Source organism: Triturus cristatus, chromosome 5_1 (genome assembly GCF_964204655.1).
Source record: "Triturus cristatus chromosome 5_1, aTriCri1.1, whole genome shotgun sequence".
Taxonomy (NCBI): Eukaryota; Metazoa; Chordata; class Amphibia; order Caudata; family Salamandridae; genus Triturus; species Triturus cristatus.
This window is the reverse complement of record NC_140587.1, coordinates 486,284,046-486,428,224: the sequence shown is the minus strand read 5'-3', so window position 1 is coordinate 486,428,224 and position 144,179 is coordinate 486,284,046.

The window sequence follows — 144,179 nt, the reverse complement described above, 5'->3', positions numbered from 1 at the left end:
GCCTTTTTGAAAGTTTTCCATTAATTGCAGCGCCAGACATGCTAATACACGGGCTGCAAACTTTCAAAAAGGCACGCAATCTGCCGCGCTAGATTAACAAAAGGTATGCAGCAAGCCCAAAAGCATGACGTTTGCTTTCACAATCACTAGTATCTAATAGTGATTGTGAAAGCACTCGTATCACAATCACTAATATATATTAGTTACTAATATATATGAGTGATTGTGAAAGCACAGGTCGTGCTTTTAGGCTTGCTGTATGCCTTTTGTTAACAGCAAGCATGCCCTTTCTTAATACAGCGCAGCTGGGGGCAGATTGTCTGCTTTTGTTAAAGTATTCCTGTTGATCGCAGCGCCCGTCTACAGGGCGCGGCGATCAACAGAATACTTGACTCTAGGGGGATGGGTGTGCCGTGTGTGCGCACTTCAAAGCCACTGCACGCTGGGAGTGAAAGACGTGCGCGCCCGCGTGCGCGCGCACGTTGCTGGGAACAGTGGTCCCAACCCTAAAGCACTGCACGAGGTGTGTTTACAGTGCACTTGGAACATTTGTGCTGGAATCTACAGTTTTCTCTTGTACAGAGACCCTTGTTAAAATCCCAGCATGTCCCCTACACTCCTTCCTGGATCCTTGGTCCCGCCCCACCCCGCTGGTGGGGCAGGTTTGAAAGGGCCAGTACACTAAAGGAAGGCCACTCCCTATAAATGCGGTCTTCCCGAAATTAACATAAATCACTGTCAATCTCCCCCCATTTTGCCATGGGGTCCTATGCTAAGCGGGCATGAAATTCCTCATCATAATGGAACCAAGCATAACTCCCATACATGATCTGTGCTCTTCTGATAACATCCATATATTTGAACAAGGACACACATCACTCCGGGTATGTTTCGCAGTATAGACAAGCGCAAATTAAGAAACCCGCCGTCGCAGTATAGACAAGCGCAAATTAAGAAACCCGCCGTCCAATTCTCTATTCACGTCTGCACTCAAGGCCGTTTTGACAATTCAGATTCTTCCTCTTTTGACCCTTCGTTCACCTGTAGCTATCGATGTAGTAATTTGAACATCTCGTCATATTCTCCCTTCCATATCTTCTCCTTGGTTGCCAACATTAAATTGTCTCCCAAGGGTTCCCGTCACCCCCATAAATGACAATGTTTTGATTTTAAGTTCTTTCATTTTTTAGCTCAATCCACTTGCATTCCTGCCTGTTCCTGTCGTTCTAACTTTTCACCTTTCTTATCTTGCTGATTCTTGTCCTCTTTTACCCCAGTGTCTTAAGTCTCTACCTGTGGTGTCCTTCCCCTTACTTCCTCTGTCTGTTCCTGACCAGTCCCAGTCTCCTTGATGACTGGCTGTATCTCTGTCCCTATCCCTGCATCTTTAGCGTACAAACCCTTTTATACTCCTATTTCTCTACTGCTCCAGTCTCCCTCCGTGTTCACCCCAACTGATACTTTCTGTGTGCCACGTCCCTGTGCCCCATAACACCTATTGCCCTTACCTGGTGTCAAGGTCGGGCTCTGCTCTGCATCCAGTCGCGAAGGGGTTCCAACCACAGCTGCCTAGGAACGTCATCCGTCCTCTACCCAGCGATCCTGTAACATGCTAGGCACAGCCTTATTATTGGAACCGCCCCACGCATGCACCACTTTTTCACCACCTGTTTTCCCCTTCTACAGGCGCATCATCATCCACTGTATCATCTTCTTCCATGCTCCATTCTTTGTAATCTAGCTCGGTCTCATCCACCACATACTACAACCCTGTCGGTATCACAAACTGTGAATCCTCACTGCTTTCTGCCTCTTGCATAAGCCCTTCATTACCTTCTACGTTATGCCAGTGGGCTGTATTACACCTTCCAGGCCGTGGCCCCATTCACTAACGCTCAGCCATGTTTCCAATGTCCCAGAGGCCGCATTATGCCATCCAGGTTGCTACACTGCCGAGGCCACCCAAGACCTTCGCATGGCTGCGTTGTAGCTGTCCTATTTTGGCATCCGGCTGGCCACACTAGACCTCACCCTCTCTTCTCCTCGGGGTATCTGAGCCTCATATGACTCTCCCGAGTCTGCATGCCTGCGGTGTTGAAAATCCTTTAATACAAAAGGAAGGTCCAGCGACCCGGGGTTAATATATCTGCCTGCCTTTTCTTTTTCTTCCACTGGTATCCATTGCCAGCTCCTTCCACTGCCATGCCCTGACCTCCCTGCTACCTCCTCTTTCTGATCTCCCTCCGGCTACCCTGCCATGTGGAGTTGTACCGCCCAGGCCTTTCTGCTCCTGCCGAATGCCCCCTTCTGCACTGGAACCAAGCTCCTTTCTGACCTTTGTTGCATATATATCCTGAGGGGTGGCTTAACATCCGCTCCCTTCTGTGTTCCACCCTCCCCTTCTGCCTTCCCACACCCTCCTCCCTGCTCCACCTCATCAGTCCACTTAAACATAGCTGCCACTAAAGCTGTCACAGGGCCTACCCTTCGGTCCTAGTGGCACCCGCTGCCCCCCCCCCACTTGCGCCACCCTGCCTTGCATGCCTATGGGCAGATCCGCCGCCTGTTCATACCCCCCTGCCTCCAACCAGCGAGATCGCAGCCCCCATGGGGCCCTACCTAACAACCCCCATTCTCCAGCAAGACTGGCAGCCACCACTATGCCCGTGCATTCTCCCCCTTGCCCCTCTAATCTTCCCTCATTGCTCCCGGGACTTTAGTTATCCCTCCAAACCTACCCTCCACCTCCTACTGCTGCCCCTGTCCGTATTGATCTGTGCCCCCCGGACCCCTTTTCTCACTATATTGGGGCCCCCTTGCACCACCTGCACACTGCGCAGCGCACCCTCCTTGTCCTTTCCTATACCTCTCTCATCGCTCCTACCCCCTGTCACCATTAAAACCTCCTACCCCATGTTGGAAGGGGATAGGGCCCCTTTCTCATGCTCCTGGTCAACCTCTTCTTTCCAGCGTACCCCCTGCTGGCCCCCTTTTCCCCTACCCTCCTCCTTAAGCACTGTCCTCCTGGGTGACTGCTGCCCTCGCGGCCTCTTCCTCCTCATTTACCGGTCCCTGCTGTATTTGCCGTGTGTATGCCCCACCCCCCCTTCCTGCTTCCTGCTACAAACTGAATCAGGGGATGCTTTGCGGTGCCCCACCCCCTGCGCCCTCTACTCCTGGACCCAGGGGCCCTCTCCTCCCTCTCGTGTGGCCCTTGTTGCCTACCTTGTTTTCATTTTCTGTGGTGAGCATGCCCATACTGCTGCAGCCACTCAACTCACAACTCGCCTCCCTGGGTGTGTCTCCGCCCTCACGCCAGGCATGAGCAGGCCCATGTGCCCTGCCTCCACTAGCAGGCTCATGGCTTCCTGCACTCCCCTGTCGTCGATCTAACTCATTATTGCAAGTATTTTTAAAAAAACTATACAAATGCCCAAATCCGGCCGCCGTTTCAGATTCCCAAAATGGTGACACGGTGCGCAAAATGACTGTTTATATATTTGGGCTACAAGCCCAAACAGTTATAGCCCAAAAAAGCCTACATGAGGCTTCAGCTGTTCCACTGGCCCAAAAACCCAGGGGGCATGGGGCACACCTCCCTGCAGTCAACTGCCCCCCCAAGCCCCATTGCACCAATTTTTTAATTATTTGTTTGAAACATCTTTATAGCAAACTGATCCATGAGGTATGAGGGCATTTACTTTGCAAGTACAATTGTGTCTGCACATGAGCAACACATAATAGAAACAAAAAATGGAAAGTCAGCAAGGATCACACAGAAAAAATGGATTTCATTGCACAATATTTAATTAAACTTTACACATGCAGATGTAAAGGAATTGGATAAAGTTACTGATATGCTTGAGGGACGGGAAAGATGGCGGCATAAGCTAGAATACGAAAATGTACTATCCTACCCAATCTGAGGGTTGCTGGAGCTCTGGGAGGTTCACTCATACGAGATTGGGAGAGGGTGGATCCGCATTGCAGGAGCTGAGGAATCCTTCTGACGCGGAGAGGGTGAGGCATCGGCGTGTGGACAGAGGCCTCCTCAGGGCTACACTGGAGTTGATGGGCGGATGCTAGGGTTTCTTTCCGGGGTCCTCCTTGATGCCGTAGGAGCCACTGGAGCTGTGGGAGATGCAACACGGATTTGGGGATTTCGGCGGTTTGCCTCCGTGGAGGGGGAACGCACAAGCCCTTTGCCACGGACATGATGCCGGTAAGTAACAGGGGAGGGAGCAGGAAAAATGCTCAGGTCCCATCTGTTACATTTAGTGCCCCCAATGGTAGTAAAGAGAGGAAAAGAAGTGGAAATATACCTTTAGGGGAGACTGATAAAGATTTTACTGGGAAGCGGGGAATTAGCTACTGTTTAAGAAATAGGAAGTTCGTGGCTAATAACACTACAATAGAAAGCATGAGAAAAAGCCCCTATAAAAGTGCCTATAGTAAATAAGCTAGTGGAGAACCAAGGATCTGGGCAAAACTGGGACACACTTACTCTACCCATAGTACGAGGTAAGCAAGCAGGTACGAGATTACAAATTACACCCTCCCTGCGTTCCTTTTTTAAGGTACAAGTTAAGCAAGACTCAACAAGCATAACAGTTAGTGAAACTCAGGTAGACTCTCAGGACAGGCCTATGGTAGGTGCAGATATGCAGACGAGCAACAAAGGTCTCACAGGAGAAGAGGTCACTGTCAGCAACAGGTTTCAAATATTGGCCCTGGAAGGGCCGGAGGACGAAATACCTCTACAAGCAGTAACCCCTCAGAGGGATCTGAATGATGTAGCCCAACAATCACTACCACAGGCACGAAAACTAACAGAACAGCCAGAAATGGGGAAATTGATGGAAACCCTAATCGCTGAGATGGGAGCAAATGTTGCCAAATTGGAGAAGAACCTTGAAAATACAGGAGACTTGTGAGGCCCTTGAAGAGAAGGTTAATACCATTATGGAGAGAGTACTGGAGGTAGAAACCACCTGGATTAACAGGGAAAAGAAGTAGAAGCCAACTGGGGCAAGATACAGAGCTTAAGAACCAGTGAGAAAGAATTGAGGGATAAGATCGAGACACTAGAAGACAATGCAAGAAGTAACAATCTCATGATTTTGACCGTTCTGAAGGGAATGGAAGGAGAAGACGTTCAGGATTTTGTGATAAGGCTTTTGAAAGATTTCATCCCGGGATTAGAAGTGCTAGCTCTAGAAGAAGGCATTCAGAGAGTACATCGAGATCCTTTCAAAAAAGGAAAAATTAGGAAAAATACACGGAAAATCCTAGTCAACTTTAAATCTTATCTCTTGAAGGAAAAAATCCTGGAAGGAAGGTGGGTCACATTGAACTTAATGATAGTCAGTTTTTCACAAGGTGTGGGAGCATATGGGAGAAAAGAAAAAAATATATTTTATGTCCTCTGTGCAATTGTTCAGGCATGGTTAATTACATGACACTAACATAATGAGGTGGAATGTAAACGGCTTAAGAGTTAAAAATAGAAGACAAAAAATCTTGGAATATATAAAATTATATATATAAAATTAGCGAAATGTGAGATAATAATCCTCCAAGAAACACATTTATTGAGGAAGGAATGGGAAGAGATCATGAAAAAACAAAAATGGGTGGATAGTTATTATTTCACCAACCAGTCGTGTTGTATTAAAGGTGTGGCTATTCTATTTAAAAAAACAGCGAAGGCATTGATTGTGGAGGCCACCACAGATCCAAAGGGAAGGTGGGTCGTAGTCAATTTGAAGATGTTTGGCGAAATGTATGCCCTAGCAGGACTCTATGGCCCATACCTAGATGACCCTATACCGCTACAGGCCCTATACAATCAGTTACTAGATATCACGGCCCCCGTAATTATAGGCGGGGATTTTAACTTATTAATAGATCTAAAAAAAGACAGGTACTCACCGTGCAAAATCTCCAGTGTACCTAAAATGGGGACGTGGTTGATATAAAGTGGATCTAGGGTTGGTGGACGTTTGGGAAAGCAAAGGGCAAAAGGGGAATAGGTTTACTTATGGCAATCAAAAATATGGACATGCTTCCAGAATAGACTTCTTTTTAGTGGATAAAGGGTTAAGTAAAAAAGTTAATAGAGTGGAAAATATGCCAGCTCACTTGTCCGACCACTAAGCAGTTTGTATGATGTTAAAAGTAGGGTATCTTCAGGCAATCCCAAGATGGACGGTAGATCGAACCCTCCTTTTAGAGCAACAAATGGACAAACTGAGATCAGATACAGAGGAATACTTTTCAACAAATTAAAATGCTGCCCCTTTCCAGATAGTTTGGGTTGCATACAAGGCAGTAATTAGGGGGACTCTGTCTAGTTTGGCCTTCTCTAATAATAGGAACACTAGGAATAGAATTAATCAGTTAGAGACCACAATTCAGGAGTTATATAGATCACTGGATGGTGAACATTCTTGATCAGAACAAGAGAAAATAGAAGACGATATAAAGGAGTAGAAGAATAATTTACAAAACATCTTAGAGAGTAGAATTCGAGATAAATGGGAAGCTAGTAAGTTATCGCATTATGAATATGGAGTAGGCAGTTGGAAACTTTTACTCTGAAAATTGAAGATTGAACAAACAGAAATTAGATTTTTGCGATTCTATGGGGAAGATCAGGCAAATGTTACCACGGATGACTGGGAGATCGTGGGAGCTTTTGCCAATTTATTCCAAAATTTATACACGGATGAGGTATAGGTATCAGAAGAACATATTAACTGCTACTTGAAGAAAGTAGAAATCCAAACGCTACAAAATGAACGCAGAGAGACCCTTAACACTGAGATAACCACAGAAGAGGTATTGGAGGCAATTAGGAACTTAAAAAAAGGGAAGGCAGCGGGTCCAGATGCCCTCCCAAATGAACTGTATATGACCCTAAAGGAAGATCTAGCCCCTAAATTAACCAACGTTTTGAATAAAATTTTCTTAGAGGGACAGGTTTTACCAAAATTATGGAATGAGGCTATACTTAGTATAATATTGAAGCCAGGAAAGGACCCGACGTGCTGTGAATCCTACAGGCCTATATCATTATTAAATAGTGATTATAAAATATATATGCAGATACTGGCCAAAAAATTGGGTAAGGTTAGAAGTCCTCTGGTACATAGTGACCAGAAAAAATTCATGAGAGGCAGACAGCTACATGAATTGACCCATGAATTAATTGGAGAAATAGACCTAGCCACGCAAGGAAAAATTCCCCTCTCAATACTTACCTTCGACGCAGCCAAAGCTTTCGATTGAGTTAACTGGCTTTTCCTGCATAAAGGTATCCATTATTATGAGTAAGGAGAAATATTCTCAAAAGCAATGAGTTGTATATACAAAAACCCCACTGCAAAGATTTTGGTAAATGGGAATTTAACAAAAGAGATATGCATTAATAGAAGTACGCGGCAGGGATGTCCACTTTCACCACTGCTTTTTAATTTATATGTAGCACCATTAGCTAACGCAATTATAGAATGGCAGTCTCAAGGGTGGCAGAAAAAAGTGACATTATATACTGACGATCTTATGATTTTTACAAGCAAGTTAGTGACATCGCTGCCAAAGATTAGAGACATTTTGGAAAGATTTGGGGAAGTTTCAGGATACCAAATTAACCAGCAAAAAACAGAAATGGAGTGCAACTCCCCAATTCATAATCCCCAATCACAGGATAAAATAAGATATTTGGGGGTATTTGTGATGAAACTAGCTCAAGTAAACTTCAATACTAAGGCGGCAGAGACAAGAGAGCTGTTAAAAACATGGGCTGGTCTACCATTATCTTTCATAGGGAGATCTAATGCGATAAAGATGACAATACTTCCCAAATGTACTCATGTCTTTAACACCATACAGCTAGAATTTAAAGTGGCCCAGATTAAAAAGCTGCAGGGGGAACTGAATAGTTTCATTTGGACAGCTAGGGGGGTGAGAATAGCCTGAAAAAAACTGAGAATGAGAAAAGAACATGGAGGAATTGCAAGTCTGGACCTCCTACAGTATAGTTGGGCATTTCAATTAAAAAATATTAGATCACTTCTTAATGAACACTTTGCTTATTCGTTACTCCAGCAAGCAGTGATAGTAGAAAGCTTTTTTCTCTATAAATTTGGGCACCCTATATACTTTAAAAAGATCCGTCTGAACACATTGCAATCAGCTTGCAAGCTGTGGTACCAAATCAGAATATCTGTAAAGATTCCATATTATAGCATCCACGCCCCAATTTGGAAATCTCCAGGAACTCCAGCATGTCCGGAAGATATGCTATTGATCCCCTGAAGAAGGCAGGGATTGTGAAGTGGGGACAGTTGATAGAAGAAGGAGCTATGATAGGGTGGGAAACTCTGTCAGTAAGCATCGGAGGTAACCTATCAAAGTTTAAATATTATCAATTGACAAGATGGGTAAAGAACTTGAGGAAAGAAGGGGCGGGAATCAACAAATTAGAGGAAGAACTACAAAGAGGCCCACTAAAGAAAGAATTGTCCAAGTGGTACTGGTCTATGATTCAAGCTTGGGATCAAGATTTCACACTGCCTATGGAACTGTGGGAGAGAGACCTTCCAACACGGGATGTACAACATTTATGGCAAGTATTTGTGGCTACATTATGGTATACAATAAAATCTGCACCGCTCAAAAAGAATCATCTCCTCACACTACATAGAGCGTATTGGACTCCGTACAAGTTATCAAAGATTAATAGTCTGGAGGTGAAGCTTTGTCCAAAATGTGGAGAAGAGAGAGCAGATGACATCAATATGTTCTGGCAGTGTCCTCAACTCCAGCAGTTCTGGTTCAATATGGGGAAGGTCCTAAATGAGGCGATGGGACAACACATTGAGGTAAGCGCTGAACTAATTTTCTTTGGGGCCACTAGAGAATATACTGAGGGTGCTTGGCTACCATACTTAAATACTAGATGAAAAAGATTGCTATTTGTATTAATTAGAATAGTGAGCCAGTCAGTGCCGGCGCTGCCGGAGATGTGTTGGTGTGCTGAGTGAAGAGGGGTGTTTCCGGGGGCCTGCTGCTTGTGCAACTGGAGTGAAGGCTGTCGGATCGGATCTCTGGGGCATCCTAATACTGGGACTGGGCACGATATGCACTAAGGAAGTCTGCTACAGCGTATGAGAAGAAGATTGACACAGGCTTGTCCTGGGAGAGTGCGCCTGACCCCGTGGGGACTTCAAGATGGTATAAGATAAGGCAGCAAAAATTCAGTCTAATAAGATCTCCAACTACGCGCAGCCGTGCCCGGCAGAGTCAGCTGGGGCAGCTGTGCATCAGCAAGACGATGCCCCAGGAATGGCGGACACGGACCCTACGCTGGCAGACATAATGGAGGCAATCCACTCCTTGAGGGAGGATATGGTCCACAGGAACGATGCAGTGGCAATAGATGTCAACCTACTCAGAGCTGATTTACATAAAGTTTCAGATAGAGTTACCGCCACGGAGCAGAACGTGGACACTATGAAGCAGAAGGTCCGTTCTCTCAGAGATACTGTGGTCAAGCTCCAGCAAAGAGTGATACAGCTAGATGATCCAGCGGAGGATGCGAAAGGGAGGTCAAGAAGATATAATTTGAGATTTGTAGGCTTTCCTGAAAAGGCAGAGGGCCCTTCAGCCGATCTCTTTTTGAAAAACTGGATAGTGCAAGAGCTGGCCCCCATGAGACTATCCAAATTCTTCAATATTGAAAGGGCGCACAGAGCACTGGGTCCTCAACCGAGACCAGGGGCCCCTCCAAGAGCGAACTATAGAGACCGGGATATTATCCTGCAAAGCACCAGGGTGAAGGGCCAGATGATCTAGCAGGGCCACTCTATTTCAATCTTCCCAGATTATACGCAGCAAGTGCAGGAGCAAAGACGATCTTTTTTAGTAGTGAAGAGGCGACTTCAGGAGTTGGGACTGAAACATAGCCTGCTGTATCCTGCGAAGCTCAGGGTGAAACATAAAAGAAAGGCCCTGTTTTTTCAATCAGCGGAGGATTCAACGGCGTGGTTGGATGAGACAGGCCTGTCGGACTCCTCTTTGGCACTGCAGACGGGTTCTGGTGGGTCCTGGTGCGGAGGAGGGAGGGCGGGCATGAGGTCCCAGTTGGCCTGAAAGACACAGGCAGATCGAGACGACAGCCCGGTTAGGATCCGGGTACGCCCAGATGGAACATTGCAGGAATTGGTGCTGAACTCAGTAGAGGGCTCTCAAAATGTAGTGCCGGGCCCTTTGGTGTCCAATGAAGTAGAGAGCTGAAAGGGGTCTGTATTATCATCGAGTATGAAGTGTTGGATGGGTGCCTATGATGCAGAGTATAAGTAGTCTGTATAATGTAGGGAAATGTGTTATTACACTGTCTGTTTTTGTGCTGGTGGGGGGTCCTCCACGTGCCCCGCATGGACCGAGCCACGTTCCGGGAGCTGGAGGCTAGTCCTCGCACCCAGTTGCTCGCTTGGAGTTGATGAGGAAGTAGAGTATCGGCTCCTAGGATATATAGAAGAGATCAAAGCTGATTTGAACTAGATCGTGATTGGAACCATAGTTATTGTTTATCTGTACGTTTTCATAGGGGAGGCATGGAGCGGCTAAGGTGGGTCCTGCCTCGGCAGGAGAGGAGGAAGGGGAGGGCTGCCGGGTTGCCCAAAGGGGGTAGGGAGTTGGGTATTTATTTTGGTTCTTATGTTTGGTCACATCAGATGCATTATAAGAAAGTGGGCGATCTGCTCAGAATGTATATGACAGGGGACCAACCCATATGACAGTTGGCAGAAGATCGGTATCGGGAGGGATGGAGTGTGGGGGTATTGTAATTCCTTGTATATGGCGAACACAGCTATGAAGGTATTTACTTGGAATTCCGGGGGTTGGCGGCCTTTGAGAAACGAAGGAGAGTATATGCATATTTGAAAAGGTACAAGGTGACTATTGCGTGCTTGCAGGAGACTCATGTATGTAGAGACTCGATTCCATGTATTAAACACAGATGTCGTGGGCAAATGTATGCTACATCATATTCAGGATTTGTTAGAGGTGTTCTTATTTGGGTTGCACCGGGAGTCCCTTTTAAATATCTACATCACGTGGCGGACCCAGAAGGTAGTTACGTGGTCCTAAATGGATCAATGGAGGGGAGAAAATTGTGTACAATTGATGTTTACACCCCTACTATTGATTACCCAAATTTATTCCCTTCGGTTATGACAGCCGCTGCACCATATCTTGTAGAATTGACGTTAATGTTGGGGGATTTAAATTGTGTGCTAAATGGAAATCTGGATCGGGAGCCTCCCCGTTTAAATACCAAACCACGCATGACAGAAACCTTGACTGACATAATGAGAGAATTGCAACTCATAGATGTATGGAGGGACCGAAATCCGGGACAGAGGGTATTCTCGTGCCACACCCCAGTAACTAATACATTTAGTCGTTTAGACTACTTCCACCTAACCGCGGAACGAGCTCGGGAGGTTCAGGGGATAACATATCAAGCCAGGTATATATAGGACCATTCGCCGGTTTTGGTCAGCTTTGAGGGCCATAGACCCAGATCTGCTGTCCCTACATGGCGGCTTCGGGCGGAGGCATTGTTGGACCCCCCTTTTGCAAAGGCGGTGTCAACTGCACTCACCAAATACTTTGAGGAAAGTTGGGGGACAGCCTCGCATAGGGCCCATGAATGGAATGCCATGAAGGTGGTCCTCAGGGGTGTTTGCATACATACAACATATGGAGTCAGGCAACAATTAAAGAGGGACATTGCAGTGCAGGAACGCAGGCTGACCAAACTAGAGGCATTGCTACCCGGGTCCCCACAGAGGAAGGAGGAGTGGTGTGAGGCCCAAACTGAATTACTAGAGGCATGGAAACAATTAGAAAAATATGATTATATGGTATGCAGGCAAAGACTCCATAGAGAGGGTGATAAATCTTGTGCCATTGTGGCCAGGCTGCTGAAGCGGGAAACACCCAGGAGCCGATACGGATGGGAGATTAGTCCAGTCGTAGGCGGGGATCCTGGAAGTATTCGCTACTCATTTAGCTAAGGTGTACAGTGGCGGGGAGGGGCCGGGAGGATCGATTATAGCGGAGTTTCTGTATGCAGCGGAATTGCCCCAATTGGATCAGGGGATGGAGGAAAGTATAGAGGAGGTGCTGGGTGCTATTAAGCGACTAAAGCCAGGGAAGTCGCCTGGGAACAATGGTTTCCCCGCGAAATTCTACCAACAATTCGCTCCACAACTGTCAGATCGGTTATTGGAGGTATACAATGAAGCCCTACCATGGCTACTGCTGCCAGATTCTATGCAGGAGGCTTTGGTGATAATGATCCCCAAACAGGATAGGGACCCACAGGTACCAAATTCATATAGGCCGATTTTGCTGCTAAATATTGATGTTAAGATTCTGAGTGGCATTTTGGCAGATAGACTTCTTCCTAACGTCTCATTTGATCCACCCAGACCAGGCAGGATTTATCCCACGCAGCAGCACCATGTTCAATTCTCGTCTGTTGGCGCATGTGTAGCATGACCCATATTTAAAGACTGAAGACTATGCAGTATCCTTATTGGATATCGAAAAGGCATTTGATTAGGTGGCCTGGTTGTATGTATGGGCTACTCTACAAAAAATGGGGGTGGGCACGAGCTTTCTCCAGTGGGTTGCATTGTTGTATATGTCCCCCGAGCCAGGATTAAGACAGGGGGTAGAATCTCCTGGGCATTCCATTGAAAAAGGGGGACCAGGCAGAGCTGCCCCCTGTCCCCCCTCCTATTTGCGATGGCAATGGAGCCACTGGCGGTAGCACTTAGGAACCGGCTAAAAGACTGGGGGATTACCGTGTGGGGATACAGAACATGTGGTCTCCATGTATGCCGATGACACATTGGTATAGTGTAAATAACCTAGAAGATCGGTTCCTCTGCTATTGACGATCCTTACGGAATTCGGGGAGGCGTCGGGTCTCCACACGAATCAAACCAAATCTAAGCTGATACCTATTGGAAGGTTAGCAGAACGGCCGGCAGATGACCTTCCTGACCTGGGGATGCAGTGGACCATGACGGCTCCCAGATATCCGGGAATTAAATTAGCAAATACGTCTGATAGGTTCCTGAAACTTAATATAGGAAGGGTTATGGAGGGAATTAGGGGCCACGTACGCTTCTAGAGGGACCTGCCTCTATTCCTTATGGGCAGGGTTGCAATTACTAAAATGGTCATCCTCCCACGTTGCCTGTACATACTACAGAATTCATTCTATAAAATTCCGTCAAATTATTTTAGAACACTGGACACATTGATCATAGATCTTTTGTGGGGCTCCCACAGAAAACGGATTAGCTATGCTACACTGCAGAGGCCCTGGTCATTGGGGGGAGTGGAGGTCCCAATATTGAATATTATTATATGGCAGCGCAACTACAGCATGCAATACACTGGCTAGATGAACAAGACAACTGGGGAAAAAAGGCTTCTCGCAGGGTCCTATGTGGAAGGCTCCCTACCCGAATTATTGATGAGGGGAAGGGGGGGTCCCCGGTGATACTCCATACATTATTAGACACGTAAACAAGGTATGGGAGACCACAGTTAGAAAGGTGGTGAGACATGCACCATACGATCCAGATGCGCCTCTGTGGGTGGTTCCATTGTTTTCTAAGATTGCAGAATCGATGTTGATTCAGAAATGGAAAACAGGGGGATGCCTGACTAAGGGTGATTTATATCAGAATAGTCAGTTTATAAATAGGGAAGATGCGGCTGCAGCCTTTGACCTAGGTAGAGGGCAATATCACCAGTATGCAAAAATTTCCAGTGGAGCTAGAGAACTATGGCCGGCATTCCCAGAAGAACCACCGGTAACCAAAACTCTGCAAGTGATGCTGTATATGGCCCAAGGCAGACATCTGATAACACACCTATACAAGGCGATCCGAGAGGATCTCCCTCGGAGCCCACTCCCTATACAAAGCAAATGTGAGGAGATGCTGGAGTCCCCACTGTCAGGAAAATAGTGGAGTAGAGTGCACAAAATGGTGAAGCAGGGGTGTTCAAATGCACGTTTTAAATTGATACAATACAACTTTATACATCAAGACTATCTCACCCCGAAAGTCCTTAGTAAAATATACACAGACCGATCCAGCAGGTGCACGAGATGCCAGCAGGCAGAGGCGGATTTTATTCACGTGGTATGCACGTGCCCGAGGGTGGGGGAGTTTTGGGATCAGGTTCTGCAGTGCCCTAGAAACGCTTCGGGTGGGCTATACCCAGAGAGCTGAAGGTGGTCATACTGGGTCTTCTCCCATCACCATAAAATAATAAACTCAGCAGGAGGTTTGTGTTGCTGGGATTGATAATTGCAAAAAATAGCATTGCGATTGAGTGGCGAAGGCCGACGCCCCCGAAGAGTTACAGATGGACTAAAGGTATGTGCGAGTGGGCCTCTGCTGAGAGAGTAAGAATGACACAGGTCCGTAAGGACGATAAGGTGGAGGAGGATTTGCTGGAATGGTCGATGATAAAGGAACTGCAGGTCACAACCGAAGAACAGTGAGAGTAGCTTTATGGGTAGCCCCTGGCGTAGGCTGGATAACGATGAACCAAAGATAGGAGCAGACAGAGTGTCAGTGAGTTTTATAAGGTATACTAAGCATCCTATGGGGGGGTGGGGAGTTAGGGGGAAACGTTGACATTTGGCAGCACTGATGTACAAAGAATAGAAAGTTAATAGAAAAAGGGACCGAGAGACAGGTCATAATTGGAACTGTAGAGATAACTTGTAATTGGTTTCACAAAATGCTACGATTGTATATAGGATAAATGCAAACACTCCCTCTGGTATGGACGTCTATATTCCTGACAATTCTGTTGCATGTATGATGTTTTTATAAAATGACAAAAAAGTTGTTTAAAAAAAAAAGATAGCACCCCAAAGCTGCATGTATGGTTAGTATCAGTACAGAGGATCAAAACTTTAGACTGTTGTAGAAGGCAAAGTAAAAGAACAGGCTTCTGGGATATATGGAATTGGAATAGAGTTAAGGAATTACCTAGCTAAGGAGAAGTTATGAGGTGGGTGGGAAGTCCAATGATTGTGTACCATGGCAATAAGGCATGACCCAGGGGAGCTGTTATGGCCTTTCCTTGAGCAGAACCTTCCACTGGAATGGGAAAATAAAAAGAAGGCGGGCCCTCACGGGAAGGTGGGTCTCCACGTCCACTCTCTTATGGTGAGAGTAGCTTGGCAAAATCTACGAAGGAGGGATCCAACGGTCTTCCTACCCGCTTATTGCACAATGAGAACAACAAAAAAAGAACAAAAAAAAGTTACCGATATGCCATTTTTAGGTCGAGGGACCATCCGGTCTGCCGAAGGCAGAACCGGAAGTCCGGAGATCTTATGTTTCTTAGAGTGGCTATTTAGCCCGCCTCTCTTTTTGGCTCTCCTCCATTGGCTGGCTTCCTAAACGGAGGCCAGCCATTGGAGGAGAGAGCCGTCCCTCCAAATAGGCTCCGTCTTATTCAGATTCGGGGGCGTGTTCCGTGCTGTTCTTACCACTTTTTAGCCACGCCCCTTTTGGGCGTGTTTTTCTCTCCTCCAGCCAATGGCAAGAGGAGAGAAAAAGAAACACGCCCCCGAATCCGAAACCGCCGCTGCCTTTCTCCGAGGCATTTCTGCTTCGCCTCGGAGAAAGGCAGCGGTGTGCTTGTTACTCTTCCCAACTCTAAAAACGTTTCCATCTGTTGAGGAAACTGTTTTTCAATAATGCACCGCGTAACCGACGTCACGGACCCAATTTATAATATGAATTTTCTTCTGTGAAATTGAACGCATCCTCCTCGGATTGAGTTCATGTGCAACTGATTTATCAATTTTGGTCAAAACCATCAGAGGGATTCGCTTTGAGGCGTGTTGGTATTTCTGCCAAGAATTGATCGCCGACCACTTCAAGCTTGAATGTTTCCACAAACAAAGTGATATTAACTTAAACAACATCGGAAAAGAACGCAGCGCGCGCCTCACGCCGAATCTGTTGAGGTGGAAAACCCCTCCCAAAAGTGGATTGTAGCAAAAACGTGTAATGTTTTAGGAGCCTGGGGTATGTTTGTGTCAGAATCATAGTAAACAAACGGCTTTGCAACAAAAACACATTGTCTTCGGAAGAAGCAAACGTGTTACGGTCAGCGAACTGCCAACTCTTGGGTGTAAAATACGCGCTAATCTTTGCGGAGGTCTGCGCGTGCGCGCCGATACTGCTGCTGTTATTATAAATACTCTGATTCATATTATTATCGTTGTTGTTTTCGTTGCTACTATTGTCGTTTTTATTATTGTTACATCAGTTCCATAGTCACGTTCTCTCTTCGTGGTCGGGAGTGAGTGTATTTTTATGTATTGAGGCTCTGTATATGGCCGGAATCAGTGCATCAGTGACCGGAAGCTGCGACTCAGCGGGTCCTTGGGCCGGAAGCGGTACCTCAGTGGATCGTTGGGCCGGAAGCAGACTGAGGCACAATGGGTCTTGGGGCCGGAAGCGGTACATCGGTGGTGCAGAAGGCCGAAAGCTGATTTTGGTGCAGTGTGTTCTGCGGCTGGAAGCGGGGACTTAGTGGGGTATGGGGCCGGCCCCATCAGTGGGGTCCCATCAGTGGGGGCTGGAAGCGGTACATACGTGGGGCTGGGGGCAAGAGGCGGGGCATCAGTTTGGCCATGGACGGATTTCTTATCGCTTGGATCAGTTTCCTACACACCAGCATCCAGACTGCAGAGATAGGAAGCCGTGGCTTCTCACGCATCCAGCGTGAATGTGCAAACTTACCTTGCACAAACACTGCACACGAAAACAAGCAAAAGTTATACTCCCACCGGAGCCAAGTTCAGCAGCGTGTGTGCTCCTCATCTGCTCTGTGGATTTCTCATGGCCGCGTAGCTCGCCGCATTGGGCAGGGGCCCCGCTCGCGCCTGGACCTGCTGCGGAACTTGCTGACGGCGCTGGTGCGGCACGAGCGCATACAGACAACCTTGGCTCACGCCGACGAGCTGCGCTTCTATGCCGAGAGGATGAGCACAGGACCGGGTCCGACGGATGGAAGCTGCAGGATAGTTGGGGGCTAAATGAGTGATTGGTGCACACGCGGGGGCAGGGGATCGTCTGCCGAGCTTGGAGCAGAAAGGCTGAGGCATTTGTAAAAGGTATTTCAATGTGATACATGTGCTTCGGTAAGGTAGATGGTTTAAGAGTGTGGTTATGGCGTCGGGGGTGGGGCGAGTTGCACTCGAGTTCATTAAAGTATATTATATTGGAATCGATGAGCCACACACTCTCGCTCTATCTCACTAACTCACTCTCTATCACCACATCGCTATCTATTTCTATCTCACTCTCACTACCTCACTATATCACAACACACTCTCAAAACTTCACTACATCACTCTCTCACTACCTCACAACTTCACTCTCTCTTTCTAAATTACTAATTCACTCTCTCTATCTCACTACCTCACTCTCTCTCTCAAATACACTAAGCCACTTACACTCACTCTTTCACTACCTCACTCTATCTCACTACTTCACTACATCACTCTCTGTTTCTAACTTAATACCTCACAACATCCCTCACTACCTCACTCTCTCTTTCACTACCTCAATCTTTCTCTCTCACTACCTCACAACATCACTCACTGTTTCTATCTCACTACGTCAGAAAATACCTCTCACTCACTAACTCACTCTTTCACTACCTCACACTCTATCTACCTCACTCTCTCTCACTACATAACTCTCTATACATCACTACTCCACTCTCTCTCTAACTCACAACATCATTCACTCTCTATCTCTCTACCTCACTCTTTCTATCTCACTAACTCACTTTCACTGTCTCTTTCACTACCTCTCTCTATCTCACTACATCACAACACCACTCTGCTTACATCTCACTACCTCACAACATCCCTCTCCCTCACTACATCACTTTTTCACTACCTCACTCTTTCTCACTACATAACTCTCTCTACCTCACTACTCCACTCTATCTCACTACCTCACTATCTCACAACTTCTCTCTCTCAAAACATCACTACCTCACTCTCTAGCTCACAACCTCACAACTTCACTCTCTCTCACTCACTACCTCAATCACTCTCTATCTCACTACCTCACTCTTTCTATCTCACTAACTCACTTTCACTCTCTCTTTCACTACCTCTCTCTCTATCTCACTACATCACAACATCACTCTATGCTTATATATCACTACCTCACAACATCCATCTCCCTCACTACCTCACTCTTTCACTACCTCACTCTCTCACTCTCTATCTCACTACCTCACTCTCTATCTACCTCACTCTCTCTCACTACCTCACTCTCTATTTCAATACCTCACTCTCTCTCTCTATCTCACTATCTCACTCTCTCTCTGCTAATGCAATAGGTATCACATATGCAAAAAAAACTAATGCCAATAGAAATGACAATGCCATTTATTTAGGGATACAAAAATGATTAAAAAATAATGAGCAATACCAATAGCTCTACCTATAATATTGCCGAGACCATTGCATTGTAAATGCTTGTTTAAAGCATGTTTGTTTACTGGTGCGTCAATCTGAGGGTGGCAAAAAAGAAGGGATGGGTAAGAGGAGAAAGAATAAATAGTCCCTCAATCATTCATGCCCATTGCCATGACTTTTTGCACACCTTTTGTGATTAAAGTTGATGATTTTTCTGACTCGTTCCCATGTCCGAAACAATTTAAATGGGAGGCATGCGAAAGCACTTCACCCATTATAGAAAACTGGTCGCTATTAGCCAGTTATTGTACCATGGTATCTGTTTACATTGGCATGAATATGAGGGCCTGTTGCAGATAAGAACTCAGTATATTCAGTCTTGGTTTTATTTAAAGGCTCATGTGCTTGCTGCCTGTTTTCGAGTGTGGCTGGAAGCGTTTCAAATGTAACTAGTGCTAATGTAAAGTGCTCCATTACCTCCATTACCTACCTCGTTTTTTAAAAAAGGTTTTCCCTTTCAAGACCAATGGACAAACCTTTGTATCCTTTGCGGGATTTGCAGTTGGTTCTGAAAGCTTTGAATCCCACCCTTTCAAACCTCTGTATTCAGTGAATATTAAGCTTTTAAAGTTGAAGGTTGTTTGCTTAGTGGCAAAAACCTCTTCCCAGAGAATTGTTGAGGCGGGGGGCTCTATGGCAAGAGAACAGCTACTTTCATTTTTTTGCAGATGGAGTGGTTTAGAAACTGGATCCATCCCTTGTTCCTAAGGTGGTACCACATTTCACATAAATGAAGAGGTTGTTATTTCAGTGCTTGGGGTTGACTTAGATTCTACCCTAAAATGCCAGTGGCACCTGTTAGATGTCCAAAGAGACCTTCAGGTTTCTTTGGACGGTCTAGAGCCTTCAGAAAATGGGATTCTGTTCAGAACTCTTGGTTTGTCTAGCCAGGTGAGAAAGCGTTGCTAGTATCCATTACTAGATGGATAAAGGAGATGATATCCTTGTCTTACTCATCTGGAACTCCTTCTTCCATAGGGGTACAATGTTGTTCTACGAAGGCAATATTTGCCTCTTGGGGTGAGTAGAAAGGGATATCAACCTCCAAAATGCCTCCAGCTACTTGGGCTGCCCCAATAAATTTGTACGTCATTATTGGTTACAAAATGCCTTGAATGAAGGTACTAATTTTGGTGCGGGGTGATACATTCAGTTTTGACTTGAAAAATTATGTTACAGAATACATCACTGTTTGTTGTTGCATGGAAAGTTGTTTATGACATGTTATTTGATATGAAGGCAGTTCTTAGCATTGCTATAGTATTCATCATTAGTGATGAAGGGGACGAGGACAAGAGGATTTAGGAGTAATGTCTAATTACTTACTGGTAATGAATATTATCAGTGAGTAATTAGACATTTACGTCTTTTAGTACCCACCAGTATGGAGAACATGCCCACTTTCCTTGCTTGCACTAGGGCCCAAGGCAGCCTTGCTGTGCCGCTGTGTTTTAAGTCGAGCCTACCTTCTTGCAAAAAAAACATTTTGTCAGCTTAGCTGATCACCAGATCTTAAAGTGGGATTAAAGACTACCCATTGCTTGCCATTGGTAAACTCATTCAGGAGCATAATTTCCTGAAGGTCCGACAAGGTGGATGCGCTTTTTCAGTTACAGCTGCTCAGCTATAGAACAAGCTGCCACCTGGTCTGAGAACATTGACAGACCTGCTGAAATTCAGGAAAGCCTTGAAGACATGACTGTTCCCTAAATAGTGGATGCCCGTAATGATGTGCTATGCTTGGTTTTCTTTCCCATATAGGCAATTACTGCTCTTAGCACCCGGATATCAGTCTGGTCACAGTGCCCTGCACACATATTATAGTAATAATAATAATTGGTTGGAATTTTTGCAAATATCATTTGCTTGATTCTTTTTCCATGGCTTGACTTGTCCATCATGTGTCTGTTCCTCCACTGGAGCATATGCTCTTTATTTGTGTCCCTCCGGTGCTCATTTTTAGGGAACTACTTTTTTCTTCTTGCATATGCACTTTACTGGAGTGAATGTATTTTCTAGCACTTTGCTTTGTGTGCTTTTCTTCCCATCTGTGCTTGTGTTGCTTTCTAGGGTGCTTCTCTCCCACCATGTTGCTCTCTCTCACCTGTGTGCTACTTCTCCCTAGCTCCATGTTGCTCCCTCTCACCCATGGGCTTCTCTATCATCCTTGGGTTGCATCCCACAACGTCCTTGTTGGCTTCTCCTTTGTGGGCTGTTTCTCCCCCTTTCTTTTTGGGCTGCTGCTTTGTCTTGTTTGGTTTTACCCCATACACTTCTTCATCCCCACCCTTCCCTGCCCCAATCCACCCTTGACACACAGTGCTGCCCTGTCCCTCTTGGGTAGCTTAGCCCCTCCTCCCTGCTTTTCTAGCGATTTTGGGCGGTACCCCTGCAGAGGGTTTTGATTTCTGGCAAGCCACAGAACAATTATGGCCACATTGCTCAGGCATTTTGATATCCTCCTGCCTGCAACCAGGGCCTCCAAGATTTATGCAGTAGAGCATAGGTCGTCTAGCGGGTGCACACCCGCGAGGTTCTGTTTGTTTTTTGTGAGGGTAGGTGGTCCTCTTTGAGGTATATCCACTGGTAAGTGGGGGCCGCATGTGAAGGTCTACCTCGTATACACTAAGGAGTCACATCTCCTTTCTAAGAGAGTTGGGTAATGGTATTTGTTGTTCTGTTTGTCTAAAGTTCGTTTAAAGTATGACAGATCATGACACCCTTGCATATAGTGAAGAACATATTTTGAAATTACTGAGCGATCCACCGCTGTTTGCGTCGGCTGCACTGAGCTCCACAGCTAAAATCAACAATGAATCTGACAGACTCATAAGGCTCAAGAAAAAACAAATAAGGACTGATTTACATGGTCACTTCCTAATGGAGCATTTGAGAGCTGGAACCATCCCAGGAGGTCTTCAGATTCGCAACGTTCCGGTTATATTCACAGATGATCCAATATATAAAAAAGGATATAGCTTGATTGAAACGAAATGTAGCAGGGATCTTATGGTTCTCACAGTAGAGACGGCTCAAAGATTGTCTAAACAGCAACTAGAGGAAATTGCAATTTTGGAAAGCGAAATCAAAACAAATCAACTTATTTCGGATGCAAAGTCTCTTCTAGAAAAAGTTGAAAAAGAAATCCTAGAGTTCAAGGATTATTCGATAAACCAGAAAAGTAATAAATTCGAAAAGGACAAAAGGAACTTCTCATTGGATAAAGTGTATCCATACTTGCAGATTGACTTCTATTCGCGACCTGAGTCACGCAAATTTCTGCCTGAATATCAAGGCAGATCGAGAAATAATTTTATCACCTTTTCGGATACGACATCATCATCAAGCGGCAGTGACATAGACAATCCTAATAACCGTCCAGAATTCAACAGAAGAGACAATTTGCAACAAAATTACCAACAGCAACCGCCTTTTTTAGGGAGAGGCCAACGGAAACCTCGAGGGAGATCCAGATATACAAACCAACCATGGGAGATGTCAACAAGACGTCAAAATTACAAGAACTGACTGTATCACCAATCTTTAACCTATCAGATAAAGTCTTAACAGATGCAGAGCTTAGTGTTTTGGAAAAAGGACTATCCTTTGTGCCAACAAAAGGGACCAATTTCGTACAACTCAAGACAGAGTTTATTGAGTTTTGCCGCAAAATTCGGCTTAAAACCTTTTTCCTGGACAATCCCATAGAAGACAGTACAGAAACAACTGGATTAAAGAAAAAATCAAGGTTCTGCCCCCCAGCTTCTAAGGTCCCCAAAGAGGTCATAACTTTTGAAAAAGTGATCCTTTCAGCAATAGCTGAAGCTGAGAAACAAAAAAAGAAATATGTTAAACCTAATATCACCAAGGCTCAAAAAGAGGCTTTACTTGACCTGAAAAATGACCCTTCAATAACAATTAAACAAGCTGACAAGGGAGGATCAATCGTTGTATGGGCAACCGAACGGTACACTACTGAAGTGAATAGACAACTCTCCAACCAATTCTGTTACAGGAAGATAATAAAAGATCCTACATGTGAATTACAGAACAAACTCTTTCACACGCTTCAACAAGGTTTTGACCAAGGATTTTTGGGCAAAAAAGAATTTGACTATTTGAAAAACATCCATCCCCGCACCCCTATTTTTTATGTACTTCCTAAAGTACACAAAGATCAACATCATCCACCGGGGAGACCAATAGTCTCCGGATGTGAGTCACTAACAGAACCCATTTCAAAATTTGTGGACTTTTTCTTAAAACCATTTATGACAGAAGTAAAATCTTATCTAAAGGATACCACCGACTTTTTAAATAAACTTGAGACAATGGACTTTGAAGAAGATACACAGTTCTTAGTGACGTTAGACGTAACATCACTGTATACGGAGATACCGCAGGATGAAGGGCTAGCGGTGATTAAAACATTCTTAGACAGCAGACCCAAACCTGAAAAAATCCCTACTGAATTCATTATGGAATTAGCTACGTTTGCCTTAAAAAACAACTATTTTTGCTTCAAAGAGGACTTTTATTATCAAGTCAAAGGCGTGGCTATGGGCTGTCCTTTTGCCCCTGAGCTAGCTGTCCTCTATATGTCTAAATATGAGGATAGATTTGTCCATAATAACAATCCGTTTTCTGACTGTGTCAGTAGTTGGGTCCGATACATCGACGACGTCTTTATGGTTTGGTCTGGCGATGAAGAAAAGTTACAATCCTTCTTCAATTGGCTCAACAATAGGACACCTGATATAAAATTCAGTATGAATTATTCCAAATCTAAAATGCCTTTTTTGGACGTTGAGGTGTACCCCACAGACGGACGCCTAATGACCACATTATACAAAAAGGAAACTGACCGAAACCGAGCGCTGCACTACTCAAGCAACCACCCACGCAGCTTAAGAGAAAATTTGCCCTATGGGCAATTCCTGCGAATACGCAGAAATTGTTCATTTAAAGACGAATACTTTCTCCATGCAGAGAAACTTAAGGCGAACCTACTAGCTAGAGGATACCCAAAAAAACTCTTGAAAAGAGCCATTAAAAGACCATGGTGGACACCACGAGAAATTTTACTGGAAAGACGTGAAAAATCAAAAACGGAGAGAATTGTTTGTGTCTCTACATTCAGCCCAACATCTAATTGGTTTAAGAAAATCATCAACCAAAATTGGCACCTGATAAAGAACTTGGACAAAACACTAAACGAGATCCCGTTGTTTGCATTCAGGAAAGATAAAAACATCGCAAACCAGATAGTGCGAGCAGCACTACCCAAAACAAAAGGTGCTGACATTAGAAATATGTTGAGCCTTCCGCCCATACAGGGACACCATAGGTGTGGAACATGTGTATGCTGTGATTCTACCATTGAAGGAAATGTATTTTCCTACAATGGGATTTATTGGAAACATGAGAGCTTTTCGAATTGTAAGTCAAAGTTTGTAGTATATGGCATTTGCTGCCCGTGTAATAAACTCTACATTGGTAAGACCAACCAGGAGGTAAGATATCGAATCCAGCAACATAAATCACGGATTCGAAAAAATGTACCAAATGCCCCATTGGTGAATCATTGGTTGCTGAAAAAACATACAGAAAAGGATCTCAAATGGTCAGTTATTTCCAGAGTGGAACAAGACCAGAGAGGTGGCGACCTGGATACTAAACTACTCCAAAGAGAAGCCATGCTTATCATCAAATTTAATACGTCGGTAGACGGACTAAATGAACTTTCTGAGATATACAATTTATGATCTAGTACTTTCATCGTCTACACAGTGATCGATTAAGCTCTGTCTTCATTCATACCACCGGTTTAGACATTCCTGGAGTAAACTAAAACTCCCATGTTCATTGTAGTCCAGCAGCGCTCGCGCGCCTATCACTTAAAATAACGACTCAGGTCCTCTAAGTTTGCCACTCCACCTGGATCCGTTCCATTTTTACTATTCTCCAAAGTTCTTTGCTTTCTTTTTCTTCACCTTTGGAATATCACCTAAAAAATAGATTCTTTAAACCCAAGCAAAACTACAAATCCCATGAGCCCCTCAGCCGAGATTCCCGCGTATGCTTAAATAGTGGCTCCAATTGGATTCCCTATAGCTCGTACCTACATGGAGACGAACAACTGATGCAAAGAAACACGGACACTGCCGTTCCCTGAGGTAAGAGCTTCCGCCCCGCAACGGATTCCATAAACTCTGTTTAACTCTAAGGCGCACATTATCTGATGCCGTACTTCGTACTCCTTAGATTCAACACTTGCGGAAAGTTTCTTCCCCTGACGGCCGGCTTAGTTCCTGCCTCGATAGTCCTCGTTCCGGAGAGCATACGAGCGTGTGAGCAGATTGATTCCTCCTGTTCTCGTCCTTGGAGGTAAGCGCCCACACACCTCCTTACAAGCTTAAGCAAAACTTTGCAATACCGAAGCATATTTTGACAGGCTGCTCCTCCGTGTTTACAGATTGTCCAGAGCACCTGTAACATTCGTGACTCTTCAAATGTTCGTTGACTTCAAAACGCCAGAAAGAAGTTTCTTTGGTTGACTCGACACCCTTCTGTACACCCCAAAGCCTCACTAGTAAGAAAAGCCAGTTTTTGTTTTTGACAGCGTTTCTATGTGGTGGTCCTGGTTTGTTATTATAACATGAAGAGGTAATAAGTTGTCGGTTTTTGCTTGTTTTAGGATTCGGGTTGAGTTCCCCCCTCCTTAGATTAAGGTAAGAACTCTTTTTACCCAGCAGTCACACGCCTACAGAGTGGGTCAGCTTAGTAAATTATTTCCTCTCTACTTTGTTTGCAGCCAAGTGTTGGTCCTGATGAGAATCCCTGCCTCCAAAGGGATTCGAAACGCGTAGACCTTTTTTCACCTACGGCCAATCTTGTGTAAAATATAGTATTGAGATTCATAACTATGCACAGTTTTGTTTGTTGATGGCCTTTGTGTAGTGATTTATTTATTGAGTATCACTGTTTCATATTGCATGTTGTTGAGTGAGGATGCATGAGTAGTATGATTGTTGTTTTCATGGGTGAGTGTACTATTGAATATAGTGGTGTCTAATTACACAAATGTTTATATTGTTGAGGTAATTGTATTTATGTTTTTGTAATGAATATGTACTGTCAATTGAAAATGCTTTCAAATGTAAACTGAAAATATTAAATCCAACGGAACAATTGGTTGTTAGTGTCACTGTTTCACTCAGTTCACTATTCAAAGTTTAGGTAATTTATATGCAGCACTGGCTTTTGCTTTTGTTTTTTCATTATAATTGGTTTGGCCTTGCTGCCACTTGAGCCAGAACCTTTTATTGGTTTTCTAAGTAGAGCAGCGGGAGGCACAGCTAAACCTCCAACAAGATTCAGATATGTAAATTGTAAATGTATTTATATAGCACAACCCCTGACGAGGCATTGAAATGATTCTTGTGGTGAGTAGCACGCTACCCCAGAACCCAAGATTAGTAATTAGTAGGTTAGTACGATGGGGTGGGTCCAATGCCACCCAGCATAGTTCCACTTATGCCGATAAAAATGCTTCACTACATGTGTGGTTGGGCCTAGTGCCAACAACTGGAAAGGATGAAACCGAGGTCACTGGGAGGCTGTTCATAAGGGCTCCCATTGATCTTGGTTTTTATCCATTCCTGTTGCGGGCACTAGACCCAGCCACACAAGAGGCACATCGTTTCTATCAGCACATGTGAGGTTACACTGGGTGGTAGGAATTGTGTAGATTTTCTGTGGATTTCAGAGGTTTCCATCACAGAAATAAGGAGAATGCGTGATTTCAGGCAAAGTTTGAGATTTGCAAAGCATTATGGGTAAGAAAACCTCATGGGATCCATGCAAGGTACACCACCCTGGAACCTCTGGGTGTCTAGTTTTCAAAAATGTCTTGGTTTGTAGGTTTTTATTGTTGGAATCACAGTACAGCCTCAAATACCACAGCTACCTCTATTGCTTATCTATCAATGTAGAGCTTTAAGTCCATTTTGGTCATGGTGACTTGGCCCACCCACACAAGTGGGGTACTGTTCTTATCAGGGGGGATGTGGGAACTCAGGGTGGTAGAACATCTGTGACTTATCTCAGATTCCAGAACTTTCTGTCACAGAAATGTGAGAAAAATGTGTTTATTACCAAATGTTGACGTTTGCAAGGGCTACTGGGTAAAATGACCACTGAGAGCCACGTCAGCCACGCAACCCTTGACTCACTCTCCTTTGTTGTCTAATTTTAAAAAATGTGCAGGTTTGCTAGGTTTCCCTAAGTGAAGATGAACGAGAGCCCAAAATCCACAGCTATCTACTTTGCAAAAAAAAAAAAAAGGGTCAGTTTTGAGTGGAAAAATGTGATGTATCCATTTTGCATTTTGGGCCATTTCATTTCACCAGCACTATCCGTATCCACACAAGTGAGGTACCATTTTTATCTGAAGGCTTGGGAAAATGCTGGGTGGAAGGAACATTCCATCACAGAAATGTGAGGAAAATGTGTTTTTTTAGTCATAGTTTGAGGTTTTCAAGGGATTCTGGGTAAAAAAGACAGTGAGAGCCACGCAAGTCAGCTCTACCCTGGATTCCCCCAGGTGTCTAGTTTTCAAAAATGCGCAAGTTTGCAAGGATTCTCTAGGTGCTGACTGGGCCAGGACCCACAATCCATAGCTACCCACTTTGGAAGAAAAAGGTCAGTTTTCAGTGGGAAAATGTGATGTATCCATGTTGCATTTTGGGCCATTCCCCTGACCCAGGAACTATGCCTACCCACACAAGTGAGGTACCATGTGAGGAAAATGATTTCTTTAGTCAAATTTCTAGGTTTGCAAGGGATTCTGGGTAAAAAAAGCCTGGTGAGACATGCCAGTCAGAGTCATGCATGTCACCCACCCTGGCCTGGATTCCCCCAGGTTTATAGTTCTCTAGGTGCCGCATGAGCACAAGTCAATTAATCAAATACGCACAACTGCGCCATGCATGGCTAGCCAAGGACATAACATATACGGAATATCTCAATATGCAAAAGAAATTAATAATTTCTCCTCGTATTCCCATCCTAAGGCCAGGTTTTACCTGGCCTTAGTTGTTGGCACTGCACCATCCTTGTAAATATGGGGCAGCATCAGAAAGCAATGCGTGTTGCGGTGGAACGCCCACTGCAACACCCATTGCCCGCCCCTTTGCCGCAGCGGACTGGTGCGTTAAGGGACATATGTACAAGGTGGTGTTAAGCCACGTTAAGTGTTTATTTATTTACTTTACTTTATTTATTAAGCCACGTTAAGTGTGCCTTGTAAATATGGGGTATGGAGCAACGCCACCGGAGTTTCAGAAAAAGTGACGCTTAGGGGCTTGTAAATATGCCCCTAAGTGTCATGCATTTAGTCGTTGAAAGTCACTCATAAGTATAATCAAACCATGGAAATGTCACACATAAGCAATACGAAAACTTTGCAGCTATGTCTGTGTGGCTTGGATTTGGGGAACAAACTTGGCACCAAGTATATCACAACATCTTTGCACTGTTTAGGAAGTATTTATAATGGAAACACTCCGATGAGAAACGTTGCTTTTGAGAAGTCACCCTTTCTGGAGATATTCTTACAGGGCTCAAGGTTCCTTTGGAAGCTAGCTTATTTGGAGTAATTTGGGCACAGCACAGATTTGGGGAATATTTAGCTTCCAGGATAGAACGAGAGAAGACAGTATGGCTGTGCAGTGTTGAGACACATGCATGATGCTTGAAACCCTCAAGTGTATGCGGTAGCAAGGGAGAAAGGTGGGTGGACAAGGTAGTGAATTCAGGAAATGGAATACTTCAAATGTCGATGTCGTCATCTCATAGATGCAAAACTTAAAAAGGTTTATTTACTGTCAATATAGGTGTAAAGAAAGTGTGCAATTCGCAAATGTATTCAGGACAATATTTGGTTATTGAGATGAAAGCGCTATCATCTTTAGATGTATGCCAAACACGTTCTCTTAAATACAGAGCAAGTTTGCAGAAAATGATGCAATCAGGATGTTCATGTAGAACCATCCCTGACTTATTCAAAGAGAGTCCACCAGCACCATACAAAGCACGCATCCTCTGAGGATGTAGACAAACTCTTTCTGGGATATTTGTCTATACTGCCTGCCTGGGCAGAACCACCTATTCCACAAGATCAAGTCTTTCACCTCAGATGGTATCTAAAGTCTGTTAGTGAACATCAAATGGAGGCACTGATGTCCAACTAAAAATTACTTGAAAAGACTCTGGTCACTGAAAACCGTAGGCACCCTCTTCAATATTAGTGGTCTCTTGCATTCCACTGTTAGTCAGAACTGTGGATTCCTTATTCTCTTCATCCTCCTACCTGTGAGCCCAACCCTCTTCTCACCCCCAACCCATCTTTGAAATTTCAGCACAATCATCACTGAACAAAGCATGATAAGACATTTTGGCAAAACTCTTTTACATTGTCATCTGATACCCCTAAAACGATCACAGCAATTTGATCTATACCCTACATCACATTATATTGAAATACATCTATTTGATGACCATTCCATTCTCAATTATGAGAAGTGTTTACACTTTATATAAACATATGGACAAGAGCATTATTGTTACAATAAGAACTGTGCAATTTAGTTATAACATCCCCTCTGTAGCATGAAAGTGAATAAGGTCCATGTGATTTTTGTTTACAGTTTCGTCAGAAGATTAAAGAGGTGCTGTACCTGCTTGTCCTCGTCCGTGCGAGCAGTGAACTGCTTGACCTTGAGAAACCACATGATTGCCTTTTCTTTATTCTTTAGCTTCAGAAAGGTCTTCCCCATAAGTAGCATGTTTTTGCTATAAAGGTTCGGAGAAACTGTGAAAAGATTAAAAAAGAGGAATATGAAAATGGTATGGGTTGCAGCAAGCACCACTTAAATTTCCACTTACTGTGACAGGCATGTGCGTCTACTTCAGAAGACACGGCATTTATGTTTTGAGCAATAATACGCGGAGAAGCAATCTGAAAAGTAGTGTATGTTTTACCTTGGTTGATGCTATTTTAACTTGTATTGAGAAACACCAACCTCTTTATGACACAGCACTCACCAGGAACCAGTAGTTGGGAAGAGACAGTCATGACACACTGATGAAAGGAAAATGGTGCTCAAAGATGCACAGTTCGTGAACTTACCTTAAATGCGTGGTAAAGGCATTCGTTATAAAGGCATATTTTCATGGCAAAAACATGCGTGGTAAAAAATATGTGGTAAAAGCACAACATTGTAAAAACCTTGTTGTAGAGACCGTTTCCCCACCACTCTACTCTATGCCAAAGCACTATATCCCCCTCTACTCTACACCACTGCACTCTACACCACTCCAGTCTAGGCCACTCCACTCTACTCTGCACAACTCCATTGTACATCACTCCACTCTAACTCACTCTGCAACACTTCACTCTGTGTCACTGCACTCTATGCCAATACACCCTACGCCAATGCACTCTACTCTGTACCACTCTACTCTGCGCCCCTGCACTCTATGACAATCCACTGTAAGCCACTTGGATCTAGTCTGCACAACTGCACTCTATGCCACTGCACTTGAGGCCTTTACTCTACGCCACTTTACTCTATGCCACTGCACTCTACCCAACACCACTCCACTCTACACCACCCCACTTTAGCCTGCACCACTTCACTCTGTGCCTTTTCACTCTACTCTGAAACAATATACTCTACGCTACTGCACTCTATTCCACCGCCCTCTATGCCACTCTGTGCCACTCCACTTCACACCACTCTACTCTAAGCCACTCTACTCTATGCCACTCTACTCTGTGCCACCGCATTCCCTCCCACTGCACTAGACTCTACCCCATGCACTCTACATCACCGCACTCTACTTTGCACCACTGTAGTCTGCTCTCTACACTAATCTACTCTATACAACTGCTCTCTATGACACTCTACTCTGCAACACCACACACTCTGCCACTGAACTCAGCACCACTATACTCCACTCTGCACCACTATACGCCACTGCACTCTGTTACTCTACTCTACACCACTGCACTCAACTGTATGCCATTTGACTCAACTCTAGGTCACTCCATTACACAACACTCTATGCCCCTCGACTCTATGACACTCTACTCCACTCTTCGCCATTCTACTCTATGACACTCCATGCCACTCTCCTGTACACAATTAACTTTTATCCATGTTGGACAGCAGCCATGCTGGTGTTCAGCATAGTTAAAACACATTGGCAAAGCCAATAGCTCTTGCATAGGTGATGCCTACTGACGTTGCTAATGCTTGTTTCACAAATTGCCCCACTGCCCCATTGTCTGTCCTCTTCCAGTTACTTTAACTATGAGGAGATCCACTTTGTTCAAACAGACTCCAATCCCAAAGCATAACTTCTCCCTTAAGGTAGGAAACACATAGGGCCATATTATCAAGAACGGTGATAACATTATCACCGCTTTAGCAGCAGGAAACTGCCGTTAAAGCGGCGATAAGGGGCTTGATAATATGCCCTTGAGAAGCCCAGGTTCTGGTGTGAAGGACATCAAACCTTGGCTTCTATTGGAATTCACAAGGGCATATTATCAAGCCCCTTATCGCCGCTTTAACGGTAGTTTCCTGCTGCTAAAGCGGTGATAATGTTATCGCCGTTCTTGATAATATGGCCCATAGCCTCATCCTCCCAGAATTACCCTTTTGTTATGTTTTTACAGCTGGCATGTGGAAGACTCTGCATCCTCCTTTTAATTATATCCATATTGCAAAAAACCCATGTCACATTCTAGAGAGCATGGACATTGCTCCCCGGGTGCCAACAAGATCACTCTGCTGAATCATGCTTGTGACCACTCTAGGAAGTGTTTGTATCCAAGAGGAAGAGCTCACACAGACCGGCAGGATGGGCCATCCGCACACAATGACATCCCCCACTAGCTGTAGCACATAAGGGACACTCACCTGATGGATATTCACCAATATAGACGTGGCACTAATTAGGGTGTGCAAAAAAAGGGGGAAAGATGATATTTGCACTGATCTTTCAGCAACTAACTCAGGTATTTTTGGGTGGAGATTGTCAGCTTCTGCGACATACATCGAGGTTCCTTATGGCCCATAAATAAAATGGTGGTCAGTCTTTAGAGAGGCTTGATGAGGTGGACTTCACTGATCCAACATATCGTTTGTGGGAGCACAAGCATAAAAAAAGCACTGCCACTAAGACACATATACAACAGCATGCAGTGGGTCTCCTAAAAGGGGAATCCTTGTCAAAATTGAAGATGGGAGTGAGTGTGGCTATGGTGCTGACCTAATCAGTGACACCCCTGAGGGGCTGTCACTTGCCCCCCCACCATGACCTGATGTTAGGACCAAAATGCAGGAAAAAACATATTTGATGCAGCAGTGGGGTGACTGTCCTGTTCTCCACTGCGGGCTTCAGCCTGAGGGATCCATAAAATTACTCCAAAGTGTGAGACATTCCCAGACTCTGCCACTGTCCATCATTCATTTCGGACACTAAATACACAGGATGCCTGAGATAATATGGAGCATCGAATCACATGAAGAGGAATAGCACTGCATCTTGAGGAGTGCAGTGACCTTCTGGCAACAACTTCCTGACCTGCACTTCTTACCTGTCTGGCAGAGGAATTGTGTGCGGAAGAAGCAAATGGCATAGAGGGCCAGGATGGAGGTGGTGTGCACACATAGATCCTCTAAGCGCAAAGTTGTTTTTCATGCTACCAGCATGTGAGAAAAAACAAGTGAGAGATAGCCTACAGTCCTAGGGCGCATCCCAAGGACAATGCCTGAAGTGGGGAGGGTACTAGGAAAGAGTTTTACTGCAAGCCAAATTAAATTCAGTGGGGACTTTGGAGGTGATGTTTCTTCACGGTCAAGGATCTAGTGTTGTGAGGTTGACGATCAGGGCATCAGCAACTAAAAGGAGTGCGGTGTCATCCCAAATGCATGCTAAGATGGAACGATAGGATCCCAGCTACATAGATGCCCTAGCGCAAAACCTCCTCCTCTGCACAGCTTCCGAAGGCTGAGACCCCTCAGGCAGAGCCATCAACAGCAACTACTGTTTGAATTCAGTCAAGTCCCACTGCAGTGGTCTCATTTCTATGCCACCAAGAAACTCCTAACAAAATGGGTTAAAGTAATACTTGCCTCTGTGGGAACCCAACATTGGGGCATATTATCAAGAAACAGCGTTAAAATTATCGCTGCTTTAGCGGCAGAAAACTGCTGCTAAAGCGGCGCTAATGGGCTTGATAATATGCCCTTGGGAATTCCCATAGAAGCCCATGTTCTGGTGTCAACATGGGCTTCTATTGACAGACCCATGATAATTAGGGGAGATCTGGCAAATCTCTTCGCAGAGTAGCTTGAGCTGCCGAGCGGAGTCCTCACTGTCATTGGTAGCTTGAGCTCCTTCCAGCTGAGCCGCTTGGGCCTCCAGCTGCACGAGCCGCGCGGACTGCTCCACACGTTTCGCGTGGACCAGGCCTCTAGCCACGCCGCGCATTACGGCCTTGTCGGCCTCCCACAATGTTCACGGTGAGGAAACAGAACCCGTGTTAGTAGAGAAATAGAGCTCCATTTCCTGCCCAAGCGATGCGACAAAGTCAGCGTCCTGCAGGAACCAAGCGTTCATCTGCCATGCCGTACGGGTGCAGTGAGAGGAGTTCCCCAGGCGGAGGGAGACAGGAGAGTGGTCGGAGATACCCCTGGGTAGTACAGTGACCCCAGATAATAGTTGACAGTCCGGGGCAGGCAATAGAAATAAGTCAATATGGGATTGGGTGTGGTGGGCTGCCGAAGTATGAGTGTATTGCTCCTTATGGGGGTTCCACACCCTCCAGGCATCGCAGAAACCCCGGGCAGAGGGCCAGTCAGATAGGCGTTTTGCAGAGGTTAGGCGGGAAGCTGATGGAGGACCTGTTATGTCACGTGAAGGTTGCAGGATGGCATTAAAGTCACCCCCCACTACCGTCAGCCCAGGTGGGAAGGAAGAGATTATCGGTGTGAGATGGCGAAGGACGGAGGCCATATTGGCGGGAGGTATGTATGTACACAAGAGATTCAGGGGTTGCCCCTCGATCGTACCCGTCAAGGCCATATAAAGGCCTTGTGTGTTCGTATCGGCATGGGCCAGGGTAAAAGGAAGTCCTCGTCCGAGCAGTATGGCCAGTCCCCGGGAACCCCTTGTAAAACCCGAGTGCCAGACCCTGTCAAACCCGTATCATGCGAGAAAGGTGCAGTGTGAGCCCAGGAGATGTGTCTCTTGCAGAAACAGGATGTCAGGCGCTACGAAGGAAACAGGCCGTGGAAACTGGGCGGCCAGGGCTCCAGAACTGCACAGAAACGGCCCGGGACACAGCCAGGGAGGGCAGCGGATCTCTCCCAACAGAAAGGTAGGTTGGATGGCAGCTATCAGCGGCGGATGCAAGCATGATGACGGAGGGGGCCGGAGCACTCTTAGAGTGCGACCGCCATCTTGAAGCCTCAAGCCACGCCCCCGAAGTTCAAAGGAATTTAAAAAAGACTTTAAATTAGCAGAAAGATTATGGAGAAAAAACTATGATGCAACTAGAAAAAATAACTACACAAAAGCAGTTAAGAAGTATCATTATGCTATCAGGGAAGTAATAACCAATTATTTTGCTAACAAAATACAGAATGCGCCAAATTCTGTTAGAGAACTATATAACCTGGTAATTAGTTTAAGGCACCCCTCTTACATGAAATTAGGTCTGATACTCTCAGATTCATGCTGTAATCAATTGGTCAATTTCTTTTTAGAGAAAGTCAATACCATCCTCAATACTCTAGAGGAGATGAAGAGGAAACTATCATACCCCTAGAACAGGGAATTGAAAAATTGAGAAAGTTCCCAGAGATGCCCGTGGGAGACGCCCAAGCCATTCTGGCCTCTCTTAAATCAGGCTCCCCTCAGGATCCTGTACCTTCTGAAATCATGGCTAAGGGAGGAGAATCAGTCATTAAATTCCTGATCAATATTTTTAATAAGTCTTTACAATCGGGTAAAGTTCCATCTACATGGAAACATGCCATTGTTAGACCACTGTTGAAAAAAGCCAATGCTTGACACTTTTTGTGCGCGGATTATCGCCCAATATCTCTTCTACCCGGACCAAGCAAAATGTTGGAAAAATGTGAAAACAATGATCTTTCCTCATTCCTAGAGTTCAACTGGATTCTGCACTTTACCCAAACAAGTTTCAGGACAGGGAGTAATACAGAGACAGCTCTCCTAGCTGCTACGGAAGAGTTGAGGGCCATTTTAGGTATGGGTGGCACTGCAGCTTTGATCTTACTTGATCATAAGTGCTGCATTTGAGATGGTATCCCACCCAATATTGATAAAAAGGCTAATGGAAGGGCGCATTGAAGGCATAGCCCTGAAATGGCTTACTTCTTTCCTTTACAAGCGTACTTTTCAAGTACTAGAAAAAGATAAGCAATCCAACATCTTTGCCCTCAAGTGTGGAGAGCTGCAGGGCTCATCCCTTAGCCCCATCCTTTTTAATGTATATGTTGCTCCGCTAGCAGAGATTATAAAATCTTATGGTATTACTTCAATATCATACGCGGATGATACTCAATTGATATTTTGTCTATCTGATCAAACAGAAGATACCTCATCTCTCCTTATCCCTGTCTTATACACGTAATAAACTGGATGGTGACTAGCAACCTAAAGCTAAACGGTGATAAGACAGAGGTGATGGTTGTGGACAACATTCCTTTCAGGTGCATGGAAATTAATTCGCCAGCCACACTGAGCCAAAACAGAGGCAAAAAGTTTAGGAGTATGACTGGATGAGAGATTGACAATGGAAGTCAAAAAATTAGAAGCTTCTTTTTTCGGCCTGCTTTACAGATATCACCAAGGGTATCTATTTCAGACTGCATAGACCTTCATGCACCTAGGTGGCATTCTTCATCATTGTGTCATGCTCCCTCGCGGCCGGGCGTTGCAATGCCCAGTGGGTATTGACCCCTGCTGAGTAATTTACCAGTGACTGAGAATAATTCAAGTATTCCATCCACCACTTCTTTTGTATACTTCAGTGCAATGTCCTAAGTGGGATGGGTATGCCCTATCGACATATATCGATGATGAGCCCTATTAAGGGTGAAACTGGTTTTGGGTTGCGTGTGTTCCAGTTCAGGGAGGACCTGGCCTGGCAGTTCAGGCTGGGCTGTTCCTAGTGAAGGAGGGTCAAGCCTGATCTGCATATGGCTGGGTCCAACCTGAGGTGGCAAGGTGTGCAAAATAACTATGGACTGGGATGCGGCCAGAGAAATTACTAGTGACAAAGATTAATTCAAGCATTCCATCCATCACTTTTTTATATCCGCCAAACGGGGGCTTTTAGGTGGAGATCATTTTCTGCCCTTGCAGGTTATGGATAAAAGGTGATGATAACGCGTAGTAGGTACAGTGAGGAAAATTTACATTGCTTATAGATATCCAATGTGTCCTGCTTGCATTCTCTGATGGTGCTCTATGGCATGATTACAAACTGGTGCAGACCAATTGAACATCAGTTGTTCTTTGGTCCTTTGTTTGGTCTACATGTGTCATGCTTTGCTGTCCACTTCGATCATGAGGCATTTCTGCAGGACCTTTATGTATAACTCTACTATCTTCTTAAATTGCCTATTCTCTGCCTTTACTAGCTATGTCAATTGCTTCGATTTAGAATGTGTGAGTGCCGAAACACAAAGAGTGTTCCAAATTTTGGGAACTTGTGTGCATCTAGACTGGTGAACCCCTGTTATGGTTTGTCAGGGCCCCCTTGAGAGGTAAGTGTGCCCATGCTTTAGCCTCATGTGGTCCTTCATTCCTGAATCAATCTTTTTACCTTAGCCCCAAAGGGCTGAAAAAGATATCCACCAAAGAGCTCCCATTTTGGAGGGGCCCACTTGGCATTGCACCACCTGCCCATCGTGGAGCAGAACCCTTTTGGAAGAGGGATGCCTTGCTGCAAAAACTGACATCATCTGGAAGGAGATTGAATTCAGTCAGCTGCCACTGCTAAAACTCCAAGCATAGAGGTATATATTTCACTGGCCCAGGTGCCAGAACCAGCAGCCCTGTGGTTTAATAGAACACCCTCATGAAGCAACAGTCTTATTGGAAGACAGAGGCCAGAAGTTATGGATAACACATTCTCCTGGCCCCATCCAGGACCACCAAGATGATCTGGGAGTGGTTGATCTTGATTTTCTTCAGAACTCAGGACAGGTGAGACAGAAGCACATACAGGAGTCCTGACCTCCACTCTAAGTGGAATGTGCCTTCTTAGGAACTTCAACTCACACAACTGATGACACTGTGCATTGTCAATGGTGGTAAAGAAATCAAGCTAGGGATCTCCACATTGCTGGAAGCCTTACTGCGCCACCTCTGGGTGCAATTCACATTTAAAATCCGATACACATCGCCAGCTGAGTTTATTTGCGCTGATGTTTAAATATACCGCTGGGTGTAGTACGATCAAGGAGAAGTTCGGATGATTCTGCCAGGTCCTGAGGTGCAGGTCCTCTTGGCATCAAGTCCAGGACCCAACTCCACCCTACTTGTTGCAGTACAACATTGCGGCTGTGTTGTACATGAGGACCTGAACTAGCCGCCTCTTGATGGATGTCAGGAATGGTTTAAATGCCAAGCAAATGGCCTGCAACTCCAGCAGGTTGATGTGAAGGTAGGCCTCTGCCCGAGACCCCTTCCTCTGACCTCTACCTCTCCCAGATGTCCCCTCCAACACAGCAGTGATTCATCTGTTATCACCAGCAGCTCTGGGTAGGACAGGGGGAGAGGTGCAATTGCTGTGTGTCAAACTGTGGTCTAGCAGCTACCACTGTAGATCTTTTTCAATCTCTTCCAAAACCTGGATAGAGTCCGTCAAGTTCCCTAGGTGCTGGGCCCACTGAGACTTTCAATCCCACTGCAGAACCCTCATTTTCCACCTGGCATGATCAATGAGCAAGATGTAGTGGTCAAGCGTCCCGGGGCAATCCTCAATAAGACCCAGGACTGAGGCTGAAATATCGTGATCATAGCCCATTTGTCCTGGACCTGTTGTTCTTGAAGGAAGTCTCAAAAATGCACCATATCCACAATGACTATGATGAAAGGGAAACCTCTGTGAAGGAGCCTGGTGTAACCTTGGCATGTTGGTCAAGAACCCCAATGATGTAAGGAGGTTTACTGGTGCTGGAGGTGGTCTTCGACTGCCTGTGGCAAGCCACCTTCAACAGCCAGTCGTTGAGGTAGGGAAGGACTGGTATTCCTAACCTCCACAGATATGCTGCAACCACCGCCATCACCTTAGTGAATACTCAAGGAGCACAGCAAACTGAAAGTGCTCATGACTTTCCTTGAACCACAGGTACTATCAGTGGGCTTGCAGGACAGAGAAATGGAAATAGGCTTCCTGCAGCTCCAATACCACCATTCAGTTTCGAGGACAGAGAGAATATTGGCCAGTTTGAGCATCTTAAATTTCTCCTTCCGCAGGAAGAAGTTAAATCTTAGATAAGTCAAAGACCTCTGCCCTTCTTCGGCATAAGAAAATAGCAGTAGTAACATCCAGTTCTGATTTGCAAGGCTGGCACCCGCTCTATGGCTCCTTTCTCCAAAAGAGCTTGGACTACCTGCAGAAAAATAGATAAATTCTCCTCCGAAAGACTCTAATGTAGGTGGAATGGGTGGCAGGACGAAGAAGAATGGCAAGATGTAACTGCTTTAGTCTATCTGCATGAGTCACCTGTCAGAAATTATTGTTTGGATGTTAGTGTGCGGAGAAAATTAGTTATCCTGCCTCCCATGGGTTGAGCATGGGCCACCAAGGGGAAACTAAAGCAGTTTGCAGGCTGCTCCTAGGGTTGGGGTGTGTGGCTGTAGACTGGGAAATACAGTACACCTGCTGGCCTGAGCATTTCCTGCAAGGTCTCTTTCCACGACCCCAAAAGGCTGTGGTATCTGCTACTGGAATAACAGACCTTGATGTTGCCTAAAGGTTGAGCCCCTAGTGATGCCATTAAAGGGAAAAAATAATGTGGGTACTGCCTTTCACTTGTAGAAAGGCAGACAGAGTGTGCAGTTGCTCTGTGTTCTTAAAAGCCCTTGAGGGCAGAGTCTGCCTTCTAACCACAGAGGCGAGAACCATGAAAAAGCATGCCCATGAGTAATGCCTGTTTGTCACATGTGGATCTCATCGCTAATCCCAGCCGCTGTAGCCAAGAAGTGTGTGATGTCTAGTCCTTAGTGGATAAAGTACTTGGCCGCATTCTGACCATCCTGAGTAGTCTATGCTAAATTGGCCCTTAACTCATTGACTACAGACGAAGTGCCATAATGCATGGAAGTAGCATCCCAAAAAACTGATGGTTTGAACAGCTAGCGGAGGGAAACATTATTTTTCCAAATGTTTCCATCCTCTTCAACTCACTATCTCGGAAATCGTAGGGAAGGAATTAGGGTTAACTCTGCTAGTGGAGGCCAGTACCACCAGGCTCTTTGGAATATGATGTTGCGTAAGAAAGGCAGGGTCACCAGGAGCTGGCTTAAAGCGATGTGCCACGTATCTGTTTACCAGTGGGCATGGACAAGGGTCCCATGAAAATAACAGTAAGCACTTTATTAAATGGTAACAGATTTTGATGAGGATTGACTTCTATAGATGGCAGTTGCACATCTAACACTTTGGCCTCCCTTCTAATCACCCTGGCGAAGAGCACTGATTCTTCTGTAGAATTACTGGGGGACACACCAGCCTTGTATCAGGGGAAGTATCCAGCTCCTTGACCTCTAATAGGCTCATATTGAAAGTGTCCTCATTATATTGTGGGAAACAGTTATCCCCATCATCTCTAAAGGCAGGATGGCTCTGAACAGAGTCCGACCGAAAAAAGTTAAAATACAGGAAGACAGGCTGCAGATAAAGGCATTGACTTGTCTGAGTCAAAAGGAATGTGAGTTGGCTGTGTAGGAACTTAATTGGACCACTGCTTCAGCAGAGGTTGAGTCAAATTTATATTGGAGTCAGAGAGAACTGTGAACTTGTATCCTCCTCAAGCAACGGTGGCTTTAGTGCCACCATTGACACACTAGGAACCCACATGGATTGTAAGCTGGGTGTGGAATGACCACCGGAGTAGCCCAGTTGGAGGCCTCTGCGAATCTGTGGAGACCGAAGTCATGCCAGAGGGAACAGGTAAGGTGCTGCAGATGCAAACCATAACTTTTTTAAATGCCTCAATTTGTTGCACCATTGCCGACGGACCTAGAAATTTGGAGAGCATCAAAACAAGTAGTGGAATCTGCCTATCTGTAGGAGACCTGAAGCAAGATAGTGGGGCAACTTGACATCCTTGTGACTTCTCAGAAGGAGAGTGGTGAGGCTGGGACACGGTCTGCTTGGACTGTTGTGTTTATTTTTTAACTTAGAGTTACAGATGATTTGGAGTGCATCAAAGATCTGTTGTGGGGCCAGCCCCAAGAATGGAAGTGAGTCTGTGTCCTCGACTGCAAGCCGGAGCTGCCTGTACACAGTTTTTGGTTATGCTTGGCAACGTTTTAGCTTCACAGTCCTGATTGGCTTCTGATTCCTCAGGGTACACTCACCACATGAATCCAGAGGCACACCTCATGGGGATCTGTGATAAACATTTGCCTGCAACAGTTCCTACAAGGTTTAAATTCTGTGGTTGTAAGAGGTGACACTTCCCTTTCACATTGGAAAAGGGTTGAAGAAAAAAGGGCTGTCAACTGACGAGAAAAGAGAAATTGGCTCTGCATCCCTGTAGAAAGATGCTGAAAGAAAAGAACTTACTTGAGTGCGCCTGAGTGGCACCTATATACGGCTCCAGTTGTCACTTCTGGGGCAGAGCAAAGTCAATATCACCTATTTGCGCAGAGGCTATGCTGAAAAACCTTTCGGATCCAGTCTGACACTAGAAATGAGAAATTCCTCATTTATATTTGTACCATCCTAGCATATTGTTTTTTTAAATTTGAGAATTGCATCATTAAGGTTTGACAGAGAACTTAAACTCAAAAGCTTCTTTGAAATTACTCTCCCTAAAAAACAACCAATTCTCCAGAAATGGAGCTATGTTCAGAGACTGTCCAAGATTTAGTAAATGTTCAAACAATAATGTCCTAAAACACAGATTTATTTATTTGAAGAGTTTTATAAAGCGCAGTACAAAGGAGGGTACAAGGCAAGAGTTTTAAAACAAGGGTGCAGTGCAAAATAGAACACACAAATTAACTAAAAAGTTACAGCAGATAATACATCAAAAAGGACCTGTGAAGAGAAAACATGACAAATTTAGAGCGATCGGAAAAAAGATTGCCAAGCTGGCGAAGGAAGTAAATTAAATATGGCATCAGGGCTATTGCACTATATGGTCGTTCAGTATTAGCCACTTGACATGATTTTTGAAAGAGGTAGTCGATGGGTTGGATCTGATCTCGGGAGGAAGAGCATTCCAAATTCTAGGAGCAAGACCCGAGTATTCACAGTTGTGAGATCTTTTCTTATTGAGTTTGAGTGGTTTCAAAAGTAGAGTATTAGAGCTTCTTAGGTTCCAACTCGAGCCAGATAGCTCAAGTTTTTTTGCTAGGTAGATGGGGGTGCTGTAGTGAATAGCTTTGTGCGTCAGGCAAGCAATCTTGAAGCAAATCCTTGTTTCAATGGATAGCCAGTTAAGCTAAATTAAGTCATGGGTCATATGGTCATGTTTTCTGGAACACGTGATGAGTCTGGCTGATGCGTTAAGGGTGGCTTTAAGCGGAGCCCGACTCGCTGTAGGAAGGCGTGCCAGGGTCACCAAACTATACTCCAAGCGTGAGATAACTAGAGATTGGACAGCTGTCTTGATGTCCTCCAGAGGCAAGAATGCCTAGACTTTCATAAGGGTGTTGAGCTGATGATTTGCACCCCTAATAGTGGCTTGCATGTTTAGGTATTTGCCCAGGGTGATGCCTAAAGATCTAACAGAGTCAACAACTGTGGGATGTATTTAAGTGCAGAGCGTTGTTTAATCCAGTCTTGGGTAGGAGCCAAGTGGTTGCGGGGGGGAAATCAGAAGGAATTCTGTTTTAAAGGAGTTTAGCAACAGATGATTATTTGTTAGCCACTGTTGCGTTTTCGAAAGCGCATCATTAAGAGTTTTTATATCGTCAGGAGAGGAGATCTTCAGATAAAGTTGCGTATCATCAGCATACATATGGTATTGAATGTTGGATTTGTTCAGAATATCGGAAAGAGGTACCAGAAAAAGGTTGAACAGGGTGGGAGAGAGTGCAGAACCTTGAGGTACCTTCAATCGTGACCGGGGTACTGGCCGCAAGAGATTAGTAAACTTTGATTCTTTGGGTACGGTTATGTAAGAAATAAGCAAACCCATTTAGGAGAGGGCCCGATAACCCCATCGGTGTTGAAGAATAGCAATCAGGTTTTCATGTTTAATAGTGTCAAATGCTGACAACAAGTCAAGCAGAATCAGAAGACAGGGGACATTTTGATCAAGGGATCTCAAGGCATCATCAACTATGGGGGTTAGAGCTGTTTCAGTGCTGTGCCCTGCTCTCAAATCAGACTGGTAAAGGTCAAGGAGCTGAAATTTTTCGATGTGGTTGCAGAGCTGTGTGTGGACGCATTTCTCGAGTAATTTCGCTAAAGTCATGATGCTAGTGATCGGACGGAAGTTAGTGGGATCCGCTAAGTCAACATTAGGCTTCTTAAGGATGGGAGTGACTTGTCCTATCTTGAGGCAGTCGGGAATCCTCCCCTGTATGAGAGATTCTTTAATAATCAGAGTCCAGAGAGAGAGAATGGCTGAATTGAGATCTATGAGAAGATTAGCGGGAAGAGGATCGTTGAAGTGGTTAGAGGGTTTTAGCGACGCCAGGGAGAGTGCCAGCTCAGCATCATCAGGGAGCCGGAAGGAGTTCCAAGAAGCGTTGATTTTCGGAGAGCCTACAATGGGGTGTGAAAAAGCAATCTCTGCCTTAGGTATAGCCACTGCGGAGGAACTCAGGGAGCGCTGGTTGGTTGCGGCACATTGCAGTTCAAGTTCAGTTTTCCTTGTCTTCTCCGAGAAGTGAATTGAGAAATCTTCCTCGCTAGGGTAGGAGGTCATGGGTGCTGAAATGTGATTTATGATATGAGTGGCTTGTTGTTTGATGATTTCAAACAATTTCTTGGGTCTATTTTTAGCACTATCCAGCTGGGTCCTGAAGTGATCTGATTTCGCACTGCGAATGTGTTTGTTGTAAGCGCTTCTCATCCTCCTTAACTGCTTGAGGCTTGTAGTGGTTGGAGAGTTTCTCCAAAGTCTCTCAGAAAGCCTACATTTGCGACATTCCTCATTTATGGATTCATTAAACAAAGGTTTGGATTGTTTGGTTGTAATCCTTTTGATTTGCAAGGGAGTGATAGAGTCAACTATACTTGACATGGAATTGATGTAGTGATCCATAAGGTCATTCATGTTATACATGTTAGGGGGTGGCTGAAGCAAGTTCTTGAACGGATGTTCCAATAACATTAGAAGGTATGGCAAAATATTTGAACATTGAGATTGATCATACTGTAGACAATGGATTCAAGCTCAAATATACCTTTTTCCCCAAAGTACCTAGTAAGAATGGTATTGACGTGTACAAGACACTGACAAACTACAGTTCAACACTTCACCTGAAAATCCTAACAAAAAACACATTTTAGCATATAAGGCAGTCCAAGGATATAGTCATAAGAGATGCTGATAAGGGAGGAAGCATTGTTGCTCTCAAATATAAAGATCACAATGTTGAGGCATGTAAACAGCACCATGATCAAATGTGCTATAAAAGAGCATTATTGACCAACTTAAAACCTTAGGATACAAACCTCAACTCAGTTCTTACCAAGCAGCGAGCTATTGGTGTCTTTAAAAAAGATAAACTTTGGTACCTCAACACAACCCATGTACTGAAATACCCATCAGATATTTTGCCTAAAATACATAAAACATTGTCTCACTCAACCTTTTGACCCATCATGTCTGGGAATGACTGTGACAGAGTATCAGGATTTATTTACCTATTTTTCACATGACTAGTCAGGACACTGCTTTCTTATACTCAAGATACAACTGATTTTTTTAAAATCAGTTTATGATATCCCTTAAGAAAATGACGTGCTTTTTGGTACCATGTATGTCAAATCCCTCTACACTTGTTTTGGAATAAAGAATGCTCTTTACTGTATGAAACAGTACCTGAATACAAGACCATTTACTCTCTTAATTACAAACGTAAATGTTAACTGAATTGAAATCTTCATCTGGACTGGTGACACACAGGACCTCATAGAATTTCACGTAATTAATATATCACAATGATGTGAATATAGAACTAACACTTGAATTCAACAACTCTAGCATCTGTTTCCTATTTGGTGAAGGTTATATGCCTGAGAATAAAATACAAAGTGAGATTTTACAGAAAACAAATTTCAGTAAATATTATCTTACATGCTTCATCTGTTCACCCCAAGCTACAAATTAACAATCTCTCCCATGGAGAATTCCTAAGATCAACGAGATCGTGCACATATGCCTCAGGTTATATATAACAAGAAGCCAAAGTAATGAGACACCAATTTCTAGAGAGAGGCTATGATAAAAGAATTTATAACAAGAGACTCAACGACAGTCTCATCATTATCTAGACATGATCTGTTTTAGAAGCATGAAACGGAAACACAAAGAATTTGAGAACCAAAAAGTAAGATTTGCTACAAGCTCCAGTCAAGAAAACTCACAAATATGCCAGATATTACCCTGGCAACCCCTGTTGTTGGACACTGATATTGCTAACTATGTAACCCAAAAACTAGCTGTAACTTTCAAAAGAGAGGCACATTTGAAAAACATTCACATCAAAACAAAGAAAATATTATGGTTGATATTCATGATTTTTCAAGTGTAATAATTACATCTGTTGCCCTTATACCATGGACAAACAACAATCTTTTTAGGATGCTAAAAATGAATAGGATATTTGACTAAGGAATGTTTGAACTTAAACTCCACCTTTTGTTTTTATTTGAAAAGGTCACTTAAAGAGAGATAGAAAGAACACATGAGGTTTCAAGAAACTTGACACCAAATATCCTATGTGCATACATGAGAGAGACTGCAAAAACAAAATCAAAGAGATCATATTCATAGCAATTGCAGCATCACGATGAATAGAAAGATGAGCAACGTTTGAACAGAAATAGAGCTTTTGATCAACAAAGTGAAATCCATTGTGTTTTGTTTCAAACTTGATAATGAATTAAACACTTTCCTATAGGTGCCATGACCCCAAAAGCTTTGGTCTATGTTCTTGTTTGTCAATGCTGTAAGGTTATGACATTTCTGACAGGCAAGCAAAGTGATCCTCACTCAATAATCATAGTTCTTACAGTGTCCAGAACCGGACCTTGGTATAATTAAATGATCTATGCCAATTGTGTTATAAGATCTCATCATCACAAATACTCGGTTGAGAATAACTTAAGTTAAAAACATTAAGGTCCTGTCCATTGGATTTCCACTTAGTGTAGAGCTGAATTGAGCTGGAAGTCTACCTTCATTTCTACTCCACTTTCTTTCACACTGAGATCTCAATGTACATTTGCATCATAATAATTAATATATTTATTTCCTAGTACAATGTGATATTTTTAATTAAACTTTCCTCATAAAAACTCAGTAATCTAGCCTTCCACATCTGTTCACCATTTGTTTGTACAAAGCAGTGGTTCTTGTTTTTAAAATTAATGCTGTCTAAATATGGATTTGATTATCTTTCCAGTCAGAATATTGAGGCCACTAGCATAACAAAACTTGAGGGGGCCCCCCTGAAAACTACATGTACGGCCCCCCCTTCTAGACTCAGTCAGGAGCCTTCATGCCACGGTACTGTGCTGTGGGGGCACCCTACATTGCAGGGGCTGCGGTGGACTTTGTTACACCACTAATAGGGGTGCCTTGTCCCTTAAGGCTCATTACTGTACTTTCATATACAACAACTACCAGCCATGCCTAGTTTTGTAATTTTCAAACAACAATCTTAATCTCACTGTGATAATTATTTAATGTTACCATAAAACGTAAATGTTTTCCCCCTGTGAATCCCAAGAGTTCCATTTATCTGATAGAGACTTCTAAGCAGATTCCTTAATTTACAATATTCCCAGGCATCAGACTGGATCTGGAAATGTTTTGAGCAAATTTGCTTGCCCGCCGGTAGGTTGTGTTGTTCAGCTCTGTGTGGCATCTTTGATGTTGTCCGTGCTGGAAGTGACGTGCATGGTGCCAATATAACCACCAAACTATGCACTGACCTCAGTTCCTTCTTTTTCCGGACCATAAGCCAGGATCCCACAACACCAAGGAACTCTTCAACATCATACAAGAATCCACCAGACCCCCAAGCTAAACCTCTAACATCCCTCCCTCCTAGGACCTCTGCACAAACTCAGCTCCTTCTTCCACCGCAAGATCAGGGCACTACGACAACTTCGACGAACATGACCAAGGGGCCGACCCAACATCTTCCACCAGCAACGCCACCCAGCTGGCCATCCTTCCCTGGATCCCTGTCACCATAGGAGACACCGCAAAGACCATGAGGAACATACACACCCCGGAGCACCCACTCACTGCTGCCTGCCGCACATCTTCCAGACGACTGGAAACACGCAGAAGTCAAACCCCTCCTTAAGAAGCTCTCCACAGACCCAGTGGACCTCAAGAACTACAGGCCCATCTCTCTCCTCCCCTTTGCCACCAAAGTCACCGAGAGGATCGTCAACATCCAGCTGACAAACTTCACAGAATCCACGATGCTGGCATACAGGGAACTGCCCTAGACTAGATCCGCTCCTTCCTTGCTGGTCGAACTCAAAGAATAAGACTCCTGCCCTTCTTCTCCGAACCCAGAGATCAGATGCGGAGTACCTCAAGGATCCTCCCTCAGCCCTATGCTCTTCAACATCTATATGTCCCCCCTCACAACCATCAGAAAACACAGACTCAGCATAGTATCCTACACCGATGACAACCAGCTCATCCTCTTCCTCACCAAGGAACCCGACATCACCAGGTACAACTTCCAGGAAGGAATGAAGGACGTCACATCCCGGATGAGCAGTGGCTGCCTGAAGCTCAACTTGGAGAAATTGGAAGCCCTCATCCTCGGCTCCACCCCCTCCACGTGGGATGACTCCAGGTGGCCCCTGCCCTCAGCAACCCTCCCACACCCACGAACCACGTCCGTAATCTCGGCATCATATTCGAATCCTTCCTCACGAGAACGGACAGATCAACACCGTATCCTCCACATGCTTAAACACCCTCTGCATACTCCGCAAGATCTTCAAATGGATCCCCCTGAATCCAGGAAGACCGTCATGCACACACTCATCACTAGCAGGTTGGACTACGGAAACGCTCTCTACACTGGAATCAACAAGTTTCTACTCCACAAACTCCAGACCATCCAGAACATCGCAGCCAGACTCGTCCTCAGCATCCCATGACAAGACCACATCATCCAGCACCTACAAGACCTCCACTGGCTCCCCGTCGGAAAAAGAGTGACCTTCAAGCTGCTCACACATGTCTACAAAGCCCTCGACAACACCGGGATCCAATAACTCAATGAAATAATCTCCTTCCATTTCCCCAAGAGAAACCTCTGCTCCGCTGACCTAGCAAAATCCCCCGCATCAACAGAGCCAGAGCCAGAGCAGGAGGCTGGTCCTTCTCCTACATTGCTGCCAAGACCTGGAAAAAACTCCCCCTCAGCATCAGACAAAGCCCCACCCCGCAAGCATTCAGGAGGAGCCTCAAGACCCTCAAGACCTGGCTCTTCGAAATACTGGAGCTGCCGTAAACCTGCCTCCCCCAGCGCCTTGAGACCCTCAAGGGTGAGTAGTGCACTCTACAAATCCCTGATTGATTGACCGATCCGTATTGAGCACCCCTCAGTCATTTTCGACTGACTTTGACTTTTTTGTCGATTACTAGTTTGCCTAGGTTTTCTTTTTTTAGATGTCTCTGAAAAAACCCACCAGGATCAAACTATGTGATGCCAATCATAGACAAATGTCAATGACAGACCCCCCACTTGGTATGTCTGTGGCACCTCGAGACAAACCATGACTCCAAGTTGCGTGTGAAGCGCAGGACGATGAATCCTAAGGCCATCTGTGAGTGCACTATGAAACTTTCTCTTTTGCTTCATCCTGTAATTCTCCTAATTCTTCCTGAGTGTTTATTGTATTCAAAGCATATTTGAAACAGAGTCATGGTCAGATTCACATGGTTCCTCCTAGTTAAATGTACAGGAGTCAAGAGTGCACACATCATCTGCTGCTTTCAAAATTCCTCTTCCATCCCTTCCACAGGAGCAGTCTACAAACAATGTAAAATTGGGCTCTTCCAAGGGAACATCTCACATGTTAGATCTTGGTGCACAACTTTAACATCAAGACAGTCGTGGTTAACCACATCATCATTTGAGTAATTTTCTTGAAGGGGTGAATCAGTAGCAGATTTTTAAACATTAACTCTTCAAAGATACATTTTGTGCTGCCAGAATCATAATTTGTGATTCTGCTGTTTGTCATGGGCGGAGTTTGAGTGTGGGTCAGTACGATCTCAACTGAATTTGGAACCATCCCAAAAAAGTAGTAGCCCATAACTATGCCCTTGCACTATTGAATGCTAACACCCATAACAGCTACTGCTTTAAGCATGGCAGAACTGGCCTACCGAGCACTATGCATTTTGGTGTTCTGACAGGGCAGGGGCTAATTTCACTGCCCGTAGGGGCTGGTTTAGTTGTTGGGAACCTGCTTGCCATTTTCCTACTTGCAGTGCTTCTAAATAAACAATCCAAAAACAAATGGTTTTAATATGCTTTAAGCACACTTTAAAACCATTTGTTTTTCCATTGTTTATTTCAAAGCGCTTTAAGTATGATTGTGGCCATCAGGTCCCCAGCAACAAGGACCTCCCCCACAGCAATGAAACTATCCTCCACCCTGCCAGCCTACCGAAACGTCCGGTAATCAGTCTGGCCCTCTCTTTAAGGCATCCAGGATGCGCTACAGTCACAGAATCAAGTGTGGCAGAGAAGTAAGCCACTGGCCATTTTGCATCTCTGTGGGTCTGTGTCAACACATACAATGCACACCCTTTCATGCTTATGGTAGTACAATACAAAATCCTTATCATAATCAGACATTCTTAGTTCGAGTTACTCTCTAAGCTCTAGGAAGGCACTCACACATTTGTTGTCCCACGTTTGTGAATCAAACACATCATTGTATGTAAGTCTCTATAGATGCTTAACCACTAGAGAAAAGTTTGAAATCCACTGAAGACTGTACTTCGCCATTTCCAGAAACATTCTGACTTCTCTCTGGGTCATGGGAGAGTTAGTTCTTAGGATTGTATTGATACGTTCTTGGGACACTTTTTTAGTTTCTTTTTAAATGCGATGTCCCAAATAGATAACCTCCCTCTGACAGTACTGTAATTGTGTAGGGTACACCTTTTGTGTAGGTCATCAATGTCCTGGGCCAGAACCGAGATGCAAGGCAAACATAGGGTCTCCAGATATTTCTTCAGTATCTGTTTATCGATACTCTCTGTAAACCCTTATGGGCCTGTGGAGGTACCCATAGGTCCCTTTTTGCCAACCATGCACAGTGTGGCAGGCACCAAGGGGTGCCTGCCACAGGGTGCACAATTATCCCCAACCACCCCTTTTGTCAATGCAAGTCTGTGTTCGGACCACAGGCTCCCATTGAAGTCAATGGGAGCCCAACTGAATTTTATCCAGATGCATTCAAATGCATCATACTCATTCGGCCAGACTCTCCCTACCGAGTAGTCTGAAAAGCATTCCGGACCCGAGTTGTTCGGTATGCTTTCCAAACGAGATCGGAATCGGGCCATTAATGGTTAGTTTTACTGAGGTTCCTAGGATTGCTGAACCTCCTTTATCAGATGAGAATCTTATTTTTAAACAAATATTAGTTTAGTGGGTAAAACAAGCAACATAATGCACAGCTTTAATGAGATCATCTTATTTCTTACGGGGCAGCTTACAGTAGTATTCACATATTGTCACATTGCAATATAAGCTTTATTGGGTAATATATCGTCATATCGTGTTGGCTTTCTAGTTTGGAGGAGAGAAGGGTCAGTGGTACGCACTCCTCCTAAACATATTACTCACTTTCAAAATCTGTTTTTTGGCTGTTTGTGGGCCTGTTTTATGGTCTGCTGGGCTGGGTTTTTTGTTGTTGATTTCTCTGATATTAAAACAAACACTTCCTGCAGCAAGCTCAATCCCTCTCAGTCTTCCATACCTTGCAAAACACCATTGTACTACTGAATCGAACATAAAAATATTGTGATACAAGAATCAAAATATCAAAAGGTAAGTGCATATAGAGGAAGTATATATTTACTATTCTTAACTGTGGAGTTAGGTAAATAGAATCTATACTTACTGTAGCACCCACCTAACCCCTCCCATGTGGGGAGTATGCACCGGAAATGCACCATGTTCATGCTCTGGCCAGGCGTGGCCAGAGGCTATATAATAAAAGGGAAGAGACTGCTCTAGGTATTTTCGGCCCATACCACTATAGTGCTGTGTCAATATGTGTGTTTTGCTGCCCCCTACCTTGCGCATAGGGCTCTCCCTGCGAGACCCGATATCACCAGCCTGGCCCCAGCACACTGGCGATGAGGTCCCACCATGCATGCCCAGTCCCACAGTCCTGCACACTGCAGGGCGAGGACACTCCTCACTGATGTGAAGCTGGCGTGTCCTGATCTATGGCCTGCTGCGTGGGATGGCCCTGCCCGTACATGCACTGCTCTACTGTCTGCTCCCTGAGTACCCCACCCCGCCTCTGGAGCCTCCTGGTCGCCACACCGCACATCGGCCCCACTGCGATTCTGTGTGCTGCCCTGCTCCAAAGCACACCAGTGAGCTGCTGCCGTCTGCAGCCTACAGGTACGGTACCCGGCCAGGCCTCACGATCCCAAGTGGGAGGAGCATTCACCCCCACAGCCTGCATGAGGACTTAACTGATCACACGCTGCATCAGGGGCTGTAAAACAAGAAGAAAAAAAAATGAAAAGACAAAAACAGCAAAGAAAAGACAAAAACATAAGCCTCGCAGTGAATGTGAAGGAGCATGACAACAAGCACTGGCTAAACCAAATTGGCAATATGAAATATCATAAAAACAGAAAAAAAACACCATCGAATTTTGGCAGAAACCCCGCTCTTACGCATTAGGAAGCAAGACCACAGGCACCAGGCCTACTCACCATGGCAGGGGATGCCAGTGCCGCATTCCAACAAGGCCTGCCAAGAGAACGGCTGACCCCACAAAACGCACTTGTAGGTGTACTGCCACAGTTCAGCGAGCCCGTGGGCCTTGCCCCTGTGTCACCACACTAGACGATATGGGTTGGCAGGCTTGGGAAGTATTTTGTCGCAACTTGCAAGACTGATTGAACCATCAAACGGTCCCTCCTGCTTCACTACGCAGGCGACAAAATCTACAAACAGTTTGAACACCTATCAAACACAGGTGCTTCCAACAACTACGAAGCTGCAGTGCGGGAGTTCAATGGTCATTTTGATCCATAATTGAACCCAGACTTTGAGCATTTCAAACTTCGTCAAGCCAGGCAGCGAGAAGGAGAATCCATAGACGCTTTTTATGCGCGCCTGCACGCACTTGTCAGCATGTGCACAACGGACGACCAACTGAAAGAAATCAGGGCATAGATAATCCAAGGGGTGCAAGTCAATTCCCGAAAATTGCAGGCCATACAACAGGCCCCAGCCCCGACGACATTCTCAGAAGTCAGAAGTTTCCTGGGGATGGCCACCTGCTGTAGCAGATTCATCCCCAATCTGGCCACTATTGCTGAACCCTTAAGATTCCTTACTAAGGTTGACACACACTGGAAGTGAAGTACCGTTGAAGAGAGTACATTTGAGGCAGTGAAAACAGCCCTATTAAGCAAAACCACCATGGCCTACTTCAATCCGAAGAAACGGACCGAATTGCTAGTCAATGCCAGCCCAGTCGGACCAGGTGCTATGCTCACCCAGGAAGCAGAGCAGAGGAAATGGGCACCTTAGCTTTCATCAGCAAGGCACTGACACCGACTGAATCACAGAACTCGCAAGTAGAAAGAGGGTTTTGTTCTTTTTGGACTGCAGCTATTCCCTCTAATTCGGAGAGAGTGACTGGTGGGCTGGCACTTCTTGTAGCTGTTAAATATGCAAAAGTGAAAGTGAAAATAATATCCTCCTCTGCTTGGTATCACATTTTTGTATTGTTCAATTTAGGTATGGTAAATTTGTTGATCATAAATTTCCATTATAATATCTTTGATCATTGTATCTCAACAGTGGTTGATAATATGCAGGATGAGATCTGCAGAGCAACTTCTAAAAGAAACCTACCATGTATTATGTGGTTTGGGTATTTTAATTGCACAATGCGCAAAAATAGCGGTTCACAGGTATGTGGCACTGAAAATAATGTAGCTTATCCAATGTCACATTTCAGCCATTACCTCTATGAGGAGGCATTAAATAGCATAATTTCGACAAATTATTTAACTTTGTAAATTAATGTGTTGTTGCCCCTTTGATACAGTGCCCGACCTTTTAGGGAGGGGGGCCATGATAGTGTCATTGATTTCAAGCTGATATTTAGCAGTTTTGCTAGCTTAGTGGAGGAATATAAAGTCCGACCCCACTGTTCTAGTAAACATAATCCTTTAACTGCCTTTTAACGTGCATTTAGGTTATAAACAAACTCTGGAAGCTCATATTAGATATAACCCCAATCAGGGCATTACGTTAAGATTGAGCTGTGTTAACCCATCAATCATTGAGAAAAAAAAAAGTATCTGAGAATCTTAAACTCATCAACAGCTGCCTAACCATTCTCCAGCTGTAATTGTACGAGATTTTCAGGCCTAGCTTTGCTATTTCATCTGCCCTCATGGTCAAAAGTCACCGTAATAAGGAGAAATCAGTTATTAGATGGTTTGATAGTGCTTGTTCAAAAGCCCATAGAGAACTTAAAGGTCCTTTACAAACTAGTCCTAAAGATAAAATGTTAATTAAGTGTCTCAGGAAGAATTATAAGGCTACGATCAGCCAGAGAAAACAGGAGTTGAGGACAGAGGCATAGATGGACCTAGTTGCAGCAGGTTCCCTTAAGGACATGAGAACGTTTTGGGAGGTTTTAAACTGCCCGTTTTTAGGTCGAGCCTAGTGCAGCGCGCATGCGCTGAACTAGGAAAGCGACTTCTTGGAATCGCTCCGGGCTATCCAGACGCTCGTGCCGGTGTTTTTTTTTTCATTGGTCTTTGCGTGTGTCTTTCTAAAAAAGACATCACGCAATTGGTCAAAGGTGTCTGCATGTATCCGCCCACAGCCTAAGCAAGCGGTTACGAGCAGGGGCTTGCTGTGTGCCATCTGTTTGGTATCGAATTTCAAATGCTTCGCATCACATTCACTTTGTGGCCGCGGCCGCACAGCCGGGCACTGTTTTCTGTAAGCAGTGCTTGTTCAGTGAGCCGTGGGACCCGGTTAGTTTGTTTAATACCGTGATCCGTGGGACTCGGTTAGCATGTTTAATAACATGTTTCTTCAGCGACACAATGCGGTGCCAGGTTCATTCTAATCTTGCCTGTTACTCGCTGGTGTTTTCATTGTATTTTTTTCTCGTTGCCTCATCCAGCCCGGTAATCCACTTTCAAACCGGTGTGACGAGGCCACTCGTCAGCCCTGATTATGCTATCTGGAGACGAGCCATGTTGACAGTACCTGGATGATACACACGGCAGCTATCTGTGAACACAGATTATACATGCATCTCTGGGGTATGCAGGTTTTTTTTAAGCTTGTTAGGTGTATTACTCGTACCGCGTAAAGATTGTAGGCATTATTTGAATTTATCAACTGTAAGGTGCTATTTAATTTTTTTCAGCAATAAATTAGAGTAATTTTTATTTTGCAGTTTTATATAGTGTGAACTACACAAGAAGGGGTCAGAGCGCTTTACAAAAGCACCAGTTACATTACAGGAGGGCACATCATTTATTTTTAGGCGCGGGGAGATTAAGCTGTTTACCCAGAATCACAGGATGCTTCAACCTCCCGCCAGACTCGAACCAAGGGTGTCAGTCCCTCTTGCCCCTGCGCAGGTGCCCCCCGCCTCAGTGCTACGTGTCTCTCTGTTCCCTTTGCCTCCGTTGACTGTTGTTTGGTCCCCGTGACCCCAACCCGGTGATTCAGCCCCTTGTGTTCCTGTTCCCCCACTTGTCTGTCCCGTATGCCCATGTTCCGTGTGACTCTCCCGTGTACCCCCATCCCATGTGCCCACCCCTGTCATGTGTTCCTCTGTTCTGTTTGCCTGTCCCGTGTGCCTATGTCCCGCGAGCCTCTGTCTGTGTACCTCATGTGCCCCTCCCCACATGTGCCCGGTTCTCCCAGCTCCATGGTGCCAGCAGGGTGCCAGGCTGCCTACCTGGGCTTGCTGCCGGCTGGTCCCGGTGCGCTCTGGTGGGGGCTCAGGCGGGGGCGGCTCAAATGGTCATTTATGCCGAGTCCGGGCGCCACGCCCCCTGACCCTGTGTCTTAACGTTTGTATCCCTTTCTTCCCTGTTCCTGCTCTGTTTCCCTTTTCTCTTGTGTTTTAACACTGAACCATTTCTGCTTTAACTCTAAACTTTCCTATCCGGTCTCCTCTCCCAAACCTGTGTCTTTACTGTCCTCTGTCCATCCTTACAGTGTACTTATAAGGTCCCAAAGGCGAGCCTATTGGCTATGGCAATGCTTGTTTTTTTTCAAGAAACTGCCTCTCAAAAAATGGAATCTTTGATATTAGCGGAAGCTTGGGAGGCTGATTTTTCTCACATCTTTAACCCTTTAATGTTATACAGGTTTTAGGCATTCAGGAATTTGTTGGGGCCGTATAAGAGGGTCAAATGTCCCTTTTTAGTGAGGGTATTTCAGTAAAGGAAAATGCTATTACTCAGGGTATTCGCCTTAAAGCTCCTGGCCCGGATAGGGTGCCCCTTAGATCTGTTTAAGGACAATATCAGTCTCTGGGCCCCACTATTCACAAATGTCATTAGAGCTGCTATTGTTAGTCCTATGCCTGGTTCTTGGAATGAGGCGATAGCAGTTATGGTTTTTACAAAGGGGGACAAAAACAACCTAGGCTGTTACAGACCTACTTCACTGAGTGACTCTACCATAAATGTTCTAGGAAAAGTCCTCAAGGCTCGATTAGGAGAATGGTCAAGGGTTTAGTACTTAGCGAGGATTGGGTACCACAGTGAAATGCCTCAACTTGTCCCTGATGGTAAGTTCACTAGGTCCATGAAGAGCTCTTTACATCTTGCTTTCATGGACCTATCAAGTACTTTTGATACCGTCAGTCGGGACAAATTGTGGGTCATGATAGGCAATATGAGACTGGAGAAACTACTTGTCACCCTATTATGCATATTACACTCCGAGACCACAGTGAGGATTAGGTATGGTCCAAATGGTGAGAAAGCAAACTCTATACCATCAACGAAAGGAGTTCAGAAAGGCTGTATTTTGGCCCTTTTTTATTTCTTATTTATAGAAATGGTTTAGTGTTCAACTTGTTGAAGGAAAACTTAACTATCCGAAAGTTGGAAGTGATTTTATCCCTACATTACAAAATGCGGAAGATGCTGTCCTAATAGCTAGGACAGCAAATAGCTCACAGAAATCCCTTGATGCCTTTGTTGTTTTTATAGAATATTTGAATCTAAAGGTGAATCATAAAAAATCATATTTTGGTCTGTGGTCCTAAGAGAACTAAGTCCATAATTTGTAATGTACAGGGCACTGTGGTTGAGAAAGTTCAAAGCTTTTCCAATTTGGGAATCGTTTTTATCTCCCAGCTTTCTTGTATCCGCTAGTGGCACTAAGAACTATGCAGATCCCTAGAGCTATGGAGGCTCTTTTTCGCTTCTCTGCCCATTTGGGTCAGAGACCTCTCAAAGAGATAATTACCTTATATTAAGCAAAATGCCTTATGATTGCTTCTTATGGGGCAGGAATTTGTGGCTATAGTAACTGCGCCAAGCACCAGGTAGTAGACAATACTTTTATACTAAGGCTTCTATTGGTACCCAAAGTTTCATCAAAGTTTCATCTACGTCCTTCTGTCATAACGAATTGGGCTCAGGACATATTGAAGACCGGCTTTGTTTGGTTCCCTCATTGCTTACCCCAGATTCTGAATTTACAAGCTCCAGAATTTCAGATTGTCTTCTTTTATCCAATACTGATTCCATTCCTTGGTTCAGTTATCTTAAATATACATTTCAGCAATTGGACTTAGCTGATTTTTATCTCAATCCATCTAATTTTCCCGAGCAAGCTAAAATTATCATTAAAACCGCTATAGCAATAGAGTGAGTGCAAAGCATTTACAGTTGCTGACTCAGCAGAGTTCTTTAAGACTTCTGACTGTGGGTGAGTTAGTTAGTGAACCTCAACCTTATCTTATCTCTTTTATAAATCCCCATACAGATTTTATTTTACAAGGTTTCGCTTGTCCTTAATTCATTTTCTAGTCGCCTTCTTACTATTTGACCCTCCATGCTGAACTGTCTACAGGACACAATCAAACTTCTAGTAGTGAGGCAGTTGACAACAGTTGGATCACCAGAAATAAACAGGATTTCCTCATCACTATTGTACCGAGGATGCCCTGGTTTAACACAATTACGAAAATTCACATGGTCAGGGTACCCCCCCTTCCTGCAGCATTGCGGCTGGGCAAACAATCGTCCATTGTGTCCTTGTGTAACATGACAAACAAAGCACTCTGCACTTTACCTTGTTTTGTGCCTAGTATAAAACAGATAGAGACAGATTTCTGTTACCTTTATTAAGGGCTCATCACCCCATTTCTTACATAGAAGGTTTTAGATTTCTTCTTTCCCTGGATTCTCCTGATATATGTTACTGTGTCATAAATTTTATTAAAGGACCGCGATTCGAAGGCTCTGAATTTTAGGATCTACTGGGAGAGTTAAAAATTTGGCATCCCAATGGCCGCAAGCAAACGTAGAAGTGGATCAGTTTATATGGACCCTAAACAAGATCCTCAGAATTGCTGTGGCGGAAGGGACAAACCCTGTAATAGCGCTCCAGAGGTTCCTGAGAGAATACCATGGAATTTGGCTTGTCGCGTCGTGAGAAAGTGATGCTCAAAGATCGCCGGCCAGGATGAAAGTTCTGAACACCCTTTGAACCAGGGGTTTTGACCGTCACCATAGTGAACAGGACCATGGTCACAGCCCATAAAGGAAACTAACTGGTCACAAGGAGCATCTCTTGGTTCTGAGTAGTAGGCTTCAACCAGTCACCAGAAGCAGAGGAGGGAAAGACTGATACAACTTGGGAGAACTCCCCGAGACCAGAGAACCAAGGAAAAGAAGAAGGATATGCTAGGTCTGGAAATGGAAATCAAAACCAAGCCGGGGGAGAACTCAACACGGAGCCTGATTTCGTCAGTAGTCAGAGACAGGAGGAAATGAGAGGTCCTTCTCAGCAACACTGATATCACCTCCGAACCAACCAGCCACCGAGTCAGAAGCTCAGAGACTTTGCGTACTTAGTTCATGACCAAGTTGGGAAGTGATGTAGTACCCAGCTAACCCCTCCCATGCGGGCACTATACCCCTGCACTGGAAATGCACCATGTTCATCCACTGGCCAGGTTTGGCCAGAGGCTAAATAATAAAAGGGCCTAGACCACTCAAGGTCTTTCTGGCCCATACCAGTATGGTGCTGTGTCAACGTGTTTTCTTTGCTGCCACCTACCTTGCACATACGCCTCTCCCTGCGAGCCCATACATCACTAGGCTGGCCCCAGCACACTAGAAGAAGAAACCTGTTTCAGACACAGAATCTACAGGGAGGAGCGATGCGGGACCCTCATTCTCTGACTCAGACGACTGGTTGAGTGATAACTCCAACAGAAGGTGGAGGGGGAGATGCAGAACACAAAGAGGAGGCTTTTTCAATCCTGTATACCCACCACACCAGATGATGCCTTGTCCTGGACAATACAGCCCTTAACGATTTCCTCGGCCAGCGCAGCCTCAACACATTCCATTTTTCCAGCCAGAACAATTGTTTTTTATTGAGAGGTGTCAAGAGAGAGGTGTCAAGAGAGAAAGAAGAGGAAGTCGGGGAGGAAGGAACATACAGTGGAGCAACAAGGAGTCAGATGGTGTGAACACATGGAACCGGACACGGGACAACAACTGGGCACGAGAGGCCGATGAGCATGGTGGTAAACCTTACAAAAGAGATCCTTTCAACAGAAGAACTTTCTGTACTTTGCAAAATTCTTGGATGTGTTCATATCATGCGCATGGATATGTTTAACATTAGATGCAAACTAGCACAAATTTTAAGAAAAATATGAGTCAGGGTCTTCTTCCAGGACAACCCATTCAAACAGACAGATGATGGACACACCGATGTGAGAAAAAGTCAGCATTTAAAGCTTCCCCCTCAACTATCCCCTCTGAAGAGTGGGCTTTTGAAAAAGCGGTCATCAAAGAGATAGAGTAAATAAGTCCCTCGAGGAAGGTTTTTCATAACCTAACCAATAAAGAAAAAATGGCACTTGACACTCTCAGCTAAAAGAACCATCTGGTTATTAAACCAGCAGACAAAGGAGGAGCCATTGTCATACAAAAAAAGATGACTACCAAGCGGCATGCCTGTGCCTCCTTCTGTAAGAATGGAACTATATGACCCTCCATGCTGACCTGTCTACAGGACACCATCAAACTTCTATTAGTGAGGCAGTTGACAACAGTTTGATCACCAGAAATAAACAGGATTTCCTCATCACTATCGTACTGAGGATGCCCTGGTTTTACACAATTATGAAAATTCTCATGGAGAGGGTACCCCCTCTGAGTAGGCCCATTGCGTCGGGCATAGGGTCTGTATTAGAACCCCTGTCGCAAATCACTGATTGGATTCTAAGACCCCTAGTACCACAGGCACGATCATACATTAAGGACACAGAACATCTTCTCAACTTGCTTAAAAAAGAAGAATATGACCATACAACTGAAACATTGATGTGTGTCGACGTTGGGGAACTTTATATGAGTATCCCCAGAACGAGAACCTACGGGTGATCAATGACTACCTACAGGAGCAAGAATGGACTTGGGCTGCCCCTGAACAATGGATAGTGAAATTGGCATAATCAGAATTGAATGAAAATGACTTCGCCTTTGAAGATCACATTTATTTCCAAGCCATGGATCTTCCATGGGGAAGACCTTTACTCCAAGCATTGCCTGCCTTTATATGAACTGGTTTTGGGAAAAAACATCTGGACACACAATCCTTTTCATGAACAAATACAATTGTGGTGGTGATACAGTGACAACATCCTGGTCATCTGGCATGGAGACGATGCAACCACTGAACACCTTAATGAATGGTTGATTGAAAGAATTCCATTCCTGAGGTTTACGGTGACGACAATCATTGCAAAAGTCGAGAAGCGAGCAGGCAATATTCCCAGAGATGTCCTTCTGGAAACCAACAGTAGGTCAAATAACTCCTTGATTTTTTTTCGCACATACAGCTCTGCATCTAACACAATCTAAAAATTGTAAATAAACGTTGTTGAATCCTTACGTCTAATAAACTGATTTCAATAAACCAATCTTCTCATTTAGGAAGAACAGGAGCATAAGAGACAGACTGGTTCATAGCAATTCGTGTCAGAAAAGCACAGAACATAAAACCACATTGTGGGACCTCCTTCCAGTCACTGGACATTACTCCTGACAACACACTACCTTGAGAAGGGACCCAGGGGCACAGGTTTGCACTGAACAATCATTGAAAGGCTCACCACGACACCTGGGATCACTAACAAATGGTAAACAACGTTGACCGCAAAACTTTTTCCCCGCAGGGAATCACAACGCAGTCGTTGTAACGACCGCGTTGTGATTTCGCATACCATTACTCCGCAAGCTGGAACAACGACTTGCCGGGGGGGGGGGGGGGGGGGGTGTTGGATTTAAAATCCAACACCTTCCCTAGTGTTCGCACAGACTGGAGTTGGAATAGTAAATTATACTATTCCAACATCCAGCGCCCCCCCCTCTGCAAGTCGTTGTTCCGACTTGCGGAGCAATGGTATGCGGAATCACAATGCGGTCGTTGTAACAACCGCGTTGTGATTCCCTGCGGGGAAAAAGACGGCGGGATAACGACATAAATTCCTAACAAACTGCTTGTAAAAGAACAGACGTGGGTCTGTAAGCTCAAGACACACAAGCAAGGACTTAATGACAAGATACCGTGGAATCAGTTCAACAACCGCTAGCATCTTGACACATATGAATCATAGAGTGCACAGTGCAGAAACTATGCGGATATTCTGTTCTAAGGGTATATAGTCGGCATTCACCCTTCCAGTTTGATTACTCATCTTACACCCAATAGATCATGTGAAAAAGTTACGATTATTCCTAGTAGCAATGCACTGTGATCAATGTACTAGACATGTTTGCGCCCAGTAGTTTTGAGGCACTCACTCTCCTATAATAAACGCTTTCCTGATCATTTACGATGGGGTGTGAATCTCTTATGACTTTCAATTACAATAACAACCACAACCAGATAATTAATGTAATAATGATCCTTTTTCAAAACTATATATATTTTGCGCACTCCAGGGCGCCCTAAATACTAGACCTCACTTGTATCTTTTTACCATCACAAGGTTGAACTACATTTCCTGGAGTTCCTAAGCCGATGCGCACATTTACACCCGCTGGCTCAGGTCATGACACTATGTGCACTGTGTGTCTCACATTACCGGGAGATCAAGAGGCCGACTATTCCTCCGTTCTGACCACATGATCTCATCTTCCTGCATCCCTGAGCTGACGCGCAGAGACACACGTGCCAACTCAGGTCGCAGCATTGCAAGCAGCACTGATTGTTTGTTCACAGCTGCCCACATGGGCTTGATCATTATTCACCTTAACTTTCACATCCGGGGTTGTTTTTAGTAATCACACGTATGGACCCCACCCTAATTATACTCATGTGTACGGAACCAGTCAATTCCGGCTGCGGCCCTGGGACTACAAACCCCTCAGCCACTGACGCTCATTTGCCACAAGCAGGGGAGCCGATCTAAATAGGTTGTGAAGTGTGTTGGGACCCTTGACGCAGTGGGTATCACACTTTGCCTGAGGTCGCATTTATATGTCTCACTTTTAACTCAGAAAGGCTTTTGCTTGTTGTTGCTAAAGGTCCCTCTGGACACCTCGATATGCTCGCTCTGATGTTTACAGTCTGTTTCACTTTTAACTCTTTCCAGGGTTTGACTACAGGGCCACCCACTCATGCCCTGTGGAGGTGGCATTCTCCATTGCCCTGGGTGAGTTGGTAATTTTTAGGTCTCACCTACGCAGCGTGCATGCGGTGCTTAGGCAAAAGACCTTTAGCAATCGCTTTGGCTTTTCAGCCAAAAAAGTGCACGCGTTCCATTGCCTTCAATGGCAATGCGTGCACATCTGGCGATTCACTTGCGGAAGCGAGCGGCGCCATATGGTAGCAATTATCGCCCCTGGTGCTGCTCGCTCCCGCAAGTGAAACACTTTCACTTTTGCCAACACTTTTTTTTAACTTTTAGCGCGCGAGCGCTTGTTTCTAATACTCTTTAAAGCGCTTAATTGGCACCAGCTGGAAGCTGCGCAGGTTTGACGTTCATCCGTATGATTTCAAAAAGCTTGGCCCTGGGGACCTATAATGCCTTAATTCAGGAAGAAGTGGACCGTTCGAAAATGTCAGTTTTTTCGCCTTTCTAGATTACGCGGTGAAGCTTGGGAGAGCAGGCAGATTGTATCTTAACAGCGTGCCTCCTGAAATGGCCACTGACCAAACTCAAGTCTCGCGACTGCTTGCTTGAACAAGCATGCTAAGATCCTGTCTTTTCTTCCTCTTTTAGCTGGTGGTGGTGGAGGAGGGGGTGTGAGGGGAAAGAGATCGTCTTTGATCTTTGAGGAGAAAAAAAGAAGGCTGTTCTGTTCAGGCTTTTGGCTAACACAACAAACAGTGTTTGAAATTTAACTTTGCTTAATTAATTAGTAATTCTGTTTAATGCTGTCCGATCTTCATCCAAAAGATATTTTGAAGCTTCAGAGCGGAATATCAAAGTGTTTTTTGGGGGGGGGGGGGTGGAGAGGGGGAGCGGGGGTGAGAGATGGTCAAGCGAGGCGTTTAATCTAACATTTGCTGTGAATGGAACAAAGCCAGTTTGCAAACTAATTAGAAATAGAAACCATAATTGAGTTGGTAGTGGTGCGCCAAGCAGTTTTTGTATTGAAGGGTCTCAGACAATCATTTCAGTGATGAGAGGCGTGAGCCCCTCACAAAATTACTCGAGAGCGGTTTCTGGTCAGAGAACAGCTAGGAAAACCAGAGGATGCCGACATCAATTCAATTTACTCATTAAGTGTTTCTCGCCTTAAACATATTTTATCACACAGTAACTGCAAGAAAATGTATACATATTTGTGATTCATTGTCTTCTGTACAACCAGATCTAGTCTCTTCCCAGTGGCTGTTTGTGAAATATGTACGTATATATATATTATATTGGCATTTTTCATTTATCAACTTCCATGACATGTTGGATCGTGCATTGTTTTTTATTGTCACAATGAATTCAGTGAATTAATTTTTGAAAAACTGTCCCGTTGCCTATGCTATGATTCACAGTGTTTATTTTAACTGTCCAATTCATTCTCACACTGTGTTTCAATTTGTATGCATAAAGTTTTGCAGAGTCTGTCTTTCAAATCATGACGCAGGCTAGCAACATAGGCAACGTTTTCTCTATGTTTACTATTTTGTAAGAGGAACTGCTTGAAATAACACTGTCACTTCCTGGTCTTTGTATGACTCATTGACAAAGACCGTGCTGTTGAAACGCGTCCGAGTTATTTAATACAATCTCCTAAAACCCAAGAAAACCTGTGTGCGACTTCTTTTTCCTGCACCTTGAACAGATCGAGAAATGCTTTCTGACATTTTAGCGGGTCCAGCGCCCGCCCGTCTGCACCAACCCCGCTAGGTGGAAGTAATCGGATGTAAGCTGGAGACTTTTCTTTGAGCCTTTCCTTTCCAGATTCCTGCCGCCGGAGTACACGATTTGGAAGTGATTCCCTACGAAGCGCCAACAAAGCAATACGAAGGCAGACCGGACGAGGATACTGCCGTTGTGCATGAACGCTGTACCGGGTGAGTGCGCTACGGCTTGAAGCCCTCTGTGGACCCTCGTTACAACTTTGGTTCTTCTCTTTGATGAAATCAGAAACGGCAGGGGTGCCCTTGTCCCCACAACACACAGCTGCGTAAAGTGGAAGCACGGGGGAGGTTTTCAAGAATTAGGAGGCTAATCGGACTGCGGAATAGTCTTGGCGGCGGTTGGTGTGCCGTCGGAGCTGTGGATGCGTGGTGAAAATGTGCGAAGCAATACGCCAGCGACTCGATGTGGCCAAATTGCGTTTATTGAGGTTGATGATACAAATCACACAAATACCACGAGAGTAACTACGGGGGAAACGGTAGACAACAGGACATTGAAACAAGATCTTTACAGACTCGAGAAATTGTGCATAAAGGAAATTAACCGCATCTGGGAGGTAATTTCACTTGATAACTACATCGAGGTGGGGCGTGTCCCAAAGGGATTGCGAATCATGGTGACCCCCACTTATCAGAACCCCAATCCAAAGTTATTGGAGGAATGGTCCACTCTTATGGCAGGCACCTGCAAACAAATGCTTGGTCTTCTCTCCAAGTATGCAGCAATAGAACTACAACAAAATGGGGAAGAATTAAAACTACTCCGCGAGTTGCTTGGTGCAATGCCAGCCCAAGAAAAAATCAACAATTTCACGAAAGATTTGGAGACAAGACTAACGAAGTATGAAGATGGTATAAAGGAAAGAAAATGCTGGAAGTTCATAAGGGATAGGAATGATTATGCGCAGGGTCGCATCCTAACCTTCAGCAGGAAATATGATGCCATAAGGAAGGATTATAAGAAAATTGAGGCGCTTCGGGCACAAGAATCAGAAACTTCAGGTTCAAGCTCAGCTGCACCTTCAGATGACGGTGAAAGATACACGACATTGGAACCTAACAGAGGACCCTTCACATCACTCCAGGAATACCGTTTTATGCAACTGAGCCTCAGCGCATCCAAAAAACCAGCGCGGGGAAGAGGAAAAGGAGGAGGCAAAGAACAAGACAAATGAGAAGAAGCAGGAGAGGGGGCGAAGGCCAATGACAACTCAACGCCACATGGGACAGGCATAAGGCGATCCAAGAGGAACAAATGATCGGTGAGCAACCAAACCTTTCAATTATAAACCTTTCCTCTCATGTCATTACTCCTGAAGAGAGATTGGTCTTGGAATTAGGCCTATCTTTCTGCCCCACTTCTAATTTTGACTTTGCCAAAAGCCGTATTGATTTGTTTCTGTTCTTACGGAAACTTAAATTGCTAAAATTGCATACATCTAAACTGAATAGAGGCCAAATAAAGGCCACACCATCAGAAAATATTCCCATTAGCTCGGACGAGGGTTTATCCGTGGGTGATGTTGAGACCCTAGCAACCATGAGGGAATTTCAATTGGGTACTAGAGACTGGGAAATGGATCGTGACCTGCTAATCAGTATGGATATGGAGGTCAGCAAAAGATCCAGGAATGATTTCAAACCCAGATCTAAATTCAATCCGATCACTTTGCATGATGGAATAGATACATTCCAAGAGTCAGTTTTACATGACTTATTGAATCTTTGGAAAAAAGACAGCAATAACTTTGCAAAGAATTTGACCCCAGCGCAGAATAAAGGTTTGCAATCTTTGAAACAGGCTACAAACTTTGTGATCAAACCCTCTGATAAAGGGGGCAATGTGGTCCGCTGGGACATTAACAAATACAGAATGGAGGCCAAACGACAACTTGAATTCTCGGGATGCTATCTGAGATCAAGCCAGGGCAGATATAACAAAACAATACAGGAATATCATAAAATGTTGCATGAGTGCACGAAAATTACATGCTAAGTCAAAATTAGTTCCTGTTCCTTTTGGTGCGCAAACCGGTTACCCCGGTCTTCTATATGTTACCAAAGGTGCATAAACAGCCTACGGACCCTCCCGGCAGGCCGATCATTTCAGCCAACCAAAGCCTCCTTGAGAATACTTCCATTTATCTAGACTTTTTTCTTTGCCCCTACGTCCTCAACCTACCATCCTACTGTAGGGATACCATGGATTTCCTGTCAAAGGTACAGGAGATACCATGGAAGGACACTTACATCTTGGCAACAATAGATGTTGTTGTCCTTTACAGCTGTATTGAACATGATTTGAGCCTGGAGGCTTGCAAATATTACTTAAGAGACAGACCAATCAACATGTATGACCACACTATGCTTTTGATGCACATGCTATATTTCTCCCTACACAACAACTGTTTTTTGTTTGAGGAGGACTGGTATGAACAGTACACTGGTACTGCCATGGGAAGTTACTTCGCGCCTAGTTATGCCTGTCTGTTTATGGGGTGGTGGGAGGCGGAGCAACTGTGGCATGATGGCAATATGCTCCACATGAATAATGTCGTCCTGTGGACCCGCTACATTGAAGATATTTTTCTGATTTGGGATGGTCCACAGAACGCCTTGGATGATTTCATTCAAGGACTCTCGGTGAATAATTTAAATCTTAAATTCACCAGTAAAACTGACCGTCGTAACACTGAGTTCCTAGATATCCTAGTGGAGGTTAAACTAGGAACACACCATACCAGTCTGTATTGGAAACCAACATCGAGCAACAGTATTTTACATGCACATAGCCATCATCCAACTAGTCTAAAGAATAGTATTCCGTACAGGGAACTATTAAGAGCAAAACGAAATTATAGCTCAGTTGATTCCTATGAGAAAGAAGCCAAGAACATGAGGATTCGCTTTAAAAGCAGAGGCTATACGGCCAAAACCATCAGAATAGCCTCTGAAAAGGCAGACTGTAGAAACAGTTTACTCATTTCAAAGGAAAGGGAAGGCAACAAACATGAAGTGAGACTAATTACCACTTTTAACCATGCCTCACAAGAAGTACATCGCATCATACGTAAACACTGGCACATAGTCATAAATGATGTTATTATTGGAAAACTGGTCAGTCCATCACCACATGTAACGTACAGAAAATGTCAGTCTTTAAAAGATATGCTGGTACACAGTCACCTTTCTATAAAAACCAAGACAAAGGGGACCTGGTTGAGAAAACTCCCAGGTTTCCACAAGTGTGGGCGCTGCAAAGCATGCAACAGCAGCACAAATGTGAAAACTTTCAACCTTCCCAATAGCAAATCAGGAAGGATTAATGTTTTTATAAATTGGAACACTGATTTTGTTATATATGTTTTGGCTTGTATTTGTGGTCTTCGCTAGCACCATCTTCCCGGTGAAGAAACGTGTACTTGAGCATTTGCGCGCATTCAGAAACAGCGACATGTCCTACGCTATTGCTAAACATTGTGATTTGGTACACTCGGATGTCAAAGATATCAGTTCTAAAATCTCTTACTTTGGCATTGACAGGGTTCCTGCATCAGCAAGAGGGGGAGATCGGGAACGTCAGCTGCGACGCCTGGAATCTGAATATATAGTGAAGCTGCAAAGTAAGACCCCAGGAAGCCTCAACCATGAGGAGGACCTCCATGTCCATTTAGGCTGAACTGAGAATAACTTATGCCTCCTATTACTCAACAGTAATATGGTAGAGCCCCCCTTCATCCCTCCCTTTCTCTTGTCTTTTTAAGGGGGCCTTCCCCCTTCCATGTACCAGTAACTGTTCACTATGTATTTACCGGCATCACCCATTTTCTGTTTCCCTTTCCCCGTATTGCTCCCCTGGCCACCCAGCTATGCCAATTCACGCCAATTCACCTCCGCAGCAACCGATGTTAACTTTTGAATTTTGTTATGATACCAGGAGTGGACTTATCCTAGTGTTTCTTCCACTTACATCCCCGGTGGCATCGATAAGACATGCAACCACAGGCACAAGCCATTATTGCCCACATTTTCATTTATTAATTTAATTCTCGTGCCCCTAATACAAACTTTATTTGGTAATATTTATATGGGGCTTGCATTGTAGTTGAACACAGAATGTAACAGTGTTCACTGCCACTTGGCATTTTTCTTTTATCAACTTCCATGACATGTTGGATCGTGCATTGTTTTTTATTGCCACAATGAATTCAGTGAATTAATTTTTGAAAAACTGTCCCGTTGCCTATGCTATGATTCAGTATTTATTTTAACTGTCCAATTCATTCTCACACTTTGTTTCAATTTATATGCATAAAGTTTTGCAGAGTCTGTCTTTCAAATCATGACGCAGGCTAGCAACATAGGCAATGTTTTCTCTATGTTTACTATTTTGTAAGAGGAACTGCTTGAAATAACACTGCCACTTCCTGGTCTTTGTATGACTCATTGACAAAGACTGTGCTGTCGAAAAGCGTCCGAGTCATTTAATATAATCTCCTAAAACCCAAGAAAACCGGTGTGCGACTTCTTTTTCCTGCGCCTTGAACAGCGCGAGAAATGCTTTCTGATATATATATATATATATATATTTTTTTTTTAACCCCTTCAGCGCGGCGCGGATTTCCGCGCTGTGCTGAGGGTTCTGTGCGCGGGCGGGTCCATGACGGAGCGGTTCCGTCATGCGCACATCGCAACCGACGCGCATGATGGAACCGCTCCGTCATGCGCATCGAAAGGGTTAAAGTTAGCATCAGCATTTTAGGATATATATATATATATATATATATATATATATATATATATATATATATCCTAGAATGCTGATGCTAAATTTAACTGGCATTGGCATAGCCAATAGGTCTCGCCTTTAGGACCTTATAAGTGTTTAGTTATCCAGCACAATATCCTTGGTGCAACAACATCAAGTGTTGCATGGCTAAACACTTATAAGGTCCCAAAGGCGAGACCTATTGGCTATGCCAATGCTTGTTAATGTTTATTGGTATCTCTGGTCTGTGGATTTGTGCACTCTCCCAACGATACTCAGTAAAGAATGCATAGAATGTTTGTAAGGTACTAGTGGGTTGTATGACGTTACAACGCATTCCGTTGCAACGCATGCCTTTACCACGCATGCGTTACAATGCGAATGCAATTACTACGCATAACCTTTACCACGAAAATGCCTTTACCACACATATTTTTACAACGATTTCTGTTGTAAATCTATGCATGTTAATGGCATTTTCTTGGTGAATGTCATCTCTGATCCCTGCCCCAATTCTATAAACTACTCCCGATTCCCACCCACAAACTCTTTTATCAAATACCCCTCCCCTCAACCCTAATAATTTACCCCATCTCTTCACAATCCCCTCATCGCTTACATTTTTATTTTTAAAAACGAAAAAACCCCTTACCTTTTCTCAACCTCTCCTCTTCAAGCTCTTCCGCTGTGACGTTGCACGTCGTAAAGAGGAAGCGGAAGTGTCTTTCCGTTTCCTCTAATGACGCCGATTGCCTCCACATTGCGACGGAAACAGGTGAGTTTTTTTTGGGGGGGAGACCCCCCCAAGCACCCTTCTTTTTTGCATGTTTTTTTTTGGGGGGGGGGGAAGACCCCCCCAAGCCCCCTTTTTTAATAATAGCCTTTACCACACATGCCTTTACTATGTATTTCGTAGTAAAGGTATACGTGGTAAAGGCTATTCGTAACCACGCATGCATTGTAATGCATGCATGGTTAATGTTATGCGTGGAAACGGCCGTGTTGTAGTGGCCGTTTCTCGTACTAGTGTATGAACAGATAATTGTGAATCGCACTGAGTTGTGAAAAGATGATTGATTACCACCCTGATACTTGGCAATCAGCTGGTGCATGGGAAAACACTTATACGGTCCCAAAGGCGAGACCTATTGGCTATGCCAATGCTTGCTAACCTTACTGCTGACAGCCTTGTGCTGATTCACTGAGGTGGTCACTGCTGGTAAACATGCATATGGTGGCACTTATATAATCTTGTCTGATGTGGTCATTATTAAAACACTAATCATATTAGTACCTTACAATGATTTTCATTGAACATAAGTAGCTCTTATTACTCAAAAGGTTGGAGACACCTGATCTAGAGAGTAGCTCTGTGTCCTGTAATGACACTAGGATGGGTTATGGGTAACAACACTTTGTAATAAGCTTGTAAGGGTGCCAGTACTATGCCTGCCAATATGAAGCACTGGTATTTGGCGAGTCTAGGAGCCAATGTATGTGGCAATCGCGAAAGCTTCCCTTGCAAATAAGGTACTTTAAGGGAATAAATTAGCGCCCCAGAAACAGAGGCCTAGCCGGTTAATTGAATTTGTTATCAGAAAGCTATTGTCATTCCCTGCACAGAAAATCGGTGCCGGCCTGCCCTCTTCGACGAAGAATCCTTGTTCCATTGCTTAGTGACATAGAAAATGTAAACTTGCAGAGTTAAATTAGCGAGGGGCCAATCAATTGTAGGCGGGAAAGGGATTGCTTGCATGTGAAATGACCGTGGATTCATTGCGATAATGTATGGGGGCCGCCGGCATTTAGCTGATGTTTGCAGCGAAGCGAAGATGGCGGATGTGTAATTGGACTGTAAACTGAAAACGGATTGCTCTGGCCTTTGTACTTCCTTTCTGTCAAAGTGAAAAGCCAACTCGTTTTAAAGGAGCAAGAGTGGCACAAATGTGCTGTCGATGAGATAACCGAATCTTCCAGACTGAAGCTCAAGCCCTTAAAGTGATGAACACATTAAAGCCGGGTGGATGTTTTTTTTTTAACAGCTTTATCTTGTTCATTTGCCTAATAGAAACGCTTTATTTCAAATAACGCTGAGCGTGAGGGAACTTTTCCTGTTAAATCTTAGGAGCAATAGATTTTCTCCGATCACCCACCTTGTCCTATTGGCGGTGGCGAGTTTACCGCCAGAGGTGCCTTACTGCCTATTATTTTATGGTTGGTAAGTCGCATTCGAGGTGGGCGACCCAACAAAATAACAGGGAAGGATGGACCGAGCAGAGGGCCTGGCCGGGCTTTAAGAGCCCCATGCACGAGCCAAGCCTTATAAAACTCTGTACAACAAGCATTGGCCGCGCAGCCGTGAAAGTGACACGGCCACGCGGCCCACGAAAGTGAAAGTGATCGCGATCAAGCGCGGCGAGCGAAGCGATCTGTGGTGGGGGAGGGGGAGAAGCGGGAGTTGTGGGACGGAGGAAAGACAGATGGCGGCACTTTGAAAACCCACACACTAAATGTCTCGCAGAGCAGCGCATGCGCTGGCTCAGCGTGACCTAAAAATGTGCGTTATATACATTTGTGTGGGGGTGACTGACAGTAGTATGAATAAAACTTGAAGAAAGCCCAGGAACAAAGAGGCAATTAGTATAGGGCTGAAACATTTTGGTGTTTTAGGGTTATAGGACCATTATATCCTTTCAATCCCTAATATAGTTTTTAACCTTTCTCATCCACCCCGCTAATAAAGGGATGCCTGGGAGTGGATGAGGAATTGTTTGAATTACGCCCCCTCCTTTTTAACAGTCTACATAAAAGCTCCCTAAGACAAGGTCAAGCCCACTCTGACCTCTAGGAGCCAGGGTCAACCCGATGATGAAGCATGCCACTACTAGAGTGGGTGAGGGTTATATAAAAAGGGATTTATTTTCCTTTAGGCACTCTTATTAGAGAGGAGCGTAGGTTGACACAGGCTCCTTGCACTTACAAAGATAGTCTAGAGGGGATACTTTTCAGGTCCTTAGTAGTCACATACAGAGGACCTATCCCTCCATCCTGGTTCAGAGGACCTCTCTACCCTTCTGGCACTGTGGAATTCTTCTGCATTCCCAGACCTATCTGTTTTGAGTATGCTTAAGAATTCACATTGATGTGAAGCATTACCCCAAGACAGCATGTGTTACTCCAGTAATAATAGCAGATGCATATAAGCGCAATGCTTGATTAACCAGCTCGGCAAGAAAGTTTAAAATGGCATGAAAAAACACAGTACCTGCTTCTGCTTTCTCGAAGAGTTTCAGTGCCTACAAAGATCAAAATATGCCATTAGTAGCTATCTTCAAAGGTGTATTTGACTCTTAGCCTAACCTACCAGCCATTGCAAAATACAATTCAAGATATTTATAGTTTAAAATATTCCTCGATTACGGCAACATAGGGTATAACATTTATTCTAAATATACATATTTTCTATGTAATATAGTGGCAGCTACCAGGAAACACTCTTAAAATCGAAACTCATAAACAGCTATGAAAGTATATTAAACTGGCAAATCACTATGAAGTAACCTGCGACCAAGCTTATACTAAAACTGAGTTGTCACTTGTACTGTGCACATCTGTGATTGCTATAGCTTTACAGAACTTTAGGACTCTACAAGGTGCATTTTTGCATCCATATCATCCCTATATCTGTCTCTCAATATATGTTATATGGCGGTCTATTAGAAGGAGACCAATAGAGTCTCACAATGCTACAACTGCAGTAGACTCTATGGAGAAAGGGCTGTACTTTCCTCCCCCCCCCCAAATACTGTAAGAAAGAGGATTATTCATTGTAGGGGGTACACTTACAAACTCAATAAACCCACTTTGGTTTGGTTAAAGCATAATCCTGGGAGAATCTCTATTAACTATGGCACAAGCAGTTGGCACTCTCCAGGGAAGTGAGTGCTAAGTTCAGGCAGTACCAACAATTATAAAGTAAAGAATGCAAGACAATTTAATACCCAAACCAATTTAGCAAATTACAGAAAAATATAAGGAGCAAAAAGACATTGAGATCTTCAAAATAGGCTGAGGAGAAACACCGATATACATCCAGATATTAGGCCAAAATATGCCAAGAATAAGTAAAGCGCCAATAAAGAGTCACTGTTTGCCTTTGACTGGGAGCTATGCATGATTTCAGCCAACTGCGATTAAATTGTGTTCGGATATACCAAGCATGCCATCCCTGTTAAAGTTTTTACCTTCTGACTTGGTCAAAATCTTCCAGGGGGGCAAGGTGCAACGCTGTGGCCAGTAGGAGTAACTCAAAGTCTGATACGTGGTCAAAAATCTGCTGAAGACTTTGGTTTCTGGCACCAATCGCTCAGAGTGGGACAAGCCTAGATTTCGTATCCGGTGAGTTCACTGGTCCGATAAGACATTATTGAAAACAATCCTACACTACAAATGTAAATAAGGCTTATCACGTATCCTTGAAGTTTTTCTCTTTTTTATATTGTGAATTTTTATTAATTGTACAATAAAATTACTTACTTACTGGTCCGATAGATTTACCACCTTGTCCCGGTCCACAGGCTTAACTTCAAACTTGGTCATTCTCAATCCTCCAGCAGGGCAGAATGTTGAAGGCAGGTTGCCAGAGGCTTAATACCTTCACCTTGAAGTTCCGCAGAGCATCTTGAGCAGGACAAAATGAAAAAAATGACCCAGGGCCAGATGTACTAAGGCTTTCTGCTGTTGTAATGGGTCTGATTATTAAAATCTGTCCAGTTGTGACTTCAAAATTGCCTAATTGTATTTATCAAATTGCGATTTGGTAATATGTCACAGGATCATGCGACTACATATTGAGTCAGTATTTGAAAGGGGAATGTTTAGGGCACCCCTTTCAAATAGCTATTAGGAATGGGATGTATTAATGTTTTGCGACCCGATTTTACCAATTACTTAAAGTTAGTGGTAAACCATTTTAAAATGGAAAGAGGTCTTAGGGTGGCCTTCCCCCCCAAATTGTTTCCTTTACCCTCCTATTTATCAGAATTTGATTTTACCGGCATTAGGACTCTGTGCACTTTACCACTGCTAATCAGGGCTAAAGTGCCTGTGCTCACTCCCTAAAACATGGTCACATTGGCTTACACCTGATTGGAATGTTAAATTTACTTTATAATGCCTAGTGAAGTGGTATACTACATACCCAGGGCCTGTAATTTAAAAGCTACTAGAGGGCCTGAAACACGTCTTGTGCCACCCACTTAAGAAGCCCCTTAAAACAAGCCCGAGGTCTGCCACTGCAGCACTGAATGCAGTTTTAATCTGCCAATTCGACTTGGCAAAATAATCCCCATGAGAATCCTTAAACTACCCTTTTATTATATATGTAACCCCCTAAGGTAGGCCCTATGTAGTCCATAGCTCAGAGTGCATTGTAATTAAACGTTTGGGCATGTATGTTTAAGTTTTGCATGTCCTGGTACTGAAGAACTCCTAAATTCGTTTTTCACTGCTGTGATGCCTACCTCTCCCATAGCATAACATTGAGTTGCCCTTATTACATTTAAAAGTGCTAATGTTTGATTGGGAACAGGTAAAGAGTTTATGTTTGATGTCTGAGAAATTATAATAAAAATCCTCTTTAATATTAAACTTGGATTTTAAGTTACAATTTTGTAGCTGCTACTTTTAGGACATTGCCATTTTCTTTCCCTAGGTATTTGGTGCCAGTACCCTGTACCTGGGTCACATGGACTTTGTTTGTTCCTCCAGACAACCACACAATAGAGGGATTATGTGTGCCTGGATGGGCTGTTACTGACAGAATGGGGTGCGTAGCTGGGCAGAGCCCCACTTACAATTAAATAGACTGTTCACACAAAGGACATCTCACCCCTGCATTGTTCATGTAGCCAGCTTACAGCCAGGACAGGGGAAACAGGAAACCTCAAGCACTTCAAAAGGAATTCCCTAGCAACTTCTCCAACTTCGAAGAAGCCACAAGGTAAAAAATAGGACACTCAGACCCACTCTTCATGTCACTTTCTCGGCCAGGGGATGGACTCTCAGAGGCCCGCTGTGTACTTCAGAAGACTGCTTGTATGTGGAAGAAATAAGTGGTTATAATCACTTTGCTCTGATTAGCTGGAATGTTGCTGTGCTCGAAAGCAAGGTCTCCAACCTAGGCTGGCTTTCTTTTATAAACAAATACACCTTTGTTACTTTTCAGGAGACCTGAGCTTTATCAACTATAGTGTGTAGTGGTTTCTCCTTCTATTTTAGCCTGGCTATTGCTTCCCCCTGCATTAGAGCCAAGGTGTCCTCGCTGTTTGGGTTAACCTCAATCTTGGAATCAAAGTGTCAATTATGAACACTTATCATGCTTTGCTTGTCCGTGATTGTAAGAGCTCCTTTTGTTTTTATTTAGCTCGTTTTTATGATAATGATTTTTCTAAGTCCTATAAGAGTCTGTTTAACAAGCTATTTGAATTTATTGCAGCCTTGAGCCCCCTAGGAAAAGGTATCCCCTCCCAAACGCAAATCTTAATCTGTGGTGACTTTAATGCAAAGATGGGAGGTGAATCGGTAATCCTGGGCTCCTGAAGCTCTGGATTGGACACCGCAGTGTGGGATGCCAGGGGGCTGGAATTGAAAGACTTAGTTGCCCGATTGGACCGTGAGGATGTGGTTAACTCATTTCTGGGTCGCTGCCTGGTTAAGCCAACATATAGAGGTGGGGGTCAAGCATCACCTATTGATTATATATTTGCTTCTAAAACCTGCCTGCAGTGGTGTCTATATGGCACAGTGATAGAAACCCAATGGAGTGATCATAACGCCCTATTCATTGAAGGAGCTTTTCTGTTTGATAGGGCTAAAAGGTTGTCAATGATTGAAGGCATTGGTAAGCACACTAAAATGGTTTAAGGGTTGTGTGGTATCTCAAGGACCCTACAGCTATGTTAGATGATCTCCTTTAAAAGAACCTCCAGATTTTCATGGGCTATTTAGTTGATGGGTCTAGAGATGAGCTACTTTCTTACTACAAGCAACTGTGCAATGCTAAAAGGAATTATTTATTGAAGCCTCTCAAACCTGTGTCTGACCATTCGCGTTGGTTCGATAGGAATTGCTCAGCCACTAATCGACAGCTGAGGATGGTGTTAACTGGGTTTCCTAGATATGTAGTGGCGATTTGAGGGGCTAGAAAGTCGTATAAACTGGCAATTGAAGAAAGGAAACGCACACTGTTTCTTAAGGATTGGGAAATGCTTGAACTGGGTGCTACGCATAAAACTGGTAAGATATTCTAGGGAACAGTAAACAGTCTTTCCCACCGAGATGCCCCCTTGAACCAGCTTTTGAATAGTAATATTTCTGGACCGGAGTGGGTTAAGCATTTCACTAGCATATACCATCTTGAGAGAGATAGAGAGTGCGAAGACACACTGCAACAGTCCCTCATCCTCTCAAACCCTCTGCAAAATCACTTTTCAATCTAGCTAAGAGGGATGGTAGATCCACGATTTCCCCATTTAGTAAGTATACAAAATGCAATGTGTTCCCATTGCTATATATATGGAGCCGGGGTTTGGGGATTTCATAACGCTGCTACCATACAAGTAAAAGAAAATAGAATTTGCAGAAGACTGTTAAATCTTCCACCCTTGAGTAGCAATTTTATTCACCACTCCAAACTGAATCTACAGTATATCTCAGATAGTATTAAACTGGCGCGTTTCCTGCTCTGGGTGAGTGTGTGGAGTAATAGTGAGGTAAGTTTTAACAGGGCAGTTATTGAGGACTGTTTTATGTCTGGATAAGGGGCTCTCAATTCCCTAGCTGAACTATGTCTGCAATTCCCTGATGGATATTGGTCTTCCTGAATTGTTTAGTACCCCTGGTGTTATTACAAAGACTGATAAAAGGGTGGTCGAACAGAGGTTTGCTGAACATATTTTCTCACAGAGGACTCAGGAGGCCATCTGTAAAAATACTATTCACCATTATTACTCCTATTTTGCAACAGGCAATATTGCCATGAATCTTACACTAGAATTAACCCACTGGGAGCAGTCTCTCTTTTATAGATTCAGGTTGGTGATGGTTTGGCGTTTGCCATGTTTTTATGATGGGGCTAATGAGTGGGGTAGAGTGCTGCCACCCTGTTCATGTAATGGTAGGGTGGAACAATCCCTGTCACATTTTATGTTTTTCTGTGGCTTTTATCGTAGGTTTTTCCAGCTTTGTCTTCAACCCACACTGAAAAAGTTAGCCTTTCAGAAATGCAGGGTGGCTCTAACCTTCCTTCAAATGTAAAATAACCATGATATTTGCTAAAGAGCATGTTGTTTCATTAAGTTGGCTATTCATATTAGAAAATCAATTGAGGGGAATTAGTAGGGTAGCTGAGACGCTTAGGGGACAGTTCTATACTCTTTTATTAATTGAATTCGTTGTTTGTGATAGAATGATTTGATTTTAATGTTTTTTGCTACTATGAATTAACTGAGTATGATATTTATGATGCTCTGTGAATTTTATGTTTGTTTGTATTGTATTATTTTTTGCTTTTTATTATCTTTTTACGATTGAATAAAGATTTATATTGATTGAATGATTGACTGCTTTGCTGCTTCTGGAAGGACTGCCTTGTTGCCTGAAGCCTGCAGTGAACCCTCAGAGGCCTGCAGTTTATGCCCTGTTCCACTTCTTGAATCGAGGACTACCAGAGTGACTCCAAGGTCTAAATAGCTGTCACCCTGATCAGAGCCTGAGTGTCAGAAAAATCTCCAACCAGCTTGAACCTGTACCTGGACAAGCCTAAGTGAGTCTTAACCCCTCGGGGGGGGGGAGAGGGGGGGTATTCACTCCTGGACTCTTGGTGATGGTGTTAAAGATTCCCAGAGATCCCAATGTTTTGGCTAAAACCTGCTCTGAGAACTGGGAGGAGACCAGGACCAAACTGCTCGTCTATCTGCCCAAGGTACATCGCCAGTCGGCCTAACTTCGTGGCAGCTCCCGCTATGTTCTTCTCCGCAGCAGCAAATCCTGTTCAGTGGTACTTCACCAAAAGAGCATCTGGCCTCGTGGAACTGAAGTCAGCTACAGCATCCAACTTTTTCCAGCTGGAGATTGTCGACTTTCAAAAATAGAGACTGAGTCTGAACGTGGAAATCTTTACCACAACTTCGTCCACTGGCTCCCTGATGATGAGTCCTCCTCCTCGGACACCTCCAGCAGCCTTGCACCACTGAACTTCTACCTTCTCAGAACCTTGCTTTCAAATTTCTTCCAAGTTTAAAGGTCAGTACTGACCTGGCAATCCACTCTTTATATCTGACTCATGCTCCATCACTGTCTGCCATGTTTTTTGATTTTGACCCAGTCTCGCAAGACTAGATGTCTTCAGTTGGCGCTTTGATCTTTTAGGCTCTAGTTTTTACCTTAAACTGTAAAAATGTATATCTCCAGTTCTACTGATTGGATTTTTGTCATTTTGGTCTCAAATAATTTATAAGCATTTTCTGGTGTTGTGTATTCACTTTATTGCTGTTTGTGTGTTTCATAAATGCTATACACATTGTCTCCAAGTTAAGAATGACTGCTTTTGTGCCCAGTTAGCACAGGATTAAGCATAGGTTAATTTAGTGACTCTTGTGGTTTACTCAGACAGGGATTGTGGCTGTTGCTTGAGCAATGTTAACTCCCCACTCAACCAACCACCCAATTTCTCACACTCCCCTTTGTGAATGTTGCCAAAAACTTTACCACAGCCCAGTCTTAAAAAACATGTTTGCTAACATTTTCAATTTTTGCTAAAGCAATCATAGACATGGTGATTTACTGACCACAGCTGGCCACCATCCCTGTGATGGCAGCAAATCATTGTGGGTTGCAAATTGCAACCAGTATTTTCATACTTGTGATTACTGCTTCTGGCTCCAAGGTTAAACTTTTTCAACATTCTGGGAAAGTTACTTTTGGCAATCCTGAAGCACCCAGCTCCTCAAGGAAAGCTTCTAGGCAACAGATCTTTCTCCAGCAAGCTCTCTTGCAGAGTCCAGTCCTCAATCGTCAGCTGGGCCCTCGTGGGTGTGTAAAGCAGGAAAACAGGAGGTCAACCACTTTACCCTTGGAAAGTAATTCCAGTCCCTGGGTGTCAGCAGGAGTTTGAAGTCCTTGATACTATGTTCTGCCAGCTAGTCCTGTCAACTTCTAGATAGCTAATCGCTGGTAGGTTGTTAGCCGTTAACAGCCATTCATCCATTCTGCACTGAGAGACTGATTGTTGTCTTCTGAGCCCGGTTTGGTAACATTATTCATGAATGATGTGTATTCCACCAAAGGATCTGTGATGAAAGGCAGACTAGTTTTAAAACAGTTCTGGCCCAGTACAGTACATCTTTATAAAGTTACTTTTCAGTTTAAGTTTTCAAAAGTCTGATTTCACCATTAAATACGATTTTAACTGCCATGCAGGAAATAACTTTGAAACATTTTTTTAGCCTATTACTGAGAGAACAGAGGGAGTTAATATTTTAATTCCATCTAAGATTAGTTAGGAAACAGTCGACAAAGCCTACATAGAAAAATAGCAGTTGATTAGAAACATGCATAAAGATTCTCTCTTGCCTATAATTATCTAAAGCGTGCAAAAAGTATGCTGCCATAACTAACTCCATTCTGCTGATCACTCTTTATTTAGAAAAACAGAGCAGAAGAAGGAAATACCAGGATTTGCTTTCATTGTCTAAACTGCATCTTTAGTTATGCTCTGTGTTGTGCCTGTCCTCTTGTCCGCTGGCTCTGGCAGGTGGCATTGTGACATTTGAACTCAATTAAAATAATTTCATCATTTCTTTATTTGAGGCGATTGAAAGCATCACAAATATTGGTCTGCTAACTCTTCTTGCCCATTACCAGATAGCAAATCCCTGCTAAATTGTCCTTTCTGGGCTCAGTGGCAGGGATTTCTCCTCTGAAACAGGTTTGTTAACTCTACTACTGAAGGATGTGTATTCTAGCTCTGCAGATGTGATGAGTGACATTACTGATTTTAAAAGAATTGTATCTTGTTTGAGTATTGAGTAGTACTATGCTCTAGTGTGTATTAAAGGAATTCTATGTCTATACAGATAAGCACTAGGCTGGACATTTGTTGCATGATTGTTAAGCTCTGAGATCAAGCACCACCTCACTGTCTCACTGAAAAGCTTGTGGCTGCTGGACATTGCCACCACTAAGAGTTAAATGCAGAAGGGATACTTGGACCAGTTTGTAAAGCCATAGTAGGGTGGACCCCAGCATATCAAAGTAAAACAACCGCAAGCCCCACAGTTGAGACCCAGTAGCCCCTTCTTGTACTGAGGCCATGAATGGAGTCATGCAAACATACTGATAAGTAAGGTAGTGGCATGTCTCAAAGACTCTTTCAAGGGGAGAAATGCCAATATTAAATCAAAGCTTGGCCCCATTCTCTGCAACCCGGGGGGGGGGGGGGGGTTGATAAATCATGTAAATTAATGAGTAGCTAATAGAGAAAAGCTCAAGCTGCTTCAAAATCAATATAGTTCATTCATTAGAAGGAAAAGCAAAACTGTTACTGCCAGAACTGGAGTGGAGTATAATGGCTAAGATTTTCCAGTTAGGTGATTCAAAGAAATTTTGGATGTTAGTTAATCAATGTTGCTCTGAGTTTCCCTTTACGTTGGCTCACATAGTCGCTGAAGATTCCTAGGTCTTTCATTTGATGAATCTATATGGTTATACAAGAGCGCACCAGTTTTATGTAAATGATAAAGGAGTCAATTATATTGTGGATTTATTCTCTTTTCAGAGTATTAAAAATTGCAATTATTTCAATGAGCAGCTTTCCCATACAATTTGACATTAGCGGTGTTCAAAGGGAGTTCGTGAGCCCATACATTTTTTACATTTTTTGTTGGGTGAAGGGGACAGCCTGCTTTCTTGCACCTTCAAAAGTTTACAGAATGGTAAATCATGATTGATATCACTGCCACAGTATACTAAAAAATAGTTCTACCACAACTACATGCATGGGATTGATTTACTAAACAAATTCTTGTAAACCAGTGGTTTCAAAACTTTTGCGACCTGCAGCTCCCTTGGCCTACTGGCTATTGGCTGCGACTCACCATTATGTTACTTTTTTAGGAGGGTGGGGGGATTTAAGCCCAGCCTTAAGAGTACTTATATTTTTCACCCTGAAAACAATTGGGATGAAGCGGAGGTGTTATAATTGTAGATGTAACAAATAAGAAAACAACAGTTGTTTAATAAAAAAATTAATTGGTTAAGTTAGAAACAATACAATATTTTTTCAAACATTTTTCCATGACTTAACAACTTTTTGTAACACATTTACGATCAACCAATCACACAATAAAAGTTCAAAAAACTTCAGTAGCAAAATATGTTTTTGAATTAACAGAAAAAACCATGGAGTCGAAATCTAAAAAAAAGTAGAAAAAGTCCTACATTTATTAAAAAAATTCTAGTGAGATGGATGTGCTTGTTTTTCCTTACATAGCTCATCAAATCTTGGCGTTATTTTTGAGACCACTACACACTTTTCTTTTTCAAGGTTAATATTTGCCCTATATTTTGACTTTATCACTGCAACTGCTAAAAAGCAAGCTTCACAAAGGTAAGAAGTAGCAAATGGGATCAAAACACGCAGGGCTCTCGTGCTTATCTCTGGATATTCATCTTCAGTTTGGCACCAAAACTCAAACAGTGACTGAGACTGGAACCTTACTGTTAATGTTGAGTCACTTGAAATATCAATGAGCTGGTCTGCCGTCTCATTGAAATGCTGAGGTATCTCATCATTGAAGGGGTCCCTCATCCATTTTATTGGCTCCACTTCACCCTCTTAGTGAACAATCTTGCTATCATTGGTCTTGTTTTTAATAATATTGACCACTTCAATGATTATTTATAGAATATCATGCAGTTCTTCACTGAGGTTCCCTGCTGCCAGTGCTTCTCTGTGTATTTTACAGTGTGGCCAAACAGCATTAGGTGCTTTAGTCTGTATGCTAGCTTGAACATCCTGCCGTTGAATAACCCCCATCTGACAAACTCCAGCACATCTTTCCCAGTCAATCTAATTTGTACCATAAAACTGTCCACAATTGCAAATAAGCCTTCACCTGTAGTTCCACCTTTCATTTCTTTACAGACAACAAATCCTCAATAATTCTTTTTTGTTAACAAACCTGAGGAAATAAATAAGATGGGTGTCTTTTTGGTTATCTGTTGCCTCGCACAACAGGAGTGCAAAGTCTTTGCCTTTTAAATTACAGATGAGCTGATCGTTAATATCTTCAGCCATATAATTTATCCTCCGGCTGATAGTATTATTAGAAAGAGGCACTTTGAGCCGCCGTTTACCCGCATCTTCGCCGAGTGTGATTGTTACCATATCAACAGCAGCAAGCAAAATCAACTCTTCTGCAATTGTGTGTTTTTTTTAAACTGTACCACGTGATAGGCCACTTTAAAAGAAGGCAGGAGGGCTTTACTATAAACTTTGACTTGTTTTGAGAAAGTGGACTTTTGTAGTTTGGATGAGTAAGTTCTCTTATAAAAAATTCCCTTGACTTTCCCACCACATTTGGGTGAAGGCTTTTAAGATGATGCTTTAGTTTACTTGGAGCGAGAAAGCAAAAGACACACAGATGATGGATGGAATGCAAAGCAAATCAAAAATTCACCCCCAATCAAGAGATCTGGGTTAAATCCATTGTTTGTTCTTTTGCTCACCATACCACCCCAGTTTAGACCCACCCATATGCAAATCAGTCTTGACCCTGTGCCTCCTGGGAACAGTCCAGAATGAACTGCCAAGGCGGGTCCTCCCTGGACCAGAAACACGTATCCTGGGACCGGTTTTGGGGCATCACCCCTCATCAACTGAACTGGGGTGGCGAAGTGAGCTAAAGAACGATGATGGATGCAACCCAAATCTGTGACTGGGGGTGAGTGTCTGAAAAGTTTCAGCGCTCCGCCCCTCATCTCCTTGTGTTTGCTTAGTTTACTTGGAAGCATGGATTCTGCAGCCAAAACTGTTAAACAGATTACACATTGAGGACACTCCTTCTTATTAACCTATACATATGTGAAACCATAATCTAGATTCCTGTTGTGGTACTTTCCCTTTCACTTCCCGTCCTCTTTTTGTCAGAAGAATCTGAGACTTAACATTGCTCGGACGAACTTCAACTCGGTATTAAAAATCTCTTCATTATCAATCATAAAGATGGCATGCAACTCAGCGCTGAAACACTGTCATTACTCTCTGAGGCGGACCGTTTGAAAACATGACTCAGGATAAAGGTAATTATGAATTTAATTTTAATTATTAAATTTATCCTGAGTCATGTTTTCGGAACAGTCCTCCTCAGAGAATAATGAAAGTGTTTCAGAGCTGAGCTGTGTACCCTGTTTAACTCCTCACTTCACATTTCCCTCCACCCCTTGGTTGCGCAATGGTTTTAGCCTGGAAGTAAGCCAAGGTGTGGCACAGTGGCAGGCTCCACCTGCTTCCCAAAACTTTCGTCAGAAGGGGCTTATTGATTGCTCTTGTTCAAATTTAATTGCACATTACTTTTGGGTTTGTTCTAATATATTTTATGTGTCATATCTTATTTATTTATTTATTTACTCATTGGTATGGCGCAACGAATCATCCCCAAGGGGATCTCTCGGCGCCTGAGAAGAAACACCCTATAGATAGTAAGAACCTTTAGAATAGGCAGGTCTTAAGCATTTTCTTGAATTGAAAGAAATTGGAAAAGGCGCGGATCTCGTCAGGGAGGCTGTTCTAGTGGCTGGGGGCCAGATGAGAAAACGCACGCCCACCCATTTTGGCCTTCCTTATTCTCCGCATGCAGAGCAGATTACGATTGCTGGATCTCAACTGACGTTCGGGTTGATAACGTTCAATTTTCTTCATCAGGTAGGCCGGACCAGTCCCCTGGAGAGACTTAAAAACCAAACATAACAGCTTGAAGATAGCTCGTTTCCTGATAGGAAGCCAGTGTAATTGGAGCAGGAGAGGTAAAGAGGGGGTCCGTGCTGGTTTATTGAGGGCAAGGCGAGCTGCCGTATTTTGAACCACTTTTAGTTTGGATAACAGGTCCTCCCTCACTCCTACCAGCAAAGAATTGCCATAATCCAGTCGACCAACTAAGAACAACTGAATGAGAGCCTTTCTGGCATTTTGAGCAGAGGTTTGATACGTGCGTTTTCCATTTACCCGGAAAGGTAGCTATGGCTAGCGAGATGTTACAAACTTCAGCAAGAACATCAGCTAGGACCGGGGTTAATTCAGACATAACAGCAGGCGGCACCGGGTCTAGTGGGGAACCAGATTTAATAAGGAGCTTACTTGTTCGCCAGTGATGTCAGGAAAGAATTCTAGGCTCAAAGGACAACAGTTTTCCTGAAGGGGGGCTCTATCATGGTCTCCCTCTTCCGGCCCAAAGATGCGATAGATCACGTTGATCTTATTAGTAAAGTGGCTCCCTAGGTCCTCACATAGTTCCTGGGTGGGTGGCGCGAGCGGATTATTGGCCCTCGGGTTCGTGAACTCCTTCAGAATAGTAAAAAGCTCCAGAGAGGAGTTCTTTGCTTCCATAATGCGGGAACCTAGATAAGCTCTCCTAGCTGAAATACAACTATTTAGGTAGGCTCTATGAGCCACTCGATAGAGCGATTCATCTTGCTCATATTTGGATTTCCTCTATTTCCTTTCTTTAGCCCTGCATAAGGCCTTTTCTCTCTTGAGACTGTTTGGGTACCAGGGGGCAGGAGCTGCCCTATCCTGGATTTTTACCCTCTTCAGTGGTGCAATAGAGACGAGGACATCAGTTATAGAGGCCTCAAACCTTTCTAAAGCAGTATCACAGTCATCGCAGTTCGCAAATACAGGGGGGTATAGGCCAGACTAAAGGCGGCGGGTGTCACCTTTTCCCAAGATCTACGAAGGTCTTTGCGAGTTTGCGGATGGCCGAACAATTTTGTAAGCGCCCAGGAAAAGCTTAGTGCCGAGTGGTCGTTCCAGCCTAACCTCTGAGAAGGTTCAACTATTAATTCCGGGATGTTGGTAAAGATATTGTCCAACACATGACCTGCAACGTGTGTGGGACTAACGACTCTTGAGGAGAGATCAAGAGATTCCATAGCTGCCACCAGACAGACAGACTCTGCGTTGTTGAGAGCCTCCAAATGATGGTTAAAGTCCCCTACCAGTAGGAACTTATCTGTTTGTAGCGTATATGGGGCCAGCCTTTCTAGTAATGCTGTACAGAATTCTCTCTTATTTCCTCCAGGGGGGTGCTACACTAAAGCTCCCACCCACTCAATCACTTGGACTCGCTGCACTCTAAAGATCAACAGCTCTAGATTCGGGGAAGATACAGTGTCCAGGGTCTTAATGTGATAAGGGGGACGCGTGGCAATAGCCAGACCTCCACCCCTCTTTCCTGATCTGTCCAAACGGACAACAGAATACTCTGCCGGGAATGCCATTGCTAGTGCTCGCGTAGCATCATTATTCAGCCAGGTCTCAGTAAAGAGACAGATGTCTGGCTTAGCATCATCTAACAAGTCCCAGATTTCTGCCACATGTTTTGGGATAGATCAAACATTGAGATACAACCCCTGGAAGGGTACTACTTGCCCTCCTGCAGTCTGCTTCTCTATCCCAACATACTGCCCCTTACATGAAAGATTGGAGAAGGAGTGCGATTGTAGGCTACAAGAGGTTTGCTTATATTCACCCAATGACCAGCCACAGTCTGGGCACTTCCCTGTAGGGATGACATCAACTACTTGTAGGTTGATTCTCCCCCATACAGGATGAGACATACCCAAGTTCCACCAACCTCTCTCTAGGGTAGACCATCCTGGGAGCAGGAAGTCCCTGTGGGTAAATGGGCAGCATCTCCTGGCAGCCGGCAGCGTACAGGTGCGGACGGGTGCAGATGGGCTTGCCTTAGGCGCCCCCGCAAACGCGGTCGTTTTATGCTCCGGGAGAGCCTACTATATCTTAAAAGCTGAACTTGAAGGTGCGGATCAGTGACAGGCTCCATGCTGCTTCAGTTGGCTGTGTAGAACTCGATCTTCCCTGCTATTACTTGGCTTGCTGTGAGCGTGGTGTTCATCTATTTAAGGCGCCCTTGGCTTGTGTTGACTGCGCACTGGGGTGTTGCGGTGCACAGATTGGGAACCGCTGCCCTTAACCAGTTCATACTCCAATTTCCTAGGCTCTAGCCCATCATTTCAGAGATGGGATTGTTATGATTGTTCGTTATTATGATGAAGTGAGCTCCCTAAATTACCTCTGAGGTACCTGTGTGTATTGGAGGTACATACATGCTTTTCAAAAATGTGTATCATTACATAACATTATTTGGTGGCCATGGCATTATCAGACATATTGGTCTACCATTTTATAAACCCTAAAAAAAACAGAGAGCAAACTGAATATCCATCTTCTAGTGAACATCACTATGTGTTACTGCAGTAGCAGCACATAAAATCACACCGTCACTTTCATTCAAAAACTGGCACCATAAAAAAAAACAAATATCAACATCTTTGATACTTTAATATCATAGAACTGTGGTCACTGCACAATCCATAAACCACTTCCTTGTGAAATAAAAAAAATATATTCAGTAGTACTTTTCTTAGATCTGTGATGTCAGGGAGGCCCCAGAGCTTTTCAAAAGGCAGTAACATTTACCAACCTCCTATCCATTCCAGTTATTTGCTGATGATACCAAGCAGCAGTGGATCATTGGTGGACGCCTCCAGAAAGCATGGAGTAGCACATGCAAGACAGATGTGCTCTAATGGTGACAAAAGTTGTGTTCATGTAGTAACATTTCACTTTGGCTGCACCAAGCACTTTCTTAAAATCAGTGAAAGGTGTTTGGTATCTGGGAATCCTCTTACAGACAGACATCTTTGTATCTTGTTCCCTGAGGTTAGGAGCAGTGCTGAAGTACATCCATGTTTAAGCCCCTTTCTGGTTTGGATGCTGGTAGAAACAACATTACCTGATCCAAAATTAACTTTCACTGGGTATTGGAATACAGTAGTGGAATTGCAGGTAGGAGGGAGGCATATATTCCCATTTTGCTTAAATTTTGGCACTGGTGATTTCTGTTGACCCAGTCGAATGCCAACTGAAAGTCAGCAAAACATGCATAAACGAGATTTTTAGCTAAAATAGACAGTATGGGTATATTATGTATGGTTATGATAGAGCGTTTAAAACTTGTTTCGTTGCTGAGGACCCCTTCTTCTAACTTGCTTAAGAATATTTTAGCACAAAATTTGCTTTGAAGTCCAATCGGGCTATGAGTTTGTAACTTGATGGAATTACACAGGGACCTTGAGCATCTCAAGACTGGAGGCAACTATTGTATGGTGGGCATAAACAGGATGTCTAAAAATCAATGCCATGCTCAACAAACCTAGTTGGAAGTCCATTTGAGTTTGGTGCGGCATCTGTTCTGGCATATTTAACAGTATTGCAAACATTTCTGTAGGTAAACAATTCTGGTGCTGCCACTTGACAGCACAGGATAGCCCGTTAATGTACTTCGCCCAAGCTACCTCTTTGACATAATTTCCCACTGTAGTGGGCTCACCTTTATCCAGTTCATTTACAAAGCACCAGAACTCTTTTTGAAATTTCCGCAGATCTTGAAATGTCCAAAAACGTATCATTACATTTTCGTTTTGAGGTCTATATAGCTTTTTTGTAGGCTTTTTTCAAGTGCCTCACCTTTGTTACCTGTTAAAAGGATATGTTTGCATATTGAGAAAGATGTAACAATATTTCCGATCCATATATACATTTTTTAACAAGCAGGTGGATGAGTTTCCAATACTGCAGGGGAATGTATTGGGTCTGCTAAGGATACTTCACAACGTTTTTTTTAATTGCTAATTGAATGAAATAAGGGGAGATTAACCATTGTATAGTCTAACACTGCATATCTACTGAGTAAGGAATAGGTGGGTTACATCAGTTGGTCAGTTGGGATGCTTCCATTCAATACCCAAAGACCATAGGTGCGACAGGGAAGTAATAAAGATTCCCCTAGATCGTCTTTTGTTTGGGCATCTCAATTAAGAAAGGTTTCTTTAGCTAATGCAGTGAATTGGTATAGATGTTTATTAGAAACAGTGGCTTTTTTCCACCTAAAGTAGCTCAGTTTTTTAAACAGAAGCACTAATACTGCAGTACTTCTCGTTTGGCAAGCTTGAACATTCTGAGAAATTGGGTTATTGGTTAAGGGGATGGGGGGGTGAAACCTTACTCAAGCAACAGCCATAATCCTTGTCGGGGTAAACCACAAAAAGTCACTAAATAACCTGCCCTTAATCCTCTGGTGGCGTCTCACAAAAGCAGTCAGGTGTAACTTAGAGGCAATGTGTAAAGAATGTATGCAGCACTCAAACAATAAAAAGTGAAAACACAACACAATCAAAATCCCACACCAATTTAGAAAAATAGAGTAACATTTAATAAATGATTTGACATAAAAACAATAAAAATACAATCAGTAGAACTGGAGATATGCACCTTCCAAGATTTACGTTAAGTATATCCCCTAAATGCGCAAAGCACCACTTGCGGTTATTTGGGTGTTCTATACTGGGTAAAAGTCACAAGTTCAGATGACCTCGATGGCGTGCAGGCCAGATACAGGGACCAGGTTAGTGCCGGTGAAAAAGTTACCTTCTCAGTTACAGCTTGAACAGTTCCGTTCACAGTGGAGGCGGCCGCACGGAGCAGGGAGAGCGTTGCAGATGGTCGTTGCTGTGACATTGTCGTGTAGTTCCTATGGAAAGTTTACAGGGTCTTCGCCTTTCGACAACATACACTGTAGGATTGGTGTCCGACTGACTCTGAACACCCCCACCGGGTATGTTGGCCTTTTGTACTAACTAGCTCACAGTGCCACTAGAATCTCCTCTTACCAAGGAGAGAATAGTTCCTGGCAACCATCAAATATGACGACCCTGATCCCTCAGGATCGTGGAAACAATATACAAATTTTTGCTCAGTCACTTGTGCTTACTAGTCTGTCTCAGAGAAATACACAGAATAAACAGGCTGGGCGTTTTGAATAAGAATTTATTGAACAGTTGTTATTCTGGTGTAGAATAAATGAGCTGCAACAACCATTAGGCAGTATAAGATATAAATTATTAGCAGTACTATAAAGGTAAACGGATGGTATAGCTCTACCATCTTACAATAATCATGAATATATACGAGTATATACAACACATGATAAAAAGATGCGTACTCCTACGATGCTTCCCTAACTAGATGTACCTAAGTGTACCTAGCATGTATGTAGGTGTTAAGCAAGAATCCCTCTAGGATTTAGTCAACCCCATTACCTGAAGTGAACTGTGGGACCCCGTCTTGGCCTCGAGTTGGACACCCTTTAAGGGATGTTAGACCACTGCGAGCTGGAGTGTCTGCATGCAGGAACCTCAGTGTCTCTGGTCATTGTGTCGGCCGGGAAGTCTTGGTGTCCTCTCTCTTATCTTAGCAAGATGTGATATATATATATATCCCCATAGGTCTCCCCAGGGGTCCTACCTTGCTGTGTTACTGTGTCGGCCTAAGGATGACGTTGGGCATGAACTTTGTACATAGATTTTATACAGTAGATGATAGTCCTGCTGTGCTTCCAAGAATCCTCATGCATAATGTATCAGATTTCGAACTAGGGAAAACACGCATTCTGAATGCAGCGTTGTATCTAGGTGAAAGGTCAGTCCCTGTAAACCATGATAAGTGTAATGCAGGGAAGAATATAGGTGAAGGGTGATAAAATTAACGAGGCCTATATTATGGTACCTATATGGAATATAACAACATGTAGAGCAGGCTGGGCATAGCGTCTGGTCGTCGTTGTAGCATGGAGATCCTGTCAGAGTTTGTGGATGGTCAGTGCTGAAGATTCACTTTGGCGGTCCCTGCGGATTGTCAATACTTTAGTGCAAATTGCAGATCTTGCGTTGCCAGTCATCACCATAACAGTAGAACAGTCAACTGACCCTTGGAGTCACTTCATCCTGGTATGAAAGTAGCAGGTCCATGTTTTCTTCTCAGGAAGCAGGTCAGGCCTCAAACAACAGGGCAGCAGGGCATCCTTCTTCTGGAGTATCCACAGGTCAAGGAGTATTATGAAGAGTGGGTCTGAGGGTCCTATTCTTATACCTATGCCCCCTTTGAAGTGGTAGAAGCTTCTAGAGCTTTCCCCTTAAAAGAAGTGTATGGAATTGTCCCATTCCGCCTCCCTGCTGTGGTCCCAGTCAGATGTATAAAACAAGTTTGAGGATGTCCACTGGATAAAAGAGGAAATGATTTTCATTATCTGGGGTGTCACCAGTCTATACACCTGTATTCAAAGGGAGTTAGTCATGATGTCCCTACAATATTTTTTTGTCACATAGAAGAGCCAAAATTCTACATACTCACAGAAATGCTGATGGAAATTGTGGAAATCATCTTGACACATAACTACTTTTTGCACAATGGTTCATGGTACCATCAGTTACAAGGAACAGCAATGGGTACCTGGCTAGCTCCTTCTTTTGCCAATCTCTTAATGGAATTGCATGCGAGGGAGCATTCCTGGGGCCCATCAGATAAGGAATGGATTGATTGCATTTACTTTTGAGGTCATAATATGATGACCAGTGCTTAATTTGAGCTAGTGGTTTCCTATGCTCAGCCCCATCACTTAATTGTATGGACTGGTGCTTGTGAGAGTCTGCCATAAGGTGACTCTTTCTGGCTAATTTAGAGATGACCACTACAACAGTCAATTATTAATTGAATATACATAAAAAATGACTATTACCTGCAGCCCAAGCCATTCTTATAGCTTATAGTCCAAATTGTCACACTTGTAGGAGTGTGATGGTTAGTAGTTGTGTAACTATCATTGGCAGCATAGCAGGGACAATGTATGACGCAACCTGTAGTGGCCTTCTGACGAGAGCCCTGGCACTTATTTTTTTACAAATTAGGCACTGCCTAAGTCTCAAGCAACAGTAGACAAGTCATTGGAGATCACTTTGGTGCAAGGCAGAGTTCAGCTCTCCTTAGCAGGGTCAAAGAGCAGCAGGCAGCAGAGTAGCACAAGAGAATAGCAAGCCTTCCAAGTCAGCAGTCCAGCAGAATGTCCTTGATGCAGCACCGCATTTCTTCTGACAGAGTCCAGTTGTAGATCCAGAAGTGTCTGATTAGGAGGGGTCAGGGACCCAGTAATTATATCCTGTTGTGCCTTTGAAGTGGGAGTGGATTCAAAGGAGGGTCTTTGAAGTGCACAGAGGGCCTTTCATCTCAGCCCTGGATCCAGACATTCAGTTGGCGGTAATCATCCCTTTGTGTGGGGACAGGACATTCCCTATTCAGATGCTTGTGTCAGCTCCTCCCTCCCTTTCTGCCCAGAAAGGTACATCAGAATGCGGATAAGGGCTCAGACACACCTAACCTTCTTGTGTTTGTGGCTGTCAAGAGGGAATGCACAAAGTAAAGCTGTCACCCTTGACATGTATTTGAGTCAGGCTGCAGGCACAGAGGTTCAGATGTACGACCATAGCATTTTGTGACTTGCAAATTGCGAGTCGCAATTTGCAAGTCGCAAAATTATATGTACAACAGTGTCTGAGACACTATTCCCGATTCCCAATGGGCTCGGAAATTGCATGCCTCATGAATATTAATGAGGCTGTCGCAATTTGTGACCCCATTGGGAATGGCTCGCATTCCCAGGGATGGTGGCTTGCTGGGGTCACCAGACCACCATGTCTGGGACTGCTTTGTCAATAAAGTAGTTTTAAAAAAAAAATGCAGCCCGTTTTCCTGAAAGAAAAACGGGATACATTTAAAAAATTAAAATGAAACTTTTCAGTTTCATTTTGAAAGATCAGGCATTGCGAGTGCCTTACCATCCTTCTGAGAAGGGTGGTAATCTGCGAGTGTTTTGCAATTGCGGTTGCAAAACATTCATACATGGGTTCTGGACTCGCTATTAGGAAGGGACGCCCTTGGCATGCCCCTTCCTAATAGTGAGTCGCTAACCCTATTTTGCGAGTCGATAATTGATTAGCGACTCGCAAAATAGGGTTGGTACATTGGTTACAAGTTTTTTTGTTGTCGCAAACGGGCCTAAAACCCCTTTGCGACCGTAGAAAATGGTCGTACATCTGGCCCACAGTCCTTTAAGAGCATAGAAATGCCCACTTTCTAAAATTACCATTTCTAAAATAGTATTGTTAAATCCAACTTCACCAGTAAAGATTTATCATTACCATTCCAAAGATATCGAACAAGAGAAGGCTACTCCTTTCTAATTAGGAATTACAACTTAAAAGTGTATTAAGAAATTCCTAATGTTAACCTATGAGAGGAGTAGGCCTCACAGTAGTGAAAATGAATTTAGGTGTTTTTCATTACCAGAGAATGAAAGACAGAAAAATACATGTCCTACCTTTTACTTACCCAGCACCCTGCCATTTTGGGCTACTTAGGGCTTACCTTACGGGTGACCTAGGTGTAATAGAAGGGGAGTTTCAGGCTTCGCAAAGGGTTTTAGATGTCAAGTTGCAGGGAAACTGCATACACAGGCTCTGCAGTGGCAGGCCTGAGACATGTTTAAAGAGCTACTTGTGTGGGCGGAACAATCTGTGCTGCAGGCCCACTAGTAAGGGATTCCTTATTACACTTAATAAGATGTAATTCCTGATTGAAAGGGAGTGGATATGTCATGTTTAATACCTCTGGAATCGTAATGATAAATCCTCTTCAACGGTAAAGTCACATTTATCATTATGCTTTTAAAAATGCCACTTTTAGAAAGATGCAAAACAAACAATTGATAGACGGAATGCTGGACAATTCAAACATTCACCCCCAGTCACAAGGATCTGGGTTTAATCCATCATTCTTTTGTTCACCACACTACCATAGTTTGGACCCAGCCATATGCAAATCAGTCTTGACCCTGTTCCTTGTGGGAACAGTCCAGCCCGAACTGCCAAGCCAGGTCCTCCCTGGACCGGAAACAAGCATCCTGGGACCGGTTTCAGGGCATCACCCTTCATCAGCCAGGATAGCTTGAATCCAGTGGTGTAGAGAGCACGGAACCCACGTCTGGGCATAACCTTTCCACTTAGGGCGACATATGCAAAAACAAACAATTGATGGACAGAATGCTGGCCAATGCAAACATTCACCCCCAGTCACAAGGATCTGGGTTTAATCCATCATTCTTTTGTTCACCACACCACCCCAGTTTGGACCCAGCCATGTGCAAATCAGTCTTGACCCTGTTCCTTGTGGGAAAAATCCAAACTGGAATGGCATGGTGAGCAAACAAACGATGGATTTAGGCCCAGATTTCTGTACTGGGGTGAATGTATGACATTGTTCTGCAGTCTGTCCATCGATTGTTGTTTTTGCACTTTTAGAAAGATGGCACTTTTCAGCTCTTAGCCCCTTTGGTCTGCTGCCTGTCTCCAATACAATGCTGAAGTGGGTAACAGCTGGACTTTGTACAGTCCCTCTAGACAGCCACAAACAAAGGGGTCTTCCAGACAGGATAGTAGGGAGGAGCTGGGTCCAGGCTCATACTTACACCCGAATAGGCCGTGCCCTGTCCCTACACAAAGTAATGCAAACCCCCCTGTAGTGAGTCTGGAGCCAGGGAAGGAAGGGAGGACCACTGTGCACTTCAAACTGGACTTCTGACCCTCCACTTAAGTATACTTATGGACTTGACAATACCCTGCCAAGAAGAAGAACTGACGTGATTAAGGACTGCAACGATGTTGGACTGCTGCTCTGGAAGACCTGCTTTCTGCTGCGCTGACCTGCTTCCCTCTTTTCCTGAGTGGGAAGGTCTCGAACTGCCTCTCTTTTCCCCAGAACTCAGAGTGACTCCAAGGGATAGCTGGCTAGTCTCTTGATCCGAAGTCTCAGGGAAATAACAGATTTCAAACCACCATGCTCCTACACCTAGGACCTTTGGAAGTGGGCTGGATGTATTCTGCTGCAGCCCTGATGCATACTCTTCTGTGAAAGCAGAATCAACGCGTCACCACCATTGTGGGAGCAGGACTGGCATATTACCTCTGGAACTAGCGCATCACTCTTAAAAACCAACGCATCGCCACTGTAGGGTGGCAAAATCCAGTGCATCACCCTCAGAACCAACGCATCTTCTGCTGTCAAAGTAGGGTCGATGCATTCCCTTCAGAACCGGTGTATCTCTACTGTTGTGTGTAGATAATTGTTGCAATGTGGACCATCGAAGTCTGCACCCTGCATCTCGTCGTCGTTGTTGAGGCATTAAGGTACTTTTGCAAGCAGGCTAAACCTGTTCCGTGCGTTCGATTCTCATGCCATCGTGGGTGGCCTGAACTGTTTATTTTATCCGGATCCAGCACAAGCAGATATCCCAATTAGGCACTTATTGCTTCTGAGCGCTATTTTCACATGTATCGTATAAAAGTTCATAACTCAAGTTCTACGTATTAGACTTTTGACTTTTCGATCTCCTTTTGTTTATAAAATTGAGTTCTTTTTTTTTAATCTGGTGTGCAGTTTTTTGCGTTGTTTTCACTGTGCTACTGTTTGAATTGTTGCACAAATACTTTATACATTGCCTCTTAAGTTAAGCCTGACTTCTCTGTGCCAAGCTACCAGAGGGTGAGCCGAGATTAATTTAGGGTGTGTTTGTGATTTACCCTGATTAGGATTGTGGTTCCTGCTTGGACAGAGTGCATACCTCTGCCAACCAGAAACCCACTGTCTCACATTTGGGATCAGCGGTGAGGATAGGACTTGTGTTTGTGCAGTGTCATACAGTGACTTGGTGTACACTACTATTTCATGGCATAGACCGCTATGAGTTTTTTCAATTCTTGTCTTTTGACCTTTTTAACCCCTTTTCTAAATACAAGTTCCCTAAACTTTTTTTTGCATCTGAGATGCCTGCAATTTCAATACCCTCAGCAGTGCTGAGCTCCCTAAACTCTGCACACAGAGGGGACTGAAAGCAGACAAAAAAAGCTACCAAACTGGATTTGCCGGTAGCCCTCAAAGCCTTTGAGAAGGAACAAAGATGGCAGGCCACCACAGGAGAGGATTAGATGGATGACACTGAGGAGGGAGGAGCACTGACAGAGGATGAGGAGGGGGAGGATCCAGACCAAGGTACTGCACTCCCTGCATAGCCTAACTTGACCCCAGCAGATGACGTAGATGTCCATGATGCTTAGGAGGGAGTAGGGAGCCAGAGCCTGTCCCCACAAGAGCTGCAAGACAGGAGGGAGGAGAGAAAGCTCAAGAGGGAGCTGGAGCTAGCTAAATTAAAATTGAGGAGAAAAGGATAGCACATGAGCTTACACTTAAGAAGCTAGAGATCCAAGTCAAACAGGTGGAGTCCAGCAGCAATGGTGGCAGCATAACTGCAGTGTCCACTGGAGACAAATGGGTCCACGTACCAAAGGATTTGGTGTCCAATTATGTGGCGGGAGATGACATTGACAAATAGTTCTCCCCTTATTAACTGGCTCTAAGGGTGCACTGGGTTTCTTAGGAGTACTGGGGTGGTAGCTTGGGGAGGAACATGCCCACGGTGGGGAGGGACACACTTTTAACACTAGAGGTAGAAGACCAGATACAGTAGACCCCTATGAACACCATACTTGTCAAGAAATTTGGGTTGACCCCTGAGAGATATAGACAGAATTTCAGGGGCAGTCACAAACTTCCCACACAGACCTGGGTGGACTTTTGTGATTACTCCAGCAAGGCACTGAAGGGCTGGGTGAGGGCAGCAAGGTAGAAGATGATACTGGGCTGTAGAACGTAACTTTGAAGGAGCACATGCTTGATATTTGTTTTACAGCGCTGTGCCAGCACCTGGTTTATAGCAAGCTGACTGACCCGAGGAAACTTGCTGAGGAGGCGTAAATCTAGATCAGCACCAGGGTGTCCAAGAAGGTATCTGGGGGTGACTCTCAAAAGGGTGGTCAGGGTCCCCACCAGAAGAAGGAGGGGGGAGATAAAAAGAAGGAGTTTTCACAATGTCCTAAAAACAGTTCTCAAGGGAAATTGTTCCATTCCCAGTCTGGCCACCAGAAAAAGAGTTTCCCTGACAAAAGTCAGAACAAGACTCTTGGGGGCAGATTTACAAGAAAGTGACGCATCTGTAGAGATGCGTCACTTTCCCTGTGCCAACATGCAAAACCCTTGCGTCACCATGGATGCGCCGTATTTACAACACGGCGCACCATGGCGTAAGGGTTGACAGATGCATCAGAGATTCTGACGCATCTGTTGACGGAAAAGTCACGCATTTCTGGAGTTGTGTCGCAAGCACGACACAACTCCAGCAATGCTCAGGGGTGCCCTATGCCTAACATGCTGCGTCACACCTTACGCCTGCTTCAAGCAGGCGCAGGGTTTTGATGCAGCAAGGACGTTAAAGTGACTCAGAGAAATCTTTTAGATTTCACTGCGTCACTTTTACGGGGCTTCCTGCGATGGAACGCCCACCCTGCATACATTAAACCTGACACAGGTTTAATGTGGCGCAGGGCTTCACAACATGACCCATCTCCCTAGATGCGTCACGTTGTAAATGGGCCGCAACTTTTACTCTGCCGCTGCGTCACAAAAGTGACGCAACGACTGTGCAAAGTGATGTAAGGGGCTTGTAAATCTGCCCTCAAGTGTTATGAGTGCTATGATTATGGGCATTACAAGGGAGATCCCAAATGTGCACAATGGGCACAGCCTCCTACTGGAGGTAAGACATCAGGTTTGGGAAGTGTAGTGCTTGGGGAAGAGTTTGTCCGAGTCAGTTGGGGGGAACTCAGTGAGGTTGCCCTAGTGTCCCTGGGTGATGTGGAGATGGTGCCAAAAAAAAACATATGCCTGCCAATACCGCAAATTATGGGCAGTGTCATACCCCCTCCAAAAACTCTGTACACGTAATAGATATACCTCCAAACTCTGTACACGTAATAGAATTTCAGCTGGTGCCTTAGATATAGCTTAGTGGAGTGGCGCTTTGCCTCAACTTTATGTGATGCGCAGTGATATTTCTGCCCTGCTTATCTGCTTGGACTTCTGGACATCCTTTATGCTGGCGCTTTGTGCTCTGATTGGTCTTCATGGTGTCTATTGCATGATACTGACACCCAAAAGACCTTTTGGTTAACTCTTGAACATGTTGCCTTTTTGTTTGTATTTCTTTCTTTTATAATTCTTGGAGCATCTTTTACTTTAACAAGTGGGGTTACATAATTCATAGGCCGGTTCGCAAAACCTCTGATTATGCTCCTCGGCGGCCGCCGTAAGCGTTCTGGTGTTATTTAAGGGACCACGCCCTGCCACTCCTTGCAGATTATTCCAGCGGCTTCCAGGACGAGTTCTCTGCTTCTCCGGTTAAGTATTTTCAGTCCGGTAAGGTTTCCAGACCTGATTCATCGAGCACATTCAGGTAGAAGACGTCGTTTATATAAGCGCTCCTCTTTCTTTCAGGATTTGCAAGCGCTCAAGCATTTCCACTTTCTCCAAGCGTTTACATCAGTTTAATTTACCAAAACAAATCTTTTTGACAAGTTGAATCGCATTTATGTGACTTAAGACTTTACGATCTCATCGTTTCAAACTTTGGTGACACATAATAAATCTCATTTGCATTCCACTTCTGTGGGCTTATTGTCATAGACTTTGGGAAATGCACAAAGAAGTAATTTGAGCCAAAGAGAAAATATAAAAGGATAATATTATTTTCACCGGGCAAAAGTCATTAGAGGCAGTAAATGACATTATAATGTATAATTAAGCCTCACATTATGTACAGTTAAATATATGGTATGCATGTTTACATTGGCCATTGAACCTTTGGTGTTACAAACTGTTTTATGAACACTACCAAGTGGCGCACAGTTTATTCCTTTATGATCTTCGATGTTATACGGCGCATAACTTAGAAAGTACTCGTCAGTTGATATTCTGGCCTACCTGATTATAACCAGAGACATTTATCTTGTTGACTTCCAGAATCCTTATCAGAGAAAGAGATATTTGAAACTGTTATTGCTATTACAGAACATTTGATATTTTCTTTAAGAGGTAATTATAAGATATATAGACTAAGCATATTATTCATGCATAGCTTGCATTCTTGGAGATAAGTGAAAGATTGCCAACTAAACATATTATTCATGTATAGCTTGCATTCTTGGAGATAAGTGAAAGATTGCCAACTCAACTGTTACTTACGTCTGTTCCAGATCTCCCTCCCGCAGTACCCTCCCTAATTCCCTTCCCCCCATCTGGCCATCTTGATACTCTGGTTTATTTGAGCGCAGAGTCAAGGCTGCCTGAAGGTGGGCTTCTTAAGGGTACTGCTCCTGAGGACCCTGGTCTGACAGGCAGTGAGTCACCATTAATGGGAAGGTGTTGAGGCTCTGAAGGACACAGGAGCCACCATGACTATGAACATGTGTCCGATGGTAACCCCAGAGCAGATTTCTCACCTTTACATTCCACCAGGTTGTAGTACCTGACAACCGTGAGGGTCACTATCCTGGGGCTCTTGTTCCCTGGGCCCACAGAGGAGGACATTGTCTTTCTTGGTGATCTATGTGAATTCGCTGGATAGCAAGTAGAGGGGGCATCAACCAGGAATTCTGCCAGGCACAGAAACAGAGGGCATGAGGCAACAGGCCGAGTACCAGGCATCAGGTGATGTCTCTGGGAATCACCGCATTTACTGGGAGGGAGCTTAAGGGACCTGTGCATGGGGCTAGAAAGGCACTGGTCATTCCCCAATGCAGCAGGGCCTTCCTACTGGAGATGGCTCATGAGATACCACTGGCAGGACATCTGGGGCAGGACACTTTTACTGGCCCCAGATGAAGATTTCCTCAGATACATTCTGTAGGACTTGCTTAACCTGCCAGGCCAGTGGGAAGACGAAGCAGAAGCTGAAAGCCACCTTGAATTCCTTGCTTGTCATTGGCACCCCCTCTGAAAGGGTGGACATCAACATTGCAGGGCCAATGGATCCCCGGACTGCCTCTGGCAACAGATTTATCCTGGTACTGGTGGACCATGCCACAAGATACACCATACCTCTGCAGGCTGCAACTGAACCTGCAGTGGTTAAGAACCTAATAGGGATTTTCACCAGAGTGGGTTTCCCCAAGGAAGTGGTGTCTAATGGACACCAACATTGTGCCTGCTTATATGCACTGTGGAAGGAGTGTTACTTATAAGTTCTCCACCCCCTACCATCCACAAATCAATGGGCTTGTTGATAGATTTAACAAGACCCTAAAAGGCACAATCAAGGGCCTGCCTGAGTCCCAGAGGAATAAGTGAGACGTCCTCTTGCAATGCCTGCTCTTTGCTTACTGAAGGGGATTGGATTTAGCTCCTTTGAGCTTCTGTATGGTCATCCTGTAAGGCAACTGCTCAGTCTGGTTAGGGAGGGGTTGAGGAGGAAAGCTCCCCAGGACGTGGTTAGCTACATGCTAGCCTTCCTGATCCAGATGGCCAAGTTTTGGAAGCAAACTTCTGAAAACTTAGAGGCAAACCAGGAGGTAATGAAGCAGTGGTATGACCATACGTCTAACCCTGTGGAATTTCTACCTGGATGGAAAGTGTTGTGATGGAGCCTGTGGAGGCCAGGACCCTCCATACCTGGGCCCTACGAGATTGCTTAGAGGATGGGGGAGGTCACCTACCTGCTGGACCTAAAGACCCCCAGGCTCACCCAGTGGGTGCTCCATAGCAACTGCCTCAAGCCACTCTTTGAGATGTCTGAGGTCACGATGTAGTTGGTGACACATGGTGGGGAAAAGACAAGAGTAAGCCTCTACCTGACCTCCCAGCATCCAAAGAGAAGGATGGGTCAAGAGAAAGTGTAAACCTATCCAGTACCCTGACTTCAGAACAGCAGAGGGACTGCCACCAGTTGCTGGGACAGTTCTCGTCTCTGTTTTCCCTCGCTTAGGCGGTTACCCATCTGTGTATGCATGATGTGGACACAGAAGACAGCCTCCCTGTTAATAATAATATCTATGGGCTATCTGACAAAGAGAGGGCCAGCATCAAGGATGAGGTATCCAGGAAATTGAGGGTGAATGAACCTTCGAGTAGCTGCCCCACTGGAAACCAAACCAGAACTCAGGTTCTGAGCAGATTACAGGGAGCTCAATTCAGTCATCAAGACTGATACTCATACCATGCCCCGGGCTGATGAGCTGATTGACAGGTAAGGGGCTGCCCAGTTCTTGAGTGTTTTGATTTTACTTCAGGGTACTGGCAGATTGTCCTAACTGAAGAAGCGAAGAAGAGGTCAGCCTTTTCCACTCCAGAGGGCCACTACCAATTTAGAGTGATGCCCTTTGGATTAAAGAATGCCCCCGCCACCTTCCAGAGGATGGTAAACCAGATTTTGGCTGGTATGGAGGCCTTCGGTGCTGCTTACTTGACTTAGATGACATATCTGTCTTTAGAAGCAGCTGGAAGGATCATCTTTTTCACCTGCAGGAAGTGCTTCAGGCTCTGCAAAAAGAGGGTCTGACTATCAAGACTAGTAAGTGCCAGATAGGGCAGTGGTCCATGGTATACTTAGGACACCAGGTGGTTACGGGTAAGGTGCAGCCTCTCCAGGGCAGGATAGAGACTATCATGGCCTGGGAGCCCCTAAAAACGCAAACTGAGGTGACAGCCTTCTTAGGCTTCACAGAATACTACAGGAGGTTTGTCAAGGGATGTTGGCCATTTGATTGAGCTGATTTCGTAGAAGGAGTCCAGGAAAGTGATTTGGACAGAGGCATGCCAAAATGCATGTGACTTCCAAAAGCAGGTCATGTGCACAGCCCTTGTGCTCCAGGCCCCTGATGTTTCCAGGGAAATTATTGTATTAATGGAAGCCTCAGAACATGGCATAGGGGTAGGTCTTTCACAGCTAAATGATGAGGGCTTAGACCAACCTGCAGCTTTCTTCTCTAGGAGGTTACTTCCCAGGGAACAGAGGTGGAGTGCTATTGAACGGGAAGTCTATGCTGTGGTCTGGCCACTGAAAAAGTTGAGACTATACCTGTTTGGACTGACTTCCAGATTCGGACAGACCACAGCCCCACAGGTGGCTAATGCAAATGAGGGGTAGGAATCCAAAGTTGTTGAGGTGGCCCATCTCCCTACAATAAATGGGCTTTATGGTGAAATACTGACCTGGGGTAGACCACACCAGTGCTGAATCTCCCTACAATAAATTGGCTTTCTTGTGAAATACTGACCTGGGGTAGACCCCACCAGTGCTGATGGTCTCTCGAGGTTCTTCCACCTTAGTGAAGAGAATTCTCAGGAGGTTGGGTATCTCTCCCTACTTTCAGCTGGGGTGACATGTGTTAGACCTGTCAGCCTTAGGGTGGTCTTCCCCAAAACGTTTTGTCTGCTTGCCTCCGGTTTTGCTGAATTATTTTCGTTGGATTCAGGACTTTGTGCACTTTACCACAGCTAACCAGTGCTAAATTGCTTGTGCCCACTCCTCTAAACATGGTTTGATTGACTTATCCACAGTTAGCATAATTAATTTACCTATAGGTCCCTTGTAGAGTGCACTACATGTGCCCAGGGCCTCTACATTAAATGCTACTAGTAGGCCTACTGGTGTGGCCTGGTGAGCAAAAGATCTTTGTGACTGGGGGTGAATATTTGCATTGTTCAGCATTCTGTCCATCAATTGTGCCTTTTGCTTTTGTCACCCTAAGTGGGAAGGGTATGCTCAGACGTGGATCCCGTGCTCACTGCACCACTGAATTCAAACTAGCCTGGCTGATGAGGGGTGATGTCCTGAAACCGGTCCCAGGATGCTTGTTTTTGGTCCAGGGAGGACCTGGCCTAGCAATTCGGGTTTGACTGAGGGTCAAGCCTGATTTGCATATGGCTGGGTCCAAACTGGTGTGGCGTGGTGAGCAAAAGAACACTGAATTAAACCCAGATCTTTGTGACTGGGGTGAATGTTTGCATTGTTCAGCATTCCGTCCTTCAATTGTTCATTTTTGCTTATGTTGCCCTAAATGGGAAGGGTATGCCCAGACCTGGGTCCCGTGCTCACTGCACCACTGGATGCAAGCTTGCCTGGCTGATGAGGGGTGATGCCCTGAAAACGGTCCCAGGATGCTTGTTTCTGGTCCAGGGAGGACCTAGCCTGGCAGTTCGGCTGGACTGCTCACTTGAGGCACAAGGTCAAGACTGGTTTGCATATGGCTGGGTCCAAACTGGTGTAGTGTGGTGAGCAAAAGAACAATGGGTTAAACCTAGATCTTTGTGACTGGAGGTGAGTGTTTGCATTGTTCAGTATTACGTCCATCAATTGTTCCTTTTGCTTTTGCTACCCTAAGCGGGAAGGGTATGTCCAGAAGTGGGTCTCATGCTCTCTGCGCCACCAGATTCAAGCTAGCCTGGCTGATGTCTGTGATACCAGTCCCAGGATACTTGTTTCTGGTCCAGGAAGGACCTGACCTGGCAGTTTGAGCTGGACTGTTCCCTTGAGGCACAGGGTCAAGACTGATTTGCATATGGCTGGGTCAAACTGGTGTGGCGTGGTGGGCAAAAGAATGATGGATTAAACCCAGATCTTTGTGACTGCGAGTAATGTTTACATTGTTCAGCATTCCTTCCATCAATTGTTCCTTTTGATGTTGTCACCCTAAGTGGGAAGGATATGCCCAGATATGGTCCCATGCTCACTGCACCACTGGATTCAAGCTAGCCTGGCTGATGCCCCACAACCAGTCCCAGGATGCTTGTTTCTGGTCCAAGGTGGACCTGGCCTGGTGTTTCGGGCTGGACTGTTCCTTTCAGGCACAGGGTCAAGACTGATTTGCATATGACTGGGTCCAAACTGGTGTGGCATGGTAAGCAAAATAAACATGGATTAAACTCAGATCTTTGTGACTGGGGGGTGAATGTTTGCATTGCTCAGCATTACGTCCATAAATTGTTCCTTTTGCTTTTGTGGCCCTTAGTGGGAATGGCATGCCCAGATGTGGGACCATGCTCACTGCGCCACTGGTTTCAAGCTAGCCTGGCTGATGAGTGGTGATGGCCAAAACTGGTCCCAGGATGCTTTTTTCTGGTCCAGGGAGGACCTGGCCTGGCAGTTCGGCCTGGACTGTTCCCTTGAGGCACAGGGTCAAGACTGATTAGCATATGGCTGGGTCCAAACTGGTGTGGCGTGGTGAGCAAAAGAACAATGGATTAAACCCAGATCTTTTTGACTGGGGGTGAATGTCTGCATTGTTCAGCATACGGTCCCTCAATTGTACCTTTTGCTTTTGTTGCCTTAAGTGGGAAGGGTATGCCCAGACATGGTACCCACGTCTGGGCATGCACTTAGCCACTTAGGTTAAACATAGGAAACACAACATGATGATTAGGGGTGAGGGGAATTTGCGTAGTCGCGCTGCGCAAAGCTCCGCGAAACGATAAAAAATCTCCGCGAACAAGCAGAAATTCCGCAAACAGGCGGAATTGCTTGTTCGCGATGTTTTTTTCCTGTTCACAATTGCTGTTTGCGGGCTGGGGGGGGGGAATATCTCGTGAACACGCATTTTGAGAACGCGAACAAGCAAAAAATTCAGCGAAGCCGCGGAACGCATAATGTTGGGCAATTTCGTGTTTCCCGCGGTACGCGAAATTATCCAAATTCCACAAGCGGAACGGAATTTACCGCCCAGGCCTAATGATGATGGACAGAGTGCTGAAACTTTTCAACCACTCAGCCACCTAGCTTGGTCAGTATGATAGAGGGGGTGAGCTTCAGATTTCCCAACAATCATGCCGGGACATCTTGTTAAAACACATTATATGAGAAGCAGGACATGAGGGGAGCTTAAGGGGCAGTGGAAAGAGAGTGCAGATTGTTAGGGCTACTTAAAGCCATATTCTTCAAACTAATCCACATATTTTAAGGCCACTAAAACATAGACAATAGAGATTGAGTGTGTGTTTTTGTCAGTGTGGGCATGTAGAACTCCCAGATGAAATCCGACGGACACTTCACATTACCTGACTGAAAGTACTTGTAAACAACTATTCACTACAGTATACATTTTTTAGAAAGATGCAACACTTCAAACACCTCACCTGGAGCTACACCCCGGCGTTAAGGGCAGCAAAATCTTTATACAAGATCATTTCTAATCAACTATAACATATTGAGAAAGAATTGGAGTTAATATTATAAAACTCTACAGCCAAACAGGCGGTATTTTTGTAAACGAAATTTAGGCATGATATTTAAATCAGACTATGTTTTCGAAATAGACAATCTACTTCAAAAATAAATCCTAACTTTTGAATAACCCTTTACAAAATATCAAATGTTTCTATATATAAAAAATCAACTATGTTTTAGGCTAGTGTAAATATAGATCAGGCCATTCATTTGCTGCTTTTTTAACACATTGATTGAGCCAAAATTGTTTTTGGTACCTCCTCAAATGTAGCTGTGGGCGGATTTTCAAACAGCATTGACGCAATTTGTTTCTGAGCCCAAGGCATTTCTGCAACGAAATAGGACCTGCAGACAAAAACAAATGCATTAAAAAACATGGTATAATTAGGAAATGTGTAGCATATAAATTTGAATGTAACAGTGCCACAGATGTGGAAACACGTATGCACATTTTAGGGAGAAATATACCAGCAGTATTAATATGACCGCAATAGTGTAGCAGTAATAATGGATCCAGCATGAAAATTATTCCAATTTGAAGACTGCCTACCTCATCACTAATGATAGTGATCGAAAGGGCAAATGGGTCACTACGTAATCTCAGCCAACTGAAAAATGCTTCAGGCAGCCTGAACCCTCCAACTCCCCACCCACTAGGACGCTCCTCCTCATCCAGCCCTGAATATTGGCCTGCTCATGGTGGCAGTGTAAAAGCCGCAGTATACCTAAATCAGTGCCGTCTTAACGCATGGGCACGCTGGGCAGTTGCCTGGGGGCACCATGAGTATAGGGGTCCCAAGCAGACCAGAATTTAACACTAATTTTCAGTTAAACATTTTTATTCCTGTGAGTGGCTGTGTAGGCAGGGCCCAGTGCACTGCTTTGCCCGGGGGCCTATAATGCTGTTAAAAGGCCCAGACCTGAATGGCTGCGCGGACTATAATCGTTGAATTCCTCAGCCAGACGCCCTGGCCATATAAGGTAGCGATTCTAGGCCTACATGAGTTAACTGGACAATAGCCTGAAAGTGCAGGGATCCGGGTAAAATAAATGGGAGCCTGAGAGAGGCCTGTAAGACAACATCTCTGGCTCCTACACGGTGCAGCTGAGTTGCGGAGCAGTGTACTATTCACTCCAAATCTTATAGTTTTTACTTAGGTCTCACAAAGCAGCTAGTGTTCTTCCATTCTTTGCCTCCTGTGTGTCATGAGTCAGATACACAGCAGGTGAGGTTTGCTCACCTTAAGGTGAAAGAAATGAGAGAAGGACAGATGAGAATGCTACGAGCATGGAGAACAGGCCATAGGAGACTGGGGCTGCGGGGCAGGAGCTTTCAGGTCAGAGAGAGAAGGTTGATCAATCATCTTGCAGTCAAATCACATCCTTGGTAATTTGAGCCGTCTGTGGCAGTAGCAGGTTGCCTTGCAACTGCTTAGTTGTGCTGTTCCTGCTTGCTTAGTTCGTTCATGGTTTTGTCGTTTCCTTGCACCTTTGTTTTGTTTTACTACTTCCTGGGTTCATTACTGACTTTCCCTTAGGGAGCATCAAGCAAGTCCAAAAGAGTTATGGATTGTTAAGTATTATTATATTGCCACCACTATGATTACTTACCACCTATCTTCATTGCTAAAGTCAGGCTTGTTGTACCGGTGGTGTGTGTGCGTAGTTTCATTAAAGACCTCCCAGACAGAGAGTGCCAGGCCGAATCATCCAAAATGCCCGAGAGAAGTGACATCCACTCCGACATGTTTTCCTCTCTCATTCCCAAACCCTATTTTCCCCTCTTCTCTTTCAATAGTAGCTTGCAGATTCCTGTTTCTTCAATTACTGTGCTTACCTGGTGGCTAGTGGTGGACTAGCATCAGCATCTCCTCCTCCTACCCTGCTCTCACACGGGTCATGATGACGTGTGAGGTCCCATGGCTTCAGATGCTCATGATGATGACTCCCATCCAGTCACAAGCTCTCGCTCGGATTGAGAACTATTTGCAAGTCGCTCTGCAGGAGGAACATTTCTGTTATCAGAGATTATGTCCGGACGTTAGTGAAAGTCAGGAAAACTTGCCTCCTGCCATTCCCAAACCTCCTGAGCATATGAGGATTCCAGGGTCCAGGGGGAGGATAGAGGCTTTAGTAAGATAGGGATCTCTCAGTGGAGCCACATGGTTATTCTCCACCTAAAAAATAATCTGGAGCTCGGAAACTCTTCAAGGCTTTCATGGCTCAAAGTAGATGGCACTTTGCATTTAACCTTTTCTGTTTAACTAAAGTAGCACACTCTTGGGCAACACCTATCTCACGGAAATAGTTCACTGCCTTCGAAGATTTTGGCCTTTGCTAAAGTCTTTGATCGTCCATTTCGGGGCTTTTGAATCTTCAACAAGCTAAGGGGCATATCAACAAGGGCTTTATCTCTGCTTTTTTGGCTTTAAAAGCCAAAAAAGGAGAGATAAAACTAGCGCCCTATCAACAACAGGGTGCTAACACGCAAATTTGCATGTTAGCACCCTTTTACTCTACGCTTCCCCTTGCATCTCTAATGAGATGCAAAGGGGGCGTTCCAGTGTAAAATAATAGGAGAAATGTCGCTAAGCGACATTTCTCCTATTATCAAGAATGTTGCTAACCCTGTTAGAGACAAAAAAAGCAGCTCTAACCGCGGTTAACGCTGCTTTTTTACGTCTGGTATTTTTCTGACTTAGCCATGATATCCTACGGAAGGAGGATATCATGGCTAAGTTTGTCTGTCCCTATCAACAAGGTAACGTGAGATTATCGCAGGGTTTCCAGCGATAATCTCACGTTAGCCTGTTAGCGTGAGGATTTTTATCGCTATTGAGATAAGCGTTGCTAATAGCACGCTATCTCAGCGATAAAAATTCACGCTAGCCGGCGATAATTGTCCTAGCGCTAAGTGCGCTTAGAGATAATTATCGTCGGTTGTTGTTGATATGCCCCAAAGAGAGTCTTTGGGGCACCTTCACAAGGAGTTTGCTGCACTTTTCTGCCGTTAATGCGGCGATAATTTTATCGCCCTAATACCAAGCTGTCGCTAGCAGCCGTTAGCGACAGTTTTTAGGCGAAAACGTCCGTTATAAAGATCGCTACTTCTATTAGCGATAATTATATGCAGGAGAGGCGTTCCCGTGAAAAAAATGCCTGCAAACACCACTATTCCATATTCACAAGGGAACCCTTGAACCTCTGAGGATCAAAAAAACTGGCTCTATCTGCAGTTAGAGCCAGTTACTTAAGATCAGAAAATAGCTGGTCTCAAAAATGGGGATAATACTTGGGGTCATATCTCGGCATGTTTTGGTGCTGGACAGCGCTGCAAGCAATGTTGCAGCGCTGCCCTGAGACAAAACTACAGTGCACGACTGGGCACCATCAATAAGATAGTGCGCATTCCTGGGCCCCAGTCATGAAAAGTGTTGCAGCGCTGCGACAAGACAGCATTGCAACACTTCTCACTATGTCCTTCTTGCGACAGCATGGATGCCCTGTATTCACTGGACATCGCTCCATGACGCAAGTAGTGACAGATACGTCAGGAATCCAGACGTATCTGCGCTAAAGTCACACATTGCTGCAGTCGTGTCATAACCATGACGCAACTCCAGCAATGCATGGGGCCAGCCTATCCCTGTGGCACTGCGTCAATCTCACACCTGCCATCAGGCAGGCGGAAGGTACTGACGCAGTGCCGTTCATGAGGGGTGCCCGAATGTTGGTGCAGTTGGAGATCCATAGGTGGTGGTTGCGCGCTGCAGTGTCGTCATTTGGAAGCATTGGTGGAGTGTTGTTGCGGAGGGAGTGGACGAGGCGTTCTTCAGTGGTCTTGATCCAGCTGCGAGGGGGTGCGATGATGGCGGTGGCGTCCGGTGGGCAAGGTGAAGACGTGATGTTACCAATGATGGTTGGTCCAGGAGTGTTCGGTGTTGTGGCTGTAGTTGAAGTTCCCGCCGGCGGTGGTGACATGCTCGACCGCGTGTCCTGCTATGTGGCTTGTTGAGGTGACTTGCTGCTTGCATCTGATGTAAGGGACTTTCCCCAGGAGGGAGTGGTGTCCTGGTCACTGGAGTTGTCCAGGTGGAACTTGAGTTCACAGAGTAGGATGTCGTCGGTGGATGGGAGACCCTGGGGTACAATGAGGTCTACATTGGTATTGGAGAGTGGGGGGGCCCTGGCCTGGAAGGCCTGCACATGAGGGTGCCACAGAGGATGTGCTTGGGCTTGGTCCGGATCTGGGAGTTGAGGTGGTCCATGGTAACCCTTGGGTCATTGGAGTGCGTGGTCAGTCGGAGTGTGCTTCTGTAGGTGAAGGCAATGCCTCCTCCTTGATGGTCGGGGTGCTCCTTGCGGGCGACACTGCAGCTGTCAGGGATGGCGATGGCAATGTCCGGAGTAGAGGTTGGTCCTGGCAGGCGAGGCGGCGTCCAGGGTTGATGGCGAGGAGGGTGCAGGCGTCGTAGCAGTGGAGTGTCCAAGAGGAAGGCTCCTTGGTGCAGAGCGCAGTCCAGGGTCAGGCGGATGCAAACGGCGTAGCCTTTGGGTTGCCTTTGGCATGGGAGACAACCATTACAACGCAGGCAGTACATCGTCAACAACGCAACTCCGACAACGCAGGTGCTTTTACATCGCATTTGATTACAACGCATTGTGAGGTCAGTAATGGGGTAATTTAAAGTGTTTCGGGTGGGTATGGGTTTTTGATGTCAAATATGAAAATTGGGGTGTGTGTTGGGGTAAAATAGGAAATATGGGTAAAATATGGAATTTGGGGCGTGTTTTGGCGTGAACTATGGAATTTGGGGGGTGTTTTGGGGTAAAATATGGAAATTGGGGTGTGCATTTGGGTCAAATTTGATTTTTGGGCGTGTTATGGGGGCTCAAAAATGAATTCCAGGGTTCCCGTTTGGGTTTGGGGTGCAAAGGTTAGTTTTGGGTTGCACTTACTGATGTGGGAATAGTGATATTAATGTCTCTGCTATGCAACACCTACTCTACTGTTGCAATGTGCCTAGTATTAGTATGCATGGGAATGGAATGCGGTGTTATGGCATGCTTCGCAACCACATATGTGCCTTTGGCACACGGGTGGTATGCCCGCTGTGCATGGGCGCACAGCAGCCGCCATTGAGCTGGACAGCTGTGAGGTGGAAATTGCTGGAAAGAACACTGGATGGGGCGTGGACGTGGGGATGAGTGTGTGAGTGGGTGTAGTAACATTTTTAATAAGGGAAGTCTTACCTCGAAGCCGGGTCCCGGGTCTTCGTTGCTCCTGCTCTTCTGCGTCTGCATCCAGGAACAGGAAGTAGGCAGCCAGGCTCCCTCCCCTGAGCCAATCACAATGCTGCGATGCAGCGGTGGGATTGATAATTGGCAATGGTACAAGGCATGCAGCCAGGGGCTGGAGGGGTGGGCATGTTCTCCATGCAGGCTGTGATGCAGCCTGCATTACGAACAGGGAAGTGCGCATGACTGCTTTGGGCGGCCTGAGTGGGCCGACCAAACAGTCATTGCGCACTAGAGTGGGCATGCCAATCCGCCCATGCCTTGCCCCGTGCTTAGAGCAGTCCTAATCACCCTCCCATCCGCAAGAAAAACATAGCACGGTTACATCAGTAAGTTATCACCATGTGATGATTGTTCCTCTTCTGCACTGCTTGAAAGCAGTGGTGTTATGCACTTCCGCCATAGCGGATGAGCCGACACTGGGGGTGCATCATCTACGTGTGCTAGGCCTGGGGGACTCGACCTGCGCTACCCGTCCCACCTTCTCCATACCTGGACATTGACACCGTGGCCCAATCCGCTGCACTCTCTCCAAATCTGTGACTCAGCCAGCAGGAGACTCAGCTAGGAGGGAATTCACAGGCCTGGGTACAGCAGTCGCCGCCAAGTCTGCTGTTGAACCTCCCGATGCAGTTGATGCAGCAGGGCCCCCTTAGGCATGGAGTTGCAGCGCTACCGCCACACAAGTTTGGCGCAGCTCAGGAGCCTCACTCTCCACAGCGTCCGGCCAGCCCAACATCATCCGGCCTGTGATGCAGAGAGGCGGCACCCACCGTTGGTAATTCCCTCTGTGCACCCTGGTGTAGTGGTGGATCATAGTATGTGATGCAGACCTCCCTACGATGGGGCGCAGAAGCGCCTCTACTATTAACAGCTCCAAGGTGTGCAAGGCGGTCTTCTCACACAGATCAGCAATGTGTCTCCATGCGATCTGCCAGACTTCACCACCAGGTACGGGCGATCGTCGCGTCTCAATATCTACCACCAATGCTCATCGACTCCACAGCTCCTCCGTATCCCACTCCAGGCTCCAGACACAGGTCCAGCGAGGCATCCAGGCTCCAGGCGCAGGTCCAGCGAAGCCTCCAGGTGCAGGTCCAGTGAGGCATCCAGGCTCCAGGCACAAGTCCAGCCACGCATCCAGTGTCCAGGCACAGGTCCAGAGAGGCATTAAAGCTCTCATCCTGGATGTTGGCTGGCTTGCAGAGGTTGTTGATGTGTGCTGTACTTGGCCCTGGCTGCTCCATTCTACATTGTTTTTATGCCTATTTTATAATGGAGGTTCACTGATGGGCTATTTTTTGCTAATGGGCCTATCAGTAGTTATCGCCCCATAACGCCGGATTTCCTATCACCATCGCGCTGATGTAAGTGGCAGTTTTCACCGCCGTTCCCTGATACTATCGCCATGTAGTGACGGCTTGGTAATACACCGCTAATATCGCGATAGTTTTCAGGGTTAGGCGGCAATAAAAAAAACTGCCGCTAACTGGCATTTGCGGTAGGTAATGCCGGTCCTTGAGAATATCCAGCTTAATTCCCTATATTACATATTTTCAGCCATTGAGAGCAGAGATGAGCTGGTGCAATGAAGCTGCAGCTTTCTATAATAAATTAAGAGCTAAGCTGAAAGACTCATTTATACTAAAGTATCTACTTGTCCTACCTGTGAACCCTGATTGACCTAACCCTGCAGATTGACGCTCAACAACAGGCTAGGAAAGGGGAAAAGAAGATGATCCTACAAGATGGAATATGTCCAATACTACTGAAACATTAAAAGAGGAAAGACAGAGTGAAGAACCTACTCTGATTGGCTGTATAAGAGAGGCCTTGAGTGTGGCAGAACAACAAGAGCAAAGAAAGAAAGAGAGACTTTTCCTACAGTGGTGCAGTAAGAGGGGGAAGCGGCCCCAGTTTATGGGGCAGTGGCACTTTTACCCGCCCCGCCGTCTGTCTTTCCACCACCAACCCACTCTGCACTCTTACCTGCAGCCGTCGCCGGGTGGCAAACGCAGAGATCTCCATGGGCGGCAAAAGGTCTACCTAGTTTGAGGCCAGGGTGGACCTTTTGTAAGAAAAAGCCCCCTTACTCCCCAGGAACTAGAAGGCTTGTCTGTAAGGTCTAAACCAAGGACAAACGTCTTTTGAAAAAAACAAGTGTGCTATTGAAAGGTCACAATTCCTTCCATCTGAAGCTCAGTCTTACCAGGCTGAGTGGTCGAGTTTATATGAAACTGCCTATTGACTGTTAATCCTCTATATTTATTGATAAGGAATTCTGTGACAAACAACAGATTCCTGTCATATAAGTCTCTACCAGAGGAGGTATTGGGGATCGATGGTACTCCTCTGATTTCTGGATATGTGCAGTGAGAGAAAGATCTTCAGCCAGGGCCTCAATTTCACATGGCAATATATACCCAATGACACTTAAGGAAGACCTTGTATTAAAAGAATGTTTGGAGGAAATCTTAGCAAATGGATTAATCAGATATTCAGGGGATTATTTAAAAGCCTTTGTGCCTCTGATGCGTCACTTTTTAGGAAACTCCAGCAGCACTGAGTGTAGACCCATATCTACGAGGCCACGCAAAGCCAATTTGCGTGGCTTTTCATGGCCTCATAGATATGGTGTAAGGCCATGCAGCACAAGTCGCTGCATTGCCTTACACTGTGACAGAGAGGTGTTCTATGGGCGTTGCGGTGGGTGTTTTCACGCAACACCCATGGGTTTTGACGTATTCCCAGATGTACAAGGATCTGTAAACCTGGGAATGCGCCTAAACTATATGCCTCCCTAGGGCAGGCGCAACAAGGAGAAATATCTTTATTTCTCCTCATTATTTCCTCTTTCTGTGTGTGCTGCAGAATGCAGCACACATAGAAAGAGAAAAACACCCCTTTGGATTGTTTTAATGCAGTAAGGTTCTCTTCCTGCATAAAAACAATCCGGCCAACAACGCAGACACCCTTGCACCATGGTATGGTGCAAGGGTACCTGCGATGGCACTGGGCACAAAAATTTGGCGCTGGCTGTAATGGCAGGAATGGATTGTATCTTGTAAATATGGTGTATTCTTCCCCTTTTGATTTGGCGTAGGGCAGCGCAGCGAAAACTAGCATCGCTGCCCTACGCCAAATCTTTGTAAATAAGGCCCTTAATGTGTCCAGACAGGGCCCCAAACTTTTTTTAATCCCAAAACCAAATAGTGTATATCAGCCCTGTATGGATTACCAGGACTTGCACACTGTTGCCAAATTAGACTGTAGAGGCGTGTGTAACTTGGTTTGTATCAAAGAGGAGGATAAATGGAAAAGTGCCTTTAATACCAAATATGGGCATTTTGAATACCTTGAAATGCCTTTTAGTGTTTGCAATGCCTTGACTGCGTTTCAAAATGTCATAAGGGATATATTTTAGACACCTTTATAATTACCCACCTTGACAATACATTAAAATACTCTTCTAACCTGAAACAACACCAAAATACATCTACTAGAAGTCCTACAGAGAACACTGCAACACTCCTTATATGCAAAGGCTGAAAAATATATGTTCAAGACAAATCAGTTGTCTTTTTAGGGATCATAATTTCCCCTCAAGAAATTCAAATGGATCCAGACAAGGTCAGAGCTGTTGAAGAATGGGTCCCTCCTCTGAATGTCAGAAAAGTACAAAACTCCTTGAGGTTTGCAAATCTCTATAGCCTCTTTATGGAAAACTACCCCCAGATCAAAAAGCCCATTACAGAGCACACATTGGAGGCATTATTTAGATGGCTCTCTACATAGAACCACAGTTTGGACCAATCACAGAAACCTCAATTGGACTCTGTTGATCATGTAGTGACACTCCTCTGGGGCATATGAAGACCTCATGCTTTTACTGCTGGCTGGGATGGGAATGTTTTGAGTGGGCTTGTGAGACTTAGTTACTGATCACACCATAGCCATTCTGTTGGAAACGCCCACTCCCACTCCGCAGGGTGGTGGTGGACTCCCCGAACACACTGTGGTAGCTTGGCTCGAGTGGTCAGGAAACAGGCGCAGTGCTAAGCATACAATATACCCATACAATAACCATGCGTGCATCCGTTCCAAAAACGACTCTACACCGTAAAAATTATGAAAATATTCTTCTTTATCTTTTTCTCTTAGTTGCTGATTGGAAAAATAAATAGGTCAATCACAATATACAAGTTTCAATTAGTGCAGGTCAAATAAATACTGGCTGTTTGATGAAATAAATAGGGGTGATCATAAATAACAGGGCATAAATACAAGTGCAATATATACAGACAATTAAATACTTTGAGGCAATAAATACTGTACCAATAAATATTGTACACCATCAAGTCCTGTGGACCTATAAATATAGTGCAGCAATAAATAGGTAAAAACTCAATAAATACAGTATCCCCAATAAATAATTAAAAGTATACAGCAACACTCATGTAATCAGATGACACTTCAATTCTTAAGGGCTGATTTGGCCCAGGCACAGCTTGTAGGGTTGTGGAAGGCTTGAGGGGGGCTACTCCCTGGCTGGGACAAGGCTGAGGCCTAAACTGAGGTAGATCAAAGGGGGGAATACCAGTGCCCTGGCTTTCTCTCTCCACACAACCTCTCTAGGTTAGTCCCAGTTCACCCCTTGCACAGTCAGGTTGGTTTCAGCACCTCCCTAGCCCCTTAGAGCAGTCTCTCAGGTCTCCACAGGGCCTTAGGCGCCCTCTACTCCACTTACTGCCCTTTTTCTGATGTTCCGACGCCGCTGGAGTCGTGTCGACGCCGTGAGGCGGTTCCGGTTCGGTCTCGGCGGCCTCGGCACAATGTCAGTTCTTTGACGACGCCGGCAGGCGGTTCCGGTCCGATGTCGGTGGCCTCGGTTCGATCTCGACCTCCGATTCGACGGCGTCGGGCAGTCTCTTCACGATGTCGACTTCGGGCGGCTCCGGTCCGATGGCGCTCTCGGCTCCGATGACGTCGGCCGGCCTGGCCTCGATGTCGACTTCCGGCGACTCCGGGGTGCGATCCTCACCCCCGACCTCCGGTGCTCCTCCTCACAGGCTCCGGGCGACTCCGGAGTGCGATCCTCACTCCCGACCTCCGGTGCTCCTCTACCTCGGTCTCCGACGACTCCGGAGGGCGGACTTCACTCCTCCGATGACGCCGCTCGCTCGACCTCGGTTCACTTCCTCCTCGACCTCTGGTATTCCTCACGACCTCCGTCGGCGCCCTCTCACGACCTCTGGCGGCTCCGGGTACGACGTCTGCTACTTCAGTCAGCGCCGCTTCTCCACCTCGGGCTCCAGGTCGTCAGGCTACTCGACGCCGGACTCCAGGGAAACCAGTTCTCAGGTCAGAATCTTGCTGTTTTCTTGGTTCTAAGGCCTGTTCCTGCTGTCCAGGTCCTTAGGATAAGTTTCTTCTGTCTTCTTCCCACACAGGGCTATAGGCTGGGATCCATCAGTAGGGACAAGTATCAAGGGTGGGTTTATGGTCCCCACTCCAGGCACAAGTTTCCACCCCTGCTGCTTCACTCCTTCCTCCTTCACTGTTGTGCTCCTCTCTCTTCACCAGTCAGGTGCCAACTGCCAGCTTCAACTGCCAACTGCCTCTCTTATCCTCCCAACATTCTAAACGGTCTCCAACTGTCACAGAGTTCTGGAATCTCCTGGAATGTTCTGGAAGGTGCTGGTAGGTTCCAGTGGATGCTGGTGATGTCACAGGTGGCCACCATCTTGTGCTCCAGGCCCTCAGACAGAAGTTTCAGGGGTAGCTAAAATGGCTCCCTGAATCTGCAGCAACACTAAAAAGTCTGGTGGTTCCCAAAAAGGAAAAATTCAAACTGGGTTTGAGGCAAAAGTGGGACAAAATAAATAATGATGAGGAGGGACCACCCAAAGGGCCGACAGGTCTAACACATTCTATATCTAGTTTGGACTGCGCCTTTTTGGGTAAACCCCCACTGGCTCCCCATCCAGAAGAGATGCCAGTTCAAGATCCTCATACATGACTATAAAGCCCGTCATGACAAAGGACCATCCTACATCAACCACTGTCTGAAAATCAATCTGCCCTCAAGACACCTGTGCTCTGCATCTCTTTCCGTCTCGCACAGAACCCCTGCGTGCAACACAGATGCAGCAGAGACCGCTCCTTCTTCTACATTGCTGCCAAGACCTGGAAAAACCTACCGCTCCTTCTCCGAAAAGCACCCTACCTGGCAGACTTCAGAAACAAACTCAAGACCTGGCTTTTTGACAGAGACATGTCACCCTCAGCGCCAAGATACCCTTAGGAGTGATAGTTCTGTGCTATACAACTACTGATTGATGATTCCACCTCAGCTGCTGGCTTTTGGGTAGGTGCTCTGACTAAGCAGTGTTCACTTAGACACTGTGGGCCTGATTCACAAAGGGCTCCTGCATTCGTGGTGGAGGCCCTGCAGTTGTGGGGGGTCTACGCACTTTGGGCTTAATCTCCACAATAAGAACTCTCATTGAGGAGATTCCACCCGAGTGCAGAGACTCCCTCACAACTGCGGAGCCTCCCCCACAAGAGTGGAGGCCCTTTGTGAATCAGACCCTGAATGTGGTTTGGTTCAACCATGAGGGTAAGTTCCTGTACTGCTTCTACTGACATGCTGTTATTAACCAGTGCTGTACCCTTTTGACGGTTTTAGGGGATGGGGGATTTGGGGAGAGATTAGGGCTGCACTTCTGTCGAGGTAGGTCATGCTGCCTGCCCATGATGACATCAGTGGGGGGGATCATGTGACATGTCCTGCCTGAATCATATCTGCCAATTGTAAAGGAGTACCCATCCACTTTCACTGCCTTCTTGAGTGAGTTTAAGGACTTGCACCACCACTGCTACTTCCAGTCATGTTGAACAAGTTACATACCTTTGGTAAATATCTTTCTGGTGGATACTCCATCTACCTGCAGATTCCTCACTTTATGAATCTTCCCATGCACTAGGCTGAATATGCACACTTTGTAATAGCTATACTGTACCTGTAGGTACGTTCGACTCTATCTCTACATACAGTACCACCACAAACATGACATCACTAGAGCCATATAGCGCCATCCCGGAGCTCTGATGTGAGTTCCTTGTCCATTCTTTTATGAACCCTTAGAGGCAGGATGAGACCAGCAGGATTTTAACAATAATTAAGCAGTGCAGCAATGTAATTTGGAACCTTACTAATATGGTGACTATTGAACTGGAAGGTGAGTGGGAAATCCGGGAATAGTTAAGGAATTTGCCGGTAAACACCAGAAAGGTTGCTACTTTAAGCAAGTAGCTTGTTCTTTTGATCAGTACTTCTACCAGCAGATTTCACACCTCAGGAAAGGATATTACAGCCGTGCATTATCTATCCCCTTGTAGTTGGTGAGTCAGAACAAATGGGCAGGCCTAAATTGCTGAAGCACAGAACTAGTAAAATGATCATCCCTTAGCACTTCCAAATCCACACAGTAATGCTTTGGAAAGGTGCAAACTGATGCTCGTGTCGCCACACAATATATTTCTGGCATAGGCACACCCTTAGACGTTGAAGTAGCTGCCTTGGCGTTGGTAGAGTGACCTCTGATACCTTCTCAAGGTTTCTTTTTGTGTAGGGCAAAACAGATTTAAATACAAACACAATACACCTGGACAGAATACTCTTCTGGAGAGCTTTCTCTTTCTTGTTGCTTATATATCAAATAAAGAGCTGCTCATCAGATAGAAAATCTTTGGTCTTGCAAATGTAAAAGTTGATCGCTTTGCAAGTGTCTACCTACGTAGACTCTCCTCCTCTTTGGTGGGGTGGGAGGAGGGTAGAGTGTTAGCAGAGTGGACTAACCCTCATTGAATGGGGCCCCCATTGTCAAAATCTAAAACCTGGATTGTCTGGAAAGAAGGATGTTAACAGAGGTTGGACACACATCACTTTTAGCTCACTGACATGCTAAGCAAATGTGTTGTCCACCAAAAGCACAGTTTTCATTGTCAAAAGCAGGAACAGGCAGCTATGCACCCACTTAAATAGGCCCCAATCAAGAAAGTCAGAATCAAGTTAAAGTTCCACTACAGCATAATAACAGGGGAAGGGAGGAACATTTACGGCAGATCCTTTAAGTACAGAGAAGACCCACCCTGCGCATGAGCAGAAGGTGGCAGGGACAAAGACAGTCACAGCAGATCTGCATATCACACCCTCTGCAGCCAGTATGGGTCAGTTAGAATTGCTTCTGCCTAATCCTGGTGCAGCTTTCTCAGCACTCAAAGAATCATGATAGTGGGGAAACTGCGTAGTTCAGGGGAAAATCTGATTTTGGCTAAACACATCTCCAGATATCCTTGCAACAAAAACTGGAGGGCACAGAACAGTAAGCAATAAACATTCTCATGAATGTGCACATGAAGAGATCCATCTGAGGGGTGCCCCACAGGGCAAATATGGTGTAGGAAATGGTGTTATTTTTCGAATGTAATGCTAACCTACTTCAAGAAATAATCATACTCCTTGTCAGGGTGAACAACAAATGTCAATAATTGAACCAGTGTTTAACCCTCTGGTAGCTTGGCACAAAGCAGTCAGGCTTAATGTCGAGACAATGTGCAAGTATTTATGCAGCACTCAAACAGTAAAAGTGAAAACACAACACATGAAGATTCCCAAACCAATGTAGAAAGTTAGAGGATATTTTAATAAATAAAATGAAATCAAAACGACAACAATCGAATCAGTACTGTCGTAGTTATGAGCTTTGAAAGTTCAGGAAAAAATAGCACTAAGATGCTCGAAGTGCCAACTGTGAATATCTAGTTGCGCTGGACCTGTGCAAAGTCACACTTTCAGGCCATCCATGATGGAGTGCAGGCTGGACAGAGGATTTAGTTCGTTCCACTGGTAGTTTATATTCCAGGAACTTCCAATCCAGAAAATGAGCACTTCTTGATGTTTTGAGCATATACTATTTATCGGATGCGGTATTTACCATTTACGCTAAATTGGATACATTCGGTATTTAACACATGCTTTAAATAATAATTCCACGGTACATGGTAAAAACTCATAATCAGTGTTATTTAACACGTTATTTACCGAACCCCGTGGATTTGGTATTTACCAAATGTGCAAGTTAGTTGGTATTTACTACCAAACTTGTAATTGAGGCTAGGAATAAGTCTGTAGTGTGAAAAGAGGGACGGGCGTGAAAGACAAATAGATAATATGTGTGCTATATGTTAGAGCTAGAAAGAATACCAAATAGAATGAATTATGAAAATGGTGAACATTTACAGACCTTTCACAATTTTGATCAGTTTCTTATAAAACCAATACAATTTCTCAGATAAAAGGCAGATATTTTGGAATCGCTTTTTTTTTTGAGGAAGTAGACTTACCATTGGCCTAACAGGTGAATTATAGTTGCATCTTTATCGTTCAGTTCAATGGCTTTCTATAAAAAAAAATACAAAAAAATGCATAATGCACCATCTTAATTAAACACATACGATCAAAAGGAAAATGCAGTGCAATCTATTCCTCTGCCTTCTCATTTTTTGTGACTTCGTTGCACAAGCAAAACAAGCATTTGCAAAGTCAGTGGGTTTGGCATCAGCTGCCGGCTTTTTGACACTTCTTGTTTTGTTCTGTTTGGTAAATGTAAAATGTTATTGTTAGGGAATCAGCTGGGCACTCATTAATCTAAGAAACATTATTGGCTAAAAGCAAAAATATTTGTAGGGTTTGAAAAAAAAAGACACGCATTACCATAGCGGCACAGGACACAGAATGGGTGCTACTTGGTGTATGGATTTGTTTCTTGTGAAAGGGCAGCATGCTGTAACTCAAAGATAAGTCACCCATTGACTGAAATGTGCTGGCCCATTGCCACATGATGCACACTGTAGTGACTAGATAAAAAATGTGAATGCCACAACAGCTACTGAATGCAGACTGGCTGAAAACCCCTATAAGTAACTATGTTATACATATAATTTTGGTAAAAATGCCTGCCAGCCTCTTGCCTTTGCTTATGCTTTATTGTATTATTTATTTTTAAAACTTTGTTACAAATAGAGAGGCTTGCAAAGAAAGATAGAAATGCTTCCAACGACAGAGATAGATAGATTTGTACAGATAGATAGGGTTGTGTAGATAAAGTTGTATAGATAGACCGGGCTGTATGGATCGTTAGTGCTGTATAACTAGATAGGTAGGATTGTATAGATAGATAGGGTTGCATAGATAGAAAGTTGTACAGATAGATAGAGTTTTATAGATGCACAGCTGTATAGATTGATAGGTTTGTATAGCTAGAGAGATAGAGTTGTATAGTTAGAGAAATAGGGTTGCATAGCTAAATAAATATGTATGTATATAGCAAGATAGATACGGCTGCATAGATAGCTAGGGTTGTGCATATAGATAGGGTTATATAGAATAATAGGGTGATATAGCTAGAGATGTAAGCTAGCTAGATGGGGTAGGTAAATAGAGAGCATTGTATAGAGAGATACGTTTTTATAGATAGGTAGATAGTAATGGATAGATAGATAGATGGATTTGCCAAGATAGACAGGTAGATAGCTAGAGCAGGAAATTGGGATAAATAGCAAAGCTTCAGTTAGTTATATAACAGTTAAATATCCATAGAATAATGACCTACAAGAGCACTGACAGCAGGAGAGAGACATATAAGCAGGACATGGGATTGCTTTACAAATATACCTTTAGTCATCAATTAATATACATTTACAATACTGCCGGGCACACTTGCCGCTGTTACAAGGAGGACTTTTCAGATTATTTTGGCTGGAGTCTACTACTACCTTAACCCTATTGTGGGGTCTAGTGTTTCATATACATTTGGATCCTTTGAACTTGATGCTTCAGATCTTTTCACCTTTAATATTTAGCCCTGATGAAGTTCCTGAAAGGAACGAAACGCGTTGGCTGATGCCCTATCATTTGTGTCACTAAGAAGAATAAAAGAAACTGAAAAGACCAATCTAAGAGAGTAAGACTTCATTTTTGGTGCTCCCTCCATGATCTCAAATCAATTAAGATACATACCAACATGATATAAGGGAGGGCAGTTATTAATACACTTCATTGTGTACACGCTAAAAAAACGACAACTTTGTGAAGAACAGTTTCAAATGAACACAATCTAACATGCTGTGAAATAGCAGCAGTTAGATAAAGGTTGCGAAAGGGAATTTACAATACCATTAGCAGGAGAAAGTAACTAATACAGCTGGAATGTGCCCTGTGTTCAACATGGAAGAGTTGGTAGACAGTGGCCAGACTCTCAACACAAAGGTAAAACCAAAGTAATGAAGTAAAAAGGAAAACACTGGCATTTAAGAGAACTACCTAGTGTGCAGATATGGTCCTTGTGAAAGAGCAAAATGCTGTCACTCAAATTGAGTTTGCCAGTGACTGAAGTGGACTGACCCATTTCCCTATGCTGTATTCTGTAGTGGGTGGAAGCATAATGTGAATGATACAACCACAACAATGGATGAATACAGATGGGTGGAACCCCCTTTATGTATATTGTACTTATATATATTTTTTCAAACCAAAAGGCCTTGGCAAATCGCATCAATTGTTAGATGACAACGGTACTTATTTTTCCATGCTTGCTATTGGCTACTGGAGACTGTAATTCTGATCACATAACAGAAACATAATGTATTCAGGTTATTCTGCCCCTAACAGCCATACAGTGTGGTATGTGTACAGCCATGAACTCATCTTGAGGAGTTGTTTCATCTGTTGATATACAATCATGTTTGTGCCTTTCCCAAAGGAAAGCTAAGTCCCACAACCAGCAACATTGGGAAATTAACACCTTCTTAAAGTGCCATATCACTTTGTTTAGGCAAAACTATTTTGATTATCACAAAATAGCACTGAATGATGTAAAGACAGTACATTCGGTCAGAAAGCAAGCTCTCCAGCATCTCAATTCCAGAGCTTTTTGGGCACAATATTTTGAGACTGGAGATATATATATGTATCGCCACTGTGTAGTCATAGTTAGGATTGTGTTTCCATAGGAAATGCAATTTTTGTGTTGTTAAAAACGTTGGTGCCATTTGATGGATCTCCATGAAGCTTTACAAAATAGTGCTCTTTTTTGCCTAGTTTGCGCATGGAAAGTTTCAACGTAAACCGCCAAGTGGGTGCCAAGAAAGAAAGGGGTCCTAAAACGCGTTTTACCCATTAATTTTTCCATAGGAACTTTAGATACAGCTGCAGCCTCAACTGCTAAGCCGATGAACACCAAGTTCGGAAGAAAGCTTGATCTAGGTCCAGAAACAGCACTTCGTGTGGTTCGGTGTAAATCTGTTACGTAGTTTTTGAGTAATTAATAAGTAGGATTCAATGTACAGTACAGTATTTGGGTCTTCCTCATACTCTGGCATACCCACTATGTGCAAATTGTTGCACCTTACAACGCATTGTCTGCATGATCATCTAAGAAGCGTACTCTGTTAGGGCTAGCCACTGCTCAGCCATATCCTTGGCCTGAGGAAGAATTTATTTTACCAAGACCTCGTTATTTGGTACTCGGGTGTTAAGCTTGCTCTGGTCATCTCTGTTTAGTATACAAGTATACAACATTTTGTTGGGTTACCAACTGAAAATGTCTTTAGCACTATATCATTTAAATAATGCAATACTTCAACAAAGTTACTCTCTATTGTACATTGGTGGTTGAATGATAATTTGTTATGTTTAACAAGGAATGCTTTAAACACATTAGAGGTACACCTTTGGTCACCTACTTTGCCCCAGGCTATGATAACTTGCACAGAGACTGGTGGGAGGAGCAGGCGCTTCAGAGCCAGTACATGAATTTTGGGTCATATCAGTTTTGTAGTCCAGCTATATCATTGGCCTCTTCATTATTTTGAGAGGGTCAATAGACAGTGCCACAGAATTTGTGCAAACAGTTAACATAAACTCTCTGAATTTCCACTTTACAAGTTCCATCAGGAGGTAACTTCCTTGGACCTTACACTTTATGTGAAAGGTAATAAATTACACAATAAGATGAACAGAAAACCAACAGTAGGAAATACAGCCCTTCACACAAGTATCTTTTATACCAATAGATTTCAAGATCTGTATACTATATGGGTAAAATGTAATGGTGAGGAGAAACTGCAGTGAGGAGGACAAAGTGAGACAAGCACAAGATAATTTGTCTGAAAGATTCAAGGAAAAGTGTTATTGGAGACAGGTAATAGCTGATGCAAGTTTCATGGCAAAGTTACATAAACAGAAAAATCTGTTTAACAGGATGAAAAATAGGAACCACAACAACAAATATATTAGATTAATCCCCACATTTAACAGTGAGGAAGGGGCAATCGGACATATAGCAATATTGGTATCAAATAAGAAATACTCCTCTGATAGGGAAGACATTCCTGAATAAGCTAGCGATCAGTTTCAGAAGATCGAACTCTATGAATGATGATTTAGTGAAAACAGAATCCAGAAATGCTACAGGAAGGAAACTGGTTAACGCACAGTCAGTTCTGAAAATGGAGTAGATGCACACCATATATTTCAATGACATGGGCCCCCCTCCTACAATGGGGTTACTTGGGGCAGTGAAAACTATCAATAGAAACGAGAACCCCTGTCAACCTTCTAATTAGATTTTGTGAAACCATCTCCCACAAATATATGAACATGTACGGCTCAGAGGATAATGGCTTTCAAGCTTTTATTAATATTTCAAAAGCCCACGCCCCCAACTAATTTCTCATGCTGTTTGATTTAGTCCCTTAGGGAGCAACCCTCGCTCTTAGTGAGCATTAGACTGCATGAGAAGTTAGTATAGGAGAGGGGCCTTTGAAATATTAATATAAGCTTGCTGGGGCCAGATAGTGAGAAAACCATTGTATGCAGGAAGCATAGAGTGATAGTTTAATCATTATGGTATAATTGGAAGTTCACAACTCCTGGGAGTGCAGCGTAATCTTTTGATTTTGTGATTACCATTTACGTGGGATTTGTGGTCTATCCCAAATGGTGGCACCAGCAGTTAGAGCGCGCCACCTGCTTGACCCCTTTTGTTGTAATGATTAATTTATGGTGGCAACGCCCGGCACCGAAAGAAGTTGAAAGAGACCAAACCTGCCATGTAGTCTTAGAGATACTATATAGATATTACATTTTTTTCTTTTTTGGGGCAAAACTCTCTTTTTTTTAATGTATTCCTAATCTGCTTTAACCACTGCCACGCCTAAATCCTCAAATTGCCTAATCCATCTTTTACCACTACTCACCGCTGAGCCAAAAATGTAATCTTACCTTTACCCACAACCCTAAAAAAACCCTTACCACCCTTTACCACTACCCACCCCTAATTCCTAAAATTACACTTACCAACCTAAACTCTTAAATAACCATTACCTCCCTTTACCACTACCCACCTTTGAACCCTAAAATTGCCCTTTCCACCCCTAATCCCTAAAATTACCCTTACCAACCTTTACCACTACCCACTCCTAAACCCTAAAATTATCCCTACCACTCTTTACCTCTATCAACCTTAAACCTTAAATTTACCCTTACCACACTTTATCACCCTTACCACCCTTTATCCTGACCAGGCGGCCTGTGGCAGATGGGATTTCAGATGAAGGTGTTTCATTGAAGGAGACACACAAGTCTTCACCAGTACAAAATCCAAGATCCCCACACTTCTAAATTAGGTGGTGATTGGCGTAGAAGACACCAGACAAGCTCTAAATGACCCTCTCAAGCAGCGCGTTTCTGATAAGATCCAAAAAGGTCTATCACATCTGAGGAACCTTGTGTTCTACTGCAGAGTGGATGTAGCCTAGCAGTCCCGACTAGACTACAGTGTTCGAGGCATGGTCAACACAGATTAGCATATGGCCGGTACTCTTGTGTAGATAATGAGAGTGAATGCAACCCTTGGAGTTTAATAGTGGTTAGGATTTAGTTAACCATTCGCAAAAAATGGGTGGGTTGGGGGAGGTGGGGATGCACAGATTTTAGGCACAATCCCAAAGTCTTACTTTTGAGGATTTGCACAATGATTGACAGGTTGTTTCTCACACAGAAGGCACCCATCATTAAGTCCTACAAAAAGTGTGCATTGTGGATGAGAAATGTATCTTACTTCCCATCTTAATTGATGGGGTGCAATTAATGACATTTCTACAGGGGACAAACTGATTTGTATTGTGTAGAAAATGCAGTAGAGAAAGAAAACAACTGGAAGGAGAAACACTGTATGTACCTGAGAAACTAACACCGCAAAAACACTCAGATGATAAAAACAGCAGATAAAAAACGTAAGGAAAAATGTAACTATACGGAATTGAAGCAAATAACAAATTAGGGAAAGGAAAAAGAGTGGAAATAAAAAGAAATTGCGAGACAGGCATCATAATAATTCCCTTAATTCAGAATGTGTAACGAAAGACAGATGTGAATGAGGAAAACTGTGTTTCGCTGTGCAGAAAAAACGACCGTAGAAAAAGAAACATTGGAAAAGGATACTTGAAAAGATGCCTAAAAAACGGAAAACCGAGCTAGAACAAAACCATACGAAACAGAACTAAAAAACTGAGAAAATAAAGAAATATGATGTGCAAATCACACTTTTACCGTACATGTCCATTTCAACAAAAAAACAAGAGTTGCAGTAGCCTTCCTTTTATGTTTACCGCACCTATAGTTAAAAAGAAAAAAATACAACACAAGAAGGCATTAGAGAAAACCAAGAGGAAGCTAAGGAGGGAAAGGGAATGAGTAAACAGGATAAGGGGGACATAGTTGGGATCGGGGAAGTAGTTAGAAGGAAAGGGAAAAACATTGGGAGGGTAGGCTCCTTTTGGATAAAAGAGGGGTGGCGGTGGATTCCCCCCTTAAAAGAGACAAAATGAAAAACTAACATGAAGAAACAAATGTTTTTTTAAGAATGACTTTCACCAGTTTTGTTTATTCAACAAGGTGAAAAACATTATTAAAGAGAAATTTGTCAATAATGGTTTAACAAATAAATTTGTCAGAACCATTTTCTTCATGCACGTTTTTCGTTACAGCAGTACAACACTGTTTAAGCCTGTTGTGCTACTGCTGTGTATGTTTGCACTTTGCAGGTTGTTTTGCCTTCTTAAAGGTGTTATTTTAGCCCCTCACCACTGGGCGTAATGCCTTTACCACATTAGGGGTACTAGGTCCAGCTAACCATCCCACCTCTTCCTAGAGGACTCCTTGGCATCCAGCCCAGGCATTCGTATGAGGGGCAGAAGGGCCCATGGCATATTCTTGTGATAACGTCGCTGTTTTTCTTCTTTCGCGTAACAAGCAGATCCGATCGGCTGCGTAGGTGATCACGACCTTTCTCCCCTGGCAAATGGTCAGCATGGGACATTGCAGACCGATCGGATTTCAGAGGCATAACGCACTCAGAGCTAACGTACTCCGACCAGAGGTTTTGTGAGTAAAACCACAATCCACTACACTCACAGCACACTTTAGGGTGTGTGCTGATATTTGCACTTCACGTGGCCCCCATTATTTTTAGGCCACGCACTAATTTTGGTCCTGAGGAAAGCCTTAAGAACTAATCAAGAGGCTGAAACTAGTAGACCCAAATCTATCAGGGATACCAGGGTATATACCATACCCCTTCAGAGATCCCGAATCTATTTTTACTCATGTCCTAGGACCCTTCCATTAAAAATTTTCAAAATGGCATTCCTAGAGACAATTTTAACTCATAATCACACTTCACATAGCACGTCACTTTCTTTTCACCAAACAACCTGCTCCGCTGTAACTCAGGCGTTGTAGCACAGCTGGATTGCATTAGGTAATCCAGCTGGGCCCCGATGATGAAGCATGCCAGCTACTAGGTAGGTGGGTGAGGGTTTTTTTACAACAGTTGTTCACTCTCCTTTTCTTTTTCTTTTTCATCAAAGGTAGCGGCAAAAAGCGTTTGACCGCTGATACCTTGTCATAGAACTTGTCAATTTTGTTTATTTACACTTCGTGATGGGGAAGAGGACAAGTTACCTTTTTCCTCGCTCTCTCTATGTTTACATATGTTTTTCTTCTTTCGACAGATCTACTGCCCATTAATCCCCTTACATCACTGTCCTAATCACCTTTTATCATCCTAAATCTAACCTCCTCCATTTAAGAGAGCTACTTATTGTAGCTCAATCTCAATTGGCTCACTGAGGCCCTCATTCCTGAAATGTACTCTTTGCTATTTCAGGAGAACCCCATAGGCTAACTGTTGTTTGATGGTTTTGCTTCAATGGCTCTCTCATAACTCCTGGGTGGAGTCAGACTCCTTTATGGTCTATTCTTTTGCTTGGGCAAAACCCACAGATCCAAGAGTGGACCTCTTTCACCCCTGGGTGTACTCCATACACCATTTGTGGATTATTCCCCCTTTGCTCCTGTGTACTCCATAGCTGCTATTAGCACACTACTTGCTGCTCCCATTTCACTCAGTACAGGATATAGTCCTTGGTAAAAATGTCACAATCTTTATAGATAAAGATGTCACCTTACTTATACAGTATAGACATCACGGTTATCGAAGTGTTTACTGTTTTACTGATGTCTGTATACATCCTGGACTCTAGCCTTATGTCCTCCTTATTTTCTTTTGTAGAATTTCCCCTGACGAAGGGCAAGTCCCGAAATGCATCGGGGATATTTCAAAAAATGGCTTGTTAAAACCATGGATTTAATTTAATGAACCGAACCTACTTTTGTTTGTATGAGCACCATCATACTATTGGATCAGTCATATGAAAAGAATATGAATTAAAACAAAGAAAGAATCATACCACATCGTTTGTATCACTTTTTAAACAGCGGTTTTTCCGCAATTGAGTGCTAATGTGAGGACGTCTTTCCCGTAGACGCATTCAGACAATCTTTATAGAAACATGTGTTTTCTCGTCATCCATTCAATCCTGTCTCCTAGCAGACAACAATCAACTCATCTTGAAGCTGAACCAACTGACTGATTAAATCTGAGAAATGTTGGGAGGAGTTCTGACAGCTATTTTCCACTGGATAAAGAGTGATTTCCTGAGGCTTAATGCCTCTAAAACAGAAGTACTGTTGTTGGGACAAATGTGCAGTTGTTGGTCACTGTGTGGTGGCTGTGCCAACACTGGCAAACAAGATAAAGAGCCTTGGGTTCTGGCTAGACAAAGAACTCAATCTGTCAACCCAGATCAGTGCAGTCAAGCCGCTTGTTATTTTCAAATTAGGACCCTCAAGAAAATGTTCCCTTTTATTCTGTACATTTAAGAGCCTTTGTGGTGAATCACGTGTGTTACACTGCAGAGCCTAATTATGATGTCGGTATGAGTTGCCTCCAAATGACACAGTTTCGGAGAAGGAACTGCTTGACCATAGGTCGGCCTTTCCGGGAACCTCATTAGGATGTGACCGCACATGGTGTGGCCGCAAACTTCCATTTTTCAATGAAAGCGTGTGCAGCGGGCCGCAACCGTCCACAGCACAAGCTCCAAATGAAAAATGGAAGTTTGTAAACATCCCTGCACTGTGTGGCAGGCACCTTACGATGCCTGCCACCCGGGGCAGGGATGTTTAGGGGGGCTCCATAGATGCCCTCAGGCCCAAACGATGAGGGCCAGGGTGGGAGGTAGCCCTGCTAGGGGCCTCCAAAGTCAGTTTCTGATAGTCAATCCAGGTCGGAAAGGCCGACATGAATTGGCTGTTGGAAACCGACATCATAATCCCGACGGCAAAACGCCGTCCTTAAGGGATCATGAGTGTTTTCCAACTAACAAACGGGCTCCTTGATCCCGTCGGAACCGTGTGGGATTCCCTTGCTGGTGTGAACTCTGACCACCATCATCATGATACGGTGGTCGAGCTTTAAACCTACCACAGTGGTCGGTAAACCTCCAACCAGCTGTCAGAGGCTTTCCAAACGACATCGTAATTAGGCCCAATATATTTAACATGTGTTATCTTATCTTATACGAGACATCTTTTTCATTTCTGAAACCTGCCTGACAAGATGCTGCTCTTATTGTACATGATACTATCCATCTAGGGCACCTCATCTTGTTCCTAAACTGCCTGAATAGGAAAAGCGGAGTAAGCCTTGAAAGACTCATTACTAAAATACAGCTTTAAAGAATACTTACCCTTCTAATGTGAATCCATACTTGCTTGTTGTTCATCCACCTTGACAGTTTAGGGTTCCTTCCTTCTTTTCTATTAACCCCACATACACCCAGACTCAATGAATGCTCTCCTGGATTAAATCTCAACAATACAATGGACCACCCAAATCTATGTTTCTTAGGGGGTTTCAAAACCTGGTTTAAAAAATAATCAAACTGTGATAGATCCCACCCTGAGCAATCACTTGGAAACACTCAATTGTCTACAACATAGTTGTGCTTATGACACTCTGAAGGTTACGCTATTGATGTAATCTTTGACTCAAAGGGGGTTATCTCACATCAAAGCAAACAGATCTATGTTGATTTGATAACATGATCAACTTCAGTATTAACCTCCCAATGGCGATTCAATTACCAGTAGGTTATAACACCTGCATGCTCACCAGGTCTTGGAGGAATTTGAACTCTGACTCTTTCCAATCAGGACTCACCCACCACTTTGCCTTCTGATCCAGCATTGCCGGTAAACCAATTCTACCAATGGGTATGCGAAGCCGGCTGGTTCAATTTGGAAAGCTAAGAAAAACTGAAACCAAAGCCTTATAATTATCTTTAAAAAATACTCACAACCACAATGAGGAAAGTAAGCTCCACAACAGTACAGAATTTACAAAGCAGCTGATAAAATAATCAAAGAGATCTAACTACTCTCATCACATTTCAGAGGCAACATGCCTTTGTAGTGAGTTCCTTTTTGGGCCCACTTTAGTTCTCCCTTAGCTTGGCATTTCCTGACTTTTCTCAGCATGGCCACATATAATACACTTGTTTTCGCAACATTGTTCTGAGAATATGCTGTAAAATTTGTTTGTTATTCGGGGAATCTTCCTGGGATTTAGTCTGCACATACTGCACAAGGTTGCTCAAAATACATAACAACATAAGGCCTCATTTGGATGTCGGTCCGAAAGCCTCTGACTGCTAGTCGGAGGCTTTCCGACTGATATCCATGGTTTAAACTCCGACCGTCTTATTTCAAAGAAGGCAGTCAGAGTTTAAACCAGCTGGTCAATCCCATTGGCTTCTGACGGGCTCAAGGATCCCGCCGGCCAGTTGGAAACCAATCATAATCTTTAACAAACAGCATTTCCATCGTCAGGATTATGATGTCTGTTTCGAGGCTTTCCATGTTGGGCTTTCCGACATGGAAAGTCTGTTGGGAAGTGACTTTGGGAGCCCCTAGCAGGGCTCCCCCTCATTCCATTGCCTCAGGTTGTGGGCCAGGGTGCACCTATGGTGCCCCCTGTAAATCCCTGCACCGTGTGGCAGGCATGAGGTGCCTGCCACACAGTGCAAGGATTTACAGTAACTCCCATTTCTCTACGAGAGCTTGTTCTGCGGCCGGTTTTCGACCACCGCATAAGCTCCAATAGGGAAATGGGAGTTTGCGACCACACCATGTGCAGTCGCATCGTAATTGTGGTTTCGGACTGCTTACCCGAGGTCTGTCGGTGCCGTAACCGCAGAGATGTCTCCAACCGACATCACAATCAAGCCCATAGTGCACTGTGTTTCTCTGCTATTTCTGCAACAGCTCCTAACATTAGACACAACATGGCCGCACAGCTGCAGCTTTACAACACCGTATTTTTACCATATAAATTGTGCCCATTCCCTTTGGGCTAGAGAAGACGATTCCGGCAGAGAGGACTGATCTGGAATGACAGCAGTGTCTGACATACAGCCCTACTTGAACTAAGTTTACACTCATGATGCAGACCACCTAACTACATACACCAGGTATGAGGTCTTAAGGCCAATCTCAAAGATTGCAAATATATCCCTGATCTCACACAGTAAAGGGCAGATTTTTCAGATAGATCATTTACCATGGTTGGGATGTATGTCATGTATACCCTGTTAGTAATGCTAATTACATTGTTTAGTTGCATCTGCCTAATGATCTAAGCACATTTGCTTCATAATAGACTACGATAGTTTCAATAAATATATTGCAATCTTACTTCACATATTTTTTGTATTTATCACAGGCATGCATGTGAGAGTGAGTAACAAAAGGGTAGGATCTGTTTCTACGGTTACTTTTGAGACTAGAGGGTCATATTCGAGGTTTCCAAAATCACCTGCTACTCTGGGAAGGCTAGGAGTACAGGTGAGGCACTGTGATCTAGCCAGGATTTGGGTCGACAGGTACTGATGTTGTAGAGAGACTCAGTCCCTACATTCTAACATCCTCTTATCCTAAACTACAGTTTTAGCAGCAGAATCTGTGCAACATGGTGCTACCAACATTAATCAGGTAATTATTTAATAGGTCTCCAGAGTAGTACTTGTGTGGGCCCTTGTTACTATATACACTTTTACCGGAGACATCCATGGTGTTAGGGATTAATCCTCCACAGTATTTTAGGAAGTACGTAAAAGGATACCCATATTAGTGTTTCTGCTCTGTTTCTTTTAATTAGTTAATAATGGAGGTACCAAAAACTTTACCTATAGATGCTAATTGCAGACCTGCGGTCCATGCGCATTTGATGTTACATGGACTTGGCAATGTAGGTGGTGATGTAACCTTCGTGGTTGAAGCCCACGATGCATATCGTTTGGAAGATTTTAACTCTTAGACCAATTTTTCTTCTGTGGATGCCAATACCCAGACATTTCTTACACTGACGTTGTACCCGCAGCTCAATACAAAGCATATTGGCAGTTAGAGATTCCACTATCTGTTTGGGGACATCAAAATTAGTTCCAAGGTGCTCTAATACATGTACTGGAAGCTGTACGCACAGGCCCCCTTAGTAACGAAGGGGCAACATGGCCTGCACTAGCCTGCTATACACCATTCTCAAATACACAAAATCTCAATGCTAATGAGCTATGGACACTATACAATGGTCTAGTGAGACTGCATAGACACCTAACTCAGTATATGTCGCTCACTCTGATGGCTGTCCCCACACGGACAGTACAAGCAAGTTAACTACAGTTGCCTGCTGTATCTACTATTAGTCCAGTTATTCATATTTCCATTATGCGTAAAATCCCCTTAAAACATGGCGAAATTCATTTTTGGATAGCTCAATAGATTAATCAACTGGAAGCCATGTTTTCCCTCACAGGACAACAAGACAAACATAGAATATAAACTATATGCTTACCCTTTGGGATGGTTCCCCAAATAGGTGACTGTGTCACTTGGGGCACTGTCTTTGCTGCTGTCTATACCATAACACATGGTAGTCCATCCATGGCAAACTTCCCAGAGGTGTTAGAACAAATACAAAATGAACACAGAGCAGATTTTGCCGCTGTTTCCTCAATGAATCTATCCAACGTTAAGGGCAAGACAGCAGACTTAACTATATGCCAACAGCTCACGTAGGTTGCACCAGTTGAACAGGAACATGAGCTACCAATAATTATTGCTGAGGTATATACGTCTATAGGGCACAATAATTCAGGGGCAAGACCAAATAAACCACATCTTGGCAAGCCTAGTTCCAACAAGGACAATGACAACCAGAACCCAGAGTTTGCTAAAAGAGACTGGGACAAATCCAAACCTGAAGAAAAAGCTAGCTCTCAAGGAGGCTCTCTACAACCGGAGCCCTCTGACAGACGCTATAATTTGCGTGATCACACACAGTTGAAACAACCTTATTGGTGTCAGTATTATGATACTCATCCTTCTCGTTCCTTTCAGGACTCATCAGATAAATGATACAAGAGGAGGGTGTTCTGACCGCAGATAAGATAAGTACGTGATACCAAAAAAAGGATTCACAACGCTTGTCTGACATGAAGATATGGAAGAAAAACATCTGCATCCTAAACCCCAATTACAGAAAAAGAAAGTTGCTGGTATTACTGCAAGATATGCGACAAACTCTAAGAACTCTCTTCCTGAACAATAGGTGAGTGGTGACTCTCCTAAAAAGCATGGCAGAGATCACTATAGTGCGCCAGAATCTCCAGGAGTTTCTGGCGGTGAAAACCACTGATAAATACATTGGAGTTGAGACAGTAGACTCGCACGTAAATCCTCCGTATGGATTATATAATTTGGATATACAAATTAAGGGTGACATACAGCGCACCATTTGGGTAATATTCTTGGAAAATTTAACATTATCATATGACATTCTCTTGGCGGAGGTTGATTATCCCCTGGAGTTTGAAGGAACATCCCCACAAGGTGAGGATGTGATGTTACCATCATTTTCTGAACTTGTCCCTGATGAGGGCAATCAAGCCTATGCAACAAAATGGGCTCTTGAACAAGTCCCAGCTTTATACTGCAGTCTCCTTATCATATCATACCCATACAGTCCAGTCGGCAAGTGCACTACAATACCCAAGTAAACAGGATTCTAAAGCACCTGTTAGAGAAATGCTCTCACAATTAGAATATCAGGGAGTACTTGAACCCTGTGTTTCCCTCGTGAATAATACTCTTTTTCCAGTGCTGAAACCAGGCCACTCATACCATATAGTCATAGAATACAGACATTTAAACAGTCATATACCCACATTTGCGATACAAAATACACATTGTATGGCACTTATTAATAATATAGTCTGTAAACATATAAGACAATCTTGGATCTTTCCAATGTTGTTTTCTGCCAGGTATAACGCCTGAAAGCAGGGTTTGGACTCAGGGCCGGACTGGGAACCCAAAGTAGCCCTGGCAATTTTGTCAGACCAGTCCCTGGGAGGGGAAGGGGTGCACAAGTGGGCCCTGCTGGGAGCAAGTATTGCAGCACTGCTGCAAAACTGGCCCCCACAGCTGCAAAACCGGCCCCCATCATTCCAGCCTCCAGGAAAAATGCCTGATGGGTGTAGGAAAGTAGGAGCTGCTTTTATGGTTACCTCCACTTTTTTGCCTGGTGCTATGCTGTTTCTGACTAGCCTGACTGGGATCCTGCTAATCAGGCCCCCAGTCTCAGTGATTTCTCCCTTAAATTGGTTATGGCAAGTACTTAGGTACATCTCAGATTGGATATGGTGTCCCCCTATAAGTTCATAGTATATTGTACTGAGGTACCCAGGGCATAGGTACACCAGGGGTCCCCCATGGGCTGAAGCATGTATTATGCCACCCATGGGAGACCACTCAAACTGTAACTGCAGGCCTGCCATTGCAGCCTGTGTAAGCTGGTGCTAGCACCACTTACAACCGATATAGGTTTTCCTATATCTAAGGACACTGAACTTAAAACCTATAAGCCACCCCTAAAGCAGGCCTTTCAATCCTGAAGGCAGGGTGCTCGGTTCTAAGTGTGAGGGTGCCCCCTGCATGAGCAGGACACCCCTACAACCTTCGGAGTCCATCAGTGGCGGCTGGTGGGCTTGGAAAGTGGTAGGCGAAAAAAATGGGGGCTGGGGGTAGGTGGGGATTCTTTGTTTATAGCGCAAATCTCAAGCTGGGAACACATGTCCTGACTGAGGGAAGCAGCACATGTCCTCCCATTACCTACTCAACGTTCATTATAATTGCACATAGTCTTTTCTCATTATAAATACAAACATGGCGCCATGTCCGATGCACCACACACCTTACCTGCTATAATGCAGAAAACGTCACAAACACACACAGTTTGAAACTAAATGCATATTATCAAGAAATTTAGTATTTTCTCCTCGAGAGTCCTTTCAAGACAAGACACTCAGCACCAAAGACTTAAACATAACCAGCAGTGACAGCAGGTGAGTAAAAGGCCATCTTAGTACACCCATGACGTGCAGCACGTAATCCCACAAAAAGAGAAGAGAGCCTCGGAATAACAGGACATAGCATTTGAAAAGAAACAAATAAACAATACCAATTAAGAAATGGGAAGGCACATGATCGATGGCTGATAGAAGGGAGCATAAGATGCATTGTAGTGCCCTCATTTCAATAAATTCATAAAACATGCCCTCTCAGCCAAGCTGCTGGATGGAGGCACGGCTTTGGTGTACAATGAAACACATACTGGCAAAATAGAAATGTACACTTTTATGTCTCAAACTCCAGCAGCAGCCCCACATAATAGAGGGTCAACACCGCATATTTTACCTCGAGGTTGCCAACCCTTTACTCCAGTTCAATGTGCAACAAGTTTCTGTCCCAGAAGTCGCTCCTAGGCCTGTTTTAAGGGCATGGCACCGCGCGAAAGAATTCTGCAGGCCTTGGTCGTATTTTCACAAAAATAACAGTGGTAATTGACTGCACACAATAAAGCGTTTAAGCGTGCACAAAAACTTTGATAAAGGGACACTGTTTCAATGCCTGGCAGAGTGGCAGTGGCACAACCAAACACATGTACATGTTTTTAGGCCTGTCTGCAGTATTAAATCCCGAAAATAGCTTGTCATGGTCACAATCATAGTTTTGATGTAGTGAACACTGTGGAGATTTAGAGCCACATGCAGCAAAGGCTCTATTTTAGTGCGTGCATTTATACGAGTGTTACTGAGTTCATACGCAACAGTGGTGCTTTAAGCATGCAAGGGGAGCGCAGGGTCAATGGCAGGAGCAAATCCCACCCCGAGGACAATTTCAAATAATATGCCGGAACGTGGAGCCACAGTTTTCGGATTTGCGGCTTGCTCCAAGGTAACCTACAATACCGGTAATGGAGTTTAATGAGCACACGCATGAGATCTAAGGACGCTCTGATTGTTTATGGCAGGATATGGAGATTGACGATGGCAGCAGCATATCAATAATCATTGACAAATTAAAGAGTATATCCAGCATCCTGTCTACCATCCATTTTCAGCCTGCATCTGTGAGTGCACGGTGTGTGAACTCAGCTGTCCTGCCTTTATCTTGTGGTGCCTCACTGCTTTACAGAAGGTTTTTGATGCTGTTTCTGTGACCTTCATATGCCATATCCTTCAGTCCCGGCCAGTGGACTCGCGGCCCGTGGATCATGATGCCGCCGGCCGCAAGTTAACCTGGCAGTTCCGGGGACTCGCGGGTAGGGGTCACGGGGGGGAGGGGCTGGGTTAAATAGAATTTAAAAAATATTGAATAAAAACTTGCCGCCCGGGTCCTGAGTCCTGCGTCGCCTCACCTCCTGGCAGTGGCCACTGCTCGCTGGCCGGGTCCCGCGTTCAGCATCATATGCGTCGTTTTCCCAACAGCCAGGAAGCAGCCACAGGCAGCCTCCCTCCCCTGCGCCTCATCAATCACAACGCTGCTATGGCAGCGTTGTGATTGGTGAGGCGCAGGGGAGAGCGCCCCAGCCGGGCCATTTTCTCCATGTAGGCTGCATGCAGCAGCCTACATAGAGAAAAAGGGAGAGTGGCCGGGCCTGCTCAAGGGCAAGGGGGGGAGTGGCTTGCCCACTGTTGTGGGTACTGACTGTTTGGTCGGCCTCAGGACCGACCAAACAGTCAGTACCCACAACAGTGGGCAAGCCACTCCCCCCCGCCTTGAGTAGGACCGCCCACCCTCTCTCCCCCAACCAGGCACTTATGCTTTCTCGCAGTGCGAGAAGCAGAAACATAAAATGGTAGTTTTTACCATTTTATGTTTCTGCTTCTTGCACTGCGAGAAAGCAGTGAGGCGACACCCAAACGCCCGTATGGAGGTGCCGCCACTGGAGTCCATACTCCCAGGTTATATGTGCATCAGCCATTTTGATACATAGAGTGGCCATGCGTCATTACGCAGTGACAATCTCTAAACTGGCTGTAACGAACCCTGTCATGTTGTAAAGCTCCTCTGGGAGGCCCTCAGTGCTCCCTGTACCAGTCTTCTAGACCCAGACAGCACAACATGGCTGCTGCCGACCAGAGACACAATTCTGCCCTCCTGCTGCTGAGCCAGGCTCGAGCAGGGGAAGGCAGAACAATAGGTATCCTGTCACAGTGAGGTGTGACCACCTCCCAGACAGGGTTTAGTGTATTTGGGCCGAATGGGGGTGCTGCTAGCGCCACTCAGTCTGCTTGAAGGGCACATTTGGCTCCTGCTCTGGCGCGAAAATGGACAAAGGACATGGGGGTATCCTTCCCACTGTCCGACCCCTCCCTTGGGAGGGGACCCTGGATCGTCCCAACCCTTTCCTTAGGGTACTTAAAGGGCTTACCTGTGGGTGGGTACCTAGATTCATCATGGGACAAGATTCATTTCAAGATTCCACTTCTTCTTTGACTGTCTTGGCACTCAGGACTTTGCTGGACTTCGCTCTGGGCTTCAAGACTGCAACTGGGAATACTCCTGCTGCTCCTGGTCTCATCAGCCTGCTTGTCTGCTGAAACAGCCATGCTTGTGCTCCATGTAGGAACCTTCCAAGGCCAGTGGGCATCCAAGACATCTGAAGAAATCTCCCTTGATATGAAGGAGTCACTTCCCTGCATCCGCAGGCACCGCAACGAAGATGATCGGTCTGCTGATCCCAAGTTCCCACGGACTCTGAAAGGCACAGCAACACAGGTGGTAGTTCTTCACATCCCTCGAGGCCATTCCTCTCACCAAGTCTGAGGCCAGAATCCCTCATCGGAGCCGCAGGAACTGAACCCCTGCGCACCACGTTGACTTGCTGTTGCAAAGGCTTGTTGGCTTCCTTCTGGCTCCAAGTAGCCCCCACCTCAAGCATTTCCACTGACCAAGATCTTCATCCTCACCACAACTCTTGCATCGTGGGCTTGCATCTTTGGTGAGCTGCTCAAGATCCTTTCGCAACTCCAGTGCCTCCAGCCTGTGGGTCCACTTCAGAGCCATCTTTGAATTCCACAGGCTCCCCTGATTGCTCGGGCCTGCCTTGACTCCCTTGCTTGTGGTGAATCACCTGGACCTTGCTGTTCCCAACACTGTACCCTCTTCACTTTCCACATTGGTTGCAGTTGCAAAGGCTTGTTGGTGCTCTCGATCGACATCCGACGTGGGACAGCTCGTGCACAGCTCCTGTTCTTCCACAGCATCACCTGGTCCACACAGCTGCAGGTCCAAGGTCACTGTCAGCTCTCCTGCAACACTCTACATCAGTCACTCCTGAGTGGCATAGACTCTGTCCCCTCTGCTTGCAGGTTCTTCACATCTTGAATCCACCTCCGGGTTCCACCGGACACTTTCACCTTCTCTAACAGTGGCATCTTCCTGAAGTCCATGATCTGACCATGGAGATCCAAGCACAGAAGGTGGCAGGCACATGCTTTGGGCTACTAAGAATGCTAAGCAAGATACTTATGCGTATCCCTGCACAGCTAAGGAAAATGGTCATACATTCCTTGATAACCTCACGACTGGATTACGGGAATTCACTCTTCTTGGGCGCGCTCAAATATGTGATTAGGAAGTTACAGGTAGTTTAAAACGCTGCAGTTAGATTCCTGTATCTAATCCCAATGAAAGAATCAGTTTTGGCTCACCGAAGAAACTTACACTGGCTTCCGATCGAGGCCAGAATTAGGTTCAAGGCACTGTGCCTAACCCACAGGGCTACAAATAACAAAGGGCCAAGCAAGAATAGGAAGCTTGTGTGCCAACATCTTCCCAACAGACGTTTGAGGTCAGGCTCTGAGCACCTGTTAAAAACCACCTGAATGAAAAGGGCCAGATGGGATGGGAGAGCTTTTTCCCACTTGGCACCCAAGCTGTGGAACTCACTCCCGCGAGAGTTGAGATTTACATCCGCAGAGGCAACATTTAGAAAAAAATGTAAAACATTGTTGTTCACCGAGGTCAACTAGGTGCCTGTTGTCCGACTGTCATTTCATCAGGCCTCTGCTTAACGCTCTCTATAAATCCTCTTAACATTAACAAGTCCTCCATTGAGTTCGATGGCGGTTTCCGACGCCACTTCACACCTATGCACCCGGCTTGCCTGCTGTAGGTATCCTGGTTCCTAGGGTATCCCCGGGTGGGGTTGCTCTCCAACCTTCTGTCTTTCACAGGGTGTCTTCAGGGTCTACTTGGAAGGGTCCTTTTTCTTTAAAATTGCAATCGCAACTTACCCATTGACTTGTATTGAGCCTGGGGTCGTGTTCCCACTCTGCACACAGCCTCCATGGGGTTCCTGGTTACTTACCTCGGGTGGTCCCTTGGGTCCCCAGCACTTCTACGTCTTCTGGGTATAGTCTTGACTTGAGTCATGGTTCGCCTACCACTATTTTAGTATAAGGTTTGATCTCCTCTGGCGACCACTGTGTATTGTGTGCTACTTACCTGTTTTCTTGCAAAGTATTGTGTGCATTGCATATATCTCTGGCTAGGAGTTATTCGTATGTGTTAGTGAGCGTCTTATAATAAATACACATTTTTATAAATACACTGTGTGGTTCTTTATCACTTAATCTATACGTAAAAGGTTATGTTCTGGTATAACAAGCTGCTTTACACTCCTTCTGGACTAAGCATGAAGGCTGCTCTCCATAGCTACCACTTAGAGAGCTTTATAAGGGTGTCTAAGACCACTAATATCACCATAAGAGTTGTCTGGATTAGTGCAAGGTGCCCATTTCCATAAGTGTACACCATATACTAAGCCAGCTTCTCACACTCGGTATGGCCAGTCCGGCCCTGAATGGACTGCTTATACTGCCCTCAGCTCTCAAAGTCACTTTTGCAGACTCCCCGTGGGTAATAAGAGCAGTCCAGGACAGTTTGTTGCATGCATAGTGCCAATTCTACATGATATTGACCCAGACACATTGTCCTACATAGATGATATCTACCATATGGCTGATGAATTAAACACTCATTTAGCCACAGTAGATCACATAATTTTGAGACTTGCTGAACATGGCTACAAATTCAAATGTAGGAAATCTAATATAGAAGTTCTCAGTGTCATCTTTCTTGGATACGAACTTACACATGAGTGAAAGATCTCTGCCACAGCCACAAAATACGCGTAAGGAATTGCAGTCCTTATTAGGATTCCCTAATTTTGGCAGAACATACATTACATATTTTGCACAATGCATTAAAAGGTTGTATGAATCGATGCACCATGACTTAAATCAATCCTTAACGGCTAGAGTATTATGTTCAGCATGTAGCTGGATCCATGATTTATATGGGGTTCAAAGAGCACATCATAATCTCCCTATACGATCTCTGGATGGCTGGACCCAATAGGAGGTCCTCTTTGGTATCAAAAGGTATGTTCCAAACCTTGACGGTCCAGACATTGTGGTGACAGCCATGCACTTTGATGTAACTGATCGTTCTGCTGTCTTACAGGATTTATAACACTTCTGTGATGGCCAAGCTAACAGACATTTAAGACTTTTGCCTCTGCCGAAATTAAGAAGCAGCCAGAGCTTCTGTCCTGATTAATCAAGTTGGGGATCTCGTTTGTGAGAAAATTTGATGAAGAAGGAATTTGGCCCAACATACAGTGCATCGGTGCCAGTTCAAGGCACAAAAACCATAATATTGCCACCGCTTGCTGGTTGTAAAGACAATCATTTTTTCCTCTATTGATCAAGTAAAATTACATCATGTGACCGATTCTAAACAGCAGGTTACAAGGACTCCTTGGTAGTTCCCTAACTTCTCTTGCTTACCACATGAGAATTTCCTCTACAGCTTGTGGGAAATATCAAAGGTGTTTCTCCCCAGTTGGGGGGCGACGAATGAACCTCAGTTCATTCCCGATTCCGCTAAAAATGCCAGCTATACGATGGAAGCGAGTACTGTACTTGCTACTGCGTTGCCTGTAGGTAAAGTCATTTATGATGATCTGCATTGTGAGGTACCAACCAACTCTTTCTCTACACCTGTGGCCCTGTTAGTCAACAAACTGTTTCTGGTTAATTCAGAGTACTAAATAATTTTTATCAGACTTCTGGTACTCCTAAAATTCTAGACACTACACCTACACGGAGCTGCATTTTCCTTTCATTGCTAAAACACAATTATCTGGTCTCTTCTTGGATATATGTTTGGATAACGCTTTCCTTGGTTTTTCTATTCCTTTGGATTGGATTTGTGACTGTTTTCTTTTTGTTAATAAATGGCAATTGCCTTCCAGAATGTTGTATCACAGAAATGGTGGATGAGGTGTTAAAAAGCCTCACTGCTCCTCACATAAAGTGAGGGGAGACCAGTTGCTTGTAAACATTTCAGCTGTCCCTTTAACTGATGGAATTGTTTGGATAAGGTCTCCTATGATATTTTTGGTCCTAAATAAATTCTGCCGATTCCTTATATATTTAAAGTTGCACTGGGTGATGTTATTATGCCTGGGTTACGATCTGATGATTGGGATATCGAAACTGTTAACTCTATGCTCTCAGAACTTCAATAGTATAGTACTTTTAAAATGTGAAGCTCTGTACCTTAATTCTGTTAATTATGGTGAAATGTTCTGTTACCATCATTACGCACATCATTATTTTACATCAAGCCAGTGTTCAACTTGTACATTTTAATTGCACACAAGGGAACAGTGTTCCACCCTCCCAGAAGTGAGTTAAAAAAGATATAGGGATACATTTGCATACTTTTTTGACCCAAAATCTTTGTATTTTAAACTTCTGCCCAAACCACCAAAGAAACACATGTTAACCCAAACTAAGCTAATGTATACTGATTTGTTTGTTAAACAATTACCTATGGAGGGCTATGAGTATTGGAAAGATACCATTGAAGGGAAATCAATTTGGGGTACCAAACATTGGCAGGTTCAGGGAACAGACATCTTATTTAGAGTGTGCTTGATTCCAACACAAATGATTTTTGTAAATGATACAGTTCAACAGACAACATGTATGGGACTTGCCAAAATTAAATACATGAATTCACCGAATATTATTTCCATTGCCTGATTTGACCATCAGCGATATTTCACAAATTACAGTGAAGAACAGCTCAATAGTATAGTACAGAATGGTACATTCAACCCCACACATTGAAGGCTAAACTGGTGGTTAATGTGGCCAGTGGACACACATGGCTGCTACAGTCATTTTTTGAAATCCACACCAGGGTTTATGCAAGCAGATAAGACTCTCTTTGGCACAAGTCTCAACACTCAGAAATAGTCCCCACCTATTCGGTAGGGAAATTGTGCCAAAAATGGTTGGAGCATTCCACACTGTCTGCAGTAAAACAACATCTCTCCCTCCTGTCGGATGCATTAAAAGGTTGTATGAATTGATCCACCTTGACTAGTCCAATATACACTGGACGTCAGGCCATACTGACATATTCAGATCACTACAATCTGACTTACTTGCTACATGACGCTTACATACACATGTCAACACCACAAACATGGTCATCTGTATAGTCACGGGTGCCATTGGCTTTATGTATGTTATCTTTAATGAAGGTGGGACATTGCTTATCGCATATAATTCATATTTATATTCCAATGCGGAAATGCCTTTTGCCTCCACTGAAAAAATACTGACTGCGGTTCAGATGGCTGTCGTTAAGGAACGGCCACTTGCACAAGGGAAACACATTATTGTCGATGTCCAATTCCAACCCCTAGCGGCTATCACAAAAGGCAGCTTATTGAATGCTAAAGCTCTACATCCCCATTGGATACAATGGGCAACCTCCTTAATGGCTACGGACGTAGACTTTGTCTTTGACCCATCCCTACAAACACAAGAATTTCTCCAGTTTGAGCATGTATATCCCATGCCTAGCAATATTTTGCTCCTTGAGCAGTATAAATATATTGTTTATACTAAAGGTTCAGCCGAGCCTACCATCAGCACCAAATACCAATATTCGGAGGCACACGCCTCCGTTATTGGCGCAATGTTGGATGGTAAATTTCAACCACACAAAACTTGCACGCAGTCCTTGGATGACTGTACTGCGCAGTTGGCTGAACTGAAAGCCGTAATTCTTGCACTGGAAAATATGGATCCTCAATTCCCCACAATTATAGTGTGCAATTTGCATTATTGCGTCCAGTCCTTTAATATTAATCTGCATTATTGGTACCTGAATGGATTTAAAGATTATAAAGGAACCACTGTAAAGCATAAATAGCTTTGAATGAAGGTGGCAACCTTAAAGATAGGTTACCACTGGCTCATGCCATTGATACATTGATCCATCATTGTGTTGGAACACATGTTGTAGGGATTTCTTTGCCTGATGAAGCTGCCAAATCTGCAGTTTCAAATGCAACAGTTGCTGCGATTATTCATTCTCATACAAGGGTAGAAGAATATATTTTGGCAGCAGTTAATGCAACATCCAACAGCACCCCTTTGCCTAGGGGCTTTCCAGCTAAATATACTTACCATTTAAGCATACAAAATGTTCCCTTTACTACAATTCCAGAGGTTGGTGATCATGTGATTCCTAACCAAGACAGCAGGCTAGCCTTAGTGATAGCCGTGCATGAACGTGCTGCTTCTGCACAGGCCGGTGTGGCAGCCACATTTTCCTTATTACAGCAATGTTATTGGTGGCATGGTTTAAACAACCAGGCCAATAAATGTGTCCTTTGTTGTGACATTTGTCTACAAATTAAGACTCTTAAGAGTTCCACCGTGGCTCTCCCACCGCAGATACACCAGTTGATTTCCAACAGATGGTTTAGCTGCGTTTATTTGGACTATTCTGGCCCTCTTCATTCGGATGGTGCGTTTAAATTTATCCTACTTGCAGTTGATTCAAGGCTGCTCTAGGTGTGGCTATAATGTTAGGCTGACACTCACACTGTTATTAAACATCTGTAAATCTTTATCGAAACATAAACATGTGCTACATTCCACTAGGAAAGCTTTTAGGGACTCTGGCTTCCCTGGGTGAGGAAGTGCACTACTCCTCTCCCTACCATCCTGAGGGAAGTTCGGTAGTTGAGAGGCTGCACCATGACTTAAAGCAATCCTTAACGGCTAGAGTATTATGTTCAGCATGTAGCTGGATCCATGATTTATATGGGGTTCAAAGAGCACATCATAATCTCCCTATACGATCTCTGGATGGCTGGACCCAATATGAGGTCCTCTTTGGTATCAAAAGGTATGTTCCAAACCTTGACGGTCCAGACATTGTGGTGACAGCCATGCACTTTGATGTAACTGATCGTTCTGCTGTCTTACAGGATTTATAACACTTCTGTGATGGCCAAGCTAACAGACATTTAAGACTTTTGCCTCTGCCGAAATTAAGAAGCAGCCAGAGCTTCTGGCCTGATTAATCAAGTTGGGGATCTCGTTTGTGAGAAAATTTGATGAAGAAGGAATTTGGCCCAACATACCGTGCATCGGTGCCAGTTCAAGGCACAAAAACCATAATATTGCCACCGCTTGCTGGTTGTAAAGACAATCATTTTTTCCTCTATTGATCAAGTAAAATTACATCATGTGACCGATTCTAAACAGCAGGTTACAAGGACTCCTTGGTAGTTCCCTAAGTTCTCTTGCTTACCACATGAGAATTTCCTCTACAGCTTGTGGGCAATATCAAAGGTGTTTCTCCCCAGTTGGGGGGCGACGAATGAACCTCAGTTCATTCCCGATTCCGCTAAAAATGCCAGCTATACGATGGAAGCGAGTACTGTACTTGCTACTGCGTTGCCTGTAGGTAAAGTCATTTATGATGATCTGCATTGTGAGGTACCAACCATCTCTTTCTCTACACCTGTGGCCCTGTTAGTCAACAAACTGTTTCTGGTTAATTCAGAGTACTAAATAATTTTTTATCAGACTTCTGGTACTTCTAAAATTCTAGACACTACACCTACACGGAGCTGCATTTTCCTTTCATTGCTAAAACACAATTATCTGGTCTCTTCTTGGATATATGTTTGGATAACGCTTTCCTTGGTTTTTCTATTCCTTTGGATTGGATTTGTGACTGTTTTCTTTTTGTTAATAAATGGCAATTGCCTTCCAGAATGTTGTATCACAGAAATGGTGGATGAGGTGTTAAAAAGCCTCACTCCTCCTCACATAAAGTGAGGGGAGACCAGTTGCTTGTAAACATTTCAGCTGTCCCTTTAACTGATGGCATTGTTTGGATAAGGTCTCCTATGATATTTTTGGTCCTAAATAAATTCTGCCGATTCCTTATATATTTAAAGTTGCAGTGGGTGATGTTATTATGCCTGGGTTACGATCTGATGATTGGGATATCGAAACTGTTAACTCTATGCTCTCAGAACTTCAATAGTATAGTACTTTTGAAATGTGAAGCTCTGTACCTTAATTCTGTTAATTATGGTGAAATGTTCTGTTACCATCATTACGCACATCATTATTTTACATCAAGCCAGTGTTCAACTTGTACATTTTAATTGCACACAAGGGAACAGTGTTCCACCCTCCCAGAAGTGAGTTAAAAAAGATATAGGGATACATTTGCATACTTTTTTGACCCAAAATCTTTGTATTTTAAACTTCTGCCCAAACCACCAAAGAAATACATGTTAACCCAAACTAAGCTAATGTATACTGATTTGTTTGTTAAACAATTACCTATGGAGGGCTATGAGTATTGGAAAGATACCATTGAAGGGAAATCAATTTGGGGTACCAAACATTGGCAGGTTCAGGGAACAGACATCTTATTTAGAGTGTGCTTGATTCCAACACAAATGATTTTTGT